The sequence below is a fragment of the Ovis aries genome, chromosome 21 (genome assembly GCF_016772045.2).
Source record: "Ovis aries strain OAR_USU_Benz2616 breed Rambouillet chromosome 21, ARS-UI_Ramb_v3.0, whole genome shotgun sequence".
Lineage (NCBI taxonomy): Eukaryota > Metazoa > Chordata > Mammalia > Artiodactyla > Bovidae > Ovis > Ovis aries.
In genome coordinates, this window is record NC_056074.1 from 46,987,398 (window position 1) to 47,104,892 (window position 117,495).

General features: G+C 62.1%; 8 protein-coding genes and 3 long non-coding RNA genes across 34 annotated transcripts; 5 read left to right on the plus strand and 6 right to left on the minus strand.

Annotated features, from left to right (window-relative positions):
- Positions 1-9,711: 9,711 nt before the first annotated feature.
- Positions 9,712-28,009, minus strand: EPS8L2 (EPS8 like 2). Of its 5 annotated transcripts, none has more exons than XM_042237790.1 (22): positions 27,937-28,009; positions 27,016-27,154; positions 25,577-25,637; positions 25,416-25,471; positions 24,586-24,650; positions 16,308-16,469; positions 15,872-16,021; positions 15,712-15,791; positions 15,490-15,632; positions 15,340-15,410; positions 15,056-15,182; positions 14,822-14,910; positions 14,590-14,664; positions 14,216-14,364; positions 13,967-14,099; positions 13,743-13,855; positions 12,294-12,399; positions 11,623-11,736; positions 11,300-11,369; positions 11,008-11,188; positions 10,719-10,851; positions 9,712-10,646 (listed from the first exon to the last, which is right to left on the minus strand). In XM_042237790.1, exons 3-22 carry the CDS (start codon positions 25,618-25,620, stop codon positions 10,563-10,565), a joined length of 2,145 nt encoding a protein of 714 aa, XP_042093724.1. In that variant the 5' UTR covers positions 25,621-25,637; positions 27,016-27,154; positions 27,937-28,009; the 3' UTR covers positions 9,712-10,562. The 5 variants fall into 5 exon arrangements, with proteins under 5 accessions (XP_042093724.1, XP_060260159.1, XP_027815749.1 ...); XM_060404176.1 differs by having other exon boundaries at positions 25,577-25,699; XM_027959948.2 differs by lacking the exon at positions 27,016-27,154.
- LOC121817485 (uncharacterized) lies at positions 27,944-32,878 on the plus strand. Of its 4 annotated transcripts, none has more exons than XR_009597889.1 (5): positions 27,944-28,086; positions 29,798-30,562; positions 30,906-31,075; positions 31,503-31,837; positions 32,597-32,878. It is a non-coding gene; the product is annotated as an uncharacterized LOC121817485 (long non-coding RNA). The 4 variants fall into 4 exon arrangements; XR_006057421.2 differs by lacking the exon at positions 27,944-28,086 and adding an exon at positions 28,138-28,466; XR_009597887.1 differs by lacking the exon at positions 27,944-28,086 and adding an exon at positions 28,142-28,466 and having other exon boundaries at positions 29,798-29,881.
- TMEM80 (transmembrane protein 80) lies at positions 29,711-34,504 on the minus strand. 2 transcript variants are annotated; one of them, XM_027960004.3, is made up of 6 exons: positions 34,477-34,504; positions 32,460-32,479; positions 31,656-31,749; positions 31,478-31,570; positions 30,415-30,620; positions 29,711-29,879 (listed from the first exon to the last, which is right to left on the minus strand). In XM_027960004.3, the coding sequence occupies exons 1-5, from the start codon at positions 34,493-34,495 to the stop codon at positions 30,415-30,417; spliced, it is 432 nt and encodes a 143-aa protein (XP_027815805.1). In that variant the 5' UTR covers positions 34,496-34,504; the 3' UTR covers positions 29,711-29,879. The 2 variants fall into 2 exon arrangements, with proteins under 2 accessions (XP_027815805.1, XP_042093759.1); XM_042237825.2 differs by having other exon boundaries at positions 29,711-29,953.
- A 797-nt stretch (positions 34,505-35,301) lies between these two features.
- On the plus strand, positions 35,302-75,158 carry DEAF1 (DEAF1 transcription factor). 5 transcript variants are annotated; one of them, XM_042237793.2, is made up of 12 exons: positions 35,302-35,618; positions 38,668-38,765; positions 40,048-40,177; positions 40,445-40,591; positions 41,060-41,199; positions 42,276-42,341; positions 45,720-45,846; positions 46,483-46,611; positions 47,328-47,456; positions 48,769-49,016; positions 55,281-55,370; positions 71,305-75,158. In XM_042237793.2, exons 1-12 carry the CDS (start codon positions 35,333-35,335, stop codon positions 71,335-71,337), a joined length of 1,623 nt encoding a protein of 540 aa, XP_042093727.1. In that variant the 5' UTR covers positions 35,302-35,332; the 3' UTR covers positions 71,338-75,158. The 5 variants fall into 5 exon arrangements, with proteins under 5 accessions (XP_042093727.1, XP_027815755.1, XP_042093729.1 ...); XM_027959954.3 differs by lacking the exon at positions 71,305-75,158 and adding an exon at positions 59,614-60,110; XM_042237795.2 differs by lacking the exon at positions 71,305-75,158 and adding an exon at positions 51,393-51,452 and having other exon boundaries at positions 55,281-55,376.
- On the minus strand, positions 42,807-50,912 carry LOC105604155 (uncharacterized). 2 transcript variants are annotated; one of them, XR_009597886.1, is made up of 4 exons: positions 50,149-50,912; positions 49,434-49,872; positions 46,529-49,271; positions 42,807-46,280 (listed from the first exon to the last, which is right to left on the minus strand). It is a non-coding gene; the product is annotated as an uncharacterized LOC105604155 (long non-coding RNA). The 2 variants fall into 2 exon arrangements; XR_009597885.1 differs by having other exon boundaries at positions 44,131-49,271.
- DRD4 (dopamine receptor D4) lies at positions 58,089-65,965 on the minus strand. Its single transcript, XM_027959980.3, has 4 exons — positions 65,661-65,965; positions 64,113-64,225; positions 63,489-64,009; positions 58,089-63,400 (listed from the first exon to the last, which is right to left on the minus strand). The coding sequence occupies exons 1-4, from the start codon at positions 65,928-65,930 to the stop codon at positions 63,198-63,200; spliced, it is 1,107 nt and encodes a 368-aa protein (XP_027815781.1). The 5' UTR covers positions 65,931-65,965; the 3' UTR covers positions 58,089-63,197.
- Positions 75,159-76,154: 996 nt separating the features above from the next.
- On the plus strand, positions 76,155-77,352 carry SCT (secretin). The gene is made up of 4 exons (XM_027960007.3): positions 76,155-76,251; positions 76,349-76,450; positions 76,834-76,926; positions 77,131-77,352. Exons 1-4 carry the CDS (start codon positions 76,175-76,177, stop codon positions 77,243-77,245), a joined length of 387 nt encoding a protein of 128 aa, XP_027815808.1. The 5' UTR covers positions 76,155-76,174; the 3' UTR covers positions 77,246-77,352.
- Positions 76,725-80,868, minus strand: LOC121817490 (uncharacterized). Its single transcript, XR_006057426.2, has 3 exons — positions 80,358-80,868; positions 79,064-79,202; positions 76,725-78,644 (listed from the first exon to the last, which is right to left on the minus strand). It is a non-coding gene; the product is annotated as an uncharacterized LOC121817490 (long non-coding RNA).
- CDHR5 (cadherin related family member 5) lies at positions 79,675-86,336 on the plus strand. Of its 4 annotated transcripts, none has more exons than XM_027959938.2 (15): positions 79,675-79,800; positions 79,933-80,108; positions 80,444-80,494; positions 81,891-81,983; positions 82,088-82,189; positions 82,276-82,386; positions 82,472-82,639; positions 83,189-83,279; positions 83,395-83,492; positions 83,585-83,785; positions 83,903-84,016; positions 84,094-84,178; positions 84,265-84,789; positions 85,305-85,498; positions 85,827-86,336. In XM_027959938.2, exons 1-15 carry the CDS (start codon positions 79,737-79,739, stop codon positions 86,244-86,246), a joined length of 2,493 nt encoding a protein of 830 aa, XP_027815739.1. In that variant the 5' UTR covers positions 79,675-79,736; the 3' UTR covers positions 86,247-86,336. The 4 variants fall into 4 exon arrangements, with proteins under 4 accessions (XP_027815739.1, XP_027815742.1, XP_027815743.1 ...); XM_027959941.2 differs by having other exon boundaries at positions 84,616-84,789; XM_027959942.2 differs by having other exon boundaries at positions 84,739-84,789.
- A 1,040-nt stretch (positions 86,337-87,376) lies between these two features.
- Positions 87,377-90,437, plus strand: IRF7 (interferon regulatory factor 7). 2 transcript variants are annotated; one of them, XM_027959960.3, is made up of 9 exons: positions 87,377-87,440; positions 87,737-88,028; positions 88,112-88,274; positions 88,361-88,568; positions 88,824-88,882; positions 88,971-89,148; positions 89,431-89,958; positions 90,031-90,149; positions 90,224-90,437. In XM_027959960.3, the coding sequence occupies exons 2-9, from the start codon at positions 88,009-88,011 to the stop codon at positions 90,389-90,391; spliced, it is 1,443 nt and encodes a 480-aa protein (XP_027815761.1). In that variant the 5' UTR covers positions 87,377-87,440; positions 87,737-88,008; the 3' UTR covers positions 90,392-90,437. The 2 variants fall into 2 exon arrangements, with proteins under 2 accessions (XP_027815761.1, XP_027815763.1); XM_027959962.3 differs by lacking the exons at positions 88,824-88,882; positions 88,971-89,148.
- A 483-nt stretch (positions 90,438-90,920) lies between these two features.
- PHRF1 (PHD and ring finger domains 1) lies at positions 90,921-115,743 on the minus strand. 7 transcript variants are annotated; one of them, XM_027959934.2, is made up of 18 exons: positions 115,629-115,743; positions 111,967-112,082; positions 111,555-111,653; positions 107,055-107,269; positions 106,075-106,158; positions 104,556-104,674; positions 101,846-101,943; positions 101,401-101,576; positions 100,860-100,986; positions 98,219-98,346; positions 97,600-97,781; positions 97,131-97,247; positions 96,373-96,527; positions 93,386-95,836; positions 93,036-93,193; positions 92,585-92,854; positions 92,377-92,505; positions 90,921-91,245 (listed from the first exon to the last, which is right to left on the minus strand). In XM_027959934.2, the coding sequence occupies exons 2-18, from the start codon at positions 112,058-112,060 to the stop codon at positions 91,102-91,104; spliced, it is 4,746 nt and encodes a 1,581-aa protein (XP_027815735.1). In that variant the 5' UTR covers positions 112,061-112,082; positions 115,629-115,743; the 3' UTR covers positions 90,921-91,101. The 7 variants fall into 7 exon arrangements, with proteins under 7 accessions (XP_027815735.1, XP_027815732.1, XP_027815733.1 ...); XM_027959931.2 differs by having other exon boundaries at positions 93,036-93,256; XM_027959932.2 differs by having other exon boundaries at positions 97,131-97,250.
- Positions 115,744-117,495: the final 1,752 nt, after the last annotated feature.

Genomic DNA, 117,495 nt, shown 5'->3' on the forward strand with positions numbered 1-117,495 from the left:
TTTAGAGACTATATAGTGCGCAGGCGCAGGGCGAGATAACCTTTACCTTGGCTTATTTACTGCAGCTAAGACTTTGTTTTGGGGAACTTCCTTATCAACTTAGAATCTGTTTTGTCCCAAGGTCTGTTCCTTTTGAGGAATCAGAGAAACATCCTTGTGTGCAAGCAATGTTCTTTTCCCACGGGAACAAATAGGATTCTTAGCTGAACATCTCCTTTGCAAGAATGTTCAGCCCTGGTTGAGAGTCTCGTTTGCAAGCACTTCTCAACCTGCTTTATACCTAGTTCCCTACACCTTGTCTCCCTCACTTTTGCGATTAGTAGCTGCCTAGTGGCAGGCTTTATTTTTAGGGCTCCAAAATCACCACAGATGGTGACTGCAGCCATGAAATTAAAAGACGCTTACTCCTTGGAAGGAAAGTTATGACCAACCTAGATAGTGTATTCAAAAGCAGAGACATTACTTTGCCGACTAAGGTCCGTCTAGTCAAGGCTATGGTTTTTCCTGTGGTCATGTATGGATGTGAGAGTTGGACTGTGAAGAAGGCTGAGCGGTGGAGAATTGATGCTTTTGAACTGTGGTGTTGGAGAAGACTCTTGAGAGTCCCTTGGACTGCAAGGAGATCCAACCAGTCCATTCTGAAGGAGCTCAGCCCTGGGTGTTCTTTGGAAGGAATGATGCTAAAGCTGAAACTCCAGTACTTTGGCCACCTCATGCGAAGAGCTGACTCATTGGAAAAGACTCTGATGCTGGGAGGGACTGGGGGCAGGAGGAGAAGAGGACAACAGAGGATGAGATGACTGGATGGCATCACGGACTTGATGGACGTGAGTCTGAGTGAACTCCGGGAGATGGTGATGGACGGGGAGGCCTGGCGTGCTGCGATTCATGGGGTCGCAAAGAGTCGGACACGACTGAGCGACTGAACTGAACTGAACTGTCCCTGCTCTTTGGACTCAGGAAGGGGCTGAGAGACTAGAACCTTTTTCGACAAACGGGAAGTGAGGGACTCAGAGGGGCCTTTGTGCCCGGGAGGCCCCCGGGTCCTGCTGGGTTTCAGAAGGGATGAGGAGGCTGGGCGATAGGAGCGTTTCACAGCTGAGGTTTCAGGGTGAGGTGGGACCAGCAGCATCGGCTCCGGGGGAGTTCTCTTTCTCTCCTTAACTGATTTATTTTTGGCTGCCTCAGTCTTGGCCGGGCCCGCGGCGCCCTGGCTTCTCTGCAGCTGTGCCGCTTGGGCTCCAGAGCTCGGGGCTCTCTACTTGGAGTGCTCGCCCCTAGGTCCCCCACCAGGAATGGAACCTGAAGCGCCCGCGCTGGAGGCGCAGAGTCCTAGCCCCTGGACCACCGGGAAGTCACTCCCTCCAGGACCTTTCTGAGAAGTCTGTTTTCTGGCTGCTCAGGAAGCCTGGCTGACGGTGGCACAGGGCAGGCACTGAGAACGTTGGCGCTGTGTTTTCACGGGGTAGTGATCACTCAATGTAGACAGTTAACAAAACGCAACAGAATACAAGCCCTCACAAACAATACCTGCTTGGTGTCTGCTGGTTCTCGACATAAGTGTCCTATGGGGCTTCCCGGGTGTGCTGGTGGCAAGGAGCCCGCCTGCTGATACAGAGGGCATGAGACAGGTTGGACCCCTGCGTAGGGAAGATCCCTGGAGAAGAATGCCAGCGCTCTTGCCTGGAGAATCCCGTGCACAGAGGAGCTTGGCGGCTACAGTCCATGGGGTCACCGAGAGCTGCACACATCCACTCCAGTGCTCTTGCCTGGAGAATAGCAGGCACAGAGGAGCCAGGCGGGGTACAGTCCATAGGGTTGAAGAGTCAGACCCTGAGCGACTCAGCACGCGTGCACGTAAGCGCCCTGGGGTGAAAGGTCGCACAGAGGTGGGGCATGGCCTGCCAGGCAGCCTCTGGGCGTGGAGTCCACTGTGCGCTTCTCTCTGCCTTCTGCCCATGCGGGCCCCACCCCGGGGAGGGGAGAGAAGTGGGAAACTCCAGGGGAAAGAGGGGGCTTTTTGCCTGCAGGAAGCCCACCTCAGCTGTGCTCTGGCGGGCACTCACCCACTTGGCCTCAGTCAGGTCTTCAGCACAGTTGAGGTCCCCGTGGGCTGAGAACAGCTGATGCGGCGCGGCGGAGGCAAGGCGCTGGGCCGGGAAGGAGGAGGGGGTCCGGCCAGGCTGTGGTCTGGGGGCCACGGTCACTTCCAGGAGCTGCAGAACTTGGGCCCGGAGGGAGGTGTCCACGCACCTGGCCCCTGACACTGTGCTGAACAGGGGACACCGGCCGTTTCTCCCAACCTCGTGATGAAATATTGTTCACATTTTATGACAAGGAAAATGTCATGATGAAACTTTCCTCCACTTTTGAGCTCCCGCCCCCTTCTGGGTGTGGGGTGAGTCGGCACTAACCTCCTTAGGAGCCAACATTCCTCCTTAATCTTGCAGAGTCACCCTCTGCGCTGCAGATCTGAGCTGTGTAAACTGCCCGCGTGTCCTGTAACCTTTTGTCTCAAAAGGTTTCATAACCGTGCCTTGACCTCGACTGGGCGCAACAGTCCTCAGCTTCTCAAAGACTGTCTCCAGGGTCATAATCCTCAGGTTGGCTCAAACCATTTTTTTCTATTTCATTTTTAGATTGGTTATTGATTTTTTTTTTCCCATTGAGACCAGGAGAAACAAGCAGTCAAGGGCAGCCTGGGGGCAGGGCTGTGTTTTCCCATGAGGATACAGGCAACTACATCTTTGAGCTCTTCAGAGGCTGAAACCCCCTCCAGGTGGGAGAAATGACCAATTAATGATGACATGCTGCCCGCAGGCATGGAGACCCCGGACCAGCTGCACCCGAAGGGTGACGAGGGAGATTCCTGCTTACCTCAACACGAATCCATCGGAAGCATGTCCGCGAGCTCCCCACACCCTCTTTGTCACTATCGTCCCAGGGTGGAGACACAGAGTTTTCCAAAGCATGAGCCCTGGCAAAGCAGTGAAGCTCTCCTTTTCAGCTTCACCCAAAGGTCTGTCTCTGAGACTTGCCTCGGTCCCTCTGGGCGGAGGGGCTGGGCTTTTGGCCCCAACTGCGAAGATGGCACGGGGCGGTGGCTGGCGCCCCGTCCACTGACTCTCAGGCGTCGGTGTGGCTCAGGAAGGGGGAGCCCAGAGCACCCACAGGCGCCGTGTCACCACGTGGATGCTCTAACACAAACCCAGACGGGGGTCGTGTGGGGCCAGCGTTTGAAACGTAAGTTTAGGGAGCCGGGGTACAGCTAAAGCCTCAGGGTCGCAGAAGGTGCAAGTTGAGGGGGGAGGGCTCCTGGGGGAAGGCTCTCCGGGGGCCGCCTGGCCGGCTCTGACTGACCCAGAAGGGACAGCTCTGCCGAAACCTTGGCTCTCTGTGCTCCAGTGCCAAGCAGAAATACGGAGACAGAGTTCCGGAGGAGGAAAGGGTGGCTTTGTTTGCCAAGCAAAGGCAAACACGTTAGGCTAGAGACACAAGAACTGCCCCTCTCCCCGGTGAGTAGGGAGGGGCTGTATCCCCAGCGTAGGTGGCAAGGGTCAAGGCACTGACGGTCTTGCATCCCTCTGCAGAGTTTCCACAGGGTGGGGCTGCTGACAAGACTGGGCTGTGTGCGAGGCCTGGCCCTCTTAATCTTTTCATTTCTTTGTGTCTGGCTGAGTCCTCCTTGGCTGTGGCACACATGCGGAAGCTTCCGGGACCAGAAATTGGACCCATATCCCTGAATTGGCAGGTGGATACTTTTTAAAAAATATTTCACTGATTTCATTCAACATATCTGGCTGCGACGTGCCTCAGTCGCGGCCTGAAGGGCCCTCGTTGCATCACGCAGGGTGATCACTGCAGGGCAGGCTCCCCGCTTGTGTGCAGATCAGAGCATCGGGCATGGGGGACGCTCGTTCCCTGACCGGGGACTGAACCCACATCCCCTGGGCGGCAAGGCCAACTCCCAGCCCCTGGACCACCAACCCAGTCCTGAGACCATTTACTACAGATTGGGACTCAAACCCAGGCAAAACCCTTTGTCTTCCAACTGGATCACAAACCTCTTTCAGGACCTAATGAAGCTCAGGTTCCTGACGCGTCATTGCAGAAAGAATTCGGTGAGAGACAAAGTGATTGATAGGGAAGAAGTGAATTTATTCAGAGAGAAGCATACTCCACAGCCAGCGCGTGGGCCTTGGTGGAGGGCTAGTGCTCCGTAAGATGTGTGGTTCATTTTCATGGGCTGGGTAATTCCATAGGCTAATGAATGGGAGCTGAGCGCTGATGAATTGATGCTTTTGAACTGTGGTGTTGGAGAATCTCCTTGCAATCCAAGGGACTCTCAAGAGTCTTCTCCAAAATCACTGCAGATGCTGACTGCAGCCGTGAAATGAAAAGACGCTCGCTCCTAGAAAGAAAAGCTGAGACCAACCTAGGCAGCATATTAAAAAGCAGAGACATGACTTTGCCAACAAAGGCCCATCTAGCTAAAGTTACGGTTTTTCCAGTAGTCATGTATGGATGTGAGAGTTGGACCGTAAAGAAAGCTGACTGCTGGAGAATTGATGCTTTTGAACTGTGGTGTTGGAGAAGACTCTTGAGAGTCCCTTGGACTGCAGGGAGATCAAACTACTCAATCCTGAAGGAAACCAGTCCTCAATATTCATTGGAAGGACTGATACTGAAGCTGAAACTCCAATACTTGGCCACCTGATGTGAAGAACTGACTCAGTGGAAAAGACCCTGATGCCGGGAAAGATTGGAGGCAGGAGGAGGAGGGGATGACTGGAGTGGGGAGCCTATCCCTTCCCCGGGGCATCTTCTGACCCAGGAACAGAACAAGGGTCTCCTGCATGGCAGGCGGACTCTTCACCAGATGAATCACCAGGAAAGCCCAACGATAGGGTGGAGGTGAAAGTGGAGCCGCTCAGTCGCGTCCGACTCTTGGCGACCCCATGGACTGCAGTGGCCAGGCTCCTCCACCCATGGGATTCCCAGGCAGGGTCACTGGAGTGGGCTGCCATTGCCTCCGCTAGGGAACTGTCCCCGGGGGTCTAGCCCGGGTCTCTGCACAGCAGGCAGACTCTCTACCATCTGAACCACGAGGGCGTAAACAGCCACAGTCGGAGGGATGCAGCCGCCACGAAAGCCCCACAGCAGGGGGTTCAGAGCGCATGCAGCTTGGCGGTCCAGAAAGCTTCCACGGGCCCAAACTCCACAGGGACAGAAGCCCCTGTGTTTGGAACTCTCCCAAATCTCAGCCTGAGTATCTCTCCATCTGGCAGTTCTTTCACGCTCTTTAATATCCTTTATGATAAACTAGCGATCTACCACGTAAACTGGCTTCTTGAATTCTGCGAGCGGCTCTAGCAAATCAGTCCCATCAGAGGAGGGGGTCACGGGAAGCCCCGCTCTGATCGCTTGGTCAGAAGCCCAGGCGGACCCCGGCTCTGCGCCTCTCCTGTGGCTCGGCTGCCTCAGCCTCTCCCGCTCCCCACGCCCTGGGGGTGCCCTCTGGGGACGTCCCAGACCTCCCCTCACATCACAGGCGGCGCTGGGCCTCAGCCTGCGTCCTGCTCTGTCTGAGAGCGGAAGTGGGGCCTGCGTCTTTCCCGGTGGTGGCCGAGTTTGAGTCTCTGCCCGGGGACACTTGCAGCCCAGCTCCCCTGGGGAACGTGGACACCACCCCTCGCTCTGTCCAGTCCGCCCAGGGCTGCCCAGCCCCCCAGGCTCTGCTGCGTATCACTGGTTACTCATAAATTCTGTGTCAGCAGTTCTTAAGCTATTGGGCCTCAGGACACTTTTACACACTTAAAAATTATTACAGGTCCCAAAGAACTTTTTCCTTGTGGGTGTTATCCATCCATATTTACTGTATTAGAAAATAAAACTGTGACAAGTTAAAGGCCCCAATTTATTCTTTCTTTTGAAATAACAGTGACAGACAGTTGCAGAAAACATCAACTTTGCCGTTTTCCTCAGCAGGTCCTCTAAACTCACTTCTAATCCTCTATGTGCTCACCAATCCTGAACCAATATGTCTTGAATTTGCCCAATTCTAATCCCAGCTCCAAATCTCAGGCACACCTTACCCTCACCCCCAGACCCTGCCAAGACTCTCACGGTAACTGAGCCCAAGTAGCTTTATCAACATGTCCCCTTTCGGGGACAGCATCTTGGGGCACCAACACTCAACACATAAAGAGCAGATTTCTATGAAAAATAAGAGTGGCATGAATACATGTCTTTACGGATCTCCCTGACGTCGGGCTTCCCAGCAGCAGCTGGACCTCATCCCCATGCCCACCTTCGTTCTGTTGGGGATACCATCCTGGTCGAAGCATCCAGAGAAAACCCGGCCTCGCCCGGACTCGCAGCTAGAAACCAGGAGCAGGTGAGTGGCCTTTTCGGGTCATTGGGGACGTTCTCCCCCGATCGACACTGAACCCCAGCTCGGGGCGTCTCTCCACGCAGCCGCCATCTGGACGGGGAGCCCACCCCGGGCGCGGCTCACTGGGGCCCCGGGGACTCCTGGTCCCTCCCGCTCCAAGGACGGGTCTCTGGGCCCCGTGACTCTGTGACACCGCGCGTCGGTTGTTGGAAAATGTGGACTCAGAGCCTCCCTTTCCAGCATCACTCGCTCGGAGAAGGGTCTGCAGGTCGGGGAGCTGGCTCGCTGATGCTGGCAGGCTCCAAAACTCTAACTTCCAGTAGAAAGAGACTGTCTGCTGCTTCTCGTTTGGGGGCGAACGCCTGCCAAGACCCCAGGTGTGAACAGCACGGCCGGCCCAGCGTGGGTCGGGGCTCGCCCGTCGCCCAAGCAAGCGCTGCAGGAGGCTGGCACCTGAGGGCTCTCGCCGAGGGCCCAGACTGGAGCCCGCTGCATCAGGGGCGTTTGCCAGCTCTCCCCGAGGCCCCAGGCTCGCTCAGGCGCTTCCTCCGGGGGGCGTGTGTGAGGGGGTCCTGCCATGCCACGCCGGGATCCTCACCGAGGAGCCAACGGCTTCACCCACCAGGGCTTCTGCACCATCCGTGCCCACGGGAGCCCCGTGAGAGAGGTGAATCACCCTGCACTAGTTTCTGAGGCTGTGGTAACAGAGGACCATAGCCCCCAAGGCTTCAACACCAGGAACTCACTGTCCCCAAGTCCTGGAGGCCGGAAGCCCAAGACCAGCAGGGTCACCCCTCTGGCGCAGCTTGGCTGCGGTCTTTGAGGCTCCTCGTGTTGTAGAAGCAGCAGCCTGGTCCCTGCCTGTCTTCAGGGGACCTTCTCCGTGCGAGTCTATGACCAAGTGCCCACTGGTGATAAGGACAGTAGTCACGTTGCGTGAGGGCCCATCCTAACGACCCCACCTTATATGAACTGGGGGATACAACCCAACCTTTAACATTCTGCTGTCTTGTTACGACGCTCGTCTAGAGTTCAGGGCCCCCCAGGGACCTGCGGACCCCGCCCAGGAGGATGCTCTGTGGGGGTCACTACGGAACAGGCCATGTGCTCTTCAACTTTAATTCTGCCCGTCACGTTGGCCTAGCAATTCCCACCGCAAGCACTTTTGGGGGAGGGTTAATAGGAGTTGTTTTTACGTTTCTCCAAATGGAGCTGTTCTCAGCACCACCGTCACCGTGAAGCCGCCCTGCCAAGCACACCTTCCCCGGCGAAAGGCGTCCATCGCGCCTGTTGTGATCCCGGTGGCTGACTCGGGTGTGAGGACATCTTGCCTCCTCTGCTACTTTTGTGCAATGACCTTCCAGTGAGTCAAATATTTTGAAGAAGTCAGAAAGAAATGGAAAAGAAGAATCTCCACCCAAAATGGCATTGGGCCCCGCTGGGGGGATGGGGGGAACCAGAGGCCACGGGTGGGAAGGCGGCCACAAAGACAGCCTGTCCACAGCACAGAGCCGGCCTTGTTGGTGGGGACGTCCGTGGGCGGCACAGCTGGGCACTGGGCGGGCGCTGGGCGAGACGGCCTGCTCTGCCCGCAGTCAGACCTCCGTGGCCCCCACCCTCTGCCCCAGGCTGTGCCATCAGACCCCACCTCTGCCTGCGTGACCAGTGCAGGCTGGGGGCCTCCCAGGCTCTGCCCCTCTGTGGGGCTCCAGGCAGGGGCCCTGACCCTCTGTGCCTTGTCTGTGCCTGCTTCTGGGGCCCTGAGATCACCAGGCCCCAGGGAGGCAAGTACTCAGTCACCCCCTGCAGAGTGACGCCCTGGGGTAGGAAGCACAGGGACTCCTCACAGGGACCCCAGTAGCTGAGTGACTTGGGCCCTGCACGTGTCTGTCCTGGGGGGTCAGGGAGCCCTGCAACCTGAGCAGACCCCTGGGGTGGGGGTGGCTCAGAACCAGCAGCTCCTGGTCAGGAAGGGGGCCTGGGAGCTGGGGGAGTGGGCTCCCCTCAGGCTGCCCAAGAGACAGGATGGGCCAGAGGGGGCCGTGGTGGGAGGCGGCCTGTGGGGGGAGGAGGGAGGCTGGGCAAGGAGGCAGGTATAGGTTTGGGGGCTTCCAAGAGACAAATGACCCAGCCCAGAGGCAGGGTCCCCAAAGTCCAGACCATCCAGCTGATGACAGCACCTGGCTGGGTGGGGACAGCGGGTGCGCTGGGAGCTGTCCCTCTAACCTTCAGGTCTAATGTGGGCACCCCTGGGCCAGCAGAGGCCACCCCGGGAGCCGGGGGGCTGAGGTGCTCAGGCCTGCTTGGGGAGGGTCCCAGCCAAGCAGGGGGGCTGGCAGTCCTGGCCCAGCGGGGCTGTGCTTTCTGATGGGAGGGTGGATGCCCAATTCTCCCCTTTTCCTCTCGAGCTCCTTGTTTGTGAGATCCTGCCTAGGCATGGGAGCAAAGACCCTCCTCTCGAGGCCTGGAGCTGGAGTGAGCATCTTCCTTTCCCGGGAAGAGGGCTCCGTGGTAGTCAAGTCTTGGTGTTGCCCAGAAGGCCCCAGACACCCCCAGCTGCCCTTGACCGAGCTTCACAGGGCTTCTGAGGCCCAGCCCAGCAGGGGACAGCCCCCTACCACCGCCATCTCCCACCCTGAAAGGCACAACCAGCCTCTGTGTCCAAGCGACCTGTGGTCGCCCACCAGGCAGAGACCCTGGAACCCCGGGGGGTCCTCCCCGGCTTTAGGGGTGCAGGGCCAGGTGGCAGGCGCTGCATGCTCCCTCCTGGTCTGCCGGCTCGCAATGCGCAGAGCAGCCAGCAGAGGGAGCCACAGGCCGGCGCCGAGGGTGGGCCTGCTGTGGTCTGGCCAGCCGCCCAGGCGCCTGTGTGCCCCTGACCCCTGCCTGCAGGGTCCCCAGTCCCTGCACCGGCTGCCTGCCCCGCCCCACAGGCCCCACGTCCTCTCTGGGGCCCCTCCCGTGGCTTGGGGCTCACCCTGTGAGAGTCTAGTTTCGATCTTGACCTCATGACTCATGCCCCCTCCCTGCTGGAGGTTTGACAGACCTGCTCCCACCCCTCCCATCCGGCCTTCCGGACAGGACCTCGAGGCTGGGAGGGCCACAGGTCTGCAGTGGGCACACAGCCACAAATCTCAGGGGTGTCCTCTGGGCCCTCTCGCTCGGGTGTGGAGGGGTGAGAAGCCTCACGGGAACGTCCCCAGCCCCGCCTGGCCACTGCCTGCCTCTGCCCAGCAATTCTTCCAAAGGTGCAATCCCAGCAGGGGCTCCAGAACCCACAGCGACCCCAGCGCACCTCCAGGACACAGACACGGGGCTGCTGGGAGACTGAAGGGGTTTAATGGCGTGGATCCTGAGACTTGGTCACCTCTCCTCCTCAGGGTGTGACCGCAGTCCAGGGCTCCGAGACTCACCTCCCGCAGCGCAGCAGGCCAGGGCAGCAACCCTAAGACCTGGTCAGAGGAAGCTCAGAGCGCCTGAGCTCCGCGGAGGGCTGGGAACAGGCGTGCGGGGCCAGGGCGCTGGGGACAGGCGTGGGGGGGCGCTGGGGACAGGCGTGGGGGGGCGCTGGGGACAGGCGTGGGGGGGCGCTGGGGACAGACGTGGGGGGGCGTTGGGGACAGGCATGGGGGGTTGAGGGGTGCCCAGGGCCAGTCCTCGGGTGAATGGGGTTCAGTCCGTCCTCAATCCTCCAGGCGGTGAAGGAGCCCCCCAGGCCCCCCCAGGAGAGCAGCGCACTGGGTGGGTGCTGAGGCAGCCTTGGCCCGCAAGGGGCACCAACCTGGCCAGCTCAGAGCCAAGGGCAGCGGGGTGGCTGAGGTCTGCTGCCCTCCGCCCCGCAGCCGGCCTTTGGGGGGGCGGTGCAGGGGCGAGGCCTGAGGAAAGGTCCCTGACGGCTCTGGGGGTTCCTGCGGCCTCGGGAGCGGGGGTACGGGCGGCGCTCCGGGATCAGGGGGCAGGCGGAGGAGGGGCTGGCACCGCCTGGCGGCAAGTTTGGCTGAGGAGAGTGTGGGGGCGGCCTGGGGGGCGTGCGCGGGGGCAGCGCCGGGCCCGAGGTCACACCCCAGGGACCCCAGCCAGCGCGACTGTCCATCTGAGTCCAGGGTCCGAAACACGTCCGCGAACAAAAATAACACTCCAGCCGCGGGGCGCATCCCCAGCTGCAGGCCTAACTGTCCTCCTCCGCGCGCCTCTGGGTCTTGGAATGGAACCTGCTCATGAGCTCCTCCAGCTCCGACCCGCCCTGCTGCTTCTGGGGGAGAGAGGGGCGTCGGCCAGGGTCCCGGCGGCCGCCGTCCCGGCGCCGCGGGGCGGGCGGGCTCACCTCCAGGAAGGCCTTCTGCACGGTGAGCTGGCTGTACACGCGGGCGCCCTCCTCCCCGCACACCTTCCGCAGCTCGTCCTTGTTGAGAGAGAAGAGCTGCGGGCCGGTCAGGACGCCCAGGTGCTCCACGACCCTGCGGAGCGAGCGCCAGCGTGAGCGCGGCCGGGGCCCGGGCTGCCCGGCGCGGCCCCGGCGCCCGGCCCGCCCAGCTCCCCGCGCGCCCGGCCCGCCCAGCTCCCCGCGCGCCCGGCCCGCCCAGCTCCCCGCGCGCCCGGCCCGCCCAGCTCACCGCGCGCTGAAGGCCTTGGCTTCCAGCCAGGCGCGGACCTCGCGGGGCCCGGACGCGTGGGTGAGCGGCGGGGCCGCCGGCTGGCTGCGCTCCACGCGGAAGGGCCGCGCCGGCTGCGCCCGGATGTTGCTGATCTTCTTCGCCAGCTCGTCGTTGACCTCGTCCATGTGCTGCATTAGCTCTGCGGGCGCCGGGCGGCTCAGACCCGCGCCGCCGCGACCGACGGCTCCCCTCGCCCGCCCCTCCCCGGACGGGCTGCGGGGCGCTGGGGTCCAGGGTCCCCATCCCTCACCGTCTTTGTTTCCTGCGAAGCTGGGGGGCAGCTTGTGGGTTGGGCTGGCAGGACCCCAGTATTTCACTCCCTGCAGGAGGAGGGGGGCAGAGCACGGGGTGGCGGCGCGGGTAGGTCAGCTCGGCGTCCCTCCCCAGGCCTCTCCCTCCGCTCCCCGTTCCTACCCCCACCCCCAGGACCTGCTCGGGGCCCACACCTCCCCAGCCTTGGCCCAAACCCGCGAGCTTTCATCAGTCCCCACAGGGAGGGGTCCGGGCTGGGTCTTTCGCGACCTCGCCCCGCCCCAGCCGACCCATAGCGGGACAGGGCAGACCTCCCCTCACCTGTTCCTGGGGGGCGTCCTCCAGCCGGGTCTCTGCCAGGATGTTGCCAGGCACGTAGCCTGCCTGGCCGCTGCGATTCCGAAGCTTCCACCACTGGTGGCCGTCCTCCAGCACCTGCAGGCCCGGCATCCCGCCATCACCCGGCCCCCCCCCCCCCCCCCCCCCCCCCGCAAGCACCGGGGACCACCAGGGGGAGCCCCTCTTTACCAACGGGCCAGAGAGGGTTCTGCAGTCCCCTCTGAGCCGGCCCACGCCCAGTCCCGTGATGATGGTCACATCCTGGCCAGCACCCCTGGCCCCCCGGCCTCCCACCCTCTTCCCACTCCCCATGGGGTGTCCTGAGCCTCTAGCCTGACTGCGGATATAGATCACCCCCGCCTCCAAGCCGCTCCACTTTTTAGTGGGTGGCCTGGATTCAGGACTGGCACAAAACATGGGAAGTGCCTTGAGGGGGCTCCGGGATGGAAGTGAATGACAAGGCCCTGCTGGGTTGGGGGGTTCTTCGCCCCCCACAGGGAGAGTCCTGCCCAGCTCAGGGGCCCTTGACACCCCTCTGAGATCCCCAAGGGGGATTAGCCAGGCTGTGCTGGGGGTGCCAGGCTGAGGACCCAGAGTGGAGCCCCGGGGTCAGGCAGACGCCTTTTCTGGGAACACCCCCAGCCCCCACTCACCTCCAGGACCTCGTCCCTGAGCACTGACAGCTCGTTGGCGTTGCGGGCCGTGAAGTCATAGAGGACCTTGACGTACTTGGCCATGGCTGGCGCGGGCTCGTAGCCTCTGTGGGACAGGAAGGACTGAGGCCCCGCGCTGGGCTGGGGTCTCTCCTCGGCCTGGCACCGGGCCGGGCACAGCTTCCCAGGTGCGTGGCTGCCTCCCGTCTGTGGCGCAGAGGCTGCGGCTGTCAGCTGGGATGGAAACTGTGACAGCCCCGTTGCGTCTGGGGCCCCCTGCGTGGGGGGGCCGCAGAGGCGGGTGGCACGCGGGGGCCTGTGGGCACAGCAAGGCCCGCCCCAGCCCAGGCCCCCTCAGGGGTCTCCAGGTCCAGCCCCCAGGGGACCCAGCGTCAGCTGACCAGCAGGGGCCGGGCAGACGCTTTCAGAGCCACAGCCCCTCTGGCGCTGCAGACAGCGTGTGGACACGCACCGCACGGGGTGTCCCAGCCGTGGAAGGAGCAGGCCTGTGCCTGCCACCCGTGCGGGGCCATCCCTCCTGGCCAGCCTGCTGCTAGGGCATAAGGGCACCGCTCACACAGGTGTGGGCTCAGGACCCCAGGACGTGGGGGGTGGGGCTGGGGTGGCTCCTGGGGCCCTGGCTGGGGGTGTGTCAGGATGGGCTGGGGTGGAGCAGCTGGAGGCTGGAGATCAAAGGATGAAAACGTTTCTTAAAGGTGACCCTAGGCCAGGCACCAGGGGCATCAGGCTGCTGATGTGGGGCGGAAGGAGGGGCACACTTGTCTAAAACATGGATTCCAGCTCCTCCCTTCCTGAGACTGAATCCTGGGGTCCGGGAGGTAAGGTGCTCCCCACACAAGTCCAGACCAGGACCAAGAACAGAGGAGAGGAGGGGAGGGGAGGAAGGACGGGGACTCCCCGAGGCCCTGGGGCTGGGGGATATGGTCCATGGAAATGCGTATGGCAGGGGGAGGGAGGCTCCCCCACGGGGACCCTAAGCCTTCTCCTTGGGCCCTGAAGCTGGTTCTAAATCAGCCCCAACCGGGTGACTGGCATCGGTGAGACCACTTAAGTCCAGGGGTTTAGTACATATCTACATGTTTCTAAAGCATAAACGTGGAGACTGAAAAAAGATGTCATATTAGGCGGTGGATTCATGGGTGCTTTCAGGGTTCTCTCAGTCGCACACAACACAGTTGAAAGGGGGCGCTGCTCCCGTGCGGAAAGCGCTGGCGGTCGGGGGACCAGCCTCTGGCCGCCACCTGGCGGCAGCGAACCCGCCGCAGGCGTCCATCCGCTATGAGCTGCAGCACGCAGGGCTTCCCTGCCCTCCACTATTCCCCCGGTCTGCTCAGACTCAAGTCCACTGAGCCGGTGGTGCCGCCCACAGCAGAGCATCGGTGACTGGAGGGGTGAGCGGCGCCCCGCCTCACCCTGAGAGGAGCTCACCTGGGAGTGTGCTGGGAGCTGGCCTGGGGGAGGACGTCTCCTGGGGGCGTGGGCTCCAGGACCAGGCCGTGCTTCGGGGAGTTTCTAAAGGACGGTCGGCTCACGGGAGCCAGCTGTGGGGAAGCAGGCGCCTAGGTTTGGTGTGCGGCAGGGGCTGGGCCAGGAGGGCGGGCAGTGAGGGTGGGGGGCGGAAGTGGGGTCAGCAGGGCTGCAGGAGCTCTGACCTCGTGGTCGTCGGGAGCTGCCAGCCCCTCCACCTCCCAGGGGGCCTCCTGCAGCACATCCAGGGGCGGCTCCCAGCCACTGTGGAACCTGGGCACGTAGGGGGGTGCCTGCGGCTCCCGCGGCCACTCGGAGCTGGGGTGGAAGGGCCTGGGGTGAGCTGCGCCCGCTGGCAGAGCCAACCCCACTCAGGACCCCCGGCCCACCCACCGCAGGACCCCATCCTGGTGTGCCCCGAGCGGCTGCCCTACCGGGGGCGTGTCCAGGTCTCCCCCAGGGATTCCCACAGGGCCATCTCCTTGGGGATCAGGTGGCCACGCAGGAACCCCACAGCATCGCGGGACAGCAGGGGCCTGGACACAGAGCGAGCGATGTTTGGGCCACCACAAGTGCTGACGATCTGGGGGGCACAGCCGGGGTCAGAGGGGGCTGCTGGCCGCTTTCCCCTCCCCCATCCCTCCCCCCATCTCCCATCCCCTCTACCCCCAGCGGCGCCACAGGCTGGCCCACTGTGTCCGCAGCTCTGACCGTGGATGCTGGCCCCAGCCAACTGCCCAACGTGGGCACCTGCTTCTCCCAGTCACCGACAAGCCCCCAGGTTCCCGCTTCCCCCAGCCCCAGGCACCAGGTCCAGAGGTCCGAAGAGGAAGTGCACCAGCTCAGCCGCACTGGGATTCTCGATGTGCTTCTGCAGCTTGGCCTGGGGGAGGGGAGCGGGCACACGGTGGGGGAGGGGAGCGGGCACACGGGGGGGGGGGGGGAGCGGGCACAGGGATGTGGGGGCAGGTGGCACCGCGGACAAGCGGGACCCCATCCCCCACGTCAGCTCAGCGGGACGGGGCGGTCCTTGCCCTCACCAGCAGGTTGAAGGCCAGCTTAGTCTTCTGGAAACAGTCCACAAACTCAGCCTCCGAGGGGGGCCGCGCCCGTAGCGTGAGGACGCCCTCTGGATGGGGGCCGGACGTTAGCCTGGCTGGCCCGCTGTCGCCGTGCCCGGCGGGTCTGGCCTCAGCCTGAGGCTGCCCACCAGCTCGGCCGCACCTTCCCTGCTCAGGGGTCACTCTGCCCCCCGCCCCGCCCCCGCCCCGCACCTGCCGGCCCCTTCTTCCCCTTCTTCTTTCCCTTCTTGCGCTGATTCAGCTGCTTGAAGGCCTCCGCCGCCTTCTGCAGCCGCGCCACGAACCACTCAATGTCGTCCAGGGCGCAGTTGAGGATTTGCTGGGGTCAGAGTAGGGCAGGGGTCAGCCTCAGGCGGCCCGACCCGCCGCAGGGACACCCCCACTTGCTGCCTCTTGGCCCCCGGGCCGGGGGAGGGGGTGGTTGGAGGGCTGGTCGAGGGGCCCGGAGTGCCTGGGGCGCCCCGCGCGAGACCCACCGTCTCCTTCTCGATCCTCTGCGCCAGCGCGGCCCGCGGCTCCTCCTCCAGCGACTCGCGGCGGCGGAGGCCTGCACGGAGCACAGCTGCGGCTGACCGGCCCGCCGCCCGCCTCTGCTGCCGCCCCCAGCCGCGCCCCGCGGGGCCCACCTAGCTCTCCCAGCGGCGTCGGCAGGCCCACTCGGTTCTTGGTGGAAGGGGAGTCCCCGCCGAAGCGCTGGAAGGGGATGGGGGCCGGGCCCGGGGCCGCGGGCAGGATCGACAGCCGCTGCCGGATCTTCTCCAGGTGGCCCCTGAGGCGGACGAGGGGCGGCTCAGCCCGGTGCAGCCCCCGGCCCAGGCCCGCCGCCCAGGCCCCTCCGAGCCCCCTACTTGAGGGTCTGCGGCCGCATCTTCTTCCCCAGGCGGCAGTCCGCCAGCGCGCTCTCGATGTCCTCGTGCACGAGCTCCGCCTGCGGGGTGGGGGCGGCGGGCGTCAGGCCGGCTCTCAGGAGGGACGCGCGCCCCCCGAGCCCACGGCCGCCCGCCTCACCTCCACCTCGTCGCAGTGGAAGAAGTGGACGTCGGGCTTGCTCTGGTCCGAGTCCTGGCACACGAGCAGCAGCACGGACGGGTAGCGCAGCTGGTTGAGCACCGTCTGGCTGTGCCGCACGCTGGGCAGAGGGAAGTTCTCCAGCTCCTCCTGGGGGACAGGAGGCTGGGAGCGGCTCCCGGGGGTGGGCTCAGGGAGGGGGCGCCACGGACACGGGCTGACTGGCCTGGCCTGTGGCCTTCAAGGTCCACACCGCGCGCCCGCCTCGGTCCAGCCCTGGAGGGCTCTGGCGAGGGGGGCGTGGGCCTGTGGGGCGTGGCTCCCCCGACTCCAGCCCCGCCGGGTCCTCCTGCCCTCTGCCCTCCGCCTTCAGGTCCCGTAGACAGGCCCAGCACGCCTGGCAGGACCAGCCCGCGCCCTCCTCCCGCCGAGGCACCTGCGACTCCATATCCAGCAGCCGCAGCGACTGGCCGTCGACCTGCAGCAGCATCTCCTGTGTCCAGATTTTCTCCTTGGAGCTCAGCTGCACCAGCTTCCGGATGGCGTCTTCCACCGACGTGATGGCCTCGCTCTTGTCCATGATGAACGTAGCCAAGTGCTGGGTGGGTGGGCAGGGTGTCACCCTGGGCGCAGCCCTCCTGGTGTCAAGGGCCAAGGGGCTGTGCCTGGGGGTCTGAGGGGAACAGCCCTGCCCTGGGGCTCTGAGGAGACAAAGCCCCACCTTGGGGCTGTCTCTCGGGGCCACAGACAGGCCCCGGTGAACCCTTAGCAGCCCTGCACACACCCCATCCCCCTGCCCAGCCTCATCCGCCCGTGGCTGGGGGACGCAGCGCCCCTGGTCCCCTGCAGCCGGGCGGGGCCTCCGCCCCTGCTGTCTCTGCCCACCCGGCTGCTCCCAACTCCCTCTTCTTTCCAGACACTCCTGGGGCGCTTTCCTCCCTGACTGCCCAGCCACAGTCTCCCTGTCACCACGTCTCTGACCTGCCCTTTTGTTTATCATCATCCGATGTGGGGTACCACGCACTTCTCTGCCACCTGCCTGCTGTCTCCCCTGTGACAGGGCCGGGCCCACGGCAGGCCCCCAGTGAATGTGTAGGGAGGGAGTGAGCAGCCCACAGGGGCCCCCGGCCGGCTAGCCCTGCCCACCCCCTCCTCTCTCTGGAAGCCTGGCTCGGGCGCCTTGTCCTCCCAGGAGCCCCCGAGTGTCTGCGCCAACCTTTGTTGAGACAGCTGGGTAAATACTGACATAAACTCTTAAGTAGGCAAGGCTTAGCCACAGAATGTGGATGCACGAAGGGGGACTTTGCGTGACCTCAGGAAGGCTTCTCCCCTGGGGGACTTTGCTAAGCCAGGAAGAAAACCCAGATACTCGGAAGATCAGGACTTCCCTGGGGGTCCTGTGGCTAAGGCTGTGCTGCCGCTGCAGGGGCCGCGGGTTCAATCCTTGGTTGGGGAGCTAGGATCCCACATGCCAGGCAGCACGGCCACAGGAAATAAAGAAGGAAACAAAAGGACAAAACCCATAAATCTGACCTAAAAAAATTCTGCTTGTGAAAAAAAATACCACATACAAAGTTTTAAAAAAAGTGAGAAAACACAAAATAATAGCTATAATAGACTTGATGCAGACTAATTTTCTTAAAGTAGAAAAAGACTGATCTGTATTACAATGATAGTTCTTACTTTGCTAAGCGCTCTATTTTGTTTAATAATTAAGGACACCAACAGTAAATGAATAAATAATGAAAGAATAAGTAAATAAGTATAAAAGATTAACAGCCCAATTGAAAAATCGACAAAAGGTATGAACAGAGAGTCCACAGGAAAACAGACACGGAGTAACCTTTCAGCATAGAAAATTATACACCAGGGACCTCCCTGGCAGGCCACTGGCCAGGACTCTGAGCTCTGACTGCCGGTCTGGGGACTTAGATCCCACCAGCTACACGGTGCAGCCAAAAACCGAAAGAAGACAATTCTGTGCAGACTCGTTTGATACCAGAATTGCAGATTGAAGCCTCATGAGAATATTCCTCTAAGAATGAGTTTCCTGCCTTCTGTTGCTCTGGTGGGTAACGCTGGCCGGTTAAGATGTGGAGAAAGGGGGCCTCGCCTGGCCGCTCCGGGAGGAGTTGGTGACACTGGGCCGGGCCAGGGGCTTCCCTCTTATGTTTCCACCCAGGCAACCTGCACATGTGAAAGGACGAGGCCACTCCCCGAACAACTCAGAGGCTGGGCTACAGGTCCACGGGCAGGTTGGAGAGGGAGCAGAAACACGCAGTGACTGTCAGGCAGCCAGTCTGTCCGCAAAGCATACCAAGCATACCGCCCGTCGTTCCAATCCCCTGAAGACACAGCCTGTGTCCTCTGACACAGTAGAGTTAATTTAGCAATCAATACCAGACTCTTTACTGCAAAACCTACTAACTGGAAATTGAGCAACATCTTTCTAAATTACTCTGGGTCTACACCTATAGAAACACATACTTCCAAATGACAAGTGAGTGAAAGTAAATCACCAGGAAAATGAAATACCTAGTAACAAAGGAGAACAGACACAAAATAATCCCAGACTTACGGGGTGCAGCAACAGCAGCGCCAGAGCGAGTTCCTACCTATAAATGCTCACACTGTTAAATGCTTCAAAAGCAGAAAGACCTAAACAGCCCCTGGGTCGAAGAAGTCACAAGGAAAAGTGGAAAATATTCCAAGTTGCATCAAGGTGGAGAGGTTTAGAGCTTATCACAGTCAGTGAAGTAAGTCAGACAAATATCATATGGTGTCACTCATACAGGGCTTCCCTGTAGCTCAAGTGGTAAAGAATCTGCCTGCGAAGGAGACCAGGGTTCAATCCCTGGGTCGGGAAGATCCTCTGGGGAAGGGAATGGCGACCCACTTCAGTATTCTTGCCTGGAGAATCCCACGGACTGAGGAGCCTGATGGGCTACAGTTCGTGGGGTCTCGAAGAGTCGGACGTGAGTGGGTGACTGACACACGTCACTCGTATGTGGAATCTAATTTTAAAATACGATACGGACGAACTTACAAAACAGAAACAGCCTCACAGATTTCAGAAACAAGCTATGTTACCAGAGGGAAAGTGGGGGGAGAGATAGATTAGGAGCCTGGGATCAACACACTGCCGTATATAAAATAGGTAACCAACAAGGGCCTACTATGTAGCACAGGGAACTGTCTGCAGTGTTCTGTAATAACCCACATGGGTAAAGAATCTGAAAAAGGAGGATTATCTGTATAGCTGAAACTCTCTGCTGTACATCTGAAACTAACACAACATTGTAAATCAGCTATACTCTAATAAAGTAAAATTAGAAAAGAAAATGTTCTGAGCTAACTAGTCAAAACGAGCACATCAAAACTTGCAGGAGACCGCCGAAGGAGTCCCTCGGGGAACATTATGGCTGTAAGTGGACATCAGAAAAGAAGAAGGGCAGTTTCAATGGTCTGCACATTCTTCTTAGGAAACTAGAAAATGGCAACCACATGGAACCTCGTGGGACTGCCCTGGCTCAGACTCTGCAGGGGCGGGTGTTCAGTCCCTGGTCAGGGAACCAGATTCAGTGAAGACGGAAGACCCCATGTGCTGTAGCGAAGGCCTCTCACAGCCGCGGAAATAAAAGAAACCAGAGCAAGTGGGAAGAAGGAAATTAAGAGCAGAAACCAACAGACTAGTAAAACAAACAGAGAGAAAAACCCACAAAGCCCAAGGTGGTTCTGAAAGGGTTGATGAAATTGATAAACCCTTAGCGAGACTGATCAAGAAAAAAATAGAGAAAACACAATGATCAATGACCAGAAGGAAGGAGGGGGCATGACCAGAGATCGCACAGGCACAAAAGTGAACTCATAATAAAAGAAACCGTGCCAGAACGAAAGCCCTATATTCAGGGCCTCACAGGTGAATCCCAGCAAACACTTGGAGGAGTCCCAACCTTCCATTAACCGTTTCTGAAGACGAGAGGAGCAGCAACACCACTCCGCTCATCTTATAGGGCCGACATAATTCTGATAGCAAGACCTACCAAGGGCTTTGCAAGAAGAGAAAGCTGCAGACCGATGCTCTAATAAATATTAGAGCAAAAAATCCTCAACAAAATATTAGCAAATTAGTCTTGCCAACACATAAGAAGGCTAATAAACCATTAGTAAGTGAAATTTATCCTAGAAATGCAGGGCTGGTGCAACATTTTAAAGAAACAGTGATTCAGGACTTTCCTGGTGGTCTGGTAGTTAAGAACCTGCGTGCCAAAGCAGGGGACACAGGTTCCATCCCTGTTCCAGGAAGATCCCACATACCGAGGGGCAAGGAAGCCCATGTGCCCCCACTACTGAACCCGAGTGCCTTAGCCCGTGCCCCGCAACGAGAGGAAGCCCGTGTGGAGCACAGCAGACCCAACGCAGCCAAAAACCCCAAAACCCAGCAAGACTCATACGTTAACAGGATAGTAGGGACATCCCAACTGAGGAAGCACTTGATGAAATTCAACAACTTTCACGATAAAAACTCTCAGCAAACGAAAGAATGGAAAGGCACTTTCCCATTCTCGTAAAGGGCGTCTACAGAGGCAGGCAGCTGATGAAACAGGGAGTTCTGAACACTTTCTTCTAGACGGGACATAGGCAAGGATGCCCACCATCATTATTATTGAGCACTATCCTGATGGTTCTAGCAAGAGCAACAATGTAAGAAGACGAAGTGGTTAAAATTAAGAAATTAAGTACTGTATTTTCAGACAAAACGACTCATAAAAGATCCAAGGAATCTACAAGCAATTCCTGAAACGAATGAATGAATTCAGCGAAGACTTAGGATACTCAATCACTTTACAAAATTCAGTTGTACAAAACAAATGCTACAAGACAACTGGAAAATTAAATTTAAAAAATGATATAATTTATAACAGCATATAAAAATCAAACACCCAAGGAATATTTTAACAAAGAGCTGTGAGACCTCTGTAGTAAAAAAAAAATCACAAAAAAGGCCTGAGAGAGATTAGAGAAGACCTAGTAAGTGAAGAGGTGCCCTGTTTATGGGTCGGAAAGACGCAGAGCGGAGTCTCCCTAAACTGATCCTCAGACTCGACTCAGTGCAAATCAAGATTCCAGCAGGCTTCTGGGGGGAGGGGTAAAAATGGACAATTTGATTCTAAAATGTCAGTGCAAGCCTGAAGAACTCAGAATAGTCAAGAAAACCTTAAAGAAAAAGAACAAAATTGCCTGCTTTCAAGACGGTTAATAAGCCAGAAAGAGGTAGAATTGTATGAAGCACAGAGAATCCAGGAACAGACCCATCCAGACCCAAACAGTCACTCTTTGACAAAGGCACCGAAGTGATTATGAGGGAGGAAAAACAGCGTTGTTGTAACTGCACTTCCTACAGGGAAGGTTAGCCTTGGGTCTCAAACCAAAAAATGAATGTAAAGTGGATTATAGCTCTAAAAGGTGGACGCGGTGACAGAATCCCTCTTCGTGGGCTCTGAAATCACTGCAGATGGTGACTGCACTCATGAAGTTAGAAGATGCTTGCTCCTTGGCGAGAAAGCTACGACAAACCTAGACAGTGTGTTAGAAACAAAGGCGTCATTTTGCCGACGTCTGTGCGGTCGAGGCTGTGGTCTTCCTAGTAGTCAAGTACAGATGTGAGAGCAGGGCCACAAAGAAGGCCGAGCGCCTAAGAATTGATGCTTTCAAACTGTGGTGCTGGAGAAGACTCTTCAGAGTCCCCTGGACAGCAAGGGGAGCAAACCAGTCAATCTTAAAGGAAATCAACCCTGAATACTCATTGGAAGGACTGACACTGAAGCTGAAGCTCCAATCCTTTGGCCACCTGATGTGAAGAACTGACTCAGTGGAAAAGACCCTGATGCTGGGAAAGACTGTGGGCAGGAGGAGAAGGGGACGACAGAAGATGAGATGGTTGGATGGCATCACCAATGCAATGGGTATGAACTTGGGTAAACTCCGGGAGATGGAGAGGGACAGGGAAGCCTGGCGTGTTCCAGTCCCTGGGGTCTCGAAGAGTCAGACTGGACTTGGAGACTGGACAGCAACACAGACCTAAACGTAACAGCCTAGACCACAAAGTGGGACTTTCCACGTGGCGCTGGTGGTGAAGAGTCCGCCTGCCAATGCAGGAGACGCGAGAGGCGTGGGTTTGATCCCTGAATCGGGAAGATCTCAGTCCGTGGGGTCACAAAGAGTTGGACATCACTGAAGCAACTTAGCACACACACAAACTACAAAGTGTCTAGAAGAAAATGCAAGACGTTTTCAGAGCCTTGGGTCAAGCGACGACCGAAGCAAATAAGACTTCTCAAGCTCCCCAAAACCACCTAACCATTAAAGAAAAAAATGGATGTGACTGGAAGTCATCAAAATTAAACATTTCTACCCGCTTCAACACAGTTAATGCATGTGCGTTGACAAGCCAGACTCGGAGGAGGTATTTCTTATCCATACATCTTTAGCTGAATGCAAAGGACCCACCACTGCTCAATAAGAAACCTATACATCTGACATGGACCCAGGCAGCACCCCACGAAGGGTCCAGGGGCCAGACGGGGCTTTGGACCTGGAGAACTCTTTCGTACACACAGCATCTTTGAAATGAGTTTACCAAGCAGAAGAGCAAAGATGGTTGTAAACTCTACGAGTTCAGTTTTACAGGATTCTCAAAAACGCGCAACTGCAGGAGCTGGGGGCGGAGCAGCGCTGCCGAAACCTGGGGCATGGGCGGCCGCAACCACGGAGGACAGAGCCGTCCAGTGTCCTGAGCGCGCTGCTGCAGCGCCTCACACTCCAGCCCCCGAGGTCCACGCCACAGTGCATCGCTGCTGCTGCTGCTAAGTCGCTTCAGTCGTGTCCGACTCTGTGCGACCCCATAGATGGCAGCCCACCAGGCTCCCCTGTCTCTGGGATTCTCCAGGCAAGGACACTGGAGTGGGTTGCCATTGCCTTCTCCACATGGTGTATTAGTTTGGAATAAAGAAACAAATCCACAAGCCTCGGGCACCCCCTCCCAATGCCACGGTCGGTCTGATCTTGTCGCCACCTCTCTCTCTTTTTCTCTCTCTCTCGGCTTCAGTTTCCTCGTCTGGGTGGTGGTTTAGTCACTAAGTCGAGACCGACTCTGCAACCCCATGGACTATGGCCCCCTAGGCTCCTCTGTCCGTGGGATTTTCCAGGCAAGAATACTAGAGCGGGTTGACATTTCCTTCTTCAGGGGACCTTCCCGACCCAGGGATGGAATCCACAGACCTGCATCTCCTCCAGGCAGACTCTCACTTCTGAGCCATCAGGGAATGCAGGCGGGGCCACAGATCGCCCACTTCCTCAGCCCTGCTGGCTGCTGGGTGGGCAGGAGAGGTGCCCCGAGCCGGGGTCCTTCACAGGCTAGTTTGGACTAAAATCTAGAAGTGCTGGGAGGCCCCAGTGACCAGGCGGCTCCTCACCAGGAGGGCAAAGTTCCTCTGTGGAGGGCTGCCCTGGGTGCTGAGCCAGTAGCAGGCACAAGCTGGCCGAACAGAGGCCTCCTGCGCAGGCTGGCATGAGGGGCTGATCACAGCACAACCCTGGGCAAAAGCCCCAGGACCCCCTTGGCTCAGTGGACCCGCTCTTTAGACAAGAAGGCTGAGGCTCAGAAAGCAGTGACTCCCGTGGCTGCCGGGGCATGGCGGGTTCTATGGGGAGGAAAATATTTACCTTTCTGCTCCAGGTCCCCACCCCACCTTCCTGCTCCAGGACCCCCACCTTCCTGTTCCAGGTCCCCACCCCACCTTCCTGCTCCAGGTGCCCCCACCTTCCTGCTCCAGGTCCCCCCACCTTTCTGCTCCAGTTCCCCCCACCTTCCTGCCATGGGGTCCTCCCACCTTCCTGCTCCAGGACCCCCCACCTTCCTGCACCAGGACCCCCACCTTCCTGCCATGGGGTCCCCCCACCTTCCTGCTCCAAGACCCCCACCTTCCTGCGCCAGGTCCCCCCATCTTCCTGCTCCAGGACCCCCCACCTTCCTGCTATGGGGTCCTCCCACCTTCCTGCTCCAGGACCCCACCCTCACCTTTCTGCTCCAGGCCCCCCCACTTCCTCCCTTCTCATCCTTTCCCGCCCTCTTGTCCTGCAGGTTGGGACAGTGACCAGGAACCAGGAACTTGCCAGCTGCCAGGAACAGGAAGGTCATTTAAAAAACATGTTTCCTGGGTTCTAAGTGTGAATTAAAACTGACCCGGGAGCAAAGGTCTCCTGAGCTGTTAGCTGGTCTAAAGTTCGGTTGTCCATCTTTCCCGGCTCCATGGGAGTCGCTGTCAAGGCCCCCAGGAGGAGCTCAGAAACAAGTCTGACGGCTCCACCCTCCCACTCCAGCCTCTGCTGTGGGGCCAGGAGGACAGCTTCCTCCCCACCGGGCCCTCTGTCTGAGGGCTGCGGGGGCACCCAGAGTCCATCCTCGCCTGCCTGTGTCTCCCCGGGCGTCCCCCGACCCTGACACAGCCGCAGGGCTCCAGCGCCCTCACACGGGGAGCTCCCCGGACGAGAGTGGGGCTCCCCACCTGCGGGGAGCTCAGACGCGGCCTGCTGCGGGACCACGCCTCCCCGGGCCAGGCCTTGCTTCCCTACACAGAGCACAGGCGCGCCCTGTGGGGTCGGGGGGCTCACCTGGACGTGGTACGGGGAGGTCTCGGGGGGCGGGGGCTCACCTGGACGTGGTACTGGGAGGTCTCGTTCATGACGACGTTGGAGTTGGAGTACTTCTTCCTCTGCTCTGAACAGGGGACACGGTCACTCGGCCCCACAGGCAGGACCCAGGCAGGGCCGAGTGGAGGCCAGAACGCAGGCTGCCTATGGGCCCCTCACGACCTCCAGGATGGACACGGGTGCATGGAATGGGGGGCGGCCTCTCCTTGCAGAACCTGGGGCTCCCTCCGTCCACAGGAGGGACCCCCAGTTCAGTGAGGTGAAGGCATGGCTGTGCCCAGGTCTGCCCTGGAGCGGGTGTAGGAGGCTCAGCCTCTCCCCACGCAGGCCCCGGGCCCATCTGCCTGGGGAGGGGTCTGGTCCAGGCCTTGCCCCGACTCCAAGGGCTGCCAGAGACCATCTCGCTGCCCCTCCCGGGGCTCCTTGCTTTCCAGGGCTTGTGTGACTGAGGGAAGGTCGGAGCTGGGCGAGGGGGCTGGCCGGGCCCCGCCCTCCGGGAGTAGACAGCTGGCACTCAGCCCAGCAGGAGCCCCGGTACCCCCCCTCCGGAGGATCGGGTGGCAGAGAGGAGCGCAGAGAATCAATATTGATGCTCCCTGAATTATTCCTAAGGCCTCTCCCCTTACTGACCCACTGGGGGAGGGCTGTTCTGTGGCCAGAGTTTGGGGGCGGGGCCTGAGCACCTGTTGGTTGGTTTGGGCCCAGGGGCCTCCTCTGGGGGCCCAGGCTGTTCTGCCTTCCCCTGTGGGGGCCTGGCACAGCCCTGGGGAGGGCAGTGGGGAGACTCTCCCCGCTGACTGTCCCCAGCCTCCTGTTGTCAAACCTCACTCACCAAACAGGTCCTTGGCACTCATCTTGGGCACACCGTCAGACCGGCCCAGGCTGCCGCTGCAGAGGAGGGGCTGGTGAGGGTGGGGCCACGCCACACCCCCGCCTTGGGACGGCTGCGCGGGTGGGGGTGTTGAGGGGTGGGCGGGTGGGGCGGGAGCTCACTTGGCGGCACCCGGACAACAGCTCATGGACCCTGATTGGCTCATGGCGTCCTCGACGGTGGCTGGCGGGAGGAGGGCAGACCTCAGTGTGGCCGGAGTCCAGGGTTTGGTGCCTGGCCCACACCTGAGTGGACAGGGGAATCAAGCGAACCCCTCGGCCAGACCCGGCCAGGGCCCTGCCGCTCCCACGCAGGGCCCAGGTCTCCTCCTCCCCACCCCTCAGGCCAGGGCCTGGCCAGATTCCCCAGGGTGCCTGGGTAGGTGGTCCTCAGGGAGCAGAGCCCAGCCTTCTGGACACAGCAGGCCCAGTCCTGCTCCACGACCTGGCTGGTGCTCACTGCACCCCCATCGCTCCGCAGACCCTCGGTCCTCCACAGGGACCTCCGGGGCGTGCCAACAGGGGGGCCCCACCTCCAGAGGCTGTCTGGGGTAGAGTTTTGAGGAATATGTCCTGGGGCTCTGCAGGGGCCTCAGGGGAAGCAGGCACCTTCCAAACAGAGGGAATAGTAAGTTTAAAGGCCCTGAGGCAGTCAGAGCCAGACAAGGGAGGAAGGCAGCAGAGGCTGAGGCGAGAGCCTGGGGAGGGAGGCAGGGGCGTAGGGACACAGAGCCACCCCCTGGGTGCCAAGCACAGCCTGGCACCCCTGGGCCAGGATGACGTGCCCTGTGGAATTCGTGCTCCGTGGGGACACCGGGGCCCACACCTGCACCCAGCGGATGGCACCGGCGACGCCATCCATCTGCGGCTTTAGTGTTAGGGGCCTGCAGGGTCGGGCCACAAGCCAGCGGTGCTGGCATCCAGCGAAGGGGCTGCCTAGGACTTTTTGCCTGGACTTTCCAGGTTCTACCTACAGAGAAGCTCCCGAGAGGGTTGAGGGACTGGGGGCTTCAGGTCACCCCTCCGCATCCCCAGGGTCTGGACTTGGCCAGATTCCTCTGTCCATCTGCCTGTGGAGAATGTCCGGAATGCTTCTGGCCTCAGTAGGTGAACCGGAGTGTTTGATTAGTGGGATTCCTGGAGGGCTGAGCTGAGGGTGCTGGGCACGTGTGTCCAGTACACACACACACACACCCCTGGGTGAAACCAAGGCCTGTGGGCGGACACCTGGGTTGTTCTCTGACTCCCTGGGGCGGGGTGGGGGGCTCAGAGCCAGCCAGGAAGGTGACTCCAGGCGCTGGCATCTAGGTTGGGGAGCAGCTGGGGGAGGGGCCGCCTATGGGGCGGGAGTGGGGAGCACGGGTTTCAGCCGGCTGGGGTGGGGCCAGCACTGGCCCTGAGGGCCACGGGCTGCACTTCGGTTTCACTGTGGCCATTTTCCGGGTGCATAGGGACGACGGCATGTTGTGCCGGGTCGAGCCTAGAGGGGAGGAGGCCCGAGCAGGGCAGGGAGGGCGGAGGGACCAGCTCCAAGTTCAAATTCCAGCTCCCAGAAGAGTGACCTTGGGGAGGAGTCAGCTTGAGGCCAGGGAGCCAGGTGGGGCCCTGGGACGGGGGAGCCCCTCCAGCTGGGCTGCGCCCAGGTCTGGACGCTGCGGGCACTGCTGGGCGGGGCGGGAGCCGCTGCTGCCACGGGCAAAGCTGGAGCGGAGAAAGGGGTCCCGGGGTCAGGCTGCCCTAGCGGAGGCGGACGGGTCGCCCGCCAGGCCCTGCCTCCCAGCAGAGCTGGGGCTGACTACATCAGGGCAGGGACACAGGTGGTCAGTGGGCACTTCAGAAGCCCGGAAGCCCTTCCCACCGACCTCCTCTGCCATGGCAGACGCCTGAGACAGGGGCTGCCCAGGCCAGGCCAACGCAACCCAGACTGGAGGCACATGGGCCCGCGCCGTGGGGCCCCAGCTCCCCCACCCTCCACCTCCCACACCCCAGACTTGACCCAGGGCCTGACCCTGGACTGGGGCTCACTCCCCAGCTCCCACAGCCAGGAAGCCGGCCCCAAAGGAGCCCCCAGCCTGCCAGGCATCGGGGTCGGGGCGCAGGGTCCCGGGCCTTTGAGGGGCAGGAGAACCCCCTCAACACCTTCTTCACTGGAGGAGGGGCTTCCTCCTACTGAGCCCAAGGTTGGGAGGGGCTGTCTGACTCAGAAGTCACTGGCTTACAAACATCCCCAGCTCACGGCGCCGCCCCAGGACCAGACGGGGCAGGCCAGGCCGCAGGCCCCGCTCCTGGCCGCCAGCCCAGGGAAAGCCCGTGGGCCCGGCGCGGCCCCTCTCGCCAATGCCCCGCGCGCCCCAGCCCGGCCTGTAGACCCAGGCGGAGCCCCGCGTCGTGCCGCCACCTGGGGAAACCGAGGCCCGGGGACCCGCCGGCCGCCGCTCCGGCGCCGAGCGGGTGCGGGCGCCGAGCGAGGTCGGGGCGCTCACCTGCTCTTCTCGCAGCCCCGCTCCGGGCCGGCCGTCCGCTGGTCCCTTCGTCCGCGCGTCCGCCTGCCCGTCTGTCGGTGCCTGGCTCGGAAGGAGGGAGGGACGCACGGAGGGGCCGGGGCGGGGCACGGGGAGGAACCTGAGCGGCAGGTTAGTCACCTCGCGCGGGCTGGCCCTGGGCAGGGGCGGGGGCACGCGGATGGCCCGCCCCCCGAGGCTCCCGGGACAGGGCCCCCAGCACACACGCCGTCTCCCTGCGCAAACCCCACCCGGAGAGCCGGGGCGCCGGTGGGCGCGCGGCCCGCGCGCCCGTCCCTCGCGGGGGTGGCAGGAGGGCGCACCTTGACGCTTTGAGGTTCTGCCCGCAGGCCGAGCTGCCTGCGGAGCCCCGGGGAGGGCAGACCTGTGCCTGCTAGGTGCCCCCAGCCTCAGGGCCCCAGCACTCGGGCCGGAGGCCCATCCTCTTCGCCTGGTACCCCTCTGGTCTGGGGAGGGCGCCAGGGCTGGGCTTCAGACTGTGAGTCTCCAAGGTAGGACCACTGGCCAGAGACCCTGCCATCCTGTGCCCTGAGCCGGCCAGGTGGGGGGCAGGGAGGTGTCCCTCCTGACGTCTTTCTTCACGCTGCCCAGCCCAGGTGGGCACTCCGAGAGGGGTGGGGCTATTCCTTGGCGGGGGTTGGGACGCCTGTGGCCCAGGATGTCCTTGAGTGGCCGGGCAGCCAGCGTGAAGGCGCTCCAGGCAGCGACCCCTGCCTTAGGCCAGGCCCCAAGCCCGGCCCGTAGTTTTGTCTTTCCTCCTCCTGAGCTGACCCCCCCAGGATGGTGCTGCCCACCGAGCTGGGTGAAGAGGAAGTGGAGAGGAGGGCAGGCGCCCCCAGGGCTCTCCTACTGCTCCTGGGTGGGGGGAGCAGGGAAGCGTGTGTGGGGTGCTGGTGTCCCAGGGTCGAGGAGAGCGGGCAGCTTGCCAGGAACCCCTGGGGAAGGAGGCACCCTGTCCTGGAATGTTGGCGGCACTGCCCCTTCCCACACTGCGGGGACCTCCCTGCCCACATCCTCGGGTTCCGGGCGAGCTTGCACAGGGGTGCAGGGAGTGGCTTCGTCCTCCAGCCTAGCCCTGCCTGAGCCCTGGCTTCCTGATTCTCCCCCTCTGCTGACAACCCCGAGGGGAAGGCAAGCCTGCCCTCGCCCGCTCTTCCTGGAGGCCGAGCCTGGACAGGCAAAAGGGAGAAGGGAGCCGCCGAGGTGGGCACCCTCTGCTCCTCAGAGCGGGAGAGCTGACCCCCGCAAGGATGCAGGTGGGAACCTGGAGCCCCAGACTGCCTGTGGCCACCTCCAACATGGAGTGACCGGTGGCCAAAGCTATGGGTGTGTCTAGGGCCTGGCCCAGATCCTCAGGAGGGTCGTGAACCCGGCAGGCATCAGGCATCTTGCCACAGGGAGCAGCTGTGGCGTCCTCAGAGGCTTCCGGAGCCCACTCGGGGTGCAGAGGGTGGAGCTCCGCTGAACGCAAGGAGGGCTCCACAGGAGGGCACCTCGCCTGGCCTTCGGGCTACAGGTGCTCACGGCTGCTGCGCCCAAGGAGTCAGGGGGCAGAGGCGCTCCCACGCCCACTCACCCCTGAGGACAAGACCACTGGGGTGATAATTCGGCCCTCCTCGCTGAGGCCAGCCCCGAGGCCCAGGCCGGCGGAGGGCTGCTCCAGAGCTGCTGGGCCTGGGCCCTGATGGACCTGGGCGGAGGGAGAAGCCTGGAGGCAGGTGGCTTCAGGCAGGAGTTCAGGGAGGTACAAACATTCCTTTATTTTAAAGATACAATGAAGAGAAAATACCTAGATATTCAAACACAGTGTCGTTCTAAACAGAGAAACGTGCAGCAGAAACAAACGCAGGAAGGCCTCGAGAAAACACCGGCTCGGATTTCTCCCGGGAACACTCACCGAGGATCTGTGAGTGGCACAAACCCCCAGAGACGGCTGCCGCCAGCTCCCCGCAGGTCGGCAGCGTCCAGACCACCTTTCCTGAGAACGCCCAGGCAGAGGGGGATTAGAGTGCCTCCTGTGGGAGGCAGAGCCCAGGACCCCCAAGCTGCCTGCAGCTGCAGGGGAACAGAGGGCTCCAGCCCCTGCATGGGGTGGGGTGCCTTGGACCCCGGGAGGCTCTGACCTGGCCGCCTGCTTTCCGAAAAGCCTCACCCCCCTCCGCACCCCAGGGATCACCAGCCAGAACTGGAGCCCTCTCGGGTCCCACCCCCACGCCACCCCCCGAGCCTGCCCAGGGCCCCTGCTGCAGCAGCCTGTTCTGCCCTGGAGCCCAGCCCCGCCTCTGCCCTGCACACCCCGCCGCAAACACAGTCTCTAACACTGGGGCAGGGGAGCACGAAGGTGCCCTTCCTGCTCGAGGTGACAGTCGGGGGACCACCTGAGGAGGTCCTGAGGGGGGCTCCTATCCAGGGCTGTCCCGCAAGGCTGGCACCGCTCACCTAGCTGACGAAGGCAGCAATGGCCACCACCTGCAGGACGGCCTCCAGGCTGTGGAGCGCCAGGAGCAGGGCGCCGAGGGCTGAGTCTGCCCGCAGCACCAGGGTCTGCCAGAGCAGGAAGTAGGCAGACAGCAGGGCGACGCCCACGGTGAGGACCAGGCTGGCAGCCAGCGGCACCTCAGCCTCCATCAGGTTGCCCATGGTGCCTGGAGAGCAGAACAGACGCGATGGGCGGGCAGGGCCTTCCGGACACGGGCGCCTGGGAGGGCCCTGGCGGCATGGCTGTGAGGCCAGAGCCAGCTTCTGACTGCCATGCGGCATCCGAGGGTGTCAGGGGGCAACCCCGAGTGACCATCGCAAGAGGCCCTCCTGAGTGACCGTCACGGGGGAGGGAAGTGCTCTCACTGAGGCCCAGCTCTGGGTCTCCAGGTCAGCAGTAGGGGGGTAGAAGCAGTCTGGATCTGAAAGTGATCCCAACTATCTTCTGACAGCTTTCCCTAATTCCATATGGACTGAGAGGATTTTCTTTAAAATTTCCAAAACTGCTTTCCTCTACGCTGTCATTCTGGAAGATGTCGCACACACTCACGAGAAGACAAAGCGGCTGCAAGTCTCATAGACCAGGAGCAGCACAGAAGATGCTCACCTCCAGCCACCCCAGGTGTGAGGGGCGCACAGAAGATGCCCAGGGGCCCCGGGGGCGAGGGGCACCCGGAGACAGGGTGGGGGCAGAGGCCATTTCTCACCCACCACCCTCCCACGTCATATGCTCGGGGGGGAGGGGGGCCCCGGCTGTGCCCGCTGCTCTATCCGCCGTTCCAGCAGCAGGAGGGGAACACGCAGCGTGACCTCATTTAAGAGACACGCCTGTGTCTGTGTACCTGTGACTGGGAGTGGGGAGGCCTGAGCCCTGGCGGTGAGCTGTGAAACAGGGAGGGGACAACGTTCTATCAGGGCTCCTGCACTTAGGAGATGAACTGTGATACAAAGTGATGTTTAAAGGTTCCCCTTGAAGCTAGCAATGCTGTTATCTCAAGCACTATATGGTTTCCAGTCAACTCACCGAAGTATAACCGAATCGCTTCCAGAATCCCCATCAGAAACAGCAGAGTCACGTCGAGGACCAGGCAACTGTGAGGATAAGTGAAAACCTGACCTGGAGACAAACCAGCGTCAGAGCAGAGCGCGTGACAGGTGCCCGGGCCCCACGCCTGCGTGCTGCCCTTTCCCGCGTGACTCACTTTTATACACGAGCAGCAGGAGCGTAGCCAGGAAGTGCAGGGCGCAGCACGTCCCACTCAGACAGAGCAACACCTGCAGCGCGAGCGGCGAGAGCTGGCCAGCGGTCAAGGACTCTCAGGCCCAGACTGCCCTGCCGGGGCACCCGCCCCAAGGGGGCCAACAGAGGAGGCCCTGCCGGTGGGTAGGTCGAGCCCAGGCCCCGGTGGGTGGCCATGGAGATCACCATGGGGTCTCCATGGTGGGGTCGGGGGCGGGGCTGGGCTTCCCTCCCGGGACATCGTCGCCTGAGGACCCAGCACACCTCTGGTGACCGCAGGCTGAAAAGCCTCGGCTTCCTGGGCTTTCCCAGGCGCATCACCCTGACCTGGGTCCCAGTTATAAGACTGAAAGCAGAAAGTGACTTTTCCTCATTTTCTTCAAAGAAAATGTCTTTGAGGGATGGGCCGGGGTGGGGGGGGGGTCGGACAGTTAAATGTTTTGCCCAGAGCTTTGCTCAGCTCCGAACACTTGCCATTTCTCTAAGTGTTCCAGGCAAGGGCTTTCAGTTTCCTGTGCCTCCTGGGTGGGAGTCAGGCAGCTGCCTCTCAGCGCAGGGCTGAGCAGGAGGCACTGGTGGAGGAGGTCAACTCTCTCGCCTGGCAGAGGACGGTCCCCCCCCCCCCCCCGACTCGTACTCAGAACCCAGAGGTGGGGGTGGGGCTTGAAGGAGCAAAAAGCAGGAGCCAGGAGCCAACTGCAGGTGCCCTGTGTGGAGGCCTGGGTCCTGGGCTGACAGAGGGCCAGGGGATGGAGCAGCAGGATACCACCGTGGAGGAAGCTCTCCCTGGAAGAGAAGGAACCAGTCAGGGAGGCCCCAAACCTTGGCCTGCTCTGTTGTCGAGCATCACTGGCCCACAGAGAGGCTCCTTTCCAACACCTCTGCACCTGTCATCCCTCCAAGGAGGACCTGACCACCTGCTGCGCTGAACCTGGGCGGGGAGGCAGGGCTTCCTGACGAGGCGACGCCCGAACCCACGCGCACGCTAAAGGCCAGGACGGGGGGACCTGCCCCATCGCCAGGGACAAGCCAGACGTGCAGCTTTCTTGTCTCCTGTGGCTTGAGCACCTGGCCACACGTGTGCAGATGAAGACCTTTTCTGATTCAGGTCTTTGTCGTTGATAAGAGACGTTTGCTTTTCTCTGGAATTTTATTCATAAAATTAAATCTCTCCCCAAATAAGCATTTCCTGAGCCAGCAATCCAAGTTCTTTCCACCCTCTCCAACTGCACAGCAGTTACGCATTCTCCCTGCATCGTGAGATGAGTGTGGGCCTCGGAATCTGCCAGCAGCAGCTGGGACGGTGCTCTCTCCCACACCACATCCTCCTTGTCCCAAGCAGGCAAGAGAGAAACCTCTGGCCTGAGTGAGCTCTGGGAGGATGTCAAAGGGTTAGACCCTGCTTCCTGGGCAGATCCGAGGTCCTCTAGGGAGTCTCACTTGGGGAGAGGTCTTAAGAGGTCGGAACAGGACATGAGCCACGGAGAGGCAGCAGGTGCTGAGTGCAGGGAGCAGAGGCGGGTGCCAGCGCCATCACTAAGAAAACCCGCAAGGCCACACAGGAAGAGTGGGCTCCACACCGGATGCGCCCTCTTCCAAGCCCGGGTAAGCTCGGCTGCCTCACTACCTGTCACCGTTTGGGTGGACTTCTCGCTAATCAGGAGTTTCCTCTCTTCCGACCCTTCTCCTGAGTGCGCTGCAGAACTTCAGATCTGCCGCCTGCCCATTGTTGCAGACTGAAATGGTGGGGCTCAGGGAAAATACGCTGTAGAAAACCCGTCAGCTATTAGGGATTTAAACGATGAACGTCAAGGGTAGCTACAATCGGATACGGTGTTCCAATGATTTCGGATCTACAGAAAGAGGCTCATTCTGACAAGACAGCCGCGGCTTTTAGGACTTCACATTTTTGTCGATGATCTATGGCAGTAACTGCGCCTGTGAACAGGCGTCCATGTTAGTCGCTCAGTCGTGTCCGACTCTTTGCGACCCCATGGACTGTAGCCCGCCAGGCTCCTCCGTCCATAGGATTCTCCAGACAAGAGTACTGGAGTGGGCTGCCTTTCCCTTCTCCAGGAGATCTTCCCGACCCAGGGATCGAGCCCGGGTCGATTGCAGGCGGAGTCTTTACAGTCTGAGCCGCTAGTGTGCCAGAAGTTCGATGCAGAAGCAAAGAGAGCAAACGTCTTCCCTTTGGTGACACAGCAAGGGTGTGAAGGGACGCCGCCCTGGTGGGAGCGCGATTTCCACCGCAGGAGAACGCGCGAACTTCAGACCGGCGCCCGGCACCCGTCCGCGCTCCGGGACTCCGCGGCCGGGAAGCCCGGCGGGCGCTCAGAGCGCAGACGGCGCCGCCGGCGGGCTCGGCGCTCCAGACCCCCGGGGCCGCACGGCTCCTCCCTCGGGCCGAGCGCCCCCGCCGCCCGCACTTGGCACGGGCCCCCGCGCAGGGCGCCGCCGGGCCAGGCCGAGCCGAACCGGGGAGCCCCCGCCGCCCGGCCTCAGACGACGCCGTCCCGCTCGCTGCCGGCCGAGGAGCACGGGGGCGCCCGTCTGGGCCGAGGGGCGCCGCGCGTCGCCCGGGGAGCCGGGGCCGCACGGCCGCGGGCCCGGGCCGGGCTCTGCGGGCGGCGGTCTCACCGAGTGCACAGGCTGAGTCCACTGGTTAATACCACGCGCGAGGTGCCCCCGCACCGGGAAGAACCGAACCTAGCGGGCCGCTCTCCCGGGGCGCCCTCCGGGCCCTCCCGCCCCCCGCCCCGCGGGCGCCGCCGGCCGCTCACCTCGCCGCGGGGCCGCCATCTTGCCCCCGGGCCCCGCCCCCGCCCCGCCCCCGCCCCGCCCCGCCCCGCGCCGCCCCGCCCCGCCCGCCGAGTCCGCCGCGATCCCGGCAGCCTCTCGGCGCGGGACTCGGACGGAATCCCTTCGGCCATTTTCGCTTCTGCTCCCGAAGGGGCTCGACGGCGCCGCGTTTCGGGACTTGATTCCGAACCGTGGCCGAGGCCCGATCAGCCTGCCCGACAGCGCTCGGGCACTTTCGGCCAGGAGGAGGAGGCGAGCCGAGACGCGAGAGGATCCCGGCTCGGGAGCGTTCGGCTCCTCTCGGCTCCTCCTCGGGCGGGCTCGGCTCCCGGGGCGGGCGGAGCCGGTGGCGCAAGAGTTTCTAGGCCGGGCCGCGCCGCGTCGGAGGCCGGCAGAGTCGGCCTCACAGCAGGTGCCTTCGCCGGCTGAGGACGCGCCGGCGCGGCCTCCTGAGCGCGGAGAGGGCCGGCGCGGAGTCGCTCGGAAACCCTCGGGCGGCCTCGGACCAATTCGGCCTGACTCGGCTCCGCACTCGGCCCACTTCGGCCCAAGTCGGCCCTCGTCGTTTCTGGACTGCGGGCCTCGGCCTGGCTCGACCGGGCCGCTTCGTGCCGGTTCGGCTCCTGTTCGGGTGGCGCCGGCTCGGCTCGGCAGCCGGCCTCGGGCGGCCTCGGCTCGGCTCGGTTCAGCTCGGCTCGGTTCGGGCGACCCTCCTCTGGAGGTTTCGGCTCGGCTCGGCCCGGCTCGGGCGGCCTCCTCGGGCGGCGCGCTTCGGGCTCTGTCCCGGCCTTCGGGCGGCCCCGGCCGGAGCCTTCGGGCGGGCTCGGCGGAGTCCGGATGGAGGACTCGGACTCGGCCGCCAAGCAGCTGGGCCTGGCCGAGGCGGCGGCGGTGGCGGCCGCGGCCGCTGTGGCGGCGGCGGCCGCGGCCGCGGCGGGAGGCGAGGCGGAGGAGCCGGTGCTCAGCAGGGACGAGGACTCGGAGGACGGAGACTCGGAGTCGGAGCGCGAGACGCGGCGGGTGACGGCCGTGGCGGTGATGGCCGCCGAGCCCGGGCACATGGACATGGGCGCCGAGGCCCTGCCGGGCCCCGACGAGGCCGCTGCGGCCGCCGCCTTCGCAGGCAAGTGCCGGCCGCCCGCGGTTCGCGCCCACCTGCCCGCACCTGCCGCGCGCCCGCCCCGCTCTCTTGTCCCCCGCGCACACCTGCCGTGCCTCCGCCCAGCACGCCCGCGCACGCACGTCGTGTGCCCCGTGGTCCCTGCACACCTGCCCCAGGGAGCGCCCCGGCCCTTTCCTGCCGCGCGCTTGCTCCCTGAACGCCTTTCCCTCCTTTCAGGATTGCGTTCCTTCCGGAACCTTCTCTGCACCTGCTTCTTGCCCTGCCCGTTCTCCCTTCCTTATGTCCTGGTTGCTGGTGACACGGGGGTCAGGTCCTCGCCTGGAGGAGCGCGGGGATGGGCGTGTCTGGTCACCTGGAATCCTGCTGGCCGGGTCCAGATGGAACTCCAGATGGGAGTGAGGCGCGCTCAGTCAGGGAGGGCTCGCAAGCGTTGGGGGCAGTGGCTCTGGAGGCCGGGACCCTGTTCCTCAGTGCCCCCTCTGGCCTGTCCCCATGCCCCCTACTCCTCGTTTCCTTGATGCGTCTTCCCTTCCGCGTTTTTGTTCTTGATGAACAGAACATGCTCATTCTCAAGGTTCCTGAGCCACGCCCCAAAGCGCCCTTTAGAGGTTGTGCCTCCCTGGGACACCATCCTGAAGGAGGTAGAGACTTTCCCAAGTGACGGTCCCTCCCACGTCAGGCTCCGGGTTGGCCCACAGAGCCAGGCGCTGGAACCCTTGGGGAGTGTCCTCAGGCTCTTCCAGAAGGAACTTCATGGGTTTCAGAACTGGACAGCGGCCTCCGCATCCAGGTGCTCCTGCGTTTATCTGGCGCTGGAGGTGCTGGGTGGGGCCAGCTCCCCTGCTACCCACCTTGCCTCTGGTCTGCCTGGGCTGTGGTCTTTTGGGATTCTCGCAGAAGCGTGGGAAGAAAGATTTGTGGCCCTTAAATAAGGGTTCCGTTTTCGTTGCTAAACTAGTTTAACATTGAGATCTGGAATAGTTAGGTGTTTCTTCACATCTTTCTGAAGGCAGAAAAGAAATATGCTGTTTGTCCTGATGTCAGAGAAATGTACCAACGTCAGTTTTTGTTTGTTTTTTAATTGACTTTTGACTTTGCTGGGCCTAGTGCTCCGTGGGCTTTTCTGCTGCTTCACTGCTGCCAGCTGTGCGTGGAGGCTGCTGCCAGCTGTGCCTGGAGGCTGCTGCCAGCTGTGCGTGGAGGCTGCTGCTAGCTGTGCCTGGAGGCTGCTGCCAGCTGTGCCTGGGGGCTGCCAGCTGTGCCTGGGGGCTGCTGCCAGCTGTGCCTGGGGGCTGCCAGCTGTGCCTGGGGGCTGCTGCCAGCTGTGCGTGGAGGCTGCTGCCAGCTGTGCGTGGGGGCTGCTGCCAGCTGTGCGTGGGGGCTGCTGCCAGCTGTGCCTGGAGGCTGCTGCCAGCTGTGCGTGGAGGCTGCTGCTAGCTGTGCCTGGAGGCTGCTGCCAGCTGTGCCTGGGGGCTGCCAGCTGTGCCTGGAGGCTGCTGCCAGCTGTGCGTGGAGGCTGCTGCCAGCTGTGCCTGGGGGCTGCTGCCAGCTGTGCCTGGGGGCTGCCAGCTGTGCGTGGAGGCTGCTGCCAGCTGTGCCTGGAGGCTGCTGCCAGCTGTGCCTGGAGGCTGCTGCCAGCTGTGCCTGGGGGCTGCCAGCTGTGCCTGGGGGCTGCTGCCAGCTGTGCGTGGAGGCTGCTGCCAGCTGTGCCTGGAGGCTGCTGCCAGCTGTGCCTGGGGGCTGCCAGCTGTGCCTGGAGGCTGCTGCCAGCTGTGCATGGAGGCTGCTGCCAGCTGTGCGTGCAGGCTGCTGCCAGCTGTGCCTGGGGGCTGCTGCCAGCTGTGGTGCACAGATTTCTCACTGCAGCGGCCTCTCTCGTCGCGAAGGTCGGCTCTAGGCTGTGTCGGCTTCGGTCGGTGCGCCTCCTGGGCTCAAGGGCACGGACTCGGTAGCTGTGGTGTATGGACTTGCCCTGCTGCATTTAGGTCTTCCCAGACCAGGGACTGAACCCATGTGCCCTGTACTGGCAGGTGGATTCTTTGCCGCTGAGCCCCCGGGGAAGCCCCAATGTCAGGTGTTTTGTTTTTTCTTTGCACAGTTTTATAGTTGTGTTTTTTGAGTGTGTTTTTTGTGTGTTTTTTGAGTGTGTTAGAACTTGGTTGTTGTGGGTTACTGAGGTCAGGTGACTCCTGGGTTTCGGTAGCTCAACAGGACACCGTGCTGGGCTGAGGTTGCCTCCTCTGGGCTGCTGGCCAGGTGTGTAGACCTGAGCATGGGCTCAGGCCCCTTAGCCCCAGGCTCCCTGGGAAATGGTGGAGAAGACGCACGGGGGGCAGGGATTTTCAGAGCAGTTCAGTGAGTGCAGGTCGACAGATTGTGCGGGACCCTCTGTCAATCTGGGCACCTCTGCCAGGCACAGACACAGCTAGGCTTGGGACATTCCGGAACGCGGTGCCACCCCTGGAGGGGGGCGAGTGGCAAGGAAAGGCTGTCAGCGCAGCCTGTCAGGTGTGGGCTGTGGTGGGGGTGCAGGGAGGGGGCACGCAGGCTGCTGGGAGCGGCCAGGCTCCATGTGGGGGGCCGGAGGGCACTGGCAAGTCTGATGGGTTTCAGGAAGAAGAGGTCAGTGGCAGGTCGAGGTGATGGAGGGGGAGGGAGGGGTGGACCTCAGCCAGAACCATGCTGACCCATGGGGTCTGGGAGGGTCCCCACAACGAGGGTGGGGACTCTGGGATCTGAGAAGCTCCTTCTGGATGTTTTTTTTTTTTTTTCCTAGAAGGGATCAGGAGGCCAGGGCAGTTTGGCAGAGCTGTGACCAGCTCAGTGGGTCTTCACTGTGCGTGGCAGGCTCTGCGGGGATGGAGAGGTAGCCTCTTATCCTTGGAAGGACCAGGTCGATCAGACTGTGGTCTGGAAACGTTGGGCATTTCATGCCCAGGGTTAGGCCTCCCTTGGCAGTTCAGGGACCTGCCGTGGCAGCTGCCCACCACGCCATGCCCTGGCGGCCTCTGGCTCCGGCCAGGCGCTGAGTCGCGCTTCTGTGTTGCAGAGGTGACCACCGTGACGGTAGCCAGCGTGGGCGCCTCGGCAGACAACGTCTTCACCACGTCTGCGGCGAATGCCGCCTCGCTCTCAGGCCACGTGCTGGTAAGACCCGGGCCAAGTCTGGGCGGGGGGACCCTGAGCCCGCCCTCCGCCGAGCGCCCGGGGTGGGGGGCAGGAGCACGCCTGGGGCTCTGTACACTTGGAAGCAGAGTTGTCACTGGGACGGCGACCGGCAGGAAGCTCGCTCTCGAGTGTGAGGGCGGCAGGTCTGTGCAGGCCTCAGGGACGCAGGTTTAAGAGCATGGGTTTATACGCTCTGGTGCCCGGAGACACCGGCCAGTAGCCAGGCAACAGCTCCGTGCCTCGGGCTGGTGTCCGACCCGACAGCGGGCTCTCTGGTCCCGAGGGCTGGGAAGTTAGGGCACCCGCGTCCACAGGCTCTGACGACAGGGAGGCCCGGAATCTGGTGCGACCTTCCTGGACGCCGACAGGGAGAGGGTAGTTCAAGTTTCCGCCTGTCCCGCCTGCCTCATTAGAAAGACCCTCTGTGGCTCTCGAACCAGTGCAAAGCATTCTGCTTTTCCGCTCCAGAGTCGCACCAGTCCAGCGATTCACACTCACGCAGGGCCGATGCCCTGACTGAGGTCGTGACCCCGCAGGTCTGTGAGAGCAGGCCGGGTGTGCGTGTGCCTATGGGTGGGGGCCCTCAGTCCCGCGGTCGACTCCTCATCTCCTCTGGTGTGAAGGCAACGTCTTCAGAGAGGAGCCAAGGTCTCTGCCTCGGTGTTTCCCTCTCAGCGTGGTAGCAGGGGCATGTCCCAGCCCTTGGTGTGCAGTGCGCCTGGGTCCCTAGTCCACTGCAGGGCTATCTGGGCGAGGCTGTGAGGTGTGCCTGGGGGCAGTCGGGGTGGGCTCGCCTTCCACATGGGCAGAATGGGGCGTCTCACTGGCCCAGGAGAGGCAGTTGAGGTCACAGCAGCATACAGGCCCATGGGGAGGCATGTGGGCAGTGTGGCTTGGGAGGCCCCTGCTCTGGGTGGGACTTGGGCATGAGAAATGGTCCCATACCAACCGGATCTTGGCTCCTGTACCAATGGACTTGGCCTCTTGGAGACCATCCCTTGAGACCTGTGACCTTGTGAGAGCCTCCAGGGTAGAAGAGAGGGCCTTTCCTGTGCCGGAAGCGTGTTCATCCCTTAATCTGTGCAAGCCACTTGAGCATTTGCTCGGGGCCATGCAGACCTCGCCTCTGGTTGGTCTTGGCTCGGAGTCTGGAAGAGGCCCCCCCAGGGGCGGTGTCATCTGGAACCTGTCTGGGGGGCCACAGCCTGGTACAGAGGGGTGCTGCGGCTGTCCCTGAGACAGTGGGTGTTCTGTCCTGCAGTCGGGCAGGACAGCCCTGCAGATCGGGGACAGCCTGAACCCCGAGAAGGCCACGCTCATTGTCGTGCACACGGACGGCAGCATTGTGGAGACCGCCGGGCTGAAGGCACCTGCAGCGCCTCTCACCCCAGGTACTGCCTGCCCGCTCCGGGCCTCCGGGGCCAAGTGCCCCCTGAGCTGCTGGAGTGTGTTCCTGGGTGAGCTTCTGTGTTTTGTGGGGAGCTTAAATATCGAACACTGTTTAAGTAGAAAATGTTCCAGGCAGTGAGTGTTGCCCAGGGTTGTGGGGACGGGGTGCTGAGCTGAGGAGGACCTGTGAGAGTAGAGCTGTCCCTGTGCTTCCCTGTGGTCCAGGCTGCGCTCTGGGTCTCACGCTCACGGTGCTTTCTTTGCTCAAGGACCTCAGTCTCCTCCAACTCCTCTGGCTCCCGGTCAAGAGAAGGGTGGCACCAAGTACAACTGGGACCCTTCGGTGTACGACAGTGAGCTGCCCGTGCGCTGCCGCAACATCAGTGGCACCTTGTACAAGAGCAGGCTTGGCTCAGGTGGGCGGGGGCGGGCCCAGGAGGATGGGGGTGGGCCCGGTGGGCAGGGGTGGGCCTGAGCGGGGTAGGCCCAGGCAAGTGAGGGGTGGGCCCAGGTGGGTTGGGCTCAGGCCATTGCTGCTGCTTTGAGGTTGGCCTTCTTTCTGCAACCTCCACATAAGCTGGGAAGGAAGGCTGTAATGGCATAGACTAGTTAAGCAAACAGGCACTTTGAGGGGGCGGTAGGCCTGGACCATGTTTCCTGAGGTCTTGGGTCCACTTGGTGTCCGGTCGGCAGGAAGCTCTGCAAGTGGGCAGAGGTCATCAGCTCCATGAGGGAGGTGGTCGCCGCATGGTGCCCAGGGCATCAGGTGGATGCTCGGGCAGGTGGTCAGACACAGCGCCCATGGGTGTGGGTTCACAGCGGGGTACCAAGGGCCAGCTGGCCTGGCGTGGGCAGGAACCACAGCAGGTGGCCTGTCCTTTCAGGAGGCCGAGGCCGCTGTATCAAGCAGGGGGAGAACTGGTACAGCCCCACCGAGTTTGAAGCCATGGCAGGAAGGGCCAGCAGCAAAGACTGGAAGAGGAGCATCCGCTATGCGGGGCGGCCACTGCAGTGCCTCATCCAGGTACCCCAGCGCTCACCTCCCCGCCTCCCGCCTCCCAGGGTGTCAGCTACGGGGCTCTGAAGGCCGCAGGCCGGAGTCAGACAGACAGGGTTTGAGTCCTCCACTCGCTGTGTGACCTGGGGCAAGTTACTTAACCTTTCTGTTTCCTGATGTTTCAAATGGGATGTTGAGGATGTTTGCACGGTACCTTGTGCAAGGATAAGAAATGGATGAGGCAACACAGCTTCCCACGTGAGTTTGTTTATTAACAGGAAAAAATCAAATGGAAATTTAATAACGTGTGTGGGGGAGAGACCCAATAAGACGGAGTAACTCTGTCCGTGACATTTTGAAAGACACCAGCTGTCTCTCAAGCTTATCCGAGGGGAGAGGGCCCCTGCTCCGGTTTCCAGTTTAGTTCTTGGGGTTGGCAGAGGCATCACGCCCATACTCCCTGGATGGGAGAGGTGGATGGTGTGTGCAGAGAGGTTCTGGAAAGAATGGGGTCCATGCTCATGGCGGGGGGTCAGGGTGGAGCTGGTTGGAGCCTGGGCCTGTCGCTTGAGGGCCACCCTCATTTGTTGGGGTGTCTCTCACACCCTCTCCCTGTCGCGGTGTCTCTCACACCCTCCCCGTGTCACGGGGTCTCTCGCGCCCTCCCCGTGTCACGGGGTCTCTCTCGCCCTCTCCCGGTCGCTGTGTCTCACGCCCTCTCCCTGTCACTGTGTCCCTCACGCCCTCCCCGTGTCACGGGGTCTCTCTCGCCCTCTCCCGGTCTCTGTGTCCCTCACGCCCTCCCCGTGTCGCGGTGTCCCTCACGCCCTCCCCGTGTCGCGGGGTCTCTCTCGCCCTCCCCGGGTCGCGGGGTCTCTCGCCCTCTCCCGGTCTCTGTGTCCCTCACGCCCTCCCCGTGTCGCGGGGTCTCTCTCGCCCTCCCCGTGTCGCGGGGTCTCTCTCGCCCTCCCCGTGTCGCGGGGTCTCTCTCGCCCTCCCCGTGTCGCGGTGTCTCTCGCCCTCTCCCGGTCTCTGTGTCCCTCACGCCCTCCCCGGGTCGCGGGGTCTCACGCCCTCTCCCTGTCGCGCTGTCTTGGCCCCAGGATGGCATCCTGAACCCTCACGCAGCCTCCTGCACCTGCGCCGCCTGCTGCGACGACATGACCCTGGTGAGTGCCCCCGCCCCCTCGACTCTTTTGCGCTGTTCCCCCCTTAGTTTCCCCTCAGAATCTGTTCTTCGGCTGTTGCTCTGGTGGCTGAGGCCTCAAGTGGGCCCAGGACTGCTCAGAGGACCCGAAGGGGACCTTCCTAGATACAGTAAACCTCATGACGTCCCCGTCCTGTCCCCCCTCCCGTCCTGCCCCCCAAGTGTTTTCCCGTGCTGATGACAATGTGGTATTTTACGATTTGCATTTTTAACATCAATTTGTAAAAAACACTGCCTGGAACTGCTTTGTATAGAGAACTCTGTCTTTTGAGGTTTTTTTCTTACGCTGATTCCTAACTGTTTAAAGATGAGTGTTGTTCTAACTGACGTTGCTGAGTGGTTTTCAGTGTGATGCCAGCGTGTCATGTGTGAACCACCAGCTTTGTTTCAGGCTTTCTTGTTGTTGAATATTATTTTAAATGTCTCAGAATTTTAAAAACTGTTTAATGAGGTTTACTCGTAAAAATTTTTTTTAAGGTTTTTTTTTTTTGTACTTTAAAAATGTTTATTTACTGTTCGTTCCCCGGGTCTTCGTTGCCGTGCGGGGTTTCTGCAGCTGCAGCGGGTGGGGGCCGCTCGCTGCAGGCGCGGGCTCTGGGACGCACGGGCTTCGGCAGCGGCGGGGCCTGGGCTCAGGAGCTGTGACACACGGGCTCAGTTGCTCCGCAGCACGTGCAGTCCTCCCAGATCAGGGATCGAAGCCACCCCCCTGAATTGGCAGGCAGATCCTCATTCACTGTGCCATGAGGAAGTCCTCCTTTTTAAAGTTCGATTGCTCATCTGGTTAACTATTAGCAGCTGTGGAAGAAAGCTAACTGGAGAGACGTTCTTGACTGGGAAAACCCAATATTCTGAAGCTGCCTAGCCTGTACACAGATCACACGTGATCCTGGTAGAATGCTGTGGTTCAGCCACTAAGGCTTGTCCAACTCTGTGGACCGCAGCACACCAGTCTCCCCTGTCCCCTGCTATTTCCGAGTTTCCTCAAACTCGTCCAGTGAGTCCATGATGCCTTCCAGCTGTCTTAGCCTCTGTCACCCCCTTCTCCTCCTGCCCTCAATCTTTCCCAGCATCAGGATCTTTTCCGGTGAGTAAGCTTTTGGCATCAGGTGGCTGAAGAATTACCCAGCAGGATATTTGTGTGAGAATAAAATACTTTTAAAGTTTGCTTGAGGGGACTGGCAGGTGATGTTCTTGGAGATCTTGTAGGGGTCAGAGGAGCAGAGCAGGGGGTTTGCCTCGTCAGGAAGCGTGGAGCACACAGCAGGGCTGTCTGTAGTCCCTGCAAATGCCGAAACCCCGAGGTGTGACCTGCAGGGCGGAACCTGGATGCTGAAAGCTAGAAGCCGCCAGAAGAGAACTCAGGGGCACTGTGGACCTGTGGGGTGGGAGCCTCTGTGGGGAGCGTGCTCTGCTCCCCAGATAGGTCTGCAGGTGTGCCGTGGCTCCCTTCACAGTCCTGGCTGGATTTTAAGGACTCTAAGGTTTCTATGGAAAGGCAGCGGAGACGGGATTGCAGTAGGGCTCTGAGGATGAAGACTGAGACTGGAGGGGCCACAGCTCAGGGCCTCAGACCTGCCGAGTGGGGTCCTTGGGTGAGAGCCTGTGGTTTTGCGGAGGGGGGCCTGTCAATCTAGGGGCAGACCAGCCACCCACAGTCGGACCCAGAAAGTGTGGGGACAGTCGGCACAGTAGGCATAGAAGTGACCCTTGACCTAGACGTCATACTTTACATACCAATGAATTAAAAGTGGATTTTAGAGTGAGATTTGTTGAAAACAAAATTAAAGTTTTTAGAAGAAAATCTTTGTGATCTCAAGTTAGACCTGGGATTTCTTAGACACGGAACCAAAGGTTCAGTCCATGAAATAAAATCTTGTACGTCTCCTTCATCAAATGGACACATTTTGGCTTCCGAATCAGGAACAGTGGTCTGCAGAGCTCTATGGACCAACCCCCAGAGACATAATCCTCATTGGCGAAATAATGCAAAAAGCCTGCTTAGGATCTCTGAAAGCTGTCCTGGCGGCATATAGCAAAAAATATTTATCTGGGAGAATTTTGCGAGTCTGGTGTGTGAGCCAGGGCCTGTTCGTGGCCTGTGGCCCTGCTCGGCTGAGGGGAAGCTCCGTTCCAGGCCACTGGCCCCATCGTCCCAGCCCCGCTCGCCCATACCCCATGCGGTGGAATTCCCTGCGGTGGAGGCAGCGATAGGACCACGAGTTAGGCTGATGGTGTGAGTGCTGCTGAGGCTCCGCTCCCGGGCAGTGTGTGGGCGGATGCCAGCTAAACGACTGTCCTGGGGCGTTTCCTCTAGATGTGTCCCGAAAGCCCCCAGTGCAGAGCCCCAGGTGCCTGGATCCCGCAGCGGAGCAGTTTGCAGAGGGTAGAGCAGTCAGCTGGAAAGAGCAGAGCCAGCAGCTTGTGTGGCAGCTTGACTGCTGCTGCCCGGAGGGGCCTGCAGGGACCCCGTGTGCAGGGCTGCAGCTGGGGAGCCTGGAGGGGAGCAGCCGTCGGCACGGATGTCCAGCTCCAACAGAAGTCACAAGGCGTGTGAAGGAACGGGGGTGTGTGGACCCCATGGAGGAACAGCAGCAGGCAGGAGATGCTTCCCGTTGCAGCAGCAGCTGAGGGGGCTTCCAGGCAGGCTCTGTGTCTGCAGAGTGGAAGCGTTTTCAGCAGGGGTCTCGGTCCCAGTCTGCGGGGCTGGGGCGGGCACCACTCCCAGGGCAGCTGCGGCACGCGCGGGCTTTCTCACAGCTGTGGAGGCGGCAGCCTGGGTCCCAGCACTGGTTTGCTGCTGGCTGGGGCTCCTTTTGGCTTGCAGGCTCTCACTCATGTGGCAGTTAGGGGGTGTTTCTGGTGTCTCCTCCTACAGGGACACTAATCCCACCAGGTTAGGGCCCCACTGTCCTTACTCCTAATGCAGCCACGTTGCTGGCTGAGACCTCACAGTTCAGCCCAGAGGGTGTAACAGCGACATCTCATCACGTGGAGAAAATCACAAAAGGAGGAGCCCAGCGGAGATCCTGGGGTTGAGAAGAAAGTCCACGCTTGGGTCCACAGCACATGCGGGAGGGCAGCAGGGAGGGCCAGTGAGCCCGCGAGGTCTCGGGCACGAACTGGCGGCTCCCCAGCCTTCCCCTTGTCCTGCCTCCCTGTTCCATCGAGGGCCTCTGCTCCTGCGCGTCTGGGCCTGTGGGGCGCCCCTGCCCTCGTGGGCCCTGTTTGGTTTCTGTCTTCTGGGAATTCTCAAAACTCTGAGGTGGACGCAGGGCGTCCGTCAGGACAGAGTCTGGGGTGGTGCCCTCACGTCTCCCTCTGTCCCCCTGCCCCCTAGAGCGGCCCCGTCAGGCTCTTCGTGCCCTACAAGAGGCGCAAGAAGGAGAGCGAGCTGCCGGCCACGCCCGCCAAGAAGGACGCGCCTAAGAACATCACCCTGCTCCCCGCCACCGCCGCCACCACCTGTGAGTGTCTGCGAAGCCCCTGCCACCACGCGTGCTCTTAGCGCGTCCTGCTCACGCGTGTGGCCAAGGGCTTTGGGTCTAAAGGGGCACAGCTCCTGCTCCCAGAGGCCCCTTGGCCTCCTGGGTCCCGGCCTCTCCTCCACACCAGCTTCATGCCAAGACCGCGGGTCTGGGTCTCGGGCAGCCCCCCACCCTCAGGGCTGCGTACGCCCCAGTGGGCAGGCGAGGCTGGTGGGAGTTGAGGGAGGAGCCCCCGCTCCTGAAACCTTGAGATGGTGAGTGGGGGTAAGCGAAGACCCAAAGGGAGGGGAGGTCCAGGGGCTGACGGGTCCTCAGAGACTGTCCACGACCCAGTGGGTCCTTGGGGGCCCGGAGGACACGGAGCTCCGAGGAGGCGTGGCTGCTGTTTCTCTTCAACTTCGATGAGTATTTTCCTTAGAGAGGGTACACGCGTGTGTGTTTAGGATCCGACCGCGGGAGCCGCCTTGGGGGGCGTGGGCCTTGCCCTCACTGGCACCAGGCGCCACTCTGCGGAGGTGGGCTGGGGGCCTCCGGGTACTGCTACGCACCTCATGCCACCCCCTCCCCAGTGCTGGGCTTCTGGCTGGGTGAGTGACGGCTGCCCTGCCCTTGCAGTCACCGTGACCCCCTCAGGACAGATCACTACCTCGGGCGCACTGACCTTTGACCGGGCGTCCACCGTGGAGGCCACTGCTGTCATCTCGGAAAGTCCAGCCCAGGGCGACGTCTTCGCAGGAGCCACAGGCAAGCTGCCTCAGCCCTGGTGCCTTGGCCCCGAGAGGCTCCCCCTTCCACCTGCAGGAGCCAGGGAGACCCCGAAGCAGCGGGTGGGGGCTGGGGGCTTGGCCGGTGGTGGCAGGACCAGGACCTGAAAAGCTGAGGCTGCTTGTGGAATGTGGAGAGAGCTGGCGGGCAGAGGCGCCCTGTGCGTCTGTAAACTCTGAGGCCACGTTAGGGATCGAAAGGGAGCAAGCGGGAGCCCACCCACTCCTGTGCCGTTTCGTCCCCCTCCGGGCCCCAGGCGCGTCGTCAGTTCCGTCCCCCTCCGGGCCCCTGGTGCATTGTCAGTTCTGGTTTTCTCCGGGCCCCTGGCGCTGTCGTCGGTTCCGTCCCCCTCCGGGCCCCTGGTGCGTTGTCGGTGCCATCCCCTTCCGGGCCCGGCGCTGTCGTCAGTTCTGGTTTTCTCCGGGCCCGGTGCTGTCGTCGGTTCCGTCCCCCTCCGGGCCCCGGGCGCATTGTCAGTTCTGGTTTTCTCCGGGCCCCTGGCGCGTCGTCGGTTCCGTCCCCCTCCGGGCCCCCAGCGCATCGTTGGTTCTGATCCGCTCCCACCCCCGGCGCTGTCGTCGGTTCTGGTTCCCTCCGGGCCCCCGGTGCTGTTGTCTTCCTTCACTTGTGAGCTCGAGGGCTGCCTGGCTGGACGCACCGCAGCGGGGTCACGGGCGTGGCACCTCTCTGCACAGTGCAGGAAGCGGGCGTGCAGCCTCCGTGCAGGGTCGGCCACCCGGAGCCCCACTACCCCGGTTATCCGGACAGCTGCCAGATCGCACCGTTCCCTGAGGCCGCACTGCCAACGTCTCATCCCAAAATAGGTGAGTGAGGAGGAGCCCCGCTCCCGAGGTCTGGGGAGGCAGGGCTGTTTGTAGACCGGAAGCTTCTGCCGGATGCTAGGTGGGGCGTGGCTGCTCACCTAGTGCCCTGTGCCCAGCAGAGCCTGAACCCCCTGGGCTCCACCCGGGACGCTGCACTGGGATGGTGCCCCTGAGGGCACTTGTCCCTGGCTTCAGGTGTGAGAGTGTGTGTCTGTGACTCACTGGCCTGCAGCTGCCAGAACGTCCCCGTGCGTGTGTGTGTGATTGCCACTACCTGCCTCCCCAGCCCACCTCCTAAAGCCCAGCCCAGCCCCAGCAGAGCCCCAGTGGGCCACGGCCAGCCTCGGGGGTGTCCATCCCACGTGACCGCGGCCCCCCTGCCTACTTGCTCCTCACTGATTCCAGGGTGGACTCGGGGCTTCCTGTTTCCTTCAGGGCGGTGCAGCCTGTTCCTGGGGTGATCATGTCGGGGTGGGCTCTGGTCTAGCCCGCGGGGGCCCCCAAGAGCAGCTGCTACCCTCTGTCTGCCCTGTCCCACTGCCCCTCCCCTTAGGTCCGGCGCAGCGAGGAGGAGGGAGGGGGAGGCTTTTCTCGGGGCCCCGTGCTCCCAGCCCAATGCCTTCCCGGGAGCGGGTTCACAGCCGCCGTCTCGCTGCTCGGTGGGTCTGGCTCCTGAGCGCTGACCGTGCGTCTTGTGTAGCTCGTCTAGTGGGTGCACCTGGGAGCTGGGAGCGGGCCTTGGTGGGGCGTGTGTGCCAGGGGCTCAGCCGGCGCTCCGTTCAGGGCTTTTCCTCAGAGAAGGCTGGCGCGCTCAGCACTGCCTGGGTGTGCGTGTCTCCCCTGGGCCGTCTCTGCCCAGGCCCCTCGGGACAGAGGTGGGCAGGCCTCGTGCGTCCAAAGTGTGAGTCTCCACGTCCTGTCCAGAGCCAGCGTCGCCCCAGGTTCCCTTTCCACCCCCATGATTTCTTCTGCAGCTGAGAGGAACCTGCCCCCTGCCAGCCCTGATCTGTGCCCCAGACCCCGTGCCCACAGACGGCCCTAAAGGTTTCTGTGTGAGCAGAAACGAAACCAGGAGGCTTCAGCTCCTGTTTGCAGTTGGCGTGCCGTCCATGGTCAGGCGGCTGTAGCCGCAGCAGGGGTTAGAGGGGGAGCCGGGGGCGGGTGAGGGCGTCTCTGCACCTGCAGTGTCCTGGGCCCCCCAGGCCTGCGCTCTGTGCACCAGCCCGCTCTCCCACACTCGACGAGAGCACGGAGGCCCCTTGGAGCCAGGGGACATGCTGACTTCTGCTCTGTTTTGCTTCCCTCGGGCTAGTGCTGACGTCCCTGCCGGCCCTGGCGGTGCCACCCTCCACCCCCACCAAAGCTGTCTCCCCCTCGGTGGTCAGCGGGCTGGAGGTGTCGGAGCAGCGGAGCTGGCTGTACCTGGAGGAGATGGTTAACTCCCTGCTCAGCACCGCGCAGCAGCTGAAGACGCTGTTCGAACAGGCCAAGCAGGCCAGCTCCTACCGGGAGGCCGCCGCGGCCCAGGCCAGAGCCCAGGCAGACGCCGAGCGGAAGGAGGTACCATCCACGCTGCGGGTCTGCGCCCGCCTTCCCGGGCAGGGGCGCTAGGGGTGCGCACGCAAGTGAAGCTGCTCTGCTAGCAAGGGCAGGTGTTCCCCTCCGGTGTTCGGGTCTCACACACGCTCCAGTACACCTATGGCAGATGGTGTTCGTCCCGTCAGGCCAGCCTCCCTGGGGATCGTCTGCTGTGACACAGAGTCGCAGGGGTGTTGCCGGTCACAGTCCCTGTGGACTGTGGTTTTCTCACCAAATCTATATAAGAAAAATTTTCACTTTAGTATCACTTTTTGTAGACAAGAGGAAAGAAGGTTTTATCAGGTTCTTAAGTATGCTTTTGTTTTGCTGAGGCTTGCAGGATCAGGCAGGGGCCTGGGGAGGGCTGTCACAGCCAGGAGGCGGTGGACGAAAACCCACCTGCGTCCTGTGGAGGCTCCTTTGCTCTGACCAGTCCTGAGCGGCCGCCTGGCGTGGTCACCCCTGCTGTCTCGGCTGATTCTGACCCTCTGGTCGTGCGGCCGCGTAGCGCAATCACCCCTGCTGTCTCGGATGATTCTGACCTTCTGGTCGTCTCAGGGTCTGCTGTGCTCACTCCTCCCCTTGCACCTGGGGATACCCTGCTCCTGCTGGTTCCAGGCACCTTGATTCCAGGCAGAAGCTCTGAGCTCTGCTGGGTTCTGTCTGTTCACCTGGCAAGCGCTGGACTTGGTCCTTGCCAGCAGCTGAGCTGGCTGCTCTCCCGCCCGTCATGCGGGGGTCTGTCTCAGAGTCTGCTGCTGGGCATGGCTGTAGGCCTGGTCTGGGCAGGACGGGCGTGGCCTAGCTGCTGTTCTCACGCGTGGGGCTGCAGGCGCTCCTGGAAGGGGTGGGGGCACCATGGGCACAGCCGTCTCGCCCGTTGTTTCCGCTGGCTCAGCCCCGGGCTGGCTCCCTGGGGACGGCCAGGGCCTGTGGCCGCCGTGCATGGCGGGCCCGCTTTCCTTGGTTTCCCGGCCATCTGCAGCTCCAGCCTCAGCTTGCTGCCCACACCCTTCCCTCCCCTGCCCCAGGTTCAATGTCATCCACTCACTCCCCGCCAGTTCCTGCCCCACCTGCCAGGGCCTCCCCCCAGCCAGGCCCCCTCCGTTCCTACCTGCTCTCCTTGCTTTCCAGACCTCAGATCGTTGCCTTCTGGCTCCGTGGTGACTGTCTGGAGGGTCACCTGCTGGCTGCTCTGGTGACCCGAGTGAGACCTGCCCTTTCCTCTTTGGCTTGGGAGGCTGTTCGCCTGACCACAGTGCTCTCATGCTGCTCAGAGACTAGCTTTTTAATCATTTAATATTTGCATATTTCACATTTGTAAGCATTTTACTTTTATTTTTTAAGTATTTATTTGTATGTGGTTTTGCATTATAACCAGCCTTTGCTGTTTTTGTGGGTTCATATGCTCACATATTTATGATCTTACATTTAGAAAAACCCCTGACGTGTATAATGAAATCGTATTCTTTTTCTCGTTGAAACACGTTTCACATGCTGTAGGATTCACCCCTTTAAGCTGCACAGTCCAGTAGCTTGCTCTCACACCTGTTCAGCCGTCCCAACTGATTCCAGGGCTCTTCACCCCCCAGGGAAGCCCCGGACCCGTGAGCACCACCCTACCAGCCCCAGGGCCCCGCTGCACTTGCCCGCTTTCTCTCTCGATCTCTGTCTGTCCCCACCCCCCCAGACCCCGGTACACTCTTTCTCTCGCTGACTCTGCCTGTCCCCACCACCCCCCCAGACCCCGCTACACTCACCCGCTTTCTCTCGCTGCCTCTGCCTGTCCCCACCGCCCCCCTAGACCCCGCTACACTTGCCCGCTTCCTGTCTCTGGCGCTGCCTGCTCTGCGCATTTCTTGGAACCGGGAGTCACACAGGATGTGGCCGTCTGCGTCTGGCTCCTCCCTGAGCAGCGTGTGCTCACGATGCTCCCACGCGCCCTCTGGCCTCTGTGCACAGCCGTCTGTGTGGGTGCGTGCTGTCCCTGCTCCAGGGTGTGAGGCTGGGGGCGCAGCCACCCGGTCCAAGGAAGCTCCCGCTTCACTCTCTACGCAGCTGCCAGGCTGTATGCCCCTGTGGCTGCCCGGCCAGCGTCCACCGCCGTGTGTGCCATCCCCCTGCTGAGCCTGGGGGTGTGGGGAGGCCCTTGGCCTTGCTTGGGGTCCAGGGCCGGGAGCGCAGGCGTGGGGAGACCGCTTGGGCCCGCCACCTCAGCAGTCAGGCCAGCTGGACGGTGGCAGGCGTTGGCTGCTGCCTGCGCGGGAGCCGGGCCTCACCCCAGGCGGGAAGTGCAGAAGGGAGCGGTTAGCTTTCAGTTCTACATTTTCATAGGTTTTCCTGGACTTTCTTTCACAGAATAAAACTACAAGCAAATTCGGTGAAAATTCTCTGATGACAGATGCGCTGAAAGTATAGGTTAGGATGCGGCGTGGGGTTCCCACCTGGTTGGGTTGTGCGGGCGCTTCAGCTGGGCCAGCTGCCTGGGTTTTGTTTCTCAGATAGGACCAGCCCCCAGTCACGGCCAGGCCCATCCACACGAAGGGTCCAGAAGCTGAATTCCTGCCATGCAGACCTCCTGACCTGCGGGTCCGGCGGCTCAGCCAGGAGCCTCTGGCACGGCGGGGCGCCTCAGGCCCCACCCATGGAAGGCTGGGCTGTGCGCTTTGTTTGTGATTTCACGTGTTTCTAGGAAAGGAATGTGACACGAAGTGCCCTTATACTCAACAGTCCCGTCTGGTGGAAGATGCTCGGCCTTTAGTGAGAGGCTTGAGCCTCTGCCTGCACTGGGACATCATCAGTGTCCATAGCCTGAGTTCTGACAGCGGCGGGGGCTCACGGGCAGGCCCGTCCTCTCTCGGGAGCCGTTGGCGTGACGTGCCCTCACGTGGCCGTCCTGTAAGCTGGACACGCGGCCAGGGGAAGCAGGCATCCTCTGTTCCGGCATCGCTGGTTGATGGAACCGGTGTCCTTGTGTGTGCGCGCGCCCACGCCGGCGGTTCCAGGCTCCTCGAGTGACCTGGTTCCGTTTCCTGCACATGTGGGTTGGCCACCCTCCGCACCTGTGTGCTCACCTTTGTACCTGCTGACATGTCTGAGCCATGGCCCCTGCTGGCCACAGTGCCTGGACCCTGGGTCTTGGGAGCCAGACGCCTTGGGGAGCCTTTGCCAGGGTCATCTGGGGACTGAGGGGTCATGACTTGACTCATGCGAGAGAGGCACCCAACACGTGTCCCTGAAGCGGGTGGCGGCAGTGAGAAGCGACCTTCAGGGTCTGGGTGGGAGGAGCCAGAAGGCTGGGGGTGGGGGGGGCACGGGTCTGTCATGGAGGGGCTTCTGGGCACCTGACGATCCCCCCACTCTGGGTCACACAGCAACAGGCAGGCATCCCACCCCGGATCACACAGAGAGAGCCCCCCAACCCCGGATCACATGGAGAGAGAGCCCCCCACCCCGGATCGCACGGAGAGAGCCCCCCCACCCCGGATCACACAGACAGGGAGCCCCCCTGCCCCATGGATCACACGGAGAGAGCCCCCCCACCCCGGATCACACAGAGAGAGCCCCCCCACCCCGGATCACACGGAGAGAAGCCCCCCTGCCCCATGGATCACACGGAGAGAGCCCCCCCACCCCGGATCACACGGAGAGGGAGCCCCCCACCCTGGATCACACAGAGAGGGAGCCCCCCACCCCGGATCACACGGAGAGACCCCCCCACCCCAGATCACATGGAGAGAGAGCCCCCCCACCCCGGATCACATGGAGAGAGACCCCCCACCCCGGATCACATGGAGAGAAGCCCCCCTGCCCCATGGATCACACGGAGAGGGAGCCCCCCACCCCGGATCACACGGAGAGGGAGCCCCCCACCCCGGATCACACGGGGAGAGGCGGCCCCAGAGGAGCTGTTGCTGTGGAGCCTGTTGGGAAGCGTCCATAGCGTGCTCCTCAGCTCTGAGGATCGTGTGTGGTGGGGAGCAGAGTGTGAGGCCGCGTGGTCCCCGGAGGGGCTCCGTGTGAGGCCCAGGCGCTCGCCTCCCAGGGAGGGAGCCAGGGTTGCCTTCCTGGATGTTGCATGTGGAAGTTCTTAGAAAATCAAATTTTAGCCCAGCTGAACTATCGGAGAGGTTCAGTCCGCTCCGACCGTGGGGCATTTGTGTTGCGTGTGTGTGATTAGCTCAGCAGAGATTAAACAGGGCAGAAGACCAGGTGCCCTTCCCATGAAGGACGCCATGTCCAGCGGAAGCCAGCTGTGTGGCTGCAGGGCACCGGGCTGTGCTGTGGCCCGTGTCTGTGTCCCTGGCTCCTTCTCAGGCCTACACTGGTCATCCGACTTCCCGTCGGGAGGGAGTGTGGTCAGAAGAGCTGCCGTGCTGGGGGCCCCTTCCAGCGCCGCGGGTGCGCAGCAGACACTGCTCTCAGTGCTGGCAGAAGCCCGGGGCCCGTGGGTCAGCAGTGCCGTCTCTGCAGGTGTGTCTCCTGTGGCTGCTGGCGGAGGCTGTCGCATTTCTCTTCTCAGGGCCTCATCTCCCCCCAGGGCCCAGCCTGGCACGTGGGCCACGTTGGAGGTTCCAGCTGTGAAGTGCTGCAGCCCCCCTTTCCCTCCCTGGGCACGCTGGTGGCGGCTCCTCCTTGACAGGGCTGGTGTGGGGTGTTTCCGGAACCCTCCCCGCAGATCGTGTCTAGTCCCTTTGTGTCTGAATGGACCCGGGGGCCCGTGTTGTGCACTTCACTCAGCTTGTTGCATCTTAGGCGGCTGGAACTCTCTCAGTGCCTCCCAAGTCCCTTACCTGCCCCTCTGAACTCCTTCTTCCTCTCTGGGACTAGAGGACCCCCGGGCCCAAACCGGGGCCCCCTGCCCGGCCCTGTCGCTGCTCAGTCACTCAGTTGCGTCCGGCTCTTTGCGGCCCCACGGACTGCAGCACCCCAGGCTCCTCTGTCCTTCACTGTCTCTGGGAGTTTGCTCACACTGCTGTTCTTTGAATCAGTGGTGCCATCCAGCCCCCGGCCTGGAATCCGCCGTGGAGAACAAATGGTCTTAGGAACCAAGATCTGGGCCTTGCTGGCCGGCGGCACAGAGCCGTGTGGGTCCTGGCAGGCGTGTGCAGACCCTGGCCCGGGTACTTGCCACTGTCCGCTTCCCCCTGCACGTGTGCTGGTGTGTTTGACTCGGATCCTGGGCTTCTGGTTATTTGGGGTTAAGAAATGGTTTTCCCAAGGGGATATGTTGGGAAGGCCCAAGGGGTTGGAAGTACTTTCTGCACAAAAGCGGCGCCTGCCCCCTGAGGTTCATCACGACACAGGCCTTTGCTTCAGGTGAGAGGCGTTTTCTTAGCGCCTGCTCTTGTCCCAGGGCCCTGGTGCTGGGAGAACAGGCAGGGTGGGCCCAGGTGCTGGTGGGGGTCGGGGTGCGATGTGAGGGCTCCCAGATGAGAGGCAGGAGGGTCTTTGGGGCCCCAGACCTCTCGGGCGGCTGCCGGCTGCTCCATACCCGGTGCTGAGGGCTCTGCAGGACCTCTGCTCTCCCTGGAGAACCTCTTTGTCCTGGAAAGGGGAGGCAGGGGCGAGCCTGACCCGCTGATGCTGGAGTTTCCTGAAGGAGTGGGGGGTGGCAAGTTTTAGGTGGAAAGTGTTGGTCAGCATTGTCAGCAGAGAAGGAAGCTGAATCCAGAACAGGAACCAAGACACACATGCTGTTTTCGCCCACACAGTCCCCCACCAGCTGGAGCAGGGGCCTGGCTTGCAGCGTGCTGGGGTCCTGGCTGCCTGCCACCGTGGGTCACAGCTGCACACACTGGCCCGGCCCCGTCACCCCCTGGCACTGCCCCCTACCGCCCCTCCCCGCTCTAGAAGGAGCAGCATCATGCTTTGTGGGGAAAGCACATAGAAGGCCCATTTCACGGAGCCCAGCTGGTGGGCTGGGGGCGCCTGGGGTACAGGACAAGGGGCTCCCAGGCTGTTAGTCGGGGTCCAGCCGGGGGCCTCCAGGGCCTGGCCACTCAGGCGCTGGTCCTGAACGCCTGAGAATTCTGGTCCTCCCAGGTTTGCTTTCTGCATACTGGGTGGAAATGAAATCCCTGCAGTTTGCAGCAAGGTTGGCCTGTATGTGATCCAGCCCCCTGCCTCCTGCTCAGAGTCTGTAAGGCAAGGGCAGGAGATGCGGGTCGGTCTGGTCCCGGTCACCAACCCCCCTTCTGTGTCTCCGGGAAGCGTGCCCACCGCTGACGGCCTGTCCTCTTGCAGCAGTCCTGTGTGAACTGTGGCCGCGAGGCCCTGAGCGAGTGCACCGGCTGCCACAAGGTCAACTACTGCTCCACCTTCTGCCAGCGCAAGGTAGGCCCCGCCCCGCCCCCGGCCCCCGCGTCCCCAGGCCCCAGCAGGGCCCCCAGGCAGCCTCCTGTGCCGTGGGCTGTGGCCGGGGAAGCCGCTGCTCGCCGGCGGCCCGGCCTCGTCGCGGCCAGCGTCCCCGGCCCGGCCGCCGGGTCACAGGCCCGGCTGTGTGTGCTTCTGTTTCCATCCCTTGGCCTTTGACCCTAAGGCGGCTGGAGAGAGTGGCAGTTGCGGGTCTTCTGGCCCTTACTCAGAGTGCGAGGCCTAGCCGTGGGCTGGGCGCCTGTAGGGTTCGCCTTTTCTGGAAACTTTCTGCAACGAGAGACAGTAACGTGATGGGTGGGCAAGCAGTGACGCCTGTCGTCCTTTGTGTTGCCCGGGCTGCCCGGGACCTGGAGCCGCGTGTGTGGACACAGGCTCTGCGATGCCCACAACTCCCGTCCTTAGATGCCCTCCAGCGAGAGGTGGGCAGGGATGACCCCCACGACCAGGGTGTGTGGGGCCTTCCTCCTCTGCCTCTTAGGGCTGCATGGGGTGCTGAGGAGGTCAGCACAGCGTGGAAAGCATGTCCGTGGCTCCCAGCTTGCTTCCGGGCCCTGCCTGTGTGTCGGTCTGGGCGCTTGGGGAAGAGACCCACGTGTTTGTGTCTCCGTGGTCTCACCAGTGGGCTGGGCACTGAGGACAGGGCGCCTGCTTGCCCGCTGTGCCTGGGGCACTGCGGGGAGCTTGGGCTGCCAGGAGGAGCCAGCTTGTGATCCCAGAGGGCAGCTGATTGCTGGCGTCCCTGACTTTGAACCATCCCAGGAAGATTCGTGGGTTCATTTCTTGACGCGGTCATTTTAGCTAGGTGCCATCTTGACGAGAAGCAGCTGCACTCTTACTGACTCGGGCGCTTAAGTTCGGGGATAACCTTGTAGATGAAGACGCCGCTTCTGTCAACTGGGTTAGGTTTGTCCTCTTTCAGCATGCTGTCCTGATAAAGACATGGGCTTCGGCTTTGTTTACAAAAATCAGTGTATAGTGAATTTCAGAAACGCTGATTCTCACGTGCAATCCAAAATGAACACTCGGTAGGACCCGCAGCTCCTTGTGATAAACGCTGGTGCTGGCGGTGAGGCTTCCGGCCCGCACTCTGCGCCCCCCAGAGACCGGGGGTGCTCGTGGTAAACCCTGGTGCTGGTGGTGAGGCTTCCGGCCCGTGCTCTGCGCCCTGAGACGAGGGTGCTCAGTGCCGCCGCCCTTCCTGCGCGTGGGACCGGCCGTGAGCTGTGCTGCCCTCACACGCAGACGCTGTTTCTTTTCCAAATGCCGTTTGGGGGGGATATGTGTGTTATGCCTTCACTGAGGGAGGCAGGATTCACAGACCATAAACTCCACCAAGTTTAAGCGCACAGTTCAACGATTCACAGTAAGTCTGCAGTTGTGAAAACATCACAGCTCAGTTTTAGGACCTCCCATCACGCCCAAAAGCCCCCTCAGGCCGACACCTCCGGGCACTGGCGACCAGGAGCCTCCTCCTCTATTGCTTCCCTGCTCTGCGCACCGGCCATAGCAGGCTCGGGCCACGTGTGATCTGCACCCGGCTCCCCCGAGCAGCTTTCAGGCCCACCCCGCCGGCCCAAGCAGCGTGCGTGGTGCGGCTGGACCTCGCCTGTTCGCCAGCCGTCGGCCGACGGACGTCTGGACAGCCCCCACTGGGTGAGTGTCGGTGAACACTGAGGAGGGGCTCGCCAGAGGGCAGGTGCTTCGCGCGCACAGTTCAGGCAGACTTGTGTGTGACTCTTACGAAACTCAGCTTGGCCAGCAGCAAGTCCAGCCCATCCTCAGCGCGCGCGCGTGCCCTCTGGCTGTAGCCCTGCCCCTGGGTGTGCGGCAACGCCCATGGGTCTAGCTTGTGTCTCCCTGATGACCGACGATGTTGAGCAACTTTTTGTGTGCTTACTGGGTAGCTGAATATCCTTTGGGCAGAAATGTCTCTTCAGATCTTTTGCTCATTTTTAAATGTGATTGTCCCTCTCCCTATCAAGTATGGCATTGTCTACGAGCAGTCTGGATACACGTTTGAAGCCCAGCTTTTAAAAATGTTTTATTTTTTATTCTTTTTGCTTGGCCGTGCTGTGCAGCTTATGGGATCTTTGTTCCCCAACCAGGGATTGAACCCATGTCCCCTGCAGGGGAAGTGTGGAGTCCTAACCACTGAGTGGCCAGGGACCCCAAGAAGCCCAGTTTATTAAAAATGTTTCTAATGGAGATCACGCTGTTGGTGTAGTATCTCAGAAAGTTTGCCTGACTCAAGGTCAGGGAAATGTATCTTTTCCTAAAACATTTATAATTTTAAGTCTTTTGAATTTTTATTTTCTTTAATTTACTATTATTTTGGGGACTGCACCACACACACAGCTTGCTGCATCTCAGTCCCCCGACCAGGGGCTGAACCCTGGCCAGATCCTAACCTCTGCACCATCAGGAACTCCCTGTAGCTCGCTTGCAGGTTTATGATCCATCTTGAGTTCACTTTTATGTATGGTGTGAAACATTGTGGACATGAGCCCAACACACGTTAGGTTCTACGCACTCTATAGGTTTACGTAGTCAGGTAGTTTTCATATTAAAAATTTATTCGAGTCTGAAAACAGCAAATGCTGAAGCTGTGGAGAAAATGGAACCCTCCTGCACTGTTGGTGGAAATGTAAATTGGGGTAGCCACAATGGAAACCAGTGTGAGATTTCCTTAATTTAATAAAAGTAGAGTCACTGTCTGACCCAGCAATCTTGGACATACATCCAGACAGAACTCTAATTTGAAAAGATAAATGCACCTCAGTGTTCACAGCAAGCGTCTTCAGTAGCCGGGACGTGGAAGCAGCCTCGGTGTCCGTCAGAAGGGGGCGGACGGAGTCGTGGTTAGTGGGGCTTGCTCGGCCGCGAAAAGAGCGGGTGATGCCGTTTGCAGCCACATGGGTGAAGCTGGAGCTTATCACGCTGAGTGGAGTAAGTCAGACAGGGAAAGACAAACATCATAGCACTCATGTGGAATCCAAGAAACGACACAGACGAGCTTGTTTACGAAACAGAAGCGGACTCAGACACCAGAACAGACTGGGGGCTGCCAAGGAGGGCGGGGCAGACGGGGGCGGCCGGGAGTCTGGAATCGCGGAAGCAGGATGGGTGAAAACAGAGCCCTGCTGTCTGTCGCAGGGACTGTGTTCAGTGTCCTGTGACGGACCATGATGGGAAAGAGTGTGCGCGAGAACAGGCGTGCTTAGCGGTCCCTTTGCTGCGCAGCGGAAATTACCATCGTAAGTCAGCGGTACTTCACCAAAGTTCGTCTGCTCTTTTGAGGCACCGGCAGACCTATCTGCGCTTCTCAGACAACTGTGTGTTTACAAACGAAAGGCTTGTGGCCTCCATGCACTACAGGGGGCAGTCAGCGTTTTTAGGAGTAGAGTGTCTTTTGAGTTAGGTCCACGGACACTGAGCAGGCCACAGTGCCGCGTAACGTAGCCGGAACGAGCCTGGGTCGGCCGAGCCCAGTGACTGGCTCCATTGTGACGGGCGCTTTATTCTGGAGATGAACCTGTGCTGTCTCCCAGGTATGCCTGTAATGATTTGAAGTTTCACCTTTTTATTGTGAAAATAAGGCACTCTGATCGTAGACAGTGCGGAAGCAGAGGCCAGCACGGAGACAGGCAGCTAGAGCCTGCTCCCGGGTCGCCCTGGCCTCTGCTCCTCCGCGTGTGTGACGCTGTCACGTCTTGTGTTTCACTGGACCCTGACCTCTCGTGTGTTCGGGGCCCATGTCTCCCCTAACCGCACCCCGTCAGGCCCCTGGAGCCTGTGAGCGGCGGCAGCATCTTCCACCCTGACGGGGCCGTCTTCCCCAACCTCCCGGGGGGCCGCAGTCACCCGACCCCTCTGTGGATGCGCCGAGGATTCTCACTTGGGCCGTTACAGATAACACGGTGGGCAGCGACACCAGACACAAGGGTTCCTGCAGGTGTGATTGTGCTCGCTTGATCCCAGGAAGGAAGCCGCCAGATGAGAGTGTGGACGTGTGTCCAGGGTCGTCAGGCTGTCTGCCTCTGAGTGGGTTCCTTAAATAGGGTGGTGAGGCTGGGCACCCCCTGCCCAGGAAGGCTGGTTGCTCAGCACGTGCAGGAGTGTGGCCTCGGGTGGGCAACCACTCCCGGAACCGTGACTGGGAGCCGTGACCCGGGGCCGTGACCCGGTCTGTCCTTCCCTGCAGGACTGGAAGGACCACCAGCACATGTGTGGCCAGCCTGCAGCTGTCACCGTCCAGGGGGACGACGTCCACGTCGGCGAGGGCGTGATCGAGAAAGTCACCGTGTGAGGGCCTGTGGGGCCTCTGCGGCCAGGAAGGACCCTGGAGGACAGGGGACTCTGAGGACAAGGAGGAACTTGCTGGCCAAGTTACAAGTGGACGCCGGGTGACCGGTGCCCTCGGCGGCACGCTCCCGGTGCCAAGCTCCGGGACTGGGCGCTGGCCTCTCCGTGGCTGCTGGTGGACACGGCCTGGGCCCCGATGCCCGGTGGACACGGCCTGAGCCCCGATGCCCGGTGGGCGCGGCCTGGGCCCCGATGCTCGTGGTGCTTTTTTTAATCCCGTGGATCATGAGCGTCCAATCCTCCCTACGGGTGTGTCGTGTTCTGTAACACGCGTGTACATATCTGTGTCTTGTCAATAAAGTCGACACCCCTGTCCCACCCGGACAGGTGACTCCAGTCCTGACCTCCCCAGGGGGCTGTTCTTGGTGCAGCTCAGAAGTCTTGAACGGAAGGGGCCCTGCCCGGCGGTGGTCCCAGAGCCACCAGCCAGGAAGGCCAAGCCCCACTGTCCAGGCTCGGGGGAGACAAGGTGCCCTGGCCTGCCACCCTCCTCTGCAAGGGTGCACCGGGCCACTGGGGACCTGCCCAGCACGGCTACTGCCCAAGCCCAGCAGTCCCACCCAGCACGGCAGCAGCCTGGGGCCTGGTCCCCGCGGCTTCCTGAGCCCACCTGTGGCCAGCGCCAGTTCTGGGGGAGCCCTGGGTCTATGGCACTCCCTCTTCTCTGCACTGAGGAGGTAGGGGCTCTGCCCCAGTCACAGACTCTGACCCTGATGCTTTCCCCCTGGACGATTCTGCCACGTTCATCTCCCAGGTCCTGTTTCCAGAAGGTTCTTCTCAGTCCATAGCACATGGCCTTTGGGGATGCCACTGGCTCCGGGTGAGCCCAGGGGGTGGCTGGAGGCCCGAGGGAGGGGGCTGTGAGCCCAGAAGCCCCAGGGCCCGTCCCCACACCCGGCTTGGCTGCAGGTGACAGAGGGCCCTGCCCCCAGAAGCCTCTGCCAGCCCTCTGCTTGGCCTCCACAGACTAAGTGGGTTTATTTGGGCTTTATTTACCTGGTCTTCACATCTCTCCACTGCCTCAGGGAAGGCCAGGCCTGGCCTCCTGGGGTTTACACAGCTAAGAGGGCTGTGGAGGCCTGTCGGCCTCGGCAGGAGGAGCTGGGGGTGGCTGCACCTCTGGAAGGAGTCCCCCCAGACAGGAAAAGGCTAAAGCGGCAACAGAGGCGGGCACGAAGCCCACAGGCAAAGGGTGGCGGGTCCGTCCCTGACGTCCAGCTCCGGCCAGGGGCCCCTGCAGCGGTCCCTGGGCCAGGCCCTGCAGGGAGGCCATCCTGGGCAAGGGTTTCCTGGGATGGGGCAGCTTCTCCTCAGGACAGAAGCCTGGGGACCCTGTGTTTGGGGGGCACTTTCCAAAACGTATGGTTTCTGAGCCTGTGAAGCTGTCTCTGGGTCGTGCTGGACGTCAGGAGGTTTCCAGAAACTCCCCGGCACCAAGCATGGGTTGCACCCTCACTTCCATGTCAGCGCTTCCGACGGCATCACCTTCTGAGCGCGCCTCCCACCAGACGCAGCCCCCAGGGGCTGGGCCGGCGTCTGTCAGCACAGCACAGTGGCCATCAGGATGCTGGTCCTCTGCTGAGGCGAGGAGACGCGCGGCATCAGTGGGCCTGCCCAGTGCTGGGACCCTCGAGGCACCTGCTGGGGCCCCGGGTCCGCCAGACTCGGGCATCTGCACCCGTGCCCACCGTGCCCCTCCCATGCCCAGCTTGCCCTCCATTTCCAGCTTGTCCCCTTCTTGGAGTCTGTGCACAGGGCCAGCGGGGACAGCCCAGGGACGGCAGCAGGCTCCAGCGCATCCGCGTCCCCACCCCCACGAGAGGTGCACTTACTGGCCTGGCCTACCAGGGGCGCGGTCACCCTGTCCCCAGCACAGATGAGAAGGGGGCAGAGATGGGGACGTGGCCTCTCTCCACGCAGACCCTGGGGGTGGGCAGAGCAGCTGGTATCCACACTGGGTGCGGCTGCTGCCAGCAGAGATCCTCCTGGCGACAGCAGAAGCTAGCTCTGACCACCGGAAGTGACCGCAGGAGGCCCAACAGGTGCACGGCAGACACGGGCTTCAGGGCGCGGGTGTGGCCTGCGGACCTGCGGGACGTGGAGCCAGGCGGCAGGGCCAGCGGCCACAGTCAGGGCCCCTGCTCCCGTCCTGACCCTGACCCTGACCCTGCCGTCAGCCCAGCGGGTCCCTCCTAGTCTTCACTTCAAGTCTGAGGTTCTCAGAGGGATCATCAGCACAGCTCTGGAGCAGGCATCCTGCCTGGGCTTGGTTGTACCATCTGGGGCCCTCCCTGGGCATAGTGGCTCCCCCTGGGTTTGGGGGACCCTCTCTGGGCACTGGGGCTCCTCCCTGGGCGAGACCCAGGGTACCTGCTGTGGCTGTCCTCTTGTTTGGAAGGGGAGGAGCTGCCGGAGGCTGGAGCAGCTGCAGGGCCAGAGTCCCGCCCAGGGCCCCTCCCTCTGTGTCAGCCCCTGCCATGCAGGCAGTGTCCTGCACTGGCCCCCGTTCCTCTGCTTGGCTTCCTGAGGGCAAGTCTCTCCCAGGGTGATGCTGACAGGCTGGTCCTGTGGGCGGTCAGGGGAGGCTTCTTGGAGGAGGTGGCAGCTGAGCCCTTGAGAAGGAAAGGGTGCTCGCCCACAGAGGGGACGGGCAGCCCCTCTTTTCGTGGAATAGTTTAACATCCTGAGGTTGGGCCTGATGCTGTCACCTCACAGCCCACAGGAGCGCCTTCCGGAGAAGGACTTGGCACCCAGTTGTGGCCAGCTCAGTGGTCAGTGTCCCTGCCCAGAGTGCTCAGCCACAGCACTGGGCAGCAGCTTGGCACCCACGACAGGGGCTGAGAGGGCCCAGGTGAAGTCCAGGAGGGGCTGCCTCAGGTTACGGGGGTCACGCTGCGGCGGGGGGCAGGCAGGTAGCTAGCTGCTCTGGCCTGGTCCTGGCCACGTGGCAGAGGATGGCTGAGCGGGTGTGCTTGGCCCTCCCTGAGCCCACCCAGCCCCCCGGCCCTTCTCCTGGGCTTCGGGCATTGGGGGGCAGGCCGGGAGCTGCGTTCTGACCTGGAGGGGGCTGCCAAAGTGGGGGCAGGGCTGGTGGACGGGCCACCAGGACAAGGGAGGCGGCCGCTGGCCCGGGAGCAGAGTCGGGTGGAGTGTGTGCGGGAGGGTGTGAGCCCAGGCAGCCCTCCCAGGTCGCAGGCGCCCGTCCCCAGCATGCACCTTCCTGATGCCCCGCTGCTCAGCCCAGGGCTCAGCCAGGACCTTCCTCGAAGGAGGGAAAGGGTTAACTGGCCAGATGGGGCCAGTGGGGATGCCTCCTCCTCGCCTCCACCAAAGCCTTCCCAGCAGGTGACCGGGATCTGTTTAATTACTCCTACAAAGCCCCAGGCGAGGCGGTCCGGCCGGGCGAGGCCGCGCGGCGCTCTGTCAGCAGCAGAGGCGCAGAGCCTTGCGAAAGACGGTGCGGAACTCGGCGTTGAAGACGGTGTAGATGACGGGGTTCAGGGCGCTGTTGACGTATCCCAGCCAGGTGACCGCGCTGACCAGCCGCGGCGACACGGCGCACGCGGGACACAGCGCCCGCGTGATGTGCACCACGAAGAAGGGCGTCCAGCAGAGCAGGAAGGCCCCTGGGGGCGGGGCGGGCGGGGTCACGGCCACGCCCCCCACCCTGGGCACCGTGCCCCCTCCGCCGCGCCCCCCGGGGCCGGTACCCACCGACCACCACGGGCAGGACCCTCATAGCTTTGCGCTCCCGGCCTGTGATCTTGGCACGTCTCCTCCTGCGGGCCTGAGGCGAGGGTTCGGCCGCAACGGCGTCGGGGGGCGCGACGGCGTCCGGGGCGGGGGCGGCGTCGGGGGTCGGGCCGGGGGCGGCGGCGGCGGCCGGGCTGGCGTCCGGCGCGGGCGGCCCGGGGCCGCTGGGCCGGCGGGGCGCACGGCCGTGCAGCTTGGCGCGGCGCGCCGCCTCCCAGCGCCGCAGGCCGCGGAACGTGGCCCAGTAGAGCAGCAGCATGAGCGGGCAGGGCAGGAAGAAGGAGCACACGGACGAGTACACCACGTAGTCGCGGTCCTCCAGGCGGCACACGGAGGGGTCGCGGCCGCGCGCGTCGTTGAGGCCGCACAGCACGGGCGCCGCCACCGCCGCCGACAGCAGCCACGTGGCGCCGATGAGCAGCAGCTGCCGGCCGCCGCGGCTCTGGCGGTTGTAGCGCAGGGGCACGGCCACGGCCACGAACCTGCGGGGAGCGCGGTGAGGGCGGCGGGGCGGGGCGGCCCGACGGGGCGCGCCCACGGCCACGAACCCGCGGGGAGCGCGGGGAGGGCGGCGGGGCGGCTTACCTGTCCACGCTGATGGCGCACAGGTTGAATATGGAGGCCGTGCACAGCATGACGTCCATGGCCATGAGCGCGTCGCAGAGGCCGGGGCTCAGCAGCCACACGCCGCCCTGCACCTGAGCACGGGGAGGAGCCGCGGCAACGGTAGTCGCGGGAAGCTGACCTCCCGCCCCGCCCCCGAGATGTCTTCCTGACCCCCGCTGCTGCGGGCAGCGAGGGGGCTGAATAACGGAGGAGTCGCTCCCCGGAAAGCAGGGCGGTCCTCCCCTCCCCTCAGGCCGGGCGCCTGAGAGAGACCTCCCACCTTCCTGTTAGAACCGGGAAACGCCTTCGGATTGGAGCGGGTTTCGGGCGGCGTAGGCAACGGCGGGCTGTGATCCCTGATGCTCAGGGTGCGCGGGGCCCCTCCCTGCCGGTGGGGGCCTTGCTGCCCTAGAGCGGGAGCCCAGCACCCACCCCCTTCTCCAGCAGACCGCGCAGTTGGCCTGTCTGCTGAAACTCTGCCTCTGGGACTCTGGACAGGTCATCCCACTCTCGGCCCTGCACGCCTGAAGTGAGGGCAACGGTAGCGTCCACATCATTGTTAGGAAGTAGTAGTCTCGGCCCCTGTGCCCAGCGCCCCCACCAAGGGCAAAGGAGCAGACAGCCGCCCCTTCTAAATCTCCTCCTGCTGATTTGGGACGATTAGGAGCTTAAGAGCCGTCACTGTGACGTCTGTCTACAGCTCGGGTGGGGGGGCAGTAGGTCATGCCCGTCCTTGTCCTGCTGGCCTCTCTGCCCAGCCCTGCCTGGACTCACCCTCCACCTTAGAAAACCATGCCTCCCCTCCCCCCACAGCCCGGGACACCGCGTCCCCAACCCAGCCTAAGCAGCTTTTCTCTGCCCAAACTGCAGAGTGGACATGGCTGACACCAAGGGGGACCCACCCGAGGGCCAGGACCTGACCTGGGTGTGGCGGTTCCCGGACCCAGGTTCTGGCAAAGGCCCTTCCCCAGCCCGAGTGGGCGTGCCCTGCACCTCCAAGAAGGGTCCCTCCTGCTGTGAGCCACGTCAGCGCAGGAGTGAGGGTGCCCTGCCCGGGTCGTGCACACGAGTGACGCGTGGTCCTGTGTGGCTGTGGCCTCGTGGGGTGACCTCTGTGTCTCTGCCCCAGGGGAGCCGGTGTGGTGTAAGCCTGCCTCTGCCAGTCTAGCCAGCTGGCTCCCCTGGGGGGACTGGAACCCAGCGGAGGGGGCTGGGAGGGGGCTGTCTGGACTCCCAAAGCCATCTCTTACTGGGGTCTGTGCTTGAAGAACAGAAGCATCTCTTGGGTAACTGACATAGAAGGCGACGCGGAGAGAGGGACAGAGCGGGAGGGCTGACGGACAGCGGGATGGGGGAGGGGAGCGAGGTTCATAGGGGACCCGGCTCCGGTCGTCCTGGGACCTGCGCAGCGCCCAGCTCCAGGATCCTGAGAAGCCAAGCGGCGGGGTCGGGCTCGGTCCTCCGTGTGGACGGGACAGGGGATCCGGAGCGGGTGAGGGTGTGCGTGCGGGGGCGACGCGGGCTCACCTCGGAGTAGACGAAGAGGGGCAGCACCAGCAGGGCGAGGAGCAGGTCGGCGGCCGCCAGACTCACGATGAAGTAGTTAGTGGGCGTCTGCAGGGACCGCTCGGCCGCCACGCTCATGCACACGAGCGAGTTCCCCGCGAGCACCGCGCCGATGAGCAGCACGCCCCCCACCAGCGCCGCCGCCGCCCCGGGGCCCCCGGCGCCGACGCCCGTGCCGGGCGCGCGCTCCGCCAGCAGCCCGTCCGCGTCTGCGGCGCTGCGGTTCCCCATGGCGCCCGGCCGGCGCGCCCCGCCGGGCGCTCAGCACCACGGACAGTCCCGGCCGCGCTGGGGCCCCGCCCCTAGGCCCGCCCAGCCCGGCCTTAGTCCCGCCCCGGCCGCCCGGTTCCGCGGACCCCAGGGCGCTCCAAGCTGCACCCAGTTTTGGCCCATCTTGGACTTCGCCCCTAGGGCCGGGCAGATGGACAAACGCCACGGCCCAGCGCCGGCCCAGTGAAGAGATGTGATTGGCCTGGGCGGGTCCAGCATCGCTCTCTGCCACGCAGGGTTGCGGGACGACGCGAGGGTCAGCGCCCAGAAAAACCCACGGGATGAAAGGGCGGCCCAACCATCCCTCGAGACTTGCGGGCACCCACGCCAGCGCCACCAGGTCCAGCCTCGGAGACCGCCGCAACCCTGCATGGGCCCAGGCTGGGCGCCCCCCTCCAGAGATGCTTCTGCAGACCCCTGAGGCAAAGATGGAGCCGCATGGGGGCCATCCTTCCCAGGCTGCTTCCACCAGACACCAGCACGCCCCAGTCCAGGCTCCCCCTCCTTCCCTCCGGGCACACTCCTCTCTCCACACCCCCACCTGACCCGGCCTCTCTGGCCCCTTCATCTCCCCCTGCAACGACTGCAGACCCCAACCTGGGTTCCTGCACCCGACTCCCCAGAGCAGCCTCTCCCCCAGCCTGGACCACACTCAGCCACTCTCCACCCCACAGCCACTGCCTGACCCTTCATCCTACCCCAGCAGTTGGGTGGGCAACCCTGATCCTGGCTCCATCACCCTGAGCAAGCTGTGTGCCCGTCTGAGCCTGGTAAAATGAGCTCACCCCACAAAGCCTAGAGGCTGTAACGGCAGCCAAGGCCAGGAGAAGGCCACTGGGAGCTTAGCAGCCGCCAGAGTTCTTCGCACTCATTAGACGCATCTTACCTGAGTCACGTCCTCACAGAGAAAAGAAGCCCCAAAGGAGATCCCTCTCAACCTGCACGCCCTACACACGGGCTCCCTGTGTGTGTTAAAGAGAAGACAAAGACCCTGGAGAGACACACCGTGATGGTACTCACAAGGGGCACAGCCACAGGAGGCCTGATAAAGGAAGTGCATGTGCAAGACTCGATGTGAATGGGCACCACGCTGCATCCAGCACCTCCGTCCTGCTCATGTGGATCAGGAAAGGGACAGGCAGGCTCCTGCCCCTCCTGAAGGCTTCAGCAAGAGAACTCACAATCCTAGCGACTTTTCTCACAAGATGAAAATCCAAGGCAGGGCTGGCTCCGTGACCTTGGGTTGGGTGCCAAGCAGTGAGGCCAGCCCAGCCTCTGATCAGCGTTGATTCTCCCTCCTGGACCTCAGACATCTGCCACCATTAAGGGTGAAAAGGCAGCCCACGTACTTCCCTTGGTGGTCCAGGGGTTAAGAGTCTGGCTTCCAGTGCAGGGAGGCAGGTTTGATCCCTGGTCAGGGAACCAGATCCCATATACCTTGAGGCAACAAAGCCCACAAGCCCCAACTAAGACCTGTCACAGCCAAAGAAATAAAGAAATAAAAACAGGCATGTGATGCTAAGAAACTGGAAATCTGCATAGAAAGAAAAAAATATATTTTTAAAAAAGTGAAAAGGCAGCCCAGATTGGGCAAGGAATGTGACACAGAAGCGGTAAGCTGTGTGTGCCTGCTCGGTCACTCAGTCGTGTCCGACTCTTTGTGACGATATGGACTGTGGCCCTCCAGGCTCCTCTGTCCATGGGATTCTCCAGACTAGAATACGGGAGTGGGTTGCCATACCCTCCTCCAGGGGATCTTCCCAACCCAGGGATCAAACCCCGGGTCTCCCGCATTGCAGGCGGATTCTTTACCACCTGAGCCACCCGGGAAGCCCAAGAATCCTGGAGTGGGGAGCCTGTCCCTTCAAAGGGCACCGATCCAGAATGTGTAGGGAAACCTGTCAAGTCAACAAGAAAAGAACGACTACCCGTTTTAACAAAGGCAGATGTCTTGAACAGGCAATTTACAAGAGAGGGTATCCTAACCCTAACCATGTTCCGTGGGCAAATAAGCACCTGAGAAAGTGCTCAGAGTCCTTAACCTTCGGGGACATGGCAATCAAAATCACAGCGTGGGACTTCCCTGCGGGCCCAGTGGCTGAGACGCCACGCTCCCACTGCAGGGGGCACAGGTTCGGTTCCTGGTTGGGGAGCTAAGGCCCTGCGTGCTGTGCGGTGTGTGTGTCAGTTGCTCAGTCCTTGGACGTCCCATGAGTCATTTCCTTAATTGCGTTTTTGAATTGCTCGTTGATACTGCGTCGAAGAGTAGCTCATTCTTACATTTCAACCTTATATCCTGAAACTTTGCTGAATTTGCTTATAGTTCTAACAGGTTCCGGGATCTGTGTGTTTCCCCCCAGTGCTCTCTGTGTATCAGATCATGCTACCTGCAAATAGAAATAGTTTCGCTTCTCTCTCTCTTTTTTGAATCTGGCTGTGCCAGGCCTTAGTTGTGCCTCATGCCATCTAGCTCCCCTGCCAGAAGCAGAACCTGCGCCCCCTGCGCTGGAGCTTGGTTGTCCCTGGACCACCAGGGATGTCCTCCTTTCCAATTTTGGAAGGCTTTTCTTTCTTTTCCTTGCCTAATTGCTCTGGCTAGAACTTCCAGAAAACGTTGACTAGAAGCAACACAGGTGGGTACCCTTGTCTTTTTCCTGAGCTCAAGGGAAAGTTTTCAGTCCCTCAAAATTGCCTATGATGTCAGTTGTGTGTTTCTCGTATAAGGCCTTAATCATGTTAAGGAAATAGCTTTCTGTTCCTGGTTTCTGAAGTCTTTTTATCATGAAAGAGGGTTGATTTAATGGGATGCATTTTTCTGCATCCATTCAGATGATTAAACGTGTTTCTCCATTCTGTTAATGCGATGTGCTGCACTGATGCAGCTTTCTCTGTTGAATCGCCCTTGCACTCCTGGGGTAAGCCTCCATTAGGTCCTAGTGTACAATCCTTTAAAAAGTGCTGCTGGATTTGTTTGATCGTATTTCGTGGAAGAGTTTTGTAATTCTAAAATTGATCCAACAGTTTAATGCACTTTTCATTAATCTCCTAATAGTCTTTTCTAAACCTTGACAAGTAGCTTTTGGAATTTATATGGAAATTCAGAAGGTCAAAGCGCAAAAAAATTGATGCTTGTGAACTGTAGTGTTGGAGAAGACTCTTGAGAGTCCCTTGGACTGCAAGGAGACCAAACCAGTCAAACTTGAAAGAAATCAGTTCTGAATATTCATTGGAAGGACTGGTGCTGAAGCTGAAGCGCCAATACTTTGGCCACCTGACTCAAAGAACTGACTTACTGGAAAAGACCCTGATGCTGGGAAAGGTTGAAGGCAGAAGGAGAAGGGGATGATAGAGGATGAGATGGTTGGATGGCATCACCGACTCAATGGACGTGAGTTTGAGCAGGCTCCAGGAGTTGGTGATGGACAGGGAGGCCTGGCGTGCTGCGGTCCATGCAGTCTCCCATCCAAGTACTAACCAGGCCTTACCCTGCTTCAGCTCAGCTCAGCTCAGCTCAGTTCAGTCGCTCAGTCGTGTCTGACTCTTTTCGACCCCATGAACCACAGCATGCATTGCCTTTCTTTGGGATTGGAATGAAAACTGACCTTTTCCAGTCCTGTGGCCACTGCTGACTTTTCCAGATTTGCTGGCATATTGAGTGCAGCACTTTCACAGCATCATCTTTGAGGATTTGAAACAGCTCAACTGGAATTCCATCACCTCCACTAGCTTTGTTCGTAGTGATGCTTCCTAAGGCCCACTTGACTTCACATTCCAAGATGTCTGGTTCTAGATGAGTGATCACATCCTCATGACTCTCTGGGTCGTGAAGATCTTTTTGTACAGTTCTTCCGTGTATTCTTGCCACCTCTTCTTAATATCTTCTGCTTCTGTTAGGTCCATACCATTCTGTCCTTTATCGAGCCCATCTTTCTATGAAATGTTCCCTTGGTATCTCTAATTTTCTTGAAGAGATCTCTAGTCTTTCCCAATCTGTTGTTTTCCTCTATTTCTTTGCACTGATCGCTGAAGAAGGCTTTCTTATCTCTTCTTGCTGTTCTTTGGAACTCTGCATTCAGATGCTTATATTTTTCCTTTTCTCCTTTGCTTTTTGCTTCTCTTCTCTTCACAGCTATTTGTAAGGCCTCCCCAGACAGCCATTTTGCTTTTTTGCATTTCTTTTCCATGGGGATGGTCTTCATCCCTGTCTCCTGTACAGTGTCACGAACCTCGTTCCATAGTTCATCAGGCACTCTATCTATCAGATCTAGTCCCTTAAATCTATTTCTCACTTCCACTGTATAATCATAAGGGATTTGACTGAGGTCATACCTGAATGGTCTAGCAGTTTTCCCTACTTTCTTCAATTTAAGCCTGAATTTGGTAATAAGGAGTTCATGTTCTGAGCCACAGTCAGCTCCTGGTCTTGTTTTTGCTGACTGTATAGAGCTTCTCCATCTTTGGCTGCAAAGAATATAATCAATCTGATTTCGGTGTTGACCATCTGGTGATGTCCATGTGTAGAGTCTTCTCTTGTGTTGTTGGAAGAGGGTGTTTGCTATGACCAGTGCATTTTCTTGGCAAAACTCTATTAGTCTTTGCCCTGCTTCATTCCGCATTCCAAGGCCAAATTTGCCTGTTACTCCAGGTGTTTCTTGACTTCCTACTTTTGCATTCCAGTCCCCTATAATGAAAAGGACATCTTTTTGGGGTGTTAGTTCTAAAAGGTCTTGTAGGTCTTCATAAAACTGTTCAACTTCAGCTTCTTCAGCATTACTGGTTGGGGCATAGACTTGGATAACCGTGATATTGGTTTTCCTTGGAGACGAACAGAGATCATTCTGTCATTTTTGAGATTGCATCCAGGTACTGCACTTTGGACTCTTTTGTTGACCATGATGGCTACTCCATTTCTTCTGAGGGATTCCTGCCCACAGTAGTAGATACAATGGTCATCCGAGTTAAATTCACCCATTCCAGTCCATAAATTTGCTGATTCCTGGAATGTCGACGTTCACCCTTGCCATCTCCTGTTTGACCACTTCCAATTTGCCTTGATTCATGGACCTGACATTCCAGGTTCCTATGCAATATTGCTCTTTACAGCATCCGACCTTGCTTCTATCACCAGTCACATCCACAGCTGGGTATTGTTTTTGCTTTGGCTTCATCCCTTCATTCTTTCTGGAGTTATTTCTCCTCTGATCTCCAGTAGCATGTTGGGCACCTACTGACCTGGGGAGCTCCTCTTTCAGTATCCTATCATTTTGCCTTTTCCTACTGTTCATGGGGTTCTCAAGGCAAGAATACTGAAGTGGCTTGCCATTCCTTTCTCCAGTGGACCACGCTGTGTCAGACCTCTCCACCATGACCTGCCTGTCTGGGCCTAGAGGAGCTATCCCACGTTGAAGGTCAGGAACGGTGGCGGTAAGGAGATATCCCTCATCCAAGGTAAGGAGCAGTGGCTGTGCCTTGCTGGAGCAGCCGTGAAGAGATACCCCCACGTCCAAGGTAAGAGAAATCCAAGTAAGATGGTAGGTGTTGCAAGAGGGCATCAGAGGGCAAACACACTGAAACCATACTCACAGAAAACTAGGCAATCTAATCACACTAGGACCACAGCCTTGTCTAATTCAATGACCCTGCTTAGCTTCCAAGATCAGGTGCGTTCAGGGTGGTATGGCCCTAGACAGTTGATGCAGTCTCAAAGAGTTGGACATGACTGAGTGACTGAACTGATCTCAGAAGGTCAAAAATAGCCAAGACACTCTTGAAGAAAAGCAAGGTGAATGAATTTGATCTGTCAGATATGAAGACTTATAAAAGTACTGTAATTAGGAGGGGGAATTAACGGAGGTATTGTAGCCAAAGCAGTTGGGGGGTGACAGTCGGGCAGACGGCGCGCACGGAGAGCATAGCCATGGGTCCAAGTGCATACAGACGGCTGGTCCACGGCGGCAACACCGAAAGACAGCAGAGAGCCGCGCGGAAAAAAGCAAAGCTGCGCCACCACTTAACACCACGCACCGCAGGAATCTCAGATCTGCATCCGAAATGTAAAACGATGACGCTTTGGGAGGTAATATATGGTAATATATTATGTTGTTATTTACTCAGGAGACAAGAAATAGGGAAACATTCTGAGTTTCCTCATATTAACGTGAAGAACGTTGTCCCCCTGTGCTCACCAGTCCTAAACTATTCATAACCTTTTCTCAGTACCTATCAGTTTCCTGCCTTAAAAGACCCTTCTTACAGCAACTGCACCCTGTAACAACCTCCCCCCGACACCCCTTCGACCTTTCCCAGCCCCTGCCCTTCCCGGCTCACGTTTGGTAACTCAGATAACTCAGCTTGGTTGGTCAGCCAGACTCCCTGACGATCTGTCGGGTAGCTGACAATCCACAGTCGTTACCTTTTTGAGCTACATACTGAAATCCTCACAGGTGAGCTGATACAAGCTCTGAGATCTGCTCCAAAATTAAGTTGAAAAAATAAAGAAAGTCAGTAGGGGTGGGTAAGAGTGGCTGTAAATTGTTGAAGCTGAGTAATGGTACCTGGGAGTTTGTCTACTTTTGTATGTCTTTAATTCTCTGTAAGGAGTAAAGTGATCTTTCTTTTTCTGCTCTGTAAAACGGGACGTTCGTCAAAGCCACAGAAAGGTTAGAGTCTATTACACGACTTAGCGACTGAACAAGTCTGGGCCCCAGGTTCATATCCTGAAGCACTCAGCCAAAGGTAGCCTAAGACACTGGCTTCTGCAGGTCTGTGAAAGAAGCAGTCACAGACCTGAAAGAAGAGTTCTCTCCAGTGCCCTCCCGCAACACTCCTAATGCAGAGCTAAGAGTAGGCGCCGTTAAACTTGCCATTTAAACCTTAGCAGTAGCAGTGTTAGCCGCTCAGTCGTGTCTAACTCTTCACAACCCCATGGACTGCAGCCTGCCAGGCTCCTCAGTCTATGGAATTCTCCAGGCAAGAACACTGGAGTGAGTTGCCATTTCCTCCTCCAGAGGATCTTCTTGACCCAGGGATCGAACCCAGATCTCCCACATTGGACGCAGACTCTGTACTGTTTGAGTCACCAGGCAAGCTCATTTAAATCTTAGTTAAACCCCCCAAAACAGAATATTTTTGGTGATTTAGTATTCAGAGAATAAAACTGTGTCATAGTGAGATATATTCTTAGGCCTTGACTATGTTCCCGCCTATGTTCTACTGTGAAAAAATAAAGCTGCTTTTTCTTCCTCACAATCTTCGACCCTGTGAATTCTCTGGGGGACCAGTGCAAAGGCCTCTGTGTTCTCACTGCAGAGGGCCTGGGTTTGATCCCTGGTCAGGAACTAAGATCCAAGCCTGCCAAAAAAAAAAAAAAAAAAAGGAGAATCCTGGACCCTGAAACTGGCCATTATTAGGATCCCGCACACAGAATGATGTCTGATCTGAGGCTTTGAATAGCTATTCATGTAACCTGACTGTTTTCTGTGTGCCCGTAACAAGGACCTAGCTGGGCTTGACGTCCCGGGAAACCCTGGTGCTCTCCCTGGAATCTGTGGGTCCCACGTGGTATTTGTCATGTAGCTTCTGTTGCAAAGTAGGGTCCAAACCAGGCCAGGCCTGAGCCGCGCCTTGCTTGCTTCTCCAGTTCCCATCAGAGGCCAGTCCACCTTATCTGCTGCATTTCAGCGTGAAGTGCTGAGCCGGCTACATGTGGGTGTGGAGGACACTGGCCGGGAGCCGTCTGGAGAGAGTGCCAGCAGCAGGCACAGTGGGGCACGGCTGTTCAGATGTGACGGGGGCAGCTGGTTACAAGCTCCCCCACGACTGGCCCCCGCGGGCCTGCCTGCCCCTCCTTGCCTCAGCCCCGCCCGGCTCTGCCGCTCAGGCCTCGCCTCAGCCTGCCTGCCCTTCTGCACTAGTGACCGCTTGGGACCTGGAGCTGCTGTGATCAGAGCAGCGTAGGACAGCGGGTGTGCCCTAAGCTGCTGCCCACTAAGCTGCTGTTTTTCAGCCGCTAAGTTGTATAACAGAGTGGACCCTTTCTGTGGGCAGCAGGAGGCAGTTCTTTGGGGCAATGGGCTTGTCCTGTATCCCGATTATGGTGGCACTCACTCTATCCAGACATGTCATAATTCATCTTTTACTGTATGTTAATTTTTTAGAAGTCAATATGCCTGCATGCTGATTTTTTTTTTTTTTAAGATAGGAAGATCCTTCCTATGAAGAGCTGCCTGGTCACTTAAGTGTTTGAGGTGCTAAAAAATATGAATGAGTACTACGGTTTTGAGTATTCTCATGAAAGTGATTAACTGGTCAATGCTGCTAAAGTTTAGGGGTTGTAATCTGCCAAATTTGTGCAAGAAGAGGCCACAGCAGCTGTTTAAAAATACAAACACAGAAGACAATGAGATACCACGACCCATGCTGCAGGGGGGATGAGAGACTGGTGCAGCCACTTTGGAAGACCACTTGGTGGCTTTCTGCAAAGCCAAACATACTCTTACCTTGCAATCCGGCAATCACGGCCCTTGATGTTCACCCAAAGGAGCTGAAAACTTACATCCACACGAAAACCTGTGTGTAGACGTTTACAGCAGCTTTACTCATAATTGCCAAAATCTGGAAGCAACCAAAGCAAGCCAAGATGTCCTTTAGGAGGTGAGAGTATAAATAAGCTGGTGTCTCAGACAGTGGAGTATTATTCAGCACCAAAAGGAAATGAGCTGTCAACCCATGAAAAGACATGGAGGAAACTTAGATCTGTGTAAGAGAAAGAAGCCAATGAGAAAAGGCCACACACACACTGTACAACTCCAACCACATGGCACTCCTGAAAAGGTGAGAAGACTCCTGAGAGTCCCCTGGGCTGCAAGGAGATCCAACCAGTCCATTCTGAAGGAGATCAGTCCTGGGTGTTCACTGGAAGGACTGATGCTAAAGCTGAAACTCCAGTACTTTGGCCACCTCATGCGAAGAGTTGACTCATTGGAAAAGACTCTGATGCTGGGAGGGATTGGGGGCAGGAGGAGAAGGGAACGACAGAGGATGAGATGGCTGGATGGCATCACTGACTCGATGGACGTGAGTCTGAGTGAACTCCGGGAGTTGGTGATGGACAGGGAGGCTTGGTGTGCTGCGATTCATGGGGTCGCAGAGTCGGACACGACTGAGCAACTGACCTGAACTGAACAGAAACAGTAAACAGGCGCTGGGGACAGAGGGAAGGACAGGCAGGTGGCGTTAAGGGGATCTTCAGGGCAGGAAAGCTCTGTGAGGTAGCGTCCACACTAGTGGATTCCTGTTATTATACATTTGTCAAAGCCCATAGAATATGTAACACCAAGATGACTAGTAACGGAAAACCCCGGATGTAGTTAACAATAATGTGCGATATTGGTTCATCATTTGTAACAAATGTCCTAAATGAATGCGCCCTGTTGGTGAGCCTGGGTGTGTGTGTGTGTGTGTGTGTGTGTGTGTGAATTCGTACTTTCAGCTCGATTTTTCTGTAAACCTAAAACTGTTCTAAAAAACCAAGTCTGCGGACTACTTTTAGAATGCACATGAAGTTTAACACAAGAGCTGCTGGTTTATAACTCCACTGACTTGATTCGCAGTTTCTGTGCCAGGATTTCAGAGGTGCTGGTTGTAGAAAGGCCGACCGAGGTAGGCTCAGGTAGGCTCAGATCTCCCGCCTGCAGAACCGCACACGAAGGCCCAGGCGCCCCAGGCCCTGGTTTCGCTCGGCCGCAGCCCTCCAGCCCCAAGCTGCCCGCAGCTCCCCGCGCCGTGCCGCGTCCGAAGACTGGGGAAAGGTCACTCGGTCCGCGGCTTCGGTGGCCTCGGCCTGAGTCCCCTCCAGGCCCTCTGGACCGCCTCATCGGGCCTCCGCTGGCGCCTCTAAGCTTCGCACAGGCCGTCCCCCTGCAGGTTCCGCCCGCCGCCCCCACCGGGGTCCCCTGGTCCCCGGGCGCCCGAACCCCGCCGGCCTGCCGAGGGGCGCCACCGCGGCGCTAGGGGCGGGCGGGCTGCCGGGGCGACAGCTGCGGGGGCGGCCCTGACCTTCCCGCGCGATCGATGGGGCGCGGCTCTGGCGGCGCGGAGCCGGGGCGGCGCTGACCCCCGCCCGCCCGCCCGCCCGGCTCCCTCTCCGGGCGCCGCTATAAAGGGGCCCGGGCCTCGCGGCTGCTCAGCCCGTTCCGGAGCGCACCATGGCTACGCTGGCCCTGCTGCTGCTGCTGCCGCCGCTGCTGCTCGGAAGCTGCGCCGCGCGCCCCGCGCCCCCCAGGTGAGCCTGCGGCCCGGGGCCTGCGCCCACTCCCCCAGCCCATCCTGCCCCCGCCCGGCCCTGACCACCCGCGGCCGCCCTCCCGTCCCCTCCGCAGGGCCCCGCGACACTCGGACGGGACGTTCACGAGCGAGCTCAGCCGCCTAAGGGACAGCGCGCGGCTGCAGCGGCTGCTGCAGGGCCTGGTGGGGAAACGCAGGTGAGGGGCGGGGTCTGGGGGGGTAAAAGCAGGTGAGGGGCGGGGCCTAGAGGAGAAACGTAGGTGAGGAGCGGGGGGGGCCTGAGGGAAAGGCGGGCGAGGGGCGGGGCCTGAGGGAAAGGCGGGCGAGGGGCGGGGCCTGAGGGAAAGGCGGGCGAGGGGCGGGGCCTGAGGGAAAGGCGGGCGAGGGGCGGGGCCTGGTGGGGGAAGGCGGGCGAGGGGCGGGGCCTGAGGGAAAGGCGGGCGAGGGGAGGGGCCTGAAGGGAAGGCGGACGAGGGGCGGGGCCTGGTGGAGAGGGCCGGTAAGGGGCTGGCGGGGGACAAGCGACGCGGTGGGGGAGCCCCCCGACTCCAGACTAATCCTGACTTGGGATGGGGGGCAGCGAGCAGGACACAGAGAACAGCACAGCCTGGACCAAGTCTGCGGAGGGCCCGCTATGCCTGCTGTGGTCGGACGCGCCCGCCCTGCAGGCTTGGTGAGCAGCGGCCCTTCCCCATCCCTCCTCCAGCGCCTCCCTCCCTGAGGCACCCTGGGTCTCGGGCACAGCTGGACACAAGCACGGTCCGGGAGCCTGGGAAGGGGAAACTGCCGGCGCCGGTGACCAGAGAGGCCTGCTGTCCCCAGGTGGGCGTGGTCTCCCGCACCAAGACCGCAACCCTTAACCCGGCTGTCTCTGCAGGGCGCCCCTGAGGCCCCCCGAGGGTCAAGCCTGGTCTTCCCAGCTGCCTCTTGCACTGAAGGCAGGGGTCATGATGTCCAAGCCGGCCGTCCCGACTGCTGAGGGGACCCGATGAGGCCCTGAGGAAGAAGGACCCTCCGGAGGGGGGCCTGGACAGAGGAGGGGGTGGGAGGAGGGGGAGGGGTTGCATCTGGCACCAATAAAGGAGGAATTCAGACCCTAGCCCCCTGAACTCTCTTTGTGCACTGCCGTCTGGTACTCTCAAAGCACCTGTGGTGTGCGGCTGTCCAGGGAGGGAGGGCCCTGTCCTCCAGAGTCTAAGATGGTGGCCACACCCAGCTGCCCTTTAAACCTGGGAAGCCAGTGGGGAGCTTCATCTGCCCACTTCCTTATCTGCTGCCCATCCCCTGGGCTCCCTGGGAGCTGGCTGCACCCCTGCCATCCACACAGCAAACATTCAGAGACCGTGGGGGGCTCACATGTCCCCCAGCTCCTTTCCCAGGGAGGCAGCAATGAGGGGGCAAGGCTGTTCTTCAGTCGCTCAGTCATGTCTGACTCTTTGTTATCCCATGGACTGCAGCACACCAGGCTTTCCTGTCCTTCACCATCTCCCAGAGTTTGCTCAAACTCATGTCCACTGAGACAGTGATGCCATCCAACCATCTCATCCTCTGTCATCCCCTTCTCCTCCTGTCTTCACTCTTTCCCAGCACCAGAGTCTTTTCTAGTGAGTCAGTTCTTTGCATCAGGTGGCCAAAGGATTGGAGCTTCAGCTTCAGCATCAGTCCTTCAATGAATATTCAGGGTTGATTTCCTTTAGGATTGACTGGTTTGACCTCCTTGCAGTCCAAGGGACTCTCAAGAGTCTTCAACATCACAGTTCAAAGGCATCAATTCTTTGGCACTCAGCCTTTCTTATTTTCCAGCTCTCAGATCTGTACGTGAAAAACCATAGCTTTGCCTATATGGACCTTTGTAGGTAAAGTGACACCTCTGTTTTTCAATATGCTGTCTAGGTTTGTCATAGCTTTTCTTCCAAGGAGCAAGCGTCTTTTAATTTCATGGCCACAGTCATCGTCCAGAGTGATTTTCAAGCCCAGGAAAATAAAGTCTCTCATTCTTTCCATTGTTTCCCCATCTATTTGCCATGAAGTGATGGGACCAAATAAGCAGGGCAACAATATACAAGCTTGACGTACTCCTTTCCCAATTTTGGACCAGTCCATTGTTCCATGTCTGGTTCTAACTTGCTTTTTGACCCGCATACAGGTTTGACAGGAAGCAGGTAAGGTGGTCTGGTATTCCCATCTCTTTAAGAATTTTTCCATAGTCCATTGTGATCTGCACAGTCAAAGGCTTTAGCGTAGTCAATAAAGCAGAAGTAGATGTTTTTCTGGAATTCTCTTGCTTTTTCTATGATCCAATGGATGTTGGCAATTTGATCTTTGGTTCTTCTGCCTCTTCTAAATCCAGCTTGGACATCTGGAAGTTCTCGGTTCACGTACTCTTGAAGCCTAGCAAGGGGCGAGGACAGGGCAGGGAGGCTCAGCCAAGCAGGAAGAGGTGACAGGCAGGAGACGTCGCCCAGGAGGCCACTCCCCAGTGGAAGGACCTGAGCATGACTCAGGCCCTGTGTCCCGGCCTGCCGTCTGGCAGAGTGCCTTGACTACCCGGGGCCTGTGGGGCAGGGCCGGTGACGACAGCCCAGGAAGTGCCAGGGTTGCAGGAGGGCTTGGAGGACCAGGGGTGCTGGCAGGGCTGCTCCGGGAAGGTGTTTCAGGCCAGGAGGTGGGGAAGACTCCACCCCACGCCCCATCACAGCAGGCCCTTCTCCCCTCCTGGACCCCACCCATTGCTGTCTCCCACCTACTGAACTTAGGTGGCCAAGGAAATGGAGGCAGGATGCTTGGGGGCCTGGGCTAAGGTTCCTCACCAGGATGCCCCTCTGTTGGCACCCAGGGTGCCCCCCCAGAGCTGCCAGCTGCTCCTGGAACACTCCGTCTCTGTCACGGTGGGCTCAGCCAGCCTTGCCTGGAGGAAGCCAGCTTGTTTCTGGGACAGCAGAGGAGTCCCTGAGACACAAATAACACAAATAACCTTTCCCTTCCAGACCTAGAGGGTTGAGTAAGGAGAGGAGGTGGGCCTGGACCTCACAGGGCTGACTCCTGGCACTGCGCCTGTGATCATTCTGGCAGAGGAGCCCAGCAGAGGGGCATTCTTCGTGGGGGTGGGGCGGGAATACGGCGAGCACAGAAGCCAGTCCCCCACCTCCCCAGTCCAAGCCCCGGATCCGCTGCCCCTGCCCCGCTGTGAGCTCCTCTGTCTCGGGGTCAGTGGGGTAAGCCCCGTCAGCCCCTGTACGCGGCCTGGATCTGGTCTCCCCCTCCTTGCGGTCAGAGGGGCCTGGCCGGCGGCAGACGAGGGCCCCCTTGGTGGAGGCCAGGCCTGCAGCCGGCAGTTGTCAAGGACCATAAAGTGGGGCGGCGTCTGGCGGGGCGAAGGTCACCCGGGAGGAGAATGCACCAGGCAGCACCCGGGCGGCTCAACAAGTCCTGGACACCAGACGGGCTCGGACCCTCCGCGGGCCGCCCGCCGCCACCGCCCAGATGGGGACCTGGGTCCTGCTGCTCCCGCTGCTGTTTGCTGCTGAGGCCCAGGCCCAGGGTACAGGTGTGGAGGGGACGGGGCCGGGCAGGGCAGGGGGCTGGGCAGGGCGCGGGCGGGGGCTGGGCGGGGCGAGGGCAGGGGCCTGGGCGGGGCGCGGGGGGCTGGCGGCACCGACCCTTCCTCCCCAACGTCCAGTCTGCTCCGTGGAGAAGACCTTCCTCACAGTCGAGGAGAACACGAACCCCGGGGAGCCCCTCCTGGACATCTACGTCCCCGAGGGCCAGCAGGTGACCCTTGGACCCTCGTCCACCCCTTTTGCGTTTCGGATCCAGGGGAATCAGCTGTTTCTCAACGTGACCCCGGACTATGAGGTGAGGACAGCAGACCCAGGCTGGCTGTGCCCGTGGGGGCAGCAGGGACTCCCGTGGGACCCCCCTGGGCACTGACACTCCTCCCCAGCTCTCTGGGGATCTCTGGGTCTCAGTTTGCCCATGGGGCCTCTTGGGCCCCCTGGCTTGGCTGAGGGCCTGGTCTCGGGGGTGGGCCCCTCAGGGAGTCAAGCTGCCGGGCCCTGACGCCCGCTGGACGCAGGGCGGGGGACACAGACCCCGAGCCAGCACCTGCCGCGCTCGTCTCCTCAGCTGGGCGATGGGGACGGTCAGCGGGGCCAGCCGGTCAGGTGAGTCCCACGCCCACCCCCTCACAGGCGAACACCATGCTGGAGGCTCTCCTGGAGTGCAGGAGCGGTGTCTCCGCGGTGAGTGCGCCCCCAGACCCCTCCCACTCCCCGCCCCCAGCCCACCCCTCCTGGCCTGGACCTCTGTGCTCCGCCCTGCCCGGCCGCGGTCACTCCCTGCTGACCCCGCCCGGTGGCGTGTTCAGGCGTCACCTCTGCCAGCAAGGCCGCACTGCCTCCAGCAGACTGTGCCTGACGCTCCCAACCCCAGCCCAGTGGGTCCCCCAAGCCGACCCGAGAGGCACCCCGCGCGCCAGCTCCGTGCCCCCCTCCCCCGTCCCTCCCCAGCGAATCTGCTGCCTCTGCCCCAGGCCAGGTCCTGCCCGCCCCGGGCGTCCCCCCGGGGCCCGGTCAGCAGCATCTTCCAGCCGGTCCTTGGCTCCCCCCGAGGTCCCGCCCAGCCCAGGGCGCGGCAGGAGAAAGTCTCCAGTAGCGGGAGGCTCTCTCCAGCCGGGTCCCCGCCTCCCGAATGGAGTGAATCCAGGAGAGCGGTGCCCCGCCCCCAGCCCGCTCCCTGCGTAGACGCGGCCTCGCGGAGGCGCCCACCCTCGCGCCCCCTGCCGCGCCAGCTGGCTCTTCGGTTTTCCCTAGTCCCGTAGGTGCCCCCAGCCGACATCACAGGGCACCACAGAGATTTCAGGATGAGCCTCTAAAAGATAAGGCTGCTTCGTAACGGCTCGCTCCCATGGTGATGCCGTCACACCAGGGAAGGCAGGGACCCCTCAGCAGTGCGACACCCCGCGTCCCCACTCCCCCGGGGCCAGAGGCGTCTGTGACAGTTTCTTGCCTGAATCGGGTCCCCAGCAAGGTCCACCTGGAGCAGCTGGCTGAGGGTCTCCTGATTCCCCCGTTTTATGTTTGAAGAAATTGGATCGTCTTGCCATTTTCCTCACCGTGGGGCTCTGCTGGTCGCACCTCCAGGTCACCCGCACCTCTCTGTGCTTTTTAGTGTTAATCTTTATTTATTCACCTGCACTAGGCCTTAGTTGTGGCACACGGGGTCCTGAGCTGCCGCGTGTGGGATCTGTTAATAGTTCCCTCAAAGACAAGAAAGTGAAAGTCGGACCTCTGTGACCCCATGGACTGTATTCTCCAGGCCAGAGTACTGGAGCCTTTCCCATCTCCAGGGGATCTTCCAACCCAGGGATCGAACCCAGGTCTCCTGCATTGCGAACGGATTCTTTACCAGCTGAGCCACCAGGGACTGGGGATCAAACCCGGGCCCCCTGCGTTGGAAGCTCAGAGTCTCAGCCACCGGACCACCGGGAGTCCTGCACATCTGTGCTTTTAAAATCACTTTCTGTTCCCTCTCTGTAATGCCTGGAGCAGGAGCCCCAGGCGGAGAGCAGTCTGGGGTGCACCCCAGCATCCGGAATGAGCTCACCTGGCCTGGCCGGGGACTTTCTCCCTCCCCCAGGTGACTCAGCTGAGGGTGTTTGTGTCCGTGCTGGATGTCAACGACAACCCGCCCAGGTTCCCCTATGAGACCAAGCTCTGGGAAGTGCCTGAGGTGAGCTAGAGGGGGCAGCGGCCGGTACCATCTGGGGCATTTGAAGACCGGGGTCTAAGCCTGGGGGTCAGGGTCACGGCCAGACCAGCCCCTCCGCCCCCCAGGACACTCGGGTGAACACCACCGTCGTCTCAGAGACAGAACTGGAGGCCCAGGACCAGGACCAAGACGATGTCCTTTTCTACACCCTCCAAGAGGTCACCCTGGTCAGCGCTCCCAGCTCCGTGCTCTGGGCACGCCCCCCCCCCCCCCCCGCCGTGCGTCCTCTGGGCTGAGTCTCCTACCTCCCCAGGGTGCCAGCAGTTTCTTCTCCTTGGTGGGTGCGAACCGCCCAGCGCTGCGGCTGGACCAGTCACTGGACTTGGAGAGGTGGCCAAACATGACCTTCCGGCTGCTGGCCCGGGTGAGCAGGCCACTCCCGCTCACAGCCCTGCGCGCGGCCTCGGCCCCCAGCACCCGGGCCTGACTGCAGGGCGGGGCTGTTGCAGGACACACAGGAGACCGGGAAGCCCAGCCACACAGCCACAGCCACCTTGGTCCTGGAGGTGCAGCCCGTTGACCTGCGGCCCCCCTGGTTCCTGCCCTGCAGCTACTCGGATGGTCTCGTCTGCATCCATGCCCAGTACCGTGGGGCTGTGCCCACCGGCCACAGACTGGTACTGCGGACCCCAAGGAGCAGCGTGGCAGGGGCGTGGGGCCTGGCTGCCAAGGGGCTGGAGTGGTTGTGATTTTCAAGGAAAAGGGAACCTTCTTTCGTAAACCAATCTTGCCCCACACCGTGGTGGCCAGGGCCTCTGAAATGCCAGGGAGGGAACTGGGCCCAGTTGTCCTCAGGGCACAGCCAGACAGCCCCCTGGGGCCCAGCAAGTGGGCAGTGAGCTTGGGGAGGATGCTGGGGAGGCTCGAGGGCCACAGAGGAGCTGGGGGGCAGCCGGGCCTGGCACGGCCACCAGGTGTGCCCTCCCATCCTTGAATGCTGCCTCTTGAGACAGACACGCGCGTTCAGATTGACCCAGTGCCTCTGGGCAAACTGACTCATTAGCACCAGATCCAAGGAGCTACAGTGGAGAGTCGTGCTGGGCGACTGGGCTGTGTCCCTGGCTGCCCACTGGTAGCGACCCCAGCCTCCTGGAGGGGCGCAGGAATGCCAAGCAGTGGCCACAGCGCCAGCCCCATGGGGCCCTCACCCCTCCTTGCTCCCACAGCCAGGCCCCCTCATCCTGCACCCTGGGCCCGTCTACGCCGTGGATGGGGACCGGGGCATCAGCCAGCCCATCAAGTACAGCATCATCAGTGGTGAGTGGGCAGCAGCTCCCGACTTCCCTCTCCAGGGAACACCCTGAGCCCATCCCTGCGTGGGCAGACCTCAGGCCTCCCGAGGGGACCCCACCCAAACACTCCATCCTCTCAGGAAACGAGGACAGCACGTTCTCCATCAGTGCCGACTCAGGAAACCTCACCATGACCAAGAGCATCCCCAATGCCAAGACCTTCCTTCTGGTGGTCAAGGTTGGTGCCCACACAAGGCCCTGCTCGGGCCCACAGCTACAGAACATGCAGCTCAAGGACCAGCTGGTCACTGTTGTCTCCCAAACCCCCAGGGTGAGCAGGCTGATAACGCCCGATACTCCGTGACCCAGGTCACGGTGGAGGCCCGGAACGCCAGCGGGAGCGTGCCCCACTTCACGCAGAGCCTGTATCGTGGCACTGTGGGGCTTGGCTCTGGGGTGGGCACTGCCATCAAGGACGCAGCTGACCCCTCCCAGCCGCTGAGGATCCGGGCCCAGGACCCTGAGTTCCCAGTAGGCACCGCCTGGTCCTTTGGTCTGCCTGGCCTCCTTCTGGGGGGGGTGGTGGGCGCCAGGGTGGAGTGGTTTGCGGAGCAGCCTGGGCTCAGGACTAACTGGAGCCACGTCTAGGACCTCAACTCAGCCATCACATATCGAATCACCAACAACTCTGCCTTCCGAATGGACGGAGAAGCCGTCCTGACTGCCGCCTCGCTGGAGCACGCCGGGGTCTTCTACGCCGAGGTGAGAGGTGGGTGGCGGTCTCCGAGGGCCAGGGCTCCAGCTGGAGCCCAGGAGGGACAAGCCCCCTTCCTGCCCAGGTCAAGGCCGAGAATACAGTGAGTTCAGGCACTGCGACCACAGTCGTGGAGATTCAGGTCTCAGAACAGGAGCCCTCCCCCACAGGTGAGTCTCCCCAGGACCCCAGGTTGGCAGGGGGAGGGCCCCTTGCTGGGGGCAGTGGTGAGTCCAAGCCCTGTCCCTGGCCCCAGGCCCCCCCACGTCCCCAGAGACGGCAGGAACTACCAGACTCTCGAGCGGCACCACTTCAGAGGTCCCCCGGCCCCCTGAGCCCTCTCAGGGGTCCTCCACAACCAGCTCTGGAGGAGACACGGGCCTGCAGCCTTCCTCAGGCACCACTCTGAGGTCACCGGCCTCCTCCACGCCTTCGGGGCCCCCCAGTGTGGGAACCAGCCCCTCCCCTTCAGCAGCCTCACCCAGCCAGGGCTCAGCAACCAGACCCTCAAGTGGCCCCACTTCGGAAGCTCCCCAACCCCCTGAGCCCTCTCAGGGGTCCTCCACGACCAGCTCTGGGGGGGACACTGGCCCACACCCCTCCCCAGGCACCACTCTGAGGCCACCAGCCTCCTCCACGCCTGCGCCTGTGGGGACCCCTAGTGTGGGGACCGGCCCCTCCCCCCCAGCAGCCTCACCCAGTGGGGGCTCAGCACAGACCTCGAAACCAGGAGCCTCTCCGCCGACGTCCCCTGGGTCCAGCAGGAACACCTGGATACCAGGTAGCACCCCCATTACCCTTGAGTCACCCTCAGGCTCCCTGACTCATGACTGGGTCATCACAGTGGGGCACGGTTGATTCCAGGTCAGCCCAGCACAACCACGAAACCCCAAGGGAGGTCTGTTCCGGTCTGGGGGAGAGACAGGTCCTAAGGGTGCCAGGAGTTAAAACTGGGGAAGGTGTGGGGGTTGGGGCAGAGCCCAGATTTGGGGTTCAGTGACCCCCCTAGTTCCCAGGGTCATGCAGTCCACAGGCCCCGTACTGCCCACATTCCTTGCTGGAATAGCGGCCCCCTCGGCCTCCCACTTGGAACTGGTGGGCACTGACGCCCCCTCCCCGCCCTCTCCAGCAGCCTGGCCTATTGGGCTCCCTGTGGGGAATCAGTGTACCCACCCCTGGGAACCGCGGCCCTTGGTGCCAGGCCTGGCCTGCTCTCGGTGTCCTGAGCTTCCCGCAGTCCAGCCTAGGAGTGCTTGGGGTGTGAGAGTAAGTGGGCAGCAGTCACATTGCCCGCAGGGACATCTGAAACAGCCCGAACAGAAGGCAGGCCAGACGGCGGCCAGGCTGGGGACCGGCGCTTCTCGGAGGCAGAGATGGCGGCACTGGGCGGGGTGCTGAGCGCACTGCTCCTCCTGGCTCTGATTGCCCTCACAGTCCTGGTCTACAAGCACTACGGCCACCGACTCGCGTGCGGCTTTGGCCGAGCACTGGTGAGGCTCGGCGTGGGGGCAGGAGCTGCTCGCTGGGGGGTCCCGAGAGGGGTTGCAGAGTCAGAGATCAGCCGGAGACAGCGGGGCGGTGGAGAGGGAGCAGGATGGAGAGCCGGGCAGCGTGAGGCAGCGGGCAGCGTGGGAGACGGAGGGAGGCTGGTGGTCAGCGTGGGAGATAGGGTGCAGAGGCGAGGAGAGTGGGGTGGGGATGCCACAAAGACTAGGGAGCAGGGCGGAGGGGCAGAGCGCCCGGCCCCCCAGTGTCGGGGGGCAGGGTGGCCGAGCCCAGCTGGCCGCTGGCTGACTGCCGGCTCCTGCCCACCCCCAGAAGTCCCAGCCCCAAGGGTTTGACAACCAGGCTTTCCTCAACGACTCGGACAACGCCAACTGGGTGCCGGCGCCTAGCCCTTCACCCAGCCACGCCCTGCCGGCTCCCCAGGAGCCCGAGCCCCCGGAGCCCGCGCCACCCAGCCCTGAGACCCCGCGCGGGCTCTCAGAGGCCCCTGCCAAGGGCGCGGACGGGGGCAGCCCGGCGGCCGTGAGGTCCATCCTGACCAAGGAGCGGCGGCCTGAGGGCGGCTACAAGGCCGTGTGGTTCGGAGAGGACATCGGCGCCGAGGCCGACGTGGTGGTTCTCAACACGCCCGCCTCGGAAGTGGGCGGCGCTGGCGACTCTGGCAGCGAGGGCAGCGGCGACGAGGCTGCGGATGCCCAGGACGCGCTTGGTACCGACTCCATCCACTTCTAATGCCGCGTCCCCCGGAGTCGGGACCCCGAGAGTCGGCTTGGTGGCTGTCCCCACACTCCACGGCGCAGAATAAAATAACATTTTCGGTTCTGTGGGGACGTCTGCTGGCCGCCAGGGGAGCTGTGGGAGCCGCGAGGGGCGGGCGGTCTGGGCACTGCTTTGAGCTCTCGGCGCCGTTTCCCGGAAACCACCTGCTGCGCGAGGGGCTTCCCAGGGTTGGTGCCAGCTGGTGGCCAGGCAGTTCCTCTCCTGGTCTGACCGCGGCCGCCTCGACATGGAGATTCTTCGTCTGGGGGAAGCTGAGGAGCCACTTGGCCAGAAGCCCCCCTCCGGGACTCGTGTGGGAGGGCGTGGGCCCCGGGACCGCCCCGAGGGTCACACTGCTGCCCCTGTGGGCCGCAGGGAGGGCAGTAAGCGCTCTGGGGCTCTCGCGGAGGCACCCGGTCCAGGTGGCTGGACTGATTGGCGGCGGGGGGTGTGGCCCAGAACGACGGTGGCCACGAGCCTAGTGCGGCACGTGGGGCTGGTGGGTGCGCGGAACAGAGGCTATGGACGGACGGAACCCAGAGTCACGAAGCTGGGGCCCGAACCCCCTCCACTGGCTTCCTCGGGGCGGCCCTCAGGCAAGACTTCCGACCCCCCAGCACCACTACCGTTCTTCCCGGGTCGCCGGTGTTTTCCCATCCCTTCCCAAGTATTTTAATCTCGACAGTATTTGAATATTATTGCCTGAGGAACTGTCACTGGTTAAGAATCCAAAGAGCGCGGCCGCAGCCCCTCCCACGCACCCATCGCCCGCTCTTCCGCTCCGCGATGCGCCAGGTTTTGTTTCTGGAACCCTCGGCTTATCCCACGGCCTCTCCCGGGACGCTGGTTGCTGGCCCCAGGCCCCGCTGCGCTGGGTGAGCGAGGGGAGCGGCTGGGCCGCATCGGGGCTGGGTCCAGGGTTGCCAGGACCCCGGTGCCGCCTCCCGCCGCGGCCCAAGAGCGGGTCCTGCGCACCTGCGCTCGGCTCCGCTCCAGGCGCACGTGACTCCCTCCCCGGCACCTGGAGCTCCGCCCCGGCCCGGCCCCGCCCCCGGCCCCGCCCCGCCCCCGCCACCATAAAAGCGGTTGCTCGCGAGCCCCAGGGGATCAATCTCCCCACGAGTGACTCCGCGTCCTGAGGCTGGACGCGGCCCGAACCTGCGCCAGGTACTGGGGAGGCCCAACCCGGGAAGAACACGAGTGTGAGGCCTCGTCGGACTCCGGGGTCGATTCTCGGAGCAGTGACCAGGGAGCTCGGCGGAAGGCGCGGGTCCGGGACGCGCTTCGCAGAGCAGTGACCAGGCGGGGCGGGCTGCACGGATGACGGCGCGGGGCCCGGGTCTGGAACTCGGGGACCTGGACGGGGAGGTGGCGGTGACGCGCGGGGCGTGGCGGGTTAGGTTTCGTTTTTCCGCAACGCCGGGTTTCGTTTTCCTGCGGCCGTTCCCGTCGCGCCCCCGTAGGGCCCAGCCCGGACGCCGGCTCAAAACCTGTGACGCGTCGTGCGCGCACCGGCCGCGTCTGTAGCCACATCCAGCGCCGTCTTGGCCAGGACTCACCTCCGCAACGCCGTGACTGGAAGCCCGCATCTGTGACCCCCCAACACCCGGGACTAGCTGTGGAGACTCACAGACAACCTTCCTCTCCTGCGCCAACCCCCGACCGCCCCGAGACCCCAGCCCTCTGCGCGGAGGGCGTGCCACTGTCTCCAGGCCCAGCCTTTGCGGAGGGACCAATGGCCGAGGCTCCAGACCGGTGAGCCCGCCTCCCTGCCCGGTGCGGGCCCCACGCCCCCGGCGGCCCCCTTGCGCCCTGACACCTGGCTGCTCCGCCCGCAGGGGAACCCCGCGCGTGCTCTTCGGAGACTGGCTTCTGGGCGAGGTCAGCAGCGGCCGCTATGAGGGGCTACGGTGGCTGGACGCGGCCCGAACGCGCTTCCGCGTACCCTGGAAGCATTTCGCGCGGAAGGACCTGGGTGAAGCCGATTCGCGCATTTTTAAGGTGAGACCCCAGTTCTGCCCGGGCTGGGGAGGGCCGGCCCAGGTTCGCAAGTCCAGGCCACGTGCTCTACACTCTGTCTTTCTCAGGCCTGGGCCGTGGCCCGAGGCAGGTGGCCGCCCCGCAGCGGTGGAGGTGCCCGGCCGATCCCTGAGAGTGCGCTGCGGGCCTCCTGGAAAACCAACTTCCGCTGCGCTCTGCACAGCACGCAGCGCTTCGTGATGTTGGAAGACAACTCGGGGGACCCTACAGACCCTCATAAGGTGTACAAGATCAGCTCTGAGCCGGGGTGCCGAGGTGAGGAAGGCCGGGGTTTGGGGTGCTGCCGGCAGGGGGACTGTGCTGTGTCCTGGGAGTAGCTGCTAAGTCAGATTTTAGGTTTTAGAAACTGGTATGGGAGAAGCTGGTGCCAGTTAGGGGGGGTGGCAGCGCTGGAGTGAAGGGAGCCCGCTGGGGCTCCAAGGGGAAGCGCAGACCAGCTTCCGGGGGCAAGGGGGCGTTGACATCCAGGCGCCTCACTTCAGCGTTTCCCCAACCCTAATTCTCCCCCAGAAGGCCTAGGCTTTGACCAGGGGGAGGACGAGGCCCTAGAAGATGCCCCACCTGCAAGGGTAAGGCCGCTCTGCGTCCGGGGTTGAGGCCGCTCCCTCTCTGGGCCTGGGGGCAGCTCCTTTATGCTGGCGCTGTCCTCTTCTGCAGGGCGGGCTCCCGGGGCTATGCCTGGCAGCAGATACTGGTGAGTGCCTGGGGCACCGGCTGAACCCTGAACCCTGCCCCCCAAGCCTCGCTGGAGATGCTGGGGACATCTTGATCCAGGCTCTACAGCAGAGCTGCTTGGAGGATCATCTGCTGGATCTGATCTCCCCAGAGGCTCCTGGTGAGGGCCTCTTGCAGGGGGTGGGGAGTGCTCTACCCTGCAGGGACAGGCAAGACAGCAGAGTGCAGCCCAGGGGAGGGGGTGCTTGGCAGGGATGGTGCTGGTCACAGCTGGGCCAGTATAGCTGGGCCTCCGCAGGCCCAGAGCCCTCTGCTTGAGAGCTATACTTGCCACAGAGGTGGTGCCTCCAGCCTCAGGCCACAGCCCGAGGAGCCAGGGAACATTTGGCAAAGGGAGGACCTGGGGGCCCAGGTGTCAGCTCAGGCTTCTCTTCCTTTCCAGACGCAGGCCCACCCCCAGAGCCCTGGCAGCTCCCAGAGGCGGAGCCGCACGTGGGAGCCTCTGCCAGTGCCTGCGCGCCGACGGCAGGGGCGCCGCCCCTGGCTGGCCCTGGCTGCTCACAGCTTGGTCTGCAGCCAGAGCCCAGCCTAGGGGCCCTGGACTTGACCATCCTGTATAAAGGCCGGACAGTGCTGCAGGAGGTGGTGGGGCGTCCAAGCTGTGTGCTCCTGTACGGTCCTCCCGGCGTAGCTGGAGAGGCTCTGGGGCCCCAGCAGGTCGCCTTCCCCAGCCCCGCCGAGCTGCCCGACCAGAAGCAGCTCCACTACACAGAGAAGCTGCTTCAGCACGTGGGCCCCGGCCTGCAGCTGGAGCTCCGGGGGCCGCGGCTGTGGGCCCGGCGCCTGGGCAAGTGCAAAGTCTACTGGGAGGTGGGGGGCCCCCTGGGCTCAGCCAGCGCCTCCAGCCCCGCTCGCCTGCTGCCCCGGGACTGTGACACGCCCATCTTTGACTTCGGCACCTTCTTCCAAGGTCAGTGACACCCCTGCCCTTGGGCTGTGGGCCCTCCGTGCCCCGCCCCCTCACCAGAGCCCTGCTCCACAGAACTGGTGGAGTTCCGGGCCCGGCAGCGCCGCAGCTCCCCGCACTACACCATCTACCTGGGCTTCGGGCAGGACCTATCAGTGGGGAGGCCCAAGGAGAAGAGCCTGGTCCTGGTGAAGGTGAGGGGCCAGGTCCCCGGCCGGGGGGAGGCTGCACAGAGCCCCCACCCGGCCTGACAGCACCCTCCCTGCAGCTGGAGCCGTGGCTGTGCCGGGCGTACCTGGAGGCTGTGCAACGCGAAGGTGTGTCCTCCCTGGACAGTGGCAGCCTCAGCCTCTGCCTCTCCAGCTCTAACAGCCTCTACGAGGACCTGGAGCACTTCCTGGAGCACTTCATGATGGAGGTGGAACAGGCTGCCTAGGCCAGAACCCCAACCCCTCCCAATCCAATAAAAAGATCTAAGGGGACCTGGCTGGCGGTCCAGTGGTTAAGACTCCACACTTCCGATGCAGGAGACACAGGTTCAGTCCCTGGTTGGGGAACTAAGATCCTACATGCCACACAGCTTGGCCAAGAAAAAAAGAAAAAGCTTCTAAGAACCATGCCAGTGTCCACTGGGGGTAGGCTTGAAGCTTGGGCTCTGGAGGGGCATGGTGGATTCAGCAGATCACACTCTTCTTCACAGTGCAAGCTCTGGCCACGCAGATGTCCCCCCGTGCCCGAGGGGCAGCCCCTGGGCCCCTCTGCTGCAGACGGGGGCTCTGCCTGCTGTGTCCAAGGCCTGTTTCTGGCCAGTGCCAGCTGCCAGCAGGGTGCCACCTGGGAGGTGGGGGCCCAAATATAAACTCGAGCAACGGTCTGTGAAACACAAGGGAGCAGAAGGCTGACTAGGGGAGAAGCCCCCCGCCCGGGCCCGCGCTCTCACCATCTCTCAAGTACCGAGCCAGACATGTCTAAAGAGAATCCATTTTTGATAAATTAGAACACAATGGGAACAGTGTGTATCTATAATATACATATAAAAAAGTCCAGTTTTAAACTATGAGCAAAACAGGTGCACAGACCACGTGTGATCACAGAACCCTGAAAACAGGAGGGCAGGGCGCGCCTGCCTTCTGCTCCAGCCGCTCCTCAGCCCTCGGCGCCCTGGGTGGGCGGCTCCTCGCCGGCCTCCGCCCGCCGGTGTCTTCGCATGTGCCTGTACTTGTCCACGTAGGCCTTCACCAGGTTGCCCACCTTCACGGGGTTGATCTCCCCGCTCTTGCTGTGGCAAATCTGGGGGAGGGGGGACAGTGACCCAGACATCCCTTCGCTCCCCACACGGTCATGGATCATGGGGACCAGGCCCTGGGGACGCTGGGAGGGGCGGCAGGCAGGCTGGCGCGCGTCTCCCGGCTCTGCCCACTTCACAGGGTGGCTGGCGGCCCTCCTGAGGCGACCTGGCACGTCCACCTCTAGGAGTCTCATTTTCCTAGCCGTGAGTGGGGTTAAACGTAGTGTTGCTTAACCTCTAACAACTGCTCACAAACAGCCACCTTTACACCCCAAGCACCTAAGCTACAGCGAGGGGGTGTGGGGTGTGGCCACGGAGCCCAGGGCGCTCAGGCCCCGCCCACCTCACAACCCAGGGCTCAGGCCCCGCCCCCGCCCCGCCCAGGGCCCTCAGACCCCGCCCCCGCCCCTCAGGCCCCGCTCACCTCACAACCCAGGGCTCAGGCCCCGCCCCCGCCCCGCCCAGGGCGCTCAGGCCCCGCCCGCCTCACAACCCAGGGCTCAGGCCCCGCCCCCCGCCCCTCAGGCCCCGCCCCGCCCAGGGCCCTCAGACCCCGCCCCCGCCCCCGCCCAGGGCCCTCAGGCCCCGCTCACCTCACAACCCAGGGCTCAGGCCCCGCCCCCGCCCCCGCCCAGGGTGCTCAGGCCCCGCCCCCGCCCCCGCCCAGGGCCCTCAGGCCCCGCTCACCTCACAACCCAGGGCTCAGGCCCCGCCCCCGCCCCCGCCCAGGGTGCTCAGGCCCCGCCCCGCCCAGGGCCCTCAGACCCCCGCCCCCGCCCCCGCCCAGGGCCCTCAGGCCCCGCCCACCTCACAACCCAGGGCTCAGGCCCCGCCCCCGCCCCGGGCCCTCAGGCCCCGCCCCCCGCCCCCGCCCAGGGCCCTCAGGCCCCGCCCACCTCACAACCCAGGGCTCAGGCCCCGCCCCCGCCCCGCCCAGGGCCCTCAGGCCCCGCCCCGCCCAGGGCCCTCAGACCCCGCCCCCGCCCAGGGCCCTCAGGCCCCGCCCACCTCACAACCCAGGGCTCAGGCCCCGCCCCCGCCCCGCCCAGGGCCCTCAGGCCCCGCCCCCCGCCCCGCCCCGGGCCCTCAGGCCCCGCCCCCGCCCCCGCCCAGGGCTCTGAGCCCCCGCCCACCTTCTGCACCGCCTTGCGCAGGATGTCCTTATACTCGTCCTTGGTCACCTCCCTCTTCTGGTAAAAGGGCTTGATGGCCAGCTTCACCTCCTCCACGGCCCGCTCCTGCACGTGCAGCTTCTTCATGTACTGGGGGCGAGGACACCGTGAAGGCTCAGCACCGGACTACCGGCCCGCGCCTGCCCCTGGGGGAAGGGCAGGGTCTCACCTCCTCATTCTTGGCCTTCTCTGGGGCCGGCCTGGGAGGAGCCGTCCTCTCCTCAGAGTCGTTGGTAGCAGTGGCGGCGGCAGCGTGGCCGGCTGGCTCTGAGGCTGCAGTCGGGATGGTGGACACTGGGGCCAGGCTCTGGGCTGCCCCGCAGCCTGGGAGGGGCTGGCTCCCCTGGAGGAGGAACTGGACTGCGGGCTGGCTGATAGGTGCATATGGTGGGATGCCTGATGGCAGGGCTGGGCCGGGGGGCAGGCTGGGGCTCTGTACCTGGGCGAGAACACAAGCCTGCTCAGCCTCTACACACTCACTACCCTGTGCCCTCAACCCCCACTTCTGAACCCGAAGAGCCCAGGCAGCAAAGGGCTGGTGCCTGCAGGCCTCAGCCCCAGCCCAGCCCAGCCCGCGTAGCCTGGGTGCTAGGCCACATCCCTCCAGCCCAGGGGCCCACCTGAGAGGGGTCAGTTGGGGGGAAGCCAGGCTCTGGAAGCACATAAGCAGGGGCAGGCAGCGCAGAGAAGGGTGCCTGATGGAGCCCAGCCATGGGGCCCACGTCGTCAGATTCCCAGACTCCTTCCCGAGGCTTCTGTGGCCTGTGAAGTGGTGTCCCTGGGGGCCAACATACGGGGGTGGGTGTACTGGGGCCCTCCAGGCCACAAGACTGCCTCCTGGCTAAAAAATTCCAGAAAAGCGTCCCGGAGCAAGGACCCCAGGGCAGGTGCTGCCATCCCACCCCCAACGACCAAGGCGGCCTGGGAGTCACCCGAGGATCACTCCCCGCCCCCCAAAGCGCCTACTCACACAGGCCTCTGTCATCGGCCGGGGCCCCGCACTCCGCCTCCTGGAGATTCCAAGTGACCCTCTTCACCAGCGCCTTAGCTCGCAGCAGAGGGTTCTGAGAGGGGCCTTCCTCCTTCCCCACAGGCGTCCCGCCTGGGGCCTGGGCTCCCAGGGCGCAGGGCACTGCAGTGGGCTCGTCCGCTTCCTGCTGGAGCGGGCGCTTCTCCTGGGGGCCCTCGGCCCCAGGCGAGGGCTGAGCCACGTCTTCCCCGTGGATCCGGGACACCTCCCTCCGGATGACGGCCACCGCCAGGCTGGTGTCGTGCTGGGGGCCAGCTGGGGGCACGGTGGGCTTGGGCAGGAGGTCACGCTCCGGAGAGGAGTCCGTGCTCTCCGGGGAGGGCGGGGAGCTCATATCATCAATCTGCATGAAGATGGTGTCACTGGAAAAGTCCTCAAAGAGGTGCCCCGCCTCCACAGAGTCGCCGTAGTCCACATCCTCCGCTGGATACTCGGCCAGCACCTCCGGGACTGGGGCGGCCTTGTCAACTGCGGGCCCTTCTGGTAAGCCGTCTGCTCCCGCTGAGGATGGGGGCCTAGCTGGGGACCTGGCCGGGGTCTCCCTGTCTGGCCTGGGCTCCCCCTGGGGAGGGGGTGCTGCAGAAGCCTCTTTCGGGGCCAACTTCCGCTCAGGAGAGTGGGGGTGTGGCCGCGGGCGCTTCTCCCGGGACCGAGGCCGCCGGTGCGCCCGGGGCCTGTGTTCCGGGCTGGCGGACCTGGACCTTCGCCGCCGCCTCTCGCGGGAGCCGCGCCGGTCTCTCGGCCGCCCCCTCCTCTCCCTGGGGTGCCTGGGCGGGGAGCACTCCCTTCCCCGAGACCTGGACCCTGACCGGCGCCTCTTCTTCCTGCGGCCCTCGCGCTGCTCGTGGGATGAGCTCCCAGAGCGGGAGCGGGACCTCCGCCGGCTGTGGCCCCAGGAGCCTCTGCCCCGCTCCCTGCTCTTGTCTTTCGTCTTCTTCCGCTTGGCGCGCTCGCGGCTGCTGGAGCGCTCGCTGGATGACCTGCGGCCCCGGGCCTTGGGCCGGTGTCTCTTGTGCTGGTCCTCGCCTGCTGGCGGCGAGGCAGACCTGGAACTCCGGTCTCCTGAGCAGGATGAGCGGGAGCCTGAGCGGCCGGCCCGCTGCTCCCTGGTGACCACCCTCGGCTGGGGGCCTTTCTTCCGGCTGCGGGAGCTGGAGCGGGAGCGGGAGCGGGAGGGGGAGCGCAGCTCCACGACCCTGTGGGTGGTCGCAGGCGGGGCGTCAGGGCTGGGCGGCGTGTCGGGCTCCACCACAGTCACGCAGGTCACTGTCCGGCCCTCAGAGCCGAAGAAGGAGCTGTGGGGAGGCAGCTCCTCATCGCCCCAGGGCTCCGGTGGGGACGGCCGCTGTGCCTGTGCGCAGGGCTCCTCGTCCTGGAGCTCAGACAGACTGGAGGGCCCCTGGGGGGGCTCCAGCTCCTTCCCCGCGCCGGTCTGCACTGTGTAGGAGGTGACGCAGCGCACGGGGGGCAGCGCTGGGGCCTTGGGGCTGTCGACAGAGATGGTCCGCGTGATCTCCGAGGGCAGGAGGCCCAGGTGCTCAGGGCTGCTGTTGGCGGAGCTGGAGTCGGAGCCCGTGGGGTTGAAGGGGTCATAGATCTCGCTCTTGAGCTGCTTCGTCTTCCTGACAGAGAAGAGGGGCGAGGGGCTCGCTCTCCTCTGCACCTTGCTGTCCACCGGCCGGAACGTGTTACAGAAGCCAGGGCTGAGCAGTCTGCCAGAAGGGGCTGTGTTCCCAGGAATGTTGATCCTGAAACTCTCAAAGGTGGAGCCAACAGCCTTCCCCCGGGCGGGCCCCAGTGGGCCAGGGGGCTGGGGGCCCCCCGCCGAGTGTGTGCTGGGCTCCTGCGCGCCCCGGTGACTGGGCTCACCCTCTACCCGGGCTCCGCAGCCCGGCTGTCCGGGGCCCTCCCTGCCTGTCAGCCGGCTGATGCAGGAGCTGGGGAGCTCGACGCCCTGCCTGCTAGCGGGGCCCTCGTCCCCCCGGCTGCCGTCTCTCCTGATCTTTGGTATCCTGGGGAGCTCGGAGATGTCTGTCCGCCTGGGAGCTGGTCTCAGGGCCTGGCCCGGCAACGTGCTCTTGGAGGGCGAGTCAGAGCCACTGTGTGAGGCCTTCGACGCTGCAGGCCCGAGAGGCAGCAAGTGCTTGCTGTCGCCGCTAACCCGGCTGTCCTCACTCTGCTTTACACCAGGTCTGCTCTCGGTGGACAAGGTCTGAGGCTGGCCCGACCGAGGGGTAACCGAGGAGTCCGGCTTCGCCGCTGCCCCCGACGTGAGTGCAGGGACACGGGCAGGGGCGGCCGTGCCGGGGCAGCTGGGCCCTGAGCTCTGCGGCCCGGTGCCCTCTGGCGCTCTGGACGGACCAGCTGAGTTCCGCTGAAAGGAGACTGGCACTGAAAGACAGGAAGGCCAAGCCGTCGGTCCCGCTGGCCCTGCAGGGGCTCACCTCCCCCGGGACGCCCTCCCAGCGCGGTGCGGTCTCCATGCCGGCTCGCTCAGCACTGCGGCGTGGGGGGCGGGGGCCGCAGGCTCTCCCCGCACTGTCTTTATGCTATTTGTGGGTCAGAACGGGCCTGGTGCCACTGACTGCAGCTGTGCGGCCTGGCCCGCCCTCTATGGCCAGAGGCACCCCAGCTCTGAGGCCCGCCGGGGCCCCCATCTGTGCAGAGGGCCCTGTGCTGGTCCCTGGGGCTGTGAGAGCAGGCAAGCAGCTGTGCCGCGGCGAGGAGGGCCTGTGGGCCGCCTGGAAACCCCACCACCAACTGTGCTACCAGCAAGCGACGGAAAGGCATCTTCAGCCTTCAGCACTGCTTGGGAGTAAACCCTAGGGTCGCTCGGTCGGCCACAAAACGCAGACCGCCTCCAGGACGTGTGGCCCTAAGCCCAGGTGTGTGGAGGGCAGCAGGAGGCCACGGGCACAGCTGCTTACCTGCCCTCTTGGCGCTGAGGGAGCCGTCGCGGTGGATGACGATGTCGGCACCGTTCATCATCAGAAGGGTCTGGCCAGACAGGATGCTCCCCAGCAGGTCAGGGCTGGGCTCTGCGTCCACGTCCGGCTGGGGGGCCACGTCAGGAGCACCCCTCCTGCAGGCAGGCCCCACTGTCTCAGCCCCTCCAGCCCCGGTGCCCCTCGTGCAGGCAGGGACCCCGAGAGAAGGGACCCCCACAGCAGCTCCCACTAACGGACGGCAGGGCGAGGGGGCGGACACGTGCGAGGCCCTTGGCCCCGGCTCCACCGACAGGCGGGGCGCGTGAGCAGTGGTACCTGGCTGGGCTGGGGGACCGCCAGCCAGGACAGAAGGCCGGCTCCTTGCCCAGCCCTGCGCTGTCCCCATGCCCCGCGCTGTCCCCGTGCCCCGCTCTGTCCCCGCGCCCGCTCTGTGCCCGCTCTGTCTCCGCTCTGTCCCCGTGCTCCACTCTGTCCCCGTGCCCCGCTCTGTCCCCGCACCCGCTCTGTGTCCGCTCTGTCCCCGCGCTGTCCCCGTGCCTGCGCTATCCCCGTGCTCCACTCTGTCCTCGTGCCCCGCTCTGTCCCCGCAGCTCCTCCTCACCCACGAGCCGGGAGAGGCCACAAGAGGTCTCAGGGTGCCGGGTGGCAGAGGGCCCACCCGCTGTGTAGTCCACTGTTCTCGCAGGCCTGGGGCCCACCTACACCCCATCCATCCCATCCTGCCCCCCAGGACACACCTGGAGAGCCCCATGGAGACGGGTCTGGCTACAGGCTGGTGGGAGCGCAGGGCTGACCGGGACAGAACCCTCCTCTTGGCGCTCAGAGGGGAAGCCGGGCTTGCAGACGCCTCTTCACTGCTGGGGAGGAACACAGGCCAAAGGGCAGGTGGCCCTGCGCGTCCAGGCCCAGGGAGCTCCCACCCACCCTCCACAGTGAGCGGCCCTCGGCAGGCTCTGTGACTCAACACCAAACCGGGGCCCTGTGCAGGGACCTTGTGTCAGCAGCTGCCCCGGCATCTAAGTCAGGAGGGACGGGGGCAGACACGCCAAGGGAGCACAGAGCTCTTTTCATTCACCACCTAATGGGGTCTGAGAGCTGCTCAGAGCAAGGAACTTCACAAACACAAACCCCGAGAGTGAGCCAGGCCCCAGCGGAAGTGGTGTGTCCCCCGGCCTGAGGGAGAGAGCCCAGCCACTCTGCACCCACCTGTCAAAGGGGTCCAGCTCATAGGGGTCTCCAAACAGGGAGAGGGAGGCTGCCCCGATGTCGGCACGCAACAGCCCCAGAGACGGGTCTGCAGGCTTGTACACGGAGGGGGTGCAGGCTCCATGGGCCGGCCTGCAGAGGCCCAGCGTCCGTGCAATGCGTGAACGGGCTGTAGCTTCATTCTGAACCCAGGGTCAGAGGGAGAAACGACAGGGCTGAGATCCGCGGCCTCTGGGAATGCCGGTTCAACTAGGAACCCACAGCACCAAACACGGGGCAGAGGGCCGGCCGCCCTGGAGCCTGAGGGGTGAACGTGCTCATCACACAAAGACCCCGCCCAGGCCTCACTCCACCCGCCTCACACCAGGTGCCTGCTACCCTGGGCACAAGCGCCGAACAGGTGGGGGGCCTGGCCCCACGGGCCCCCGTGGCTCCAGAAGCCACTCTGTGGTGCTCTGAACACACCTTGCTTCAGGCCTGTTTTCAGTCCACGCTGCAGAAATGTGCATCTTTTTCGGTGAGTCTCCAAGTAATTACAGAGACGCTTCTTCCGTGCCTCCCTCTGTCCCCCCACCGCACGGGCCCAAGAACCCACCTAGGGAGACCCCGCCCCGGCTACCTTTCTCTTCTGCACTTTCCTCTTCTTCACGCGACCTGGGCGTTTCTTCAGCCTCGCCCCCGAGCTCCTGCTCTTTGCAGGCGGCCTGGACAGGGCTCTCTTCCGTCCTGACGCTTTCCTCCGCCTTCCTGCCGAGAGCACGTTGACAGCGCTCGCTTCACTGTGTGCCCACCCCACTGTCCCCCAAGACTCAGCCAACCAACACCCGCCCACCCGGCCTGGGGCACTGCTCCCTGCTTCTTGTTACGGGCTTTCTACACGCTTCCCCCCGGGGGCGGAGGGCAGCGCACGGCGAGGACAGGGCAAGTCTGAGCTTACGCTGACCTCCAGATCTGACCACTGGAACCAGCAAGGAAACGGTTTTACACCACCACGGAACACTAAAGCAGAGGACGCGAGCCGCTCAGCAGCCTCGCCGAGGAGTGCCCCCAGAGGCTGGGGAACCGATGCGAGCCGCTCAGCGGCCTCGCTGAGGAATGTTCCCAGAGGCTGGGACTGGGGACGTCCCAATACATTTCCAGCAAACACATCCCGAGGATGACCCTGCACAGCCAGCAGCCACCTGGGTGCTCTGGGCGATGGCAGGAGCCCAGCAGCCACAGGGTGCCCCGAGGCCGCGCTGCCCCCGCAGCCCTGGAGCACTCAGGAACCTCGGCCCAGAAGCAGGTTCCAGGGAAGACAGAGGCCCACCCTCGTGACTGTGCGTACACCGAGCCTGGGCCCGGGCCCACGACGAGGCTGAGAGCCCTAGGCGATCTCCACAGGAACCGCCACAGCTCAGGGACCAGAACCAGTCAACACAGGAGCAGGCGGAAACCACGCTCCGCGACATGGCCCGTCAGGAGGGAGCCGCTCTGCCGTCTCCTCAGCGCCTCGCACGCCTGAACCAGCCGCGGGCCTCCAGCCGCCCAGGAGGTGAGATCTGCCCCCAGGAGACCTGCTTGCTCCACCCCGTCAGAGGACAAGGCCCGTGATAGGCAGCCCCAGCGCAGCACAGAGCTCTGCTCCAGCTCCACGTAAGCTGCTCTGAAATTCCACCATGTCTGTGACACAATCAGAACTCCCGATGCTGACAGGCTGCATCGCGAGGCTATGGAATTACCATTCATCCCCTCGGGTCTGACGACGGCCTCGGGGTTAAGTCAGAGGAAACACTCCCTCTCTTCCAGAAACACGCTGTGAGACACACTTAGGTATAAAACGAGGACGCGCTTCAAAGTAACGCAGGAGGGGAGGGGGACGCGGCCACACTGGCCGGGAGCGGCCAGGCCCCGGGGAGAAGGTGACAGGGCCCGTGTCCCTCAGCCCCCACAGCTGTGGCCACAGCTGCAGAGACGTGACAGCCAAGACGGGGAGGCCCGGGACACAGCAGGGGCGAGCAGACGGAGGGTGAGCTGCTGGGACTGAGATGTGAGGTCCTGGAGGTGAGCGGGGAGAGTCAGCAGGAAGACAGGCGAAGCGGAACCTCTCACCTGAGCCGGCAGCTCAGGGATCAGCGTGACCTCTGGGTGCAGAAAACCATGACCCACAGGTAGCCCTCAGGTCTCATCTCCACACCCCGCCTGTCCTCTGGGGAGGCCAGGAGCGCAGGAAGACGGGAGGAGCTGGGCAAGAACACAGCGCCGCTGCAGGCGCACACTGCCGCTGGAGGCGGGGTGGGCGCCTCTGACACGGCCCCTCCGCGCCAGCCAGCGCCCTCTCTACTGAGCCAGAGTGGCGGATACACCCACCCCCGGGGAAGGGTCCGCACAGCAGCTTCACCACAGAACCAGCCAGATGGCCGGCACAGGCCAAGAGACAAGCCAGGGCACGCGCCTCAACAGGAAAGAGAGGCGAACCTACACACCCGCCACATGGGCCCAGGCCACTGCTGGGGAGAAGCCAGGGCACACACTCGCCGCCTCCCGCGCAGCAGCCAAGGACGCAAAGACCGCGCCGACGGCAGCATGGCGGGCGCCCGGAGGGGCTGCGGGGGCAGGGCCCGGCTGGAAGGCCCGCCGGCCTCAGTGGGAGCCACGTGCCCGGTGTGGAAGCACCTGTCACGGCGAATGTGTCTCAGCAACACTGGCTTTTAGAAGACCACAGACTGTGAGCCACCCAACAAAACAGGAGCCCCCGTCTTCCGCTTCACACAAGCGGCCGAGCAGCAGGGCCAGCTCCTCTACGGAGCGGAATTCTGACCGGCAGATACCGACCGAAGGCGGGGCAGGAGCCGCCAGGGACGCTGACCTCCGGTGAAAGCCTCTCCCTGGGAGAGATGAACCGAACTTCCTGGGACAAAGTAACCAAGACGAACACAGAAAAGGCCCAGAAGGCGTGCACAGCACGGCAGCTGCACAGAGGCTGAATGACGTCAACAGCCCCGCCCAGGGCTGCATCGTCAGGCTGCCCGAGCCAAAGGAACAGCGCGAACCTCCACGAGGCCCCTGCGGGCTCTCCCCAACCCACGCGGGGAGGCTGGGTCACTCTGATGCACATTCGGGGTGCTGCCACGCCAACAGCCCCTCAACAGGGCGTTCAGAGGGACTAACCAGACCCAAACCCCAGGCCTGCAGGGCCTTGAACGCACTGGTCTGGCCGCCATGGAGACCAGGCCGCGCCACAGCAGGGACCGCGGGCAGCGGGAGCCGGGCACGCCTACCTCCTTTCCTCCTGCGGCGGGCGGGGGCACGCGGCCCAGGGCGCTGGTACACGGCTGTGCTGAGCCCGGCAGCCACGGCTTCAATGGTTTCATCCAGCAGAGAAGACATGAGGTACCTAGGGACACGCTGGACGGCGCAGGATGGCACGGTCGGGGGGCGGAGTCGCCTCAGACCTCGCGAGGGAGCCCGGGGACCCCGAGCCCCAGAAGCTGCAGCGACAGACAGCAGGCAGGCTGCGGGGGCTCCCGAGTACCCATGGGGAGCGGGGTCTGGGGAGGCCTCCCGAGGGGCAGGTCAGGCCCGAAGGCAGGAGGAGGAGCGCTCCTGGGCCTGAGGAGAGCGGACTGCAGGCCTCGGTGGCGGGTCCTGGGCCCAAGTCCACCGCCAAGTCCCTCAGCCCTCCGGGTCAGCACCACGGGCCCTGCGGGTGACAGCGCTGCCCAGTAGCCCCAGGGCCAGCTCTCCGCTGCTGCTGCCACCTCAGGCCCCCTCAGCGTCGCTCCCTGCACACAGCCAGCGTGGAGGGCCACAGGCACCCACCTGGAACCTCCTGGCCGTGGAGATCCGGTTCCGGTTCACCGTCGCTCGCACCCTCTCGCTCTGCCGCGTCCTGGCGATGGCCCGTGTCCTCCGCGTGCGGGGCCGAAGCCGGCTGGTGGTGGGCACCACGTCAGCCAAGAGCAGGGAGACCTCTTCTTCGCTCACGGGACCCACATCTTGGAAGAAAACACCCATGGCTGATGCGCTCCGCCACGCCCTGGCCCTGGCAGGGGGACTCGGGAACAGAAGGCAGGGGGCACCTGCCTGGCACCTGGGCCCTCAGAACCCCCCACTGACCAACCCCATGTCCAACGTGCCCTCCCGCTCTCGCACCGGAGTCCAACTGAAAGCCATCCCCGCCAGACAGCCTGGCGCCGCCTCCCTGGGCCGAGGTGCCCACCTCCACTGAAAGGTCTGGGCCGCCTGGGAGCAGGCAGCACGTTACCAGCGGCAGAAGCGTCCCCAGGGGCAGCACATTCCGGACAGAACCACTCGTCCACTGGGACCTCCTGGAGAGGGGGGTCCAAGCACTCCATGTGGTACCTGGGGGACAAGAGGGCGTCTGAGCCTCACGACAGTGCCCCCCACGTGGTGCTGTGCCCTTGTACCCCCATCCACGCTGGAGCCCTGACCCTGCAACGTAGCTGCGTCTGGAGACGGACCTGCAAGGGTGGTGAGGTTAAGTGAGCTCACCAGGGTGCACCCCAGGCCCCAGGACGGGCGTCTGAGAACAGAGAGGAGACACAGTACCCACCCCACCCTGACAGCAGCACCGGGGCCTGCCTGGGCTGCCTCGGAGGCCCCTCCCGAGGACATGGGGCAGGCGACTGTGCCTGGAGCTCGGTATCCCTGTCCGCACCCTTCCCCCAGGCATTCTGGGCGGCTGGACCTCCTCCACAGGCTTCGGGGCATCTCGGCCCAACAGCCGCTCAGCTCTCTGTGGGGCACGTACTATCTGGGGCCAAGAGGCTGGCAGCTGGAAGCTGGCACCTGTACGGGTGGTGCCCACTGTTTCTGGGAGGTGGTCTCCAAGGACATGTCATTAGGAGGTCCTTTCCCACCCACCACCACGGTGGTGGCCCCACGCCCCCCAGCCCTGAGGAGGAGCTACACCGGCACCAGTTCTGCCCGGAGACACCTGCCCCGTAGTGCTCCCTAGCTTGTCCTCAGGGGAGCAGTCGGGGAGGAGTCTCCAGTGCTGGCACCCTGGAGACTCCAGGCAGTACCTAGGCAGGTGGAAACCAGTGCCAACCCCACGCTGCACACCCAGGCCCGGGCTGGACTCCACTGCAAAGCCTCCTGCCGCTCCCAGCCCTGCCCTGTGTGAGGTCACAGCTGGATCCCCAGGCTGGACCTCACCCGAGCACCCAGTGGACAGATGCCACAGGCTGACCCCAAGCACCGGGGAGCACCCAGAACCCACATTAGATTCCAGCCTGAGAAACCCCCCGACGCAGTCAGTCTCAAGGGCACCACCCGACACGGAGAGGCGGAGTCTCACAGAAACCCCTCCAGCACTGAGCGCGCTCAACCGCGCTCTCACCGCCACCCCAGGATCTTGCAGCGGAGGCTGGCGGGGGGGACGGGGGCCCCTGCTGCCCAGTCTGCACCCACAGATCCCTCCACGGGGAAGAGAGCTGCAGGCTCAAGCCCAGGAGGCCCCCGTGGCCGCTCAAGGGGGCCTGTAGCACTCACACGCCTACAGCAACGACCCCCCCCGCCTCCCGGCGACGGCGGCACAGCCCTGACCTGGACAGGTCCCCATTCCCGAACACCGTTCAGTCAAACACAGAGAGGGGGCGTCCCCGGTGGTTCAGGGACCATTTCACTGCCAGAGACTGGGTTCAACCCCCGGTTGGGTAACTAAGGTGCCACAAGCCCCATGGTGCAGCCCCTACTCCCCCAAAGAGGTAAAAGCTTAAGGGAAAATTGAAGCTTGGCAAATGAATACCCTACTCAGGGCTCCCCAGTGTCCCAGCATCCGCGAGACCGCCAGAAAACGCACAGGCTGGTTTCAGGCTCAGGGAAGCCAGAGGCAAAGATGGTAACCGCGGCTACGCCAGAACCAGCCTCTCCTTCCCCTGTGTGTGGCCTCCCAGGCGGCGTCCAGCGGTCCCAGCCCCTTCCTGCACAGCCAGCCATACTGGGAAAGAGGACGCGGTCTGTCCCGCGTCCCACGGTCACGGTACGTGACAGCAAGATCCGTGGGCTGGACACCAGGGCCCGCTTCTGCCCTCCAGATCCAGAGTGACAACAGGCAAAGCGTGACTCCCCCAGACATGGCTGAGCTCCGGGCCTGCCCAGGGGCAGGCACAGCGCAGGCAGACCTCCGGGGCTGCCACTGGACACAGATGCGGGTGAGGAAGGAAGGAGGTCCGTGTTCTCAGCGGTGTGAACCCCAAGGGGGACAGGGAGGCAGGCGGAGATGCGGTCAGGCCCTGAGAGAGGGCCCTGCTGCCTTGGGGCAGGGCGACGGCAGCAAGCGGGCCCTGGAGGGTGGCCCCAGCAGTCTGCGCTGCCCCACGGGCACCAGTCCTTCAGGGCCCATGCTGCCCCAGGGTGAGGGGCGCGCTTGGCGGGAAGCAGGAGCCCCCACCGCGTGGACGGACGACAACCACAGGCTACCGCGGACACAGGACGGCTGGCAGCCCATCCTGCCCACCTGCCCTGCGGGAGAGGCTCCCACGCCTGGCCTTGCATGACGGGCAGGTCCCGCCCGTGTCCACCCTCGCCCGGCCGGCCCACACCCCCGTTTCCCACGTCTGCCCTCCGTCCTGAGGGGTACGGTGCACCCCTGTGAGCAGTCTCAGGAGATGGCTGGGAACGGGGAGGGTGTACACGGCAACAAGGGAGGCAGCCACGGGGAGGGTAGAGGGGATGGGGCGTGCGAGCTGAGGCCAGGCCGGCGGGGGCAGTGGCAGACGCTGGGGTTCAGATGACCTGTGGGGGGCTCACAGCGCCGAGCACAACCGGGCAGGCCTGTAGGGGCGGCTCGCGGAGCAGTGGCCCACAGGCTCCCCTCTAGCATGTCCCAATAGCGCAGGGCCAGGAGAGCCGAGGGCGGGCGTCTTCCTCGCTGCTGGGGGCTCTGCAGTGAGGAAGGTCCCGGGGGTCCCAACTCAGAGTCAGGCCCGACGAGACAGGGAGGGGCTCACCCAGCGTCGCAGCCGTCACAGAGCAGCAGCCGGTCCTCCCTGTCACTCCGGCCACACACCTCACAGAAGGTCGGGTCTTCATCCTCGTTCTCCCCGAGCTGGGCGCTCTCCACTGGAATCTGGGGACGAGAATGCGCTGAGCACACAGCAGGCAGGGCCCAAGCCCCAGGGCCATCCGTGTCGCTCTACACCGACCCAGAGCGGACTCGCTCGCACGGTTTCCGTGGGCCCAGGGGCTCTGAAGTAACACGCACGCGGTTTTAACGTTTTCTAACTATTTCAAGACAGCAAGCCCCAAGAAAGAAACGACTCAACGGAGAACACGGTGTGCGCTGCAGAAGGGCCCCAGGGCAGAGGAACAACGAGCCAGCCAAGCCCACGGGCGGCGCTGCAGAGCGGGGAGGCGGCGGGCAGACAGGGACCCAGGCCTCGAGCGGCTGCCGCCCCTCGACGGCCACTACTGCTCCCCACAGTGCCGCCAGCAGGCCCCATCTGCGGGGGGCGGGCCGTCTCGCTCTCCTGCCCCACGTCCCGCCCGAGGAGCAGCCTCTGCTCCTTCCTCCCCACCGTGCTCCCCAGCTTCGCTCCCACACCAGGCAGGCACTTGGGGCCTCCCCGCGCCTCCGGGCTCTCTGCCGGGTCCAGACCTGCTGGTGTGAGGGCCCTTGCACCACTTTCCCTCCCCAGAGGACGGCTCAGGGCCCGCCCTCACTCATAGCTACCCAAGCAGAGCTGGCCTGCGGGGAAACTGCCTGCGCTCCCGCGGCCTCTGGGGAGAACAGCAGAAGGCAGGCGGGCACAGGAGGGCATCCCTGGCAGGATGGGGCCGCGTCGCCCACACAGACTCAGGGAAACCTGTGTGCCCAGAGCGGAGTCCCCACTGCCTCTGGCTCCAGAGTGAAGAGCAGGCCTCTGGCTGCAAGCAGCCCACTGAGAAGATGTGCAGCCAGGCTGAGCACGCCATCCTCCCCGGCAGCACCCTGAGGCTTGCGAGGACCTCCCTGACCAGGGCTGAACCAGGGCCAGACCGTGCAAGCAGGGAGTCCCAACCACCAGGCCACCAGGGAATGCCTTCTGAGACCCTCTCACGCTGCTGCTCAACAAAAGGAGGCCTGCAGAGGCCCCAGCAGCGAGGAATATGCCCGCCCTCAGCTCTCCTGGCCCTGCCCTGTGCCTTCAGAAGTCTGGTCCCGAGAGCTGGCCTCCTCTCCCAAGTCTGGGGTCCACCCTGGCCTCCCCGCCGTGGCTGCTGTGGCTCAGGAAGGAAGCAGCTCGGAGATGCAGAAGAGGTGCGTGGAGGGGAGGGGAGGGAGTCAGGGATGGCTCTGACGCAGAGCCCATACTGGCCAGGCACACGGCACCACCACCAGCCGGGCTTCAAGCCCACAGCTGCAAATGGCACTTCAGCGGATTTCTAGAGCGCACGCAATCAACACTTCAGAAGAGCAAACCATCTTTCGAAGGTTTTCCCGTGAGACGGGGACCAATGTAATACACCTAAGAGGGCACCTACACTTACCTTCTTCAAGGTTTTACCACCAAATTGAGCTCGAATACAAATACATTTAAATATAGTTCGATCAACTGGACAGGAATTGGCGTTCTGTAAAAGAATAAAAACTGTGTTATAACCTTGAAGAATCAGTTACTGTTAACACCACCTCAAGACGATTCCTCTTAGAAGCCAAAAGTTCCTTTCACAAGAAACACAGTCGCTGACTCGGTGCTGGTGTGCACCAGGCCCCGTGCGAGGGCTGAGAGCACAGCTGAGTGGAAGAGAGAAGCCACGCTCCCGTGGTGCGGGGCAGCTCTCCTGGGGAGCCGACACAGGAACCGTCAGCGCCCAGGAAACAGGAGGCCGCGGGCGGCAGGCGTGCTGGGGGCTGGGCGGGCGGCCGGGCATGGATGAGGTGGCTCAGCGCTCGAGTCGCGGGGCCACTGCCACCCTCGCTGCGGAAGGGCAGGTGCAGTGCGGCCAGACCTGCCCCCGCTCCAGGGCCCACGGCCATGACGGAGGGAAGCGGGGCGCAGCGGGCGAGGCCGCGTCCTGAGGCACGGCCCGGGCCGGAGCTGCGGCCACTCGACCGTGGGCTCACGCCTCTTTGAGTTTTTTTCACAAAGTTCAGAAGGGGGGCGGGCAGTGCTTCCAGAGCTCACCCTGCAGTACTCACGACCCCCGTGTGCACTACTGCCGCGCTCACGAGTCAGGCTCCGTGTCTGTGAGCTGACCCCTCAGCACATGCCTACCAGCTAGCTTGGCCGGCAGGCTGCCCGGGGCCACCCGGGGTTTCTCGCCCATGACCACCCACCCTCGTTCTGTGCTGCCCAGAGTGAGCGTCACCAGCCACCCAAGGGCCCAGAACGGGGACAAAGCAGAGACCAGGCTCGGACGCCACCCAGGGTTCCAACCCCTGCCATCAAGCAGAGACCCAGACCCACCAGGGGCCGGCCAGGGGCTGGCCACCCACCCAGAGCCCAGCCCGAAGACACGCCACGCACCTTGGACCACTCCACGATGCAGTCGAGGCAGAAGTAGTGGGCGCAGTTCTCGGGCGTGCCCACGGCCTGCTCCCTGAAAGCATTGAGACAGATCGGGCAGCTCTCAGAGTCGTCGTCAGAATTAAACGCACCACCGCCTTCCAGCGTTCCCTGAGAATCCGCCGCTGCTGCCAATGTGTCCACGTCGTCACCATCTTCCTCAGAGTCCTCGGAACCTTCAGAGGCAAGGGTACAAGTCTGTGAACTGGCGCTCAGGAGGCGCGAGGCCCCAGCTGCACCTGGAGCTGAATCGGAACCCCCGCGGGAGGCAGGCGGCCCCCAGGGGTCAGCGGGCCTCTGGGCGCAGCGCAGCGGGCTCTGGAAGACACCTCACTCCAGCGGCACCTTCTCAAAGCTGTCAGGGAGCTGCCACCTTCGGGGAAGGCCTCTCCTCCAGGGCTCTCCTTTTTCTTTCCTCCGGACCAGAGGCCACAAATGCCTAACCAGGCAAGCTGCACACCACAGCCCTGATCAGCCTCTCAGTTTCCGAGGCAACTCAGCTCGCACTGCAGTCAGCGTGCGCTTGTTTTCTCTCCCCCCTGAACTCCAGTGAGCAAAGGTCCAAGTCACAGGGACACGAGACGCGGATGAGAGGCGCAGTGGGCAGGGTCCTCACACGCCCGAGACCCTGCTGTTACACGACATAATCACACGGGCTCTGGAAGAGCAGCTTCCTCTGGCCGCTTGTACAACCCAAGAGAACAAGAGGCCGACGCACCCTGTCCACCGAGGGGTGGCCTCCAGGACCTGAGCGAGAAGGAGATGGGGGCCCACCCAGGCAGAGATAGGACGAGAGCCCCACACTGTGGGGCCTGAAACCCGGCAACCAGCCAGACCTTGGGGGGGGACCCTGAGCCTAGACAGGAGTGGTGCCTCTGTGACTCGTTGACGTCAACTGGGCAAGACCTGCGCAGAGGACTGGCCACTGGTATCTGGACTACCGACTACACGGAGACACCAAGCGTGCTCTTCTCAGCTGCTGTGTTTGTGACAATCTGTCACAAAGCAAGAGAACTAAGCTGGGGTCCACAAAGTTCTGAGAGTGCTCTGGCTCAGATACGCGCCTGGCTGAGGCCAAGGGCGCAGCAGCAGGCGGAGCATAGGAACCGGGTGCTCTGGTTCTTCCTCCAGAATCCCAGACGACCAGGAGCTGAGCGGCAGGCAGAGAACCGGCGTCTGAGGCCACCAGACCCTGTGGTGCCCCGCCCCCGGAGGCCGCCCAGAGTCCCTGAGAGCTGCCAGCAGCGAGGCGCCGAGGCCGAGCCAGCAGCCCGCCCGCCCACCTTGTCCTGGGAGCCACGGGACCAGGTCCCAGACAGAAAAGGGCCCGGGAGGAGGGAGGTGCAGACACGGGTACGAGACCAGAGAGGCAGCTGGCGGCATGCCTACGAGCCCGGGCAAGGCGAGGGCAAGGGCTCCGTGAGCAGGGTAGGACCACATGGGGAAGAGCTGAGAGCAACCTGTGGGGAGGGGCGCGCAGAGCAGATCAGGAGGGTGCGTGCGCACCACCTGGACAGCTGGTGAGGCAGCAGGTCAGAGTCCTAAGTCCTCCTCTTTCATCCTGAGACCTGAACAGACGTTTCTACAGCTGAAACCTGAGCACACAGCAACACAAGCAGGTGACTTTCAGGGGCCAACACCACGGCAAGAAAAGCAAACGGGTAGAGAGCTGCACGCAAGGGGCTCAGCCGGCACGAGGCTGTGAGGATGCAGGTCGCTTCTCTGAAGGCAGGCCCTCCAAGCCGTCTAGGCTCTCACCAGCCAGAGATCCCCTGCTGCCCAGCCTGTTTCACAGACTGGCGCTGGAGACTGCAGGGTGTACACGGCGGGTCAGTGCCCCTCAGCTACAGCTGTGGCCTCCAGGTGCCTGGCCCCCACCGGCACTCCTCACTGCCCACGGGACTCCTGGGACTCGGCTCCATGGCAGCTGTCCCACCAGCACTCTCCCTGCCCCACATGCACCACCGCCCAGCTAGCCCTCCAGATCACAGCTAAGACCTGTCCTTCTGGAAGCTTCTCACCAACCCAGGACCAAAGAGCCCGAGCCCAGCCCCTTCTCGTGATGTCCCCTAACCACACCCTTGGCATCTATCCCCCTGAGCTAACTGCTTCTTTGCGCGCTGTCTCTGCCCCCTGCCCGTCTTCCAGCCCGCTGCACCCAGCCCGTCCACTGGCATCCACAGGCCCTCTGGCCTCTGCTCCAGGGCTGAACCGACAAGGACCTCACGTCCTCTGCCACCAAGCCCCAAGTCTATCTGCAGAAATGAGTGGAACAGCCCCGTCATGACCTGCAGATTCAGCCCAGAGCTGCCTGTGCCCGCAGAGAAGTCGCAGCCTAACTCTGGCATAACATGTCACCAATGCACACAGGGTTGCAAGCTCACGCTGCTCCTCCATAGGCACTGTCCCAAACATGAGGGGTTAGCTCTCTGGGACATTCTAACGCTCATATCCACAGAGCTCCAAGGACTGTGATAGACCAGGCGGATGCCTCAACATCCACACAGGTCCCAATGGCAGTGTTGGAAGGGAAGCCGTGGTGAGCCAAGCTCCCGAAGCCCAGCACCACACAGGGAGGGGCTGGGCAGGACAGTCTGGGGAGCCCACAGGCCACGCACAGGGCAGCCAGGAAGGCCAGGGAAGGCGGTACGGCGGGTGCTCGGCACGCGGGGCAGGACGTGCGCACGGCAAAGCTCCCGCACCTAAGTTCGGAGGTGCAGACTGACAGCCTTGTAGCAGTCGCTCCACGCCTCTGCCGGCTCCCTCGGGAGTTTGGGAACTAGGGCTCAGGCTACCCTTGTTCTGTAACGGGCTCCGGGCCCACCCTGCCCACAGGTCCGTCCAGCTGCACACGCTCCCTGCAAACACCCTCCAAGCTGCTCACTGCTCTCAGGCGCTTTACCCTCCTGCTCAAACCACCGCACAACTGCACTCATCTCACATGCTAGTAAAGTAATGCTCAAAACTCTCCAAGCCAGGCTTCAGCAATACGTGAACCGTGAACTTCCAGACGTTCAAGCTGGACTTAGAAAAGGCAGAGGAACCAGAGATTAAATTGCCAACATCCACTGGATCATAGAAAAAGCAAGACAGTTCCACAAAAACATCTATTTCTGCTTTATTGACTACGCCAAAGCCTTTGACTGTGGATCACAATAAACTGGAAAATTCTGAAAGAGATGGGAATACAGACCACCTGACCTGCCTCTTGAGAAACCTATATGCAGGTCAGGAAGCAACAGTTAGAACTAGACATGGAACAACAGACTGGTTCCAAATAGGAAAAGGAGTACGTCAAGGCTGTATACTGTCACCCTGCTTATTTAACTTCTATGCAGAGTACATCAGGAGAAACGCTGGGTTAGAAGCAGCACAAGCTGGAATCAAGATTGCCGGGAGAAATATCAATAACCTCAGATATACAGATGACACCACCCTTAAGGCAGAGAGTGAAGAGGAACTCAAAAGCCTCTTGATGAAAGTGAAAGAGGAGAATGAAAAAGTTGTCTTAAAGCTCAACATTCAGAAAACGAAGATCATGGCATCCGGTCCCATCACTTCATGGCAAATAGATGGGGAAACAGTGGAAATGGTGTCAGACTTTATTTTGGGGAGCTCCAAAATCACTGCAGATGGTGACTGCAGCCATGAAATTAAAAGACGCTTACTCCTTGGAAGGAAAGTTATCAGATGAGCCACAGGAAACCTAGGTAGCATATTGAAAAGCAGAGACATTATTTTGCCAACCAAGGTCTGTCTAGTCAAGGCTATGGTTTTTCCAGTAGTCATGTATGGATGTGAGAGTTGGACTGTGAAGAAAGCTGAGGGCCGAAGAATTGATGCGTTTGAACTGTGGTGTTGGAGAAGACTCTTGAGAGTCCCTTGAACTGCAAGGAGATCCAACCAGTCTATTCTAAAGGAGATCAGCCCTGGGATTTCTTTGGAAGGAATGATGCTAAAGCTGAAACTCCAGTACTTTGGACACCTCATGCGAAGAGCTGACTCACTGGAAAAGACTCTGATGCTGGGAGGGATTGGGGGCAGGAGGAGAAGCGGACGACCAAGGATGAGATGGCTGGATGGCATCACCGACTCGATGGACGTGAGTATTAGTGAACTCCAGGAGTTGGTGATGAACAGGGAGGCCTGGCGTGCTGCGATTCATGGGGTCGCAAGGAGTCCGACACGACTGAGCGACTGAACTGAACTGACTCTCCTGCTGCAACCAGACAAGAGACCTTCCCACTGTATCATCAGCCCAACCACATCAATGTGAGCCAGCTGCCCAGCTGAAGACAAAACTCACTGAAGGGGACTGCCAGAGGAGGCCACCGTGTCAGGCAATGTCATCCTGACAGCTCACAGCCTCCGCTGGCGGGTGTGCTGAAGGCTGTTTTGTGAACAGCAACCTCCGTCATGGCATGAAGAGACCCGGGGCCCCGAGGACGTCCGTGTTCTCACCAGATCCGTCCTCCAGGTCCCTGTCCGCGTCCTCCTCATCGCTGTGCTCGCTGCCAGAGTCGTCCTCGGAGGCGTCACTGTGGGCATCACTGCTTCCTTCTAGAGCGACAGGGAGAAACACAGGCCTGAGGGGCAGTGTCACAGCCGCGGCAGCGGAGAGCAGGGCTGGGGAGAAGGTGTGCGGGGCGTGCAGAGCACACCTGCCCACAGGGCTCCGGGCAGCACCCTGGCCCCGCGTCCGGGCAGCCAGGGTGAGGTGCGCGGGTGGAGGCTTCCGCAGGGTTTAAGAGCACATTTGTATCGACTATGTCAAAAACAAAGACCAGACCATGAGCTGCTCGAGCGCTCTAGGGGCAAAGCGTAAAGACTCACTCCCTGCTCTGGGCGGGGGGGCGGGGGGGGGGCAGCTCACCAGCACCGCTGGCCAGGCTGGCAGGACGGAGTCTTGGGCGGCCACTGGGCCCCGGGCTTCGGTCCACAAGCTCGTCCAGGCTCTCGTCATCCATCGCTGGACATGGGCGTTCAGCTCTGAAAGAAACGAGGGTCGAGTAAGTCCCCGCTGCCCCAGGCTTTGCGTTAAGCTACCCACCGAGAGCGAGCGACAATCGCTGCACGTCACAGGCCTGCGGACACGTGTCCCCCCGCAGCACAGCAGGCAGGGGTGGCTCAGAACTGTGCAGGCACCCACGAGCCTGGCTCCTGCTCACAGAGCCACACGCACGGCCAGACGCCAACTTACAGCAAGCCCAGCGTAGCCTCAGACCAGCCGTGTTCCTGTTCAGCCACCTGCCACACCTCGACACTCCCCGGGGACCCAAGGCCAGGCTCGAGGGAAACGGCACTTCACAAGCTGAGGCACAGCGGGGCTTTCAGCGGCAGGTGAGCGCCAGAATGTTCCAGTGCCAAGCTGGCCCTCTGCCCACACTTCCGTGGCATGTCCCCCTCAGCCACGGCTGGCCAGCCCAGCTCCACACACCTGCCTCCCACAAGAGGCCACGGGCACCAGCTGGGGCTCCTCTGACCTGGCCTCGACCCCTCCAGGAACACGGCCAAGTCAGCTGCCTACCCAGGAGCAGCACAGGGCCATGGGGAGCAGGGGCCGGGCTGCCGTGTCCACCGGCTCCTGGTCACCACCTGGGGGTGCCGAGCCTGCCTGCTCTGCAAGGCCACTGCCAGGGTAACGGCGAAGACCAAGACCGGTGACCTCCCCGACGTAAAGGGACACAGGCACCCTCCTGCACCAGGACCTCTGACTTTGGTCTCCAAACGAGGGCTCCTTTCCCATCAGGGCTACTCACTTCCCGGTGACCCTGAGGGGGGACCCCCCGCCGTGGCTCAGTGCGTTTCTGAGTCCAGTCTGCACATCTAAAGAGCAGGATTGGAGGGACGGAAGCAAAGCAAGAACCGGGGCAGGAGGTGAGGCGGACAGCAGCAAGCCGAGAAGTCAGGAGAGCCTCTTACTCCTGGACCCACACGCATCAGCTGGCACCCAGGGCAGGCACTGTCGCCACTGCCACGGTATAGATGCTCCTGAAGAATGGTCCCTGATGGGGCTGGGACCAGGATCACAGCCAGGGTGTCACACATCCCAGACAAAGCCCCAGGCTCTGGATGGGTGTCTTCTAAAACAGTGAAGGCATATTAACTTCACTAAATCGCCACCTGCCAAACGATGCGTCTGCCTGGAAACAGTCAACTGAGACTACGAACCCCCTAAAGTCACCACCTTTTCTCTACCTGGTACCCTAAGGTTGAGAAAATCAGTCAGTCCTGCTCAGCTAAGGGTCTGCACTCCCCTGCCTGGTGAGTCAGCAGCATGGCAGGGACCTTCGCTGTCTTCCACCCGAGCCCCGACCACAAGCACTGCTGGAGACACACGGGCCGTCGGACGAGGCGCTGCCGCTGCCCACCCAGGAGCGCGGCACCTTCCTGTGCGTGTGGCGGCAACTGGGCCACTGCAGGTGGACGACCTGTGAGCCTCAGGCTGCACCTGTGACCAGATTCCACAGCGCCATCGTGCGACACCTATCTACCGCACCTACCCTGCCCGAGCGCGTGCGGCACGGGCCCTGCACTGGGGACGCTCAGCCTATGAGTGGGGGGTCAGTGTTCACACCCAGGAAAGTACCAGGGCAAACTTCAGAAAATGTAACCCTCCAAGCAGACCACAGAGCACCCTCAGGGACAGTTCACTCGCACAAGTAACCCCTGGCTTCCCCCTCAGTGACTGAGACCGAGGCCTGCCTCAGAGAGCTGTCAGAAGAGGTCAGTGTGGCCATGATCGGGTCTGGCCCACGGGGACTTGCCAGGGACACCAGCTCTGGAGCGAGGCTGACTCCCTGTGTCCCTGCACATGTCCCTGTTCAGCCCCTCAAGCCTGTGCTCCACCATCACAGCCGGGGAGGAGACTTTCCAAAGGCCACCCAACACCCCTCTCCCTTCCCTGCACAGTCACACACAGTACCTTCCGGCAGCACCCACGGGGAAGAGCCCAGGAGTCTCCGAAGGTGCTTCCCAGACCAAGCAGCTGTGCAAACACTAAATAAGAGACCACCACTAGGGACCCTTCGCACCCCGTTTCTCCATGAGGAACGCTACACTCAAACACTGCGGGAATGTGACCCCAGCTCAGGACCCACCGGCCCCAGTGGCAGCCCCAGCTCAGATGTGCCTGCCCAGATCCACTATCCCCACCTCCGCTCGCATGCTCCAGACCAATGCCCGGGAAGCCGTTTCTGCAGGAGGCGCTGGGCCCCTCCCGGCTGCTGGCCGTCCCAGGCGGTGCCGGCAATGCTCTGTGGCTTTCCTGCCCAGTCTCCAAACTTGGGGGAGCCGGGGGACATTTAAACAAAAGTAGTATTTCCCTCTATTTTCAAATCCAGGGACTGAAAGCACCTTGTATCCCAACTAAGGAACCAAAAGGCCTTCCGCTGTGGTCATTGGCAGCTGCGCCGTGACCAGAACCTGGGTGCCCATCCCCAGGCCCTGAGCAAGGGTGTTAGGTCCAAAGGGCTCAAATCTCATTTTTCATTCATCGTCTGCCAGAGCAGCTACAAGACCTTGAAACTGTAAGCTGCAATACAAGTCAAAAAGCGAGAGCCCAACCTCCCCACCACCAAAAAAAAAAACAACAAACTAGAGTCCAGTAAGGTCTTGGCAGGGTTGAGAGAGACACCAAGAGTCCAATACAGGGGGCTGCTGGAAGAACCAAAGCCAGGCTGGCTCTGTCAGGGCCCTGCCACCGGCCTGGTGCAAAAGAAGAACCAGTTATTGTCATTCTGACTCAACATTCTTTCCGTAAGAAAAACACCAATGGTTCAGGGAGGGGGCAGGCGTGCTAAAGCCCAAGTCAAACCTCACTTCAGCCTTAGGTTCTGTCCAAGCGACCAATGGCCAAACCGTGGCTCACCAGCCGAGTACTATTCTGTTACAGAGGCAAGAAGAGTATAGCAACGCCGCCAAGTTGACAACGATGTAACACAAGCCTTGTTACAAAGAAAAAATTAAAAAAACATGGGCCAGGAATCAGGATCAGGGCTTAGGTTAACAACGGGCCCTGGCTCGGCATTCAGCAGCTGGGTGACGTTGGCAAGTTACTTAACGTCTCCGGACTCCAATCTACTCATCTGTAAAAACAGGAAGGCCAATACCTACTCCTGAGAGACTGCTATGAAGACTACGTGAGTTAAGGAACGGGAGACCATCCCAACAACCACACGGGCCTGTCGACACACAGGCGAAGCCAATGGAAGCAGAGACGACGAGGCGCTGGAGGCGAGTTAGCAAAGGGTCACACTCCGCTCTCGGAGCGGGGAGGGCGACAGCACAGGGGGCGGGTGCCACAGGGCGAGGCGGAGGGCTCCCCGCCTCCCGGGAACCCGCCTGCAGGCGGGCCGCCCGGCCTCTGCGCGAGGCCTCCAGCGCCCGAAGGAGGCCGCCGCCGCCCGTCAGCCCGGGGCCTGAGCAGCGCAGGCCTCGCACCGCCGGGCAGGCCTCAGACAAAGCGCGCGGCGCCCGGAGCGGCCCTGCGGCCGGGGCGCTACTGAAACCCGGGACGCCGCGGCCCGCACGTACCCGGAACCGTGCGCTCGTCGCCGCTGCCGCAGCCGCCGCCACACCAAGAGGCACAACTAGGCCGCCACCGCCACCGCCGCCGTCGCCTCCGCCGCGCGCTCCTTGACCCGGAAGTACATGGAGCCGGCTTCCGGGGCTTTCCCGCCCCGCCTGTTGGTGGGCACCATTGGGACGAGGGAGGGGAGGAAACGTCTGAGGTAGAGGAGGGCGCCTCTACCTAAGCTCAGGCATCTCGAGGCCTTGGAAACACCGTTTAATACGTTGTTGTCGTCCAGAAAGACTAGTTTACTGGGAGAACTTGAAGAGTCTAAGCCCCCGCCCGTCGGCTGTTCCGAGAGGTACTCCCCCATCTGGGAGGTGGTACAGTCCAATCCTTGCTCACCGCCCAGGGCGAATGGGAGCGGACGCCAGGCACACCTAGGGCCCCGCCCCCAGCCCGGGCCCCGCCCCGCGCGGCGGCTCCGCCCCCGCGCCCTCACCCCACCCGACCCCCATCTCTCAGACCCCGAGAGCGCGAGCCGGGGCGAGCTCGCCGGGTCAGCCTGGCGGCGCCCCCGGCCCAACAGCTGTGCGCCGTCCGTTCACGCCGGCGAACACTTGCGGACCCTGTGCGCGGGCTCCGCCAGGTGCTGGGCAAGAACGAGCCCCCAGCCCAGAGTCCCGCCGGGGCCGCACACAGTAAACAGTGAACCACGTGGACGGTGCGCCGCTCGGTGTGTGAGAAACGGATTCGTGCTCCGACAGGAGAGCCGAGTCCCGGACTCGGGAGCCAGGAGGACTCGCCGGTGGTAGTTAGTGGGTGAGGAGGGACCTGGCCGAGAGGTGCTTGCGGAAGGGGCGGCGGTGGCGAGAGCGCGGGAAGCTGCCAGGACCCCGGAAGCGGGGAGCCCCGCCGGCTGGGTGGGGGGCAGACGCTGGCTTCTGAGAGCCCCGGGCGGCGGCGGCGGGTGAATTGAGTGGACCGGCTGGGGCGGGCCGCGGACCGGTAAGAAGGCCACTTCAGTAACCCTGCAACCCTCAGGGACCACAAAGATGTAGGCTCTACATCTTTGGGGGAAGCGAAGGTGCCGGAAGCGAGCCCCTTCTGGTAGGCTATGAAGACAGAACCTAGGGGATAAAAGATGCTCAACATCGCACATCAGAGCTACAAAGGAGTATCACCTCGCACTGGTCAGAATGGCTCTCGTCAGGAAATCTACGAAAAATAAGTGCTGGAAAGGGTGTGGGAAAAAGGGAAGCCTCTTGCGCTGCTGGTGGGAAGGTGAATTGACACTGCCACTGGGGAGAAGCGTGGAGACTCCTTTAAAAACTAGGAATAAGACTACCGTCTGACGCGACAGCCCCACTACTGGGCATACACCCTGAGGAAACCACAACTGGAAAAGACACATGTACCCCAGTGTTCATCCAACGCTATTTAGGAGGCTAGGACATGGAAGCAACCTAGATATCCACTTACAGATGAATGGATAAAAAAGTGGTCCTTACGTATACAGTGGAATATTACTCAGCCTTGAAAGGAATGCATCTGAGTCAGTACTAACGAGGTGGATGAACCTAGAGCCTGTTACGCAGAACGAAGTAAGTCAGAAAGAGAAAGATAAATACCATATATTAATGCATATACATGGACTATATAGAAAGATGGTACTGATGAACCTGTCTTCAGGGCAGCAAAGGAGACAGACGTCACAGACTCTTGGACACTGGTGGGGGAAGGACAGGGTGGGACTAACTGGGAGAGTAGCTTTGAAACATATACGTTACCGTATGCAAAACAGATAGCCTGTGGGTATTTGCTGCACAGCTCAGATACAGTGCTCTGGCAGCCTGGAGGGGTGTGTGTGTGTGTGTGTGTCTGTGTGTG

Bases quoted from the DNA above. Each gene is read 5' to 3' on its own strand.
- IRF7 (XM_027959960.3), top strand. From the start codon at position 88,009: ATGGCCGAGGCTCCAGACCG. The intron at 88,029-88,111 runs GTGAGCCCGCCT...CTCCGCCCGCAG, and splicing joins ATGGCCGAGGCTCCAGACCG to GGGAACCCCGCGCGTGCTCT. The intron at 89,959-90,030 runs GTCAGTGACACC...CCTGCTCCACAG, and splicing joins CTTCGGCACCTTCTTCCAAG to AACTGGTGGAGTTCCGGGCC.
- CDHR5 (XM_027959938.2), top strand. From the start codon at position 79,737: ATGGGGACCTGGGTCCTGCTGCTCCCGCTGCTGTTTGCTGCTGAGGCC. The intron at 82,387-82,471 runs GTGAGCAGGCCA...GGGCTGTTGCAG, and splicing joins CCTTCCGGCTGCTGGCCCGG to GACACACAGGAGACCGGGAA. The intron at 84,017-84,093 runs GTGAGAGGTGGG...CTTCCTGCCCAG, and splicing joins CCGGGGTCTTCTACGCCGAG to GTCAAGGCCGAGAATACAGT.
- EPS8L2 (XM_027959948.2), bottom strand. From the start codon at position 25,620: ATGAGCCAATCAGGGTCCATGAGCTGTTGTCCGGGTGCCGCCAA. The intron at 14,665-14,821 runs GTGAGGGCAAGG...CCCCTCCCCCAG, and splicing joins AGCTGGCCTTCAACCTGCTG to GCCAAGCTGCAGAAGCACAT. The intron at 11,189-11,299 runs GTGAGGGATGGG...CGGCGCCCGCAG, and splicing joins CTTCGCAGGAAACAAAGACG to AGCTAATGCAGCACATGGAC.
- TMEM80 (XM_027960004.3), bottom strand. The intron at 31,750-32,459 runs GTATCCTGCTGC...ACCGCTGGCCAG, and splicing joins GGAGAGCTTCCTCCACGGTG to CTCTCGCCGCTCGCGCTGCA. The intron at 30,621-31,477 runs GTGAGTTGACTG...TCTGCTCTCCAG, and splicing joins AGCGATTCGGTTATACTTCG to GCACCATGGGCAACCTGATG.
- DRD4 (XM_027959980.3), bottom strand. From the start codon at position 65,930: ATGGGGAACCGCAGCGCCGCAGACGCGGACGGGCTGCTGGCGGAGCGC. The intron at 64,226-65,660 runs GTGAGCCCGCGT...CCCCGTGCTCAG, and splicing joins CCCTCTTCGTCTACTCCGAG to GTGCAGGGCGGCGTGTGGCT. The intron at 63,401-63,488 runs GTGGGTACCGGC...CCCCGCCCCCAG, and splicing joins GGTCCTGCCCGTGGTGGTCG to GGGCCTTCCTGCTCTGCTGG.
- SCT (XM_027960007.3), top strand. From the start codon at position 76,175: ATGGCTACGCTGGCCCTGCTGCTGCTGCTGCCGCCGCTGCTGCTCGGA. The intron at 76,252-76,348 runs GTGAGCCTGCGG...TCCCCTCCGCAG, and splicing joins GCGCGCCCCGCGCCCCCCAG to GGCCCCGCGACACTCGGACG. The intron at 76,451-76,833 runs GTGAGGGGCGGG...GATGGGGGGCAG, and splicing joins GGCCTGGTGGGGAAACGCAG to CGAGCAGGACACAGAGAACA.
- PHRF1 (XM_042237765.1), bottom strand. From the start codon at position 112,060: ATGGATGACGAGAGCCTGGACGAGCTTGTGGACCGAAGCCCGGGGCCC. The intron at 106,159-107,054 runs GTGCGTGGCGTG...ATTCTTTTACAG, and splicing joins GCATCGTGGAGTGGTCCAAG to AACGCCAATTCCTGTCCAGT. The intron at 95,837-96,372 runs GTAAGCAGCTGT...CCTGTCTTTCAG, and splicing joins CCTCAGCGCCAAGAGGGCAG to TGCCAGTCTCCTTTCAGCGG.
- DEAF1 (XM_027959954.3), top strand. From the start codon at position 35,333: ATGGAGGACTCGGACTCGGCCGCCAAGCAGCTGGGCCTGGCCGAGGCG. The intron at 45,847-46,482 runs GTGAGTGTCTGC...CTGCCCTTGCAG, and splicing joins CGCCACCGCCGCCACCACCT to TCACCGTGACCCCCTCAGGA. The intron at 47,457-48,768 runs GTGAGTGAGGAG...CCCTCGGGCTAG, and splicing joins AACGTCTCATCCCAAAATAG to TGCTGACGTCCCTGCCGGCC.